Below are 125415 nucleotides of genomic sequence, written 5' to 3'. Positions count from 1 at the left end.
CTATGAGAAGGACAGCGGCGGAACTATTTGAGAGGTGGAGGGTGGCGTGGTGGTGACGAGGGGCAAGCGAGATTTAGGTCCTGAACCCACATTACATGTTCTAGGTGTTTTCCCCTTGCCCCTCCTCTCCAGGCAGCACTGGACAGACGGACTGAGAGGAAACCACAAAAACTCTTCCAAGCAAACGCAACTCGCTTCGTAAGAAAGAGGGCCCCGCCGGAGTGGCGGGGGATTCCTGTTTTTGCAGCTCGACAAACTCTCCCCAAATGATCAGGCTAAACGCATGCTGTTACATTATGCGGGGGGCCCCGTCTGCTTGTTCTGGTTTTCTCGCTTCATACATGTCGCTCGAAGTTCCGTTGCCCATGGTTCCATATACTAAGCAGGTTAGCATAAATGGGCCCCCTTCTCCTGCTGTCCAAGGTGAGGCCCTGGGCTGCGGCCCCCTTAGCCCATTCCCCATAATCCAGCGCTGCCGGGAGCTCGTGGGAACAGGAGACATAGCCTCAAGTCCACGCCGGATAGCCTTCGTCATGTGTACCGCGTTTAGCGGCAGCTCTGATACAAGTTGGCCTTCGCACACGAAGATGCTGCTGCCGTGTTGGGAAGTCTAGCGCACTGATGGGCGACACGTCGACTTTTGTCGTCCTCAGAACGCTTGCACTACCTGATGATAGCATCGACCGTGGCACAGACATTGCAGATAAGCAGATTGAATGCACCGTACGCTAGTACTTTTAAGACACGGCCCACTTTGTCAGCCTCGGCCGTGGTATCATCCGTTCTGCGGCAAAGGGCCACCACGTCCTAAACGTAAGGCACATAGAATTTTGTGGATATTTTGACACATGATGCTAGCTTCTTCTCCGCCGCAATCTTTCTGCCATCAGATTTGCCAAACACAGAACGCACCTTTTCCTTGAAAATATTCCAGCTTCTTATTTCCGCTTCATGGTTCCGGAACCACACCCTTGCTGTGCCTTGTAGATGAAATATGTGCCTTGTAGATGATGTTCGCCAACACGACCGTATCCCCTCATCGGTTATTCTTAATTGCATGCTTACAAATTGCCAACCAATCTTCAACGTCGACATCATGGGTATCGCAGAACGTGCCTGGATCTGAGCAAGGACAATCATTGACGTTGCCACCGCTGAGGTGGGAGCCGTCTCTTCGGCTATTGTGGGAAAAACCATGCTACGGCCGCTGAGGAGATCCGTAGTATCGAGTTTTTATGCAGTGAAATCTCCATGTAACGAAATTCAGGGGACCACGATAAATTGTTCGTTATTCTGAAAGATCGTTTTAGTGAAAGCCCCCAAATTAACAATTTCGCCCATCAACCTAGGTTCATAAGTTGTCACCATATGGGCTATTCACGAAAAAGTCGCTGTTGGCTCTAGGCACGTGCTGCTGCTATTTTCCATAGATTGCGCTGCCACGCACCACTGAAGCACCTTATAGTAAGAGTGACGTGCGCTAAACAAGACGCTGACGCCGAGAAAACTACCCACAATAATGTAGCTCCATGTCTCCAAAGCGCAATGCCCCCTTGTTGCTTTTTTTTTTTTCAGATTTTCTGCCGTGGACACCGCAATTGTCTCGCTCGAGGCGGACATCTGAAGTATATCAAAGCGCAAGCAATCGCCAACGACACAGTCTGAAAAGTGCCAAGTGCGACCGTGTGGCATCCCCGCAAGCACGGAGGTTACATTTCACCGTGCGCGTAACTAATATTTGAATACATAATGTAACCGCGCCAACGACATCGGACGAAGAAGGAAACACACTGGACAAGCGCGGAACTTCAACTAGTTCCGCGCTTGTCCACTTTGTTTCTGTAAAACACGTTGTGTGTTTAGTCGGTGCACAGCTTTCAAATGATGAAGCGCCAACAGTGACAGTACACTAAGAAGGAACAAAGACAGGACAAGGCGCTTCCTGTCTTTGTTCCTTCTTGTGTATACTGTTACCGTTGGCGCTTTAGCCTTTGAAAAACAGCGTGTTTCCTTCTTCGTCCGTTGTCGTTTGCGCGGTTACATTATGCATTACAATATCAACCACGAACTAGCCCGCCTTTCTCTGTTGTGTAACTGATACGGCCACAGGAAGAAGCGCGGAAGAAAGAGGCGTGCACAGAACGAAGAGTGAAAGACGGAAGATATGCGCCTCCGTTGCTGGGCGACACTTTTCTGGGCGGAGCATGCGCTCGCAAAACCTGATGCATCGCCCATAGAGTTTCCTACAAAGTTATGAAACTCTATGGCGTCGTCGGTTTCACTCGCCCGGGTTCATTTTTTCCCTGGCGCCGCCTCCGGTTGGTCCGAACTAAAGCCCCTCCATACACGTTTCCGCCGACCAGGTTAAGTACCGCCAACCTGCCCTCCTCCTCCACGCTCCTCTCCCACTCACCCCCTTAGCTTCCGGCGTCAAGCGGAACTTACGTAGCTGCAGCTTCCTGTTCCGAGTGTAAGTGACACTTTGTTTTTTAGCGTTGTTTAGTTTCGCGCCGCTGGAGAGGCTTTACTTGCACGAGTTGCGGTTGAAACTGTGAATGCGATTCCATCCAAGAACCACCGCCTACTGTAACCAGCGATCTGCTCGTGTTTGCTGCTTCGCGTCAACCTGTGACGGGTTGTGGCACGAGCGACAACATACAGTGGAATGTAGTGCCTGGGCGCTTGGAGACCACTGCCGTTTTTCGTGCATTTGGACAACAGTGACCGCGAACTACTACTTCAGCGGAATGCAACAGCTTGTCCCCTTTTCATTCTTCTTATGGTGACTGCCACAGCTCTGCTAAGCACGCGCGGGCGTCTCACCATCGCCTAACAGCAGTCAAAGCGGAAATTCCCGCAGCACAACTCCAGGAAGCGGAAACGCCGGAACCGGAAATTTTTAAACCGGAAATGCCGGAACCGGAAATACCGGAACCGGATTTGGTGTGAGGGAAAAAGGCGGCGCACAACAAAGGTTGTCGCTACTTAAGAAAGCGGCGGTGGCGCGTAGATGCAGGGGCTTTAGTCCGAACCCATGCGGCGCGACCGGTCGCGACGCCCGCTCTCTGCGCCTTGCCTGCTGGCTTAAGGCTCAACCAGACGTACGCGTTCCAATGCGTCCGCACACGCCGCGCTGACTCGACGTCGCGTGGCGCCCGACGGAGGAAGAGGGCGCGCACCCATACGATGCACGAGTTGCCGCGCGTATCCGCGCGTCTCGTCGCGGCGGCGCAGTGTTGCTAGCTTGCCATGTTCAAGGCAGTCTAGCCTTCGCTTAACGGCCTTGTTAAGCAATGTGTTACATATTAGACAGTTTTAGTTTAGCGTCAGCAACTACAGCGTACGCTATACGCTATAATATAGCGTACGCTAAGCAGCGCACGTTTTCTACAATTTTAGTTGACCGGCGATATCTTCGAATCTCAGAGGCCATATGCCGTTGTTGCGGCTTTTTCGCGCCATTAGCGACAGGTGGCGTTGACATCTCGAACGTTTCTTTCGTTAGGCTTCGACTCGTTCGAAACGAGAAGCGATCTCGAAAACACCACGAGGTTATCCATAATACTCTGTCGTCGAAGCGGCCTGAGACTAAGCGAAAGCCGTTTACACAGTCATTTGCTACGAACGAAGTGCATTTTACAAAAGTAACGCCAAATTCAATTCGAAGCGGGCAGCCGGGACCGCCGCCTTGTTTCCCGCAAGCTTGCCTGAACGTCGCGCGAAGAGTCGTTCCGGAAGTGACGTTGGCTTGCCGTGGTCATGTGAGGTGTGTCATGCTACTGACGCGAGCGGCAGCTTCCGGCGCGGGCGCAAAAATTCTAGCGGTTGTAGGTCTCCACGCCGCCGCGCGCCGACACGCGAAACAGCCTCCGCGCCTGACGCCGTACGCGCCCAGGCGTGGTGCGGCGCGTGCGGGCGCATTGGAACGCGTACGTCTGGTTGAGCCTTTACTGTTTCGGCTGCTGCGAAGGATACACGGAAATATAAGAATCCTCAGATTTCGGAATATTAGTTTGTAGTACTGAGGTGTTGTTCGCATGTCAGGGAAACTGAATAACGATCGTTGTTCTGAAAAGTTCGGTATTTTGAAGTTCGTAGTACTGAAATATATTTACATTGAAACTATAAGAAGACAGGAGGGGATTTATGAAAAGTTCATTAATCTGAACATCAGTATTGAAGTTTCACTGTACCTCGCACCTGTCCCAAAATAATCGAAAGCCATTCCCCACTCTTTGAAGTTGGATGACCATCGAAGCTGTTTGGCACACAACACAGAGCTGACCCAGAATATTGAACAAAGAAATATTTATTGTCCTAATCTGTGGTCATCGTGGCGACATATGTACGCACACACATTCGCGCATCACCTCTGTTATTAAATCTGTCCGTCGCGTAAGGCAATTAATGGCTCATACCTCCTTAAGCAATGGTGCATACCCTCGTAAACGCGGCCTCCCCATTGCGACGACAGAAGTGAAATTCTGCGTTGGAATGTGACCGGCAACGGTGCCAGCTGTGGAAGACGAACGCGCGAGCAGTGGCACTAGCGCGTTTGCGCGGTTAGCGCCGAGAATTTTAACGCGATAGCGTTATAAGGAGCTCGTGTCGAAGAAAAGCCGGTGTCGTCGGCGTCGGCGGCCGTGTGCGAAAAATCCCGGAAGGCAATTCACAAATAAAAACAACTTGCAAGATGGGCTGGGTGGGAATCGAACCAGTGTCTCCGGAGTGTGAGACGGAGATGCTACCACTCAGCCCTGACTTCGATGGTTCAAAGCGGGACAAAAGCTCCTCTAGTGAATGCGGTGTTGCCTTAGAAACGTGCCGTAGAAAGTTATACTGTGGTGTATATCGATAATTATGAGCATTCAATTACAGAAGTCGCAGTTAAACGAGTAGCGAAGTATGTTTCCGCTACATTTCTTCTGCGCTTGGCGCACACGCAGAGTCATCTTGCGGCAAACACAGAAGACCCCCTCGTCGCAATGTACGGCACTGCCCCGACAGGTGGCACGCCACTCGCCCGCTTCTCCCCTTCGTCTCGTTTGAGCGCATCGGGGCCGTGCGGGGACCGGTGCGAGGATGCCCCAATACCCTTGCGTTTAATGAGTTTTCTCGCTCTCTCCCCTTCCAACTTCCAGCGTGCGTCACTCGAACCCTCGTGTTTAGGCGACGCGGCTCCTCTCTCCGCTCACAGCGCGATTCCTAGGTGCAGCGTCCGATGCGGGACGCCTCTTACGTGATCGCTGCGCCGTAGCGCATCTGGTGGGAAAGCGTCCTCTGCGATGTGTGCCATGCTGCTGGCGAGGAGTCATGCGTCTGCTGGCGAGGAGTGGTGCTCCTGGAACAAATAATTAGAAGAAAGTTGTGCTATGTACTTAGAAGTGTTGTATATGAAAACTATGTCTTTGTGTGACTCAAGAGCATCCCGAGTGAATGAGTGGGCGGTGCGAACGGGATGCGATAACGCTATCGCGTTCCACTCTTGAAGGCGGAGCTTAAGCGTCCTCCAATTTTTTTAACAGTTCTGATAGAAAAAGTTGTACAATTTCAAAAACATCTGTTCTTACCCTTGTGCTTGGGACCTCTTTGGGTCCCAAGTGTGTCAAGGGTAGTTCAAGGGCGCGTTACAGGTGCCCGAGCCCACAGGGCTATGTGTCATAGAGCTTGGACCCTTTCTGCGCTATCACCAGGATCGGCCCACATGATAATTTGTTTTTTTTTCTCAACATCTCGGACACATTTCTTTCCAAATCGTAGTGGTTGACAGCTTCGCTATAAAATTATGACAGGATTAAGAGTAGGCAAATGCAGACGTATTCACAAAATATATACCGAGATAAGATACAGTCAAGATGATTATGATTATTATTATGATTATGATGGACCAACAATAACACGAGCGCTTCGTTGATAGTCTTCTTCATCGCCTTGCTGGCGCCGCCTTCAACGTGCGGGAATAGCTTGTAACACCATTATACAAGGGATCATCATCATCACATGAGTCACCAGAAGCAATAGGTGATAAACACAAGAGTCAGCGGTTGACATGGTATGATGAACTTTATTCACGTCCTGAAGATCAACCCTTAGGTTGACGCAGGCGGTTCCCACGTCGGGAGATATAATATTTGGGAGCTGAAAGAGAAATATAAAAGAAAGGTGCTCCGGCATGTACCACTAAGTATAACAGGCTTAAACCGATAGTAAAAGAAATGATGAGGGCATATGCCAAGTGGAATTTATTAAAAAGGAAAGAAAAGAAGAAAAAAAAGGGGGGGGGGAGAACTACCACCAGGCGAAACCAGAACCAGGGAACGGACGGCAAAGCGGGATTTATTGAGTGAATACAGTTGTTACAGTGCTATTTTAAAGGGCCCCTGAAACGGTTCGGACAAATTTTGTAAACGCGTAGGGTACAGCTTAAGTAGAACATTCGCACCACAATTTAAGTGAAGCGTTACGTATTAATGGAGCTACAAGCGATTACAAGTTACCCTCCTCCCTAGCCATGCTTTTCCTCCTCAACTCGTTCGCCGAGCGATCGGGGCTAAGCTCCGCCTTCACTGGCTCTGCGTCACGATGCGACGTCACATCGTCCACTTCCGGTTGTTTTGGAGCCCGCCCTCGACCGCGAGAAACCTCTCCGCTAGCCGCTTGGCCGTCGACCCCAAGCGAAAGCTATCGAAGCAGCGTGCGTCGCAAGCATTCTGTCGTAGCGCCGAACGTGTCTGGTATTCCGGTAATCACACATTACCTGAATATTACGACGGAACGGTGGAGGCATAAACTCAAGCTGATGAAGGAACTTTAGCGTAGACGTACGTGAGCTGCCTGATACGGGTGCCTGCCTCCACGGTCCAGCCACCCGTTGGCCCCGTTGGCGTAGAGCTTAACCAGCCAAATAAAGAGCTAATATTGCTCTAACCAAGTGTAAAATATTTTAAACATTTACAAAAACAACGTGTTAACGATTACACTCCTGCGAAAAATTTACACCAGCAGCAAAGAAGAATATATTTTGTTACTGCTACTGTGTGTGTTTGAGCTCTATGCCACCAGATGGCTGCACCGTGCAGACCATTCACATTTGCTCTTCTGCACCTCAAACGACACGCAAGGGGACACGGCCAGGCTCTAAATTAAATTAAATTATTTGGTTTTACGTGCCAAAACCACTTTCTGATTATGGGGCACGCCGTAGTCGAGGACTCCGGAAATTTAGCCCACCTGGAGTTCTTTAACGTGCACCTAAATCTAAGTACACGGGTGTTTTCGCATTACGCCCCCATCGAAATGCGGCCGCCGTGGCCGGGATTCGATCCCACGACCTCGTGCTCGGCCAGGCTCTGTCCACTTCACATTCACACTTGCGCATCTGCTCACCCGTTAAACGGCACAGTCAAGCGGCCAGGCCCTGTCCCCTTGCGCTTGCGTTTGCCCTAATACCGGACTCGCGAAACGCTATTGCGTTAGTAATCTTCCGGTGTAAAGTGACGGCCGCAATCGCACAAATCCTGGCGCCGATCGGATAGTGGCAGTCCGATGCGCTGCAGCCAGTCAGCTCGTGTACTGGCTTGCAGAGGGACACGATGTCGCAGCTTGACATATTGGCAGTCGCTACGTCTGCAGTCCACAACGCAACAAAGTCGAATCAAAGCGCTCGCGAAAAGACAAACCCATACTGACGGCGGAGCTCTTGTCAAAGACGGGGCACTGTAACACAAGCAGACGACACTTGCTGTGTGCCGGAAGTGCTTAAGTTTACTGAAAAATTGTTCTTGTGCATTCTCTCTATGTTACTTTCTTTTTATAAAAAGAAATTAACTAACATTCCAACTATTACGAACATCATTTGTTTACCATAAAGTTGGAAAATTATCGATCACGCGCCCTGGTCAGCCAATCGGATAGCTCGCCCCACTGACGTTATATGGGTGATTTCGGTCATATGGGTAGGGGCGGCTTAAAATTCCGCCGAGCAGTGCGCTGAGATCGGCAGCGATGTGCATTTTTAAAACCTTATAATAAATTACACGCTTTACGCAGAGCACTTAGATGTGTCAATTAATGTTCAGAATGACCTACTCTAACGACTCAGTACGTTTGTAGAAAATCGTCAAAATCGTTTCAGGGTCCCTTTAAGTCTTGGTCTTGACTTACAAATGTGATGGTTTCAAAATTGTGTGGTCACTAGTGGTTGGGCTTGTATAGCGTAGCTTTTCCATAGGTTATGATGGCACCTGGGTCTTTAGGTGAGTCTTGGTTGAGTTGGCTGGGTCTTCTCTTATGAACATCTGGAATGGAAGAACTAGGCAGAAATAATTAGTAAATTGAGAAACACCTTAAAGGAGATAGGGAAGAAGACGAGAAATAGGTAATAGAACGTGATTTTTTTTTTGATAAGGCTTAACATTGTCGTCGGGAGGAGAAAACCCACCTCGTTTGGTCAGTGGCCCTTTGACAAGTAGTCAAGCCTTGTTGTTTTTTTTTTCCCCTTTTTTTCCATCGACTGTGAGATGGACGTTGGTATATTTAATGGGATTGGAATGGGCGACGGGGTGAGACCGAGGTGGAATGGAGACGCATTCCCCAGGTGACCCCGCCTCTCAGTCCAGGTTAAAGCTACCTCCATTCTTTTCTTTTTTGATGTTTGTCGTTCGAAGGAGCGGACGAGCGAAGGTCGTTGGTATGTTCTTGCTGGGTGACGTTTCTGCCATGCGTAAATGTAAGAGCGTGGTCGGTGCAAGCACCATGTCTTCAGAACGTATGAGTCGTTTGTTGCTTTTCCTGGTATTCTTCTAGGTGCATAAGAAGCGGATGCTGTAGAGTACAGTTAAGGTTTAACCTTACCGCTGTATCGTGGGCCTTCTGAACGACCTGTACTTTATCTAAATGAACTCCGCTGTGAAGGACTCGTCGCCACCAGTCTCTTTCCTTGTCACAGTCCGTGAAAGACACAGGGCCAAAGCATATGATCCAGAGTAATGATGCCATTATACTTCTCGCAATTGACTGGTACATCTCTTTCTGGATATAGCTTGTTAATAAAGTTTGGACTCGAATAAGTTATTGTCAGTAACAATCTCAGTCACTGCTTGAGCTCTATTGAGCTTAGCGTGTGGCACTGAAAATTCCCTTTTGTTCATGTAGTAATGCTTCGTGATTTCATTATATGTAAGTAATTGGTCTCTGTTCTCCTCCTGTATATTATTATGGTCCTGGTCGCGTAGTGCACGGATAATAAGTCATCGTGCAGCAGCGTTAGCCATCTCATTTAAATTTTTCCGAGATGGATCGACAGACCACATGTGTGCAGGAAACCAGCGGATTTCGACCCCTTGGCTGACCATCTCAACGAACAGCTGAGCAGCCCTTTTGGCTACGAAGCCTTTGGTAAAGTGTCTAATAGCCATCTTAGAGTCACTGTAAATTCGTGTCCACCTTTTATTCCTTAAAGCCAATGCTATCGCTACTTGTTCCGCGACTGTCGTGTCTTTAGTCATGACTGTAATAGCATCCCTAATGAGACCATCTGCATCTACTACTTACTACTGCCATAAAGGCTTTCTTTCCTCTGACCTATGCAGCATCTACAAAAGCCGCATGTTCTCTGTCGTGTTCTAGCTTTTGCAGGAGAGCTTTGGCCCTTGCCTTTCGTCTGTCCAGGTTGTGCGCCGGGTGCATATTTCTGAGGGAAGGAGCCGTCTTGATTACCTGCCTTATGCAATCTTTTAGTTCTACTGTGTCTTCACCTGAAATTTTGGATTCGGTTGGACACCACCTTACCTCTTCGAGTATTGCTCTACCTGACCTTGTTCCAGAGAGCCTCTCTCGGTGGGCAATTTGGTGAGCTTCAGTTATCTCGGCTATTGTGTTGTGGAGGTGTGGAGCCCCAGTTTCATTAATTTATCAAACGGCGTGATAATCGGTAACCCCACTGTTGTTTTGACAAGCCTTTTAATTAATCTTTTCAACTTGTTTAGCTCTGTCTGTGTCCAACTGAGCATCCCAGCTACGCATGAGAAGGGACACAAGGCGAAAGCGTGGATCAGTCTCATGGCGCTCTCCTCTCCCAATCCTCTGTGTCTTTTAGTGATTCTCCTTAGCAACCTTATTACTTCCTCAGTCTTGCTTGTGATGTGTTGTATTGTTCTTCCGTTTGCCCCGTTTGCCTCCAGGAATAACCCTAAGACTCTAATGGATTCTACTTGCTTAATAGATTCACTTGCCTTCGTGGTTAGTACTAACCTGAGTTCTTCCTCGGGAGCACATCCCCTCGGTTTTCTACCCCTTCTCCTGTTATTGAGTACGAGGAGCTCAGACTTTCAGCAGAGCATTTGAGTCCCATGTCTTCTAAAGTGGACTCTACCTCATAAATGCTCTTCTGAAGTCTGCTTTCCGCCTGTCTCATACTTCCTTCAGCGGTCGATATAGTCACGTCGTCTGCATAAATGGTAAAGTGAATGCCCTCTATCCTTTAATCCCTTTGTCACTTTTGGCATGGCCAGGTTGAAAAGCATAGCTGACAAGACCGAGCCTTGTGGAGTCCCTCTGTCACCGAGATCCATCTTCTTTGATTTCCCCAAATTCCCCGAATATCCCCGAAATAAAGGTGAGCTGAACGATTGCCAAGAAAGGTTTTGAACACTTCATAGAGTTTTCTGCCCAATCCCAGTTCGGAAATGACTTCAAGTATTGCTCTATGCTTAATTCTGTGAAAAGCTTTTTCGACATTTAACCCCAAGAGAGCTCGAGTGTTCTTTGGTTTGGCTAATAGCAGTTGATGCTTTATTAACAACATGTCATCTTGTGTGGACAAGCCTGGTCTGAAACCAATCAGATTATACGGTAGGATGTCATTGTCCTCCACATATTTCGGTAACGTGTTCAATATGACATGCTCCATTGTCTTCCCTAGACATGATGTTAACAAAATTGGCCTCAGATTATCCAAGTTGAGATGTTTGCCCGGCTTTGGTATTAAGATAGTACTGGCCGTCCTCCATTCTTCTGGATATGCCCCATCTTTCCATATTTCATTAATGTATGTGGTAAGATATCTTATTGATTCGTCGTCCAAATTCTTAAGCAATCTGTTAGAGATGCCATCCGGGCCCCCTGCTGACCTACTATTCAAATAATACAGTGCCGTGCATACCTCACTTTCAGTAAATTCATGATCCATATAGTTCCATTCTACCCCTAAGTAATCGGGATAACTTGCATCCTTATCCTCTTTCTTGAGAGGCAAGTATTTAGCTGCCACTCGCTCCATTATGCTCTCTGCGCCTGCAGTCTGGCTTTCCTGGTGTGCCAGCTTCGCCACTGCCGTACGTCTGTTCGATTTAGCGCCTCTTTCATTGAGCAGACGCCTGAGCAAACTCCAATTGCCTCCACGTTTTACCTTTCCATCTACACATTTACACACCTCATCCCATTTTTGTTTCTGCAAATGTCGTGCGTGCTCTTCGATGTCCCTATTGAGCTGAGCAATTTGTTCCCTAAGTCTTCTGTTTAAGCATCGCGATTTCCATTTTTGTAAAATCGATTGCATGGCTTCGATCAAATGCGCCAATCTACTGCCAATTTGTTCGGCCTCTTCCTCTGTCTCTATAGCCTTAGTTGCTGCATTCAATTAGTCCCTAAGCTGAGCCACCCACTCTGACAGTCTGATGTGCCCCTTTCTATTTATGTCTGCTCTGTCTTTTCTGATTTTTCTAAATTGATCCCAGTCTGTGTAAGTGAAATGCTTTACCCCCACCCCCGTCGTTTCCACCACTATCTGTAGTATATCATGGTCGCTCCCTAGGTCCGCGCCAGGGTTGATCCAGTCTTCCCTGGGTAACTTATAAAGGAAGGCTACGAGCGGGGTAGTGTCGCTACGCGTGGAAGTGTCACACCTGGTAGGATAGGCTGGGTCCGTGATAAGAGAGAGGCATAAACCCGTGGCGAGATGCCAGATTCCTTTCCCTTTCTTACTACTCCAGCGGTAACCCCAAGATTGGTGCGGGGCGTTGAAGTCCCCTCCTATTAGGAGGGGCGAAGTTTTGACTACGCCCATGGCCTTATTAAAAATTGCTCTGAAGCTCTGTCTCATCTCTCTGGGACTTCTATATATATTGAGGCAGAACAAGCGTTGCGCTTTACTTCTGTGCCTTTCTAGGACCATTTCTATGAATATAAAATTTTACTCGCCCCTAATTTTAAATAATGCTCTATGTAGGGAATTTTCTTGTCAGTTAGGGTGGCAATTCCTCTTACCGGTTCCTTGCCTTTGCAGACTGAGTTAAAGTCGGACAGCCCGATCTCCTCCGCTAGAGTTTCCTCCGGCATTATTAATTTCAGCCTATTTTCAACCGTTTTGATTATCTGTGCTAGTGACGCTCTTTTTTGCTGAAATCCTCTGCAGTTCCACGGCCACACACTCAGCATCTTTCTGCTATCCATTATTATTGCCGTTACCCCCTGTCTTGCTACCCCCTGTCACTGTTCTCTCGACTGTACCACCTACCACTCCTGGAAGCGTTATAGCGCTTTCGGCTTCCAAGGGCATATATTCCTCATGCTCTCCTTGGGCCTCTAGCTTTTTCACCCATTTCTCGGCTATTAATTTTCACTTCCATGTTTGCTCCCGGACGTCTAGGGGCCCAACCACATTTAAATAAATCCATTAAAGTTTTATCCATCCATCCATCCATCCATCCATCCATCCATCCATCCATCCATCCATCCATCCATCCATCCATCCACCTTAAGGTTAACGCTGTCTATCGTGTCCTTTAGATCCCTAATCACATTCCTAATCTCTCCTCCAGAACCGCGCACATCGATTCCACCTCCGAGACTATACAGCTCTCTTTATGGGCGCCGGTGGACCTTCTTCCTCCTGGCTGTTATTTTTACTCAGCGGCTTAGCTATTGCCACACTGCCACACTGCGGCTGATGTAATTTTCATTAACGGATTTCATTTCATACGTGGCATAACATGCCACGTATTGAGCCAGAAAGACGGCTAAAAAATCCTATTATTCCAGCGCTTCCTGTTCTAGCTTCCCTTTTCTCTCTCTATAATTGCTACTAAAGGTGCCCTTGGTTTACGCGACATTTTCTTTCTTTGAGGCTAATCGTGAACGCCGGTTGCGTACGCGTGCAGCCAGACCCGAGCAAAAAGAAGGACGAAGAGCCAGCTCGAGCTCGGCGGTCGACAACGGGAGGGGACCGCGATGGATGTAGACGAAGGCCAGGATGTGCCCATGACCGAGGCGGCCCTGGAGCCACCGTCGCTACCTTCGCCCAGGAAGGGGTCGGACCTGCAGGTATGCGGCAGCCACGGCACTGCAGCGGTGCGCACGCGTGTGACCTTTATTCAGCTTCCATCCACAGCAAGACAGGAGCGCCGCAACACAGCTTCGCGGCTGGAGGAAGGAAAACTGGAGGGACGCGATCCACATTCGCGATGTTAATTTCGATCGCTTATCACTCGGTAAGAGTGCACGAGAGCGGCAAAACTACGCTGACCGTGCTGTGAAGACAAATGCACGGATATAGTGTGGCGTTCCCAGCGTGTACATGGCAGCGGACGGCGAAGTCGGATACGTCACGCGTCGAAGCCAGCATTGCCGAAAATTTGTCCCCCCCCCCCCGTATAATTCGGAGCGTGGAACGTAGCCCGCAGGAGCGCGGCCATCAGCAATGGCCGCGGCACATGCGCACAGGGACGCGGCGAGCAAGCGCTTTTATTTTTCAATTATAAGGACACTTGCCATCGGCGTCGCCGTCGCCGTGAGGGTGAAAGCGCGAGAGGGTGAGCCGGCGAACGCAGTTCAATCTCGCGTGCGCGAGCGAGGAACGCTGCCGCGATGCGTTCCCTCTCCTGTGGCGCGCGAGGCAGGGGGGGGGAGTGAGGCGAGGGAAGAGGGGCGTTCTTCTCCGTGGCTGCTACGGTCAAAGTTTCCAACAAAAGGCTACGGTGCCTCGATGTCCTCCTCGCCCGCCGCTTCGTACAGAGTGGACACAACCGCGGCGTTTACTACGGCGTTGGCGACGCGAATCGCGGACGCCATAGTAGACGCCTTTGGCGGACGCCATAGGGACGCGTTGCCGGCGCTCGTTTGTCTTGAAAGCGGTCTGCGACGTGGCTAACGTGCACGCCCGCGTGGGCCTCATCTTCAAAGCGATCCGTGATGTTTGCAGAGTGCGCCTAGTGCCGCGGTAGCTTCGAATGCGCTGTGCTTTCGACATTTCGTACGCACTGAAGCGACAGGTGCACGGAGGTCAATTGACTGGCGGCTGCTGACGCGATTCATAATTCCATCATTTTCATAGACAGTTTCAGCTGTCATCGAGCAATGTGTGTTCGTGTTTACCTGAGCCCGCGTGGCACCACGCTAGTTAATTTAGTTAAAGGGACACTAAAGGTTACTATGAAGTCAAGTTAAAGTGATAAAGCAATGCTCTAGAAGCTCTAAGGCGTCAGTATAATCGCGAACGGAGCTTTAGTAACCGAGAAATTGAAGTAAATGGATGACACGATTTGAGACCCCCTAGCGACATTCCGGTACTAGCCCGATGACGAAAGCACTCCTCATCATAATTTATGTCACTAGTACTCAACGACTCGTATTAAAAAGGTAATTTCGTTAGATTATAAGAGAAAAAAATGCTACTTGTCTGCTTCTATTCGATTCTAAGAAAAAATAACATTTTGACGTTACCCTTGAATAGTATGGGTGATCGAAAGGTTTCGTTTGCGCTCGACTCTGCGCGCTCGACTTTGCGCCGCGCGCGCTTTGGAGTTTCAGTTGTTTCTTTATCGCGTCGTGCTGCGGTGGTCCTGCTGGCTCGCGAAACTTGTATTTGGAACAAGCAGCGAGAATGCCACGTCCATGTGATGTCCTGGGATGCGCGAACGGTCCGCGGAACTTGGCCAAGGGCAGTTGCAGCGGCGAATCCAATGTTACTTATCACTGTGTGCCAACGACTGAACCTCTCCGTTCGAAGTGGTTTAAGTGCCGTACCTCTGCCACAGCGCGCTGGCAAAGAGCCGAGAAATCACGTAGTGTGCTCGCTGCACTTTCGTCCAGAGGATTACGAGTTCAACGCCGACTTACTAAAGTCGCGTGAAGTGCCTTTCAAAGCAGGCCGTCGTCGTAGTAGTACGCAACAACGCCGGCAGTGCGAGCCCTCAACAGCAGGTCACGTTCATCAGTGCTTAAATCGCTGAACTCGAGCCCAGCATCGCGAGCTAATGTGTCGTTGTCAGGGTCATCCATTGCAACGAGCGTCGAAGTTTGCGTGATAGAATAAAGAACCAGCTTATCGTCGTGCGCTTTCCCTTCCGCTAGCCACCACAGTTCCGCTATCGCGCTACTGTCGGCTCTGTATTGTCTCTGTTTCTGGCCGCGCGTTTGCGTTTTGTGCAGAAAAGCCGTAGCGCCGTCTGCGGGAGGCGTTTTACTCACCGACGGCGCAACGTCACTATGAGACCATGACGTCAATAGTCCTCGATCGGAGGGCGGGTGATTTGAACTGCGCTAGAGGTACGCGGACGCTTCAGAACGCATTCTTTCTTAAAATAAGTATCTTCTTCGCACGAAACAAGCGTTTGGAGGCTTCTGGGATCGTATTTCAACAGTCCACGTTGACTTAATATTAACCTTTAGTGTCCCTTTAAAACGCGTTGACAGGCTAGTTGGTTTGAATCCATGAAAGAATGTGAAGCGCTACTGAACAAGGACGTAGAACGAAGCAGACACACAGACAGCGCTGTCTCCGGGTTTCTCTTTCTTTCTACGTCCTCGTTGAGTCAAGCTTACATATTTTATCATCGCTAATTTAGTTAGTAATCGAATGTTTACAAGTTTATATGGCCGATACTATCATTCTTACTTCGTACAGCTATAATTTGCAATCGGTGCTTGGCCTTCCGGGCGGAACTGCGAATTTTTGTTCTTTGCGAAGGCGCAAACTGGGCAAAATTTCCTCAGTGCATTCGAAGCGATGACCCAAACAGTGGGCACGGCCAGCCAGGATAGCGCGTGGTGCACGCGGCGTGACATGGGACGCGTCTCACTCGCGCGCCGAACGGTCACGCGCTTCACTATGAGCCGTGACCGTTCACGTAACCGGGCTACGCCGGACGGCATCCCTTGCCTTAACGGGAAGCCGTAGCTCGGGGACTCCGTCCAAATCCATGTGAAATGAGAAGTCGCTTTTTTTTTCCTCGGCAATCACTGTTGCAGTGACTGTTGGTAGCGAATTTGATTGAGGCCGTCACTGTTTTATAGTAATTGCACAAAACCCAAAATTTTTATCACACGAGATTATCGAGCTTACAACTCCCACTCAGCAATGAAAAACGATATCCCAATTTGTAATGCATATAGTAATATACACCTAAGTGGACAAATTTTATGTATTATGTACGGGGCTCTCGTGTAGCACACTAATATGCAAGTAGAACTGCTGCAAGACCTTCGTAAACATTAAATTGTAAACAAATTCACGTAACATATAACTTAATACATCAAATTTATCCACATTGGATGTTCTGACGGATACAATTTGCAGAACCGCGATATCTGTTCTTGGTGCAGAGCTGTGGATTTGTAAGCTCGGGCTTGTTCTTTATATTAAGCTTATTAATTTTCAGCAATGTTGGTAAAAATATTCAGGCCACAAATCAAAATTTCGCTTCAACAGCCACTAGCATTTAGCTGTTCATCGTAAACACTGCAAATTCCATTAAAATCAGCCCATGGATTATCTCAGAAAACCATTTCTACGTTTTACAAGTATTTGAATAGCTGGCGTCGGAGATTGGCCCGAGTTAAAGCATTCCGGACAGGCTGCCATTGGAATATGAACCTGGCAACGTTTAACGCTAGAACATTATCTAGTGAGGCGAGTCTAGCAGTGCTATTGGAGGAACTAGAGGGCAGTAAATGTGATATAATAGGGCTCAGTGAAGTTAGGAGGCCAAAAGAAGCATATACAGTGCTAAAAAGCGGGCACGTCCTTCGCTACAGGGGCTTAGCGGAGAGACGAGAACTAGGAGTCGGATTCCTGATTAATAAGAATATAGCTGGTAACATACAGGAATTCTATAGCATTAACGAAAGGGTGGCAGGTCTAGTTGTGAAACTTAATAAGAGGTACAAAATGAAGGTTGTGCAGGTCTACGCCCCTACATCCAGTCATGATGACCAGGAAGTCGAAAGCTTCTATGAAGACGTGGAATCGGCGATGGGTAAAGTCAAAACAAAATACACTATACTGATGGGCGACTTCAACGCCAAGGTAGGCAAGAAGCAGGCTGGAGACAAGGCATTGGGGGAATATGGCATAGGCACTAGGAATAGCAGGGGAGAGTTATTAGTAGAGTTTGCGGAACAGAATAATATGCGGATAATGAATACCTTCTTCCGCAAGCGGGATAGCCGAAAGTGGACGTGGAGGAGCCCGAACGGCGAGACTAGAAATGAAATAGACTTCATACTCTGCGCTAACCCTGGCATCATACAAGATGTGGACGTGCTCAGCAAGGTGCGCTGCAGGGACCATAGGATGGTAAGAACTCGAATTAGCCTAGACCTGAGGAGGGAACGGAACAAAATGGTACATAAGGAGCCGATCAATGAGTTAGCGGTAAGAGGGAAAATAGAGGAATTCAGGATCAAGCTACACAACAGGTATTCGGCTTTAACTCCGGAAGATCACCTTAGTGTTGAAGATATGAACGACAATCTTGTGGGCATCATTAAGGAGTGGGCAATAGAAGTCGGTGGTAACTCCGTTAGACAGAATACCAGTAAGCTATCGCAGGAGACGAAAGATCTGATCAAGACACGCCAATGTATGAAAGCCTCTAACCCTACAGCTAGAATAGAACTGGCAGAACTTCCCAAGTTAATCAACAAGCGTAAGACAGCTGACATAAGGAAGTATAATATGGATAGAGTTGAACATGCTCTCAGGAGCGGAGGAAGCCTAAAAGCAGTGAAGAAGAAATTCGGAATGGGCAAGAATCAGATGTATGCGTTAAGAGACAAAGCCGGCAATATCATTACTAATATGGATGAGATAGTTCAAGTAGCTGAGGAGTTCTATGGAGATTTATAATGGAAGAGAGAACAGTCTAGAGGAATTCGAAATCCCACAGGTAACGCCGGAAGAAGTAAGAAAGCCTTGGCAGCTATGCAAAGGGGGAAGACAGCTGGGGAGGATCAGGTAACACCAGATTTGTTGAAGGATGGTGGGCAGATTGTTCTAGAGAAACTGGCCACCCTGTATACGCAATGCCTCATGACGTCGAGCGTACCGGAATCTTGGAAAAACGCTAACATAATCCTGATCCATGAGAAAGGGGACGCCAAAAACTTGAAAAATTATAGACCGATCACCTTACTGTCCGTTCCCTGCTAAGCATTTACTAAGATAATTGCAAATAGAATCAGGAACACCTTAGACTTCTGTCAACCAAAGGAGCAGGCAGGATTCCGTAAAGGCTACTCAACAATAGACCATATTCACACTAGCAATCAGGTGATAGAAAAATGTGCGGAATATAACCAACCCTTATATATAGCTTTCATTGATTGCGAGAAAGCGTTTGATTCTGTCTAAACCTCAGCAGTCATGGAGGCATTACGGAATCAGGGTATAGACGAGCCGTAGGTAAAAATACTGAAAGATATATATAGCGGCTCCACAGCCACCGTAGTCCCCCATGAAGAAAGCAACAAAATCCCAATAAAGAAAGCCGTCAGGCAGGGAGATATGATCTCTCCAATGCTATTCACTGCGTGTTTACAGGAGGTATTCAGAGACCTGGATTGGGAAGAATTGGGGATAAATGTTAATGGAGAATACCTTAGTAACTTATTCGCGGATGATATTGCCTTGCTTAGTAACTCAGGGGACCAACTGCAATGCATGCTCACTGTCCTGGAGAGGCAAAGCCGAAGGGTGGGTCTAAAAATTAATCTGCAGAAAACTAAAGTAATGTTTAACAGTCTCGGAAGAGAACAGCAATTTACAATAGGTAGCGAGACACTGTAAGTGGTAAAGGAATACATCTACTTAGGGCAGGTAGTGACGGCGGATCCGGATCATGAGACGGAAATAATCAGAAGAATAAGAATAGGCTGGGGTACGTTTGGCAGGCATTCTCAGATCATGAACAGCAGGTTGCCGTTATCCCTCAAGAGAATAGCGTGTAATAGCTGTGTCTTACCAGTACTCACCTACAGGGCAGAAACCTGGAGGCTCACGAGAAGGGTTCTACTCAAATTGAGGACGACACAACGAGCTATGGAAAGCAGAATGATGGGTGTAACTTTAAGGGATAAAAGCAGATTGGTTGAGGGAACAAACGGGAGTTAATGACATCTTAGTTGAAATCAAGAAAAAGGAATTGGGGGGTGGGCATGGGCTGTACATGTAATGAGGAGGGAAGATAACCGATGGTCATTGAGGGTTACGGACTGGATTCCAAGGGAAGGGAAGCGTAGCAGAGGGCGGCAGAAAGTTAGGTGGTCGGATGAGATTAAGAAGTTTGCAGGGACAACATGGCCACAATTAGTGCATGACCGAGGTAGTTGGAGAAGTGTGGGAGAGGCCTTTGCCCTGCAGTGGGCGTAACCAGGATGATGATGATGATGATGATGATGATGATGATGATGATGATGAAAGCTTTCTCTTAAAGGGCCCCTCATTAGGCCTGGAAATATTGAGCTGACAAGCGCAGAGCATACAATGCGCGATAACGATCGGGCCTGCAAAGTATTAACACCGCTACGCGCCGCGGAAAGATCTTAAATTTAAAACCAAACGCAGTTTTCTCTCCTTCTCTCGGCCGCTGCGCTCCAAGCCGGAGGATTACATACGCGTGCTAGTGCGCCTACGTACACGTGTTTGTTATGACGTCGCTCGGGGTGACACGTGACTTCAAGAATTATTCAAGGCAACATCTGTTATTTGTGTAATATGTTGCTTGAATAGACGAATTAAAGCGTAGAGAAATAAAACACACAAAACCGAATGCCCCGGCATGTTACTGTTTTACTTCGCACCGCAGCAAGAGAGATGTACTTCCGAAGTTTCGTCTGCTTGTTCCCACGTCGTGCAGTCGCGCGCGCAGACACTGAAACGATGCCATAGTCTACCCTGTTACAGCGTGGGATCATGTTCTGTGATCCGCTTGTGTCTGCCTTAGTATTCGTGTAGCACTGAATTAGATCGCTAGTCAGATGTCCTCGTGCACAGCGTGCGAAATTGTGTGGTGCGCGAAACGAGACAATCACAACAGCTCGCGTGCGAAGCCGTCAACGAAAGTGCGCAGCGCCGCAAAAAAAAAAAAAAAATAAGCGAGGAGAAAAAAGTGAAGGCGCCGTCCGTGACGTATGCGTCAGGTGATCGATCTTCGAACTCCGGTATAGGAGAACGAAGGAAAAAATTTTCGCTTTCAGAGGCTAGACAGGGCAAGTGGAGAGAGTGTCTCGCTTGGCAGTGGAGCTAGCCTGCTGAAATTACGGGGTCGTGGCACTGAAATATTTGTCTCGGCTATTAATGAGCCGATTTCAAAGACATTTTGCGGCAAAAGGCTCCCTAGAGGACCCGTAACAACTTCCATCGATAACCAAAATTTGCTATTGGGCCTGTTGAGGGGCCCTTTAAGCCATGATCGCGGTTAAACGCGGCATAACGACCAACGCGAAACTTGACCTTCGGGCTCGGCAAAGTTCGGCGCGTTAGACGGGTTATCAAGCATGGACACGTCCCTTTGTTTTGAAATGCTTCATTTTCACGGCGGCCCCAATAGAGAGTCGAACACACTGAAAGCGTCGCAGCGACATCTCGCCAATGCAGGATGTCTACAGGGAGGAGGAACCAAGCGTCCTGGTGGACATATTGCTGGCACTGATTGCTTGTAATAAAGCAACTTTGGTACACCCACCGCAAGATAAGCAACATAGAGGGGTTATGAAGTTACAATTCAGGGGCAAGAGGTAAGAGTTCACATTCAACGCTGAAGCGCCCCAGCCGAGTTTCGATTGCACATAGTGCCAATAACCAAGAGAATGCGCACGTGCAGCAAAAAATGATAATGTCGAAAAGTGAAGCGTGAAAGTACGTTTGAACAGCCGACACAGCCGTTATTGAGGCATATCATGCAGGTGGTGGTGGTGGTGGCTTGCAGCTCCCATGTTACCCCCCCCCCCCCAATAAGTGCATAAACTTTTCAAATATAACCTTGCGAAAACGATAGATACACCTACCTTGAAGTCATATATATATATATATATATATATATATATATATATATATATATATATATATATATATATATATATATATATATATATATACTGAGTAGCACATATCGGCCCACATGTCTACACTGAATCATCTCCAAGATTGGCCCACAACGAAAGAGGCTGGCAACATATCCGATACCGAAAAGCGGGGGTAACTCGCCAAAAAAGACTTTTTACAAGTAAATACAGGTTTTACATGTCAAAACTACGATCTGATTAGGAGGCACGCCGCAGTAGGGGAGTTGGGATTAATTTTGACCGCGTGGTGTTGCTTAACGAGCACTTAACGCACTGGACACGAGCGTTTTCGCATTTCGCCTACACGGAAACGTGGCCTGGCAGTAAATCGACCCCGCGACGCGATGCTTGGCCGCGCCATAGACGCCATATAGCCTGCACCGTGTAGACACATCAGCCAGAACGGCGGATTCGGCCCAGTCAACCCGTCCGCGCGTGCAGGCTCGGCACACGGGCCCGCTGGTGTGGCTGGTGCTGTTCGTGATGTGCCTGCTGTCGCGCACCTTCAGCCGGCTCGTGCTGCTGGCGGTGGGCGCCCTGCACCCGGCCTACCTGTCGTGCAAGGCGGTGCGCGCGCGCAGCCCGCGCGACTACGTGCGCTGGATGATGTACTGGGTGGTGTTCGCCGCCTTCCTGTGCGTCGAGCCGCTGGCCGACCTGGTGTTCGGCTGCTGCCTCCCGCTCTACGCCGAGCTCAAGATCGCGCTCGTCTTCTGGCTCCAGTCGGGCACCATGCGCGGCGCCAGCCTCGTTTTCCGCAAGCTGGTGCTGCCCGAGTTTGCCCGGCGCGAGGACAGCATCGACTCCCACCTGGGACAGCTGCACACGAAAGCGTCGCAGGTGCGCCTCTGCTGTTCGACCTTTGCGTAGACAAGCGACGCATGCTGTGTGTCGCTTGTCTGTGTGTGTGAATGGCCAGCGAATTGCCAGTGAACCGGGAATAGCCAGTGGATGTATAAAGCGTGGGGGAAAGACTTGCACCTTGCGGATTCCGGCGGTATTTAAAACCCGTAACTCTTTAGAAGGTGTGCATGACAGTCTACAGATTGTCGATACCTTAATTAGCGAAAGGAATACTTTGAGGACACGTCAAGTACGACGCTAACGCCCAGACGAACCACTGGTGCCTGAAGCTACCAACTTTTGCGCGCCGCCTCCTTGCCCTCGTCTTTCATTTGTAATCCTTACCTGGACGCAAACTCTCGCCAAGGTATGGAACTGCCATACTTCACTGAAGCATATTCTCTCCATTTTTCTTTTCTGGGCCGTCGAAAAGACGCTCTGAAACTGAAACCGCTGTGCTTCCGAATATGTACGATAAACGACGTGCAGGTCAGTGACAGCTGTGCAGTTTTCCTGCATTTGACAGCGGACGATGCATTTGTGGCACGTAAAGCAGCCATGTGGATGGATGGATGGATGGATGGATGTTATGAGCGTCCCCTTTGGAATGGGACGGTGAGTTGCGCCACCAAGCTCTTGTTATTGTACTGCCTAATGTCCTACCTAGGTTAAAACAAAAAAAAAATAACCACTATGGATGAATGAATGTCTTTATTTTCCATAAAACGAGTTCTATATGGTGGGGTCCTGGGTAAAACGTTGCGCGCAGGCAACTTGACCAGCCCAAACACCCATGAAAGGCAACAGGAGAGAGCGAGCGCTCACATATGATTACGCAAGCGGGTAGACATCAACTTAAGAAGGTTTCCAAATCTTGTTTAAAACTTCAAAATTTGGTTTGCAAAACCAAATTTTCTCATCCCCTATTGCGAAGTTTACTTCTGTACGTCTCTTGTCGTTTCCCTACTTCCTCCAATCTTTCAATCGCCTCTTACTATTGTCTATTGCGGATATGTTTACTTTTCCCCTGCTCTCGCTCAACCCAAGGGCTTCAAGGAGGCCAGTGGTGCCTAAATCGATCGCTGGGCACACGTCTTCACATTCTAATAAAACATGCATGCTCCATCGTTTCCCTAGCTTTACCGCAGCAAGCACATGCTTCATCTTCCTTCTTATATCTCGCTTTATAGGTGCATGTTCTAAGGCATCCCAATCTCGCTTCAAAAAGTAATGAGCTTCCCTTTGAGTTATCATAAATTGTTTCTTTCCTGATTTCATTTCTTCCTCTCAAGTAGTTACTCATGGCAGGTTTCTTCTCCATTGCCTCCACCCATGAGATTATTTCATCGTCTCTGACTTTCCGCTTGACGTTTTTTTGTTGCTGTGCTGCTTACCCTACAGGCCGCATACTTGCTGGTAAGCTTCCAAGTTCTTTTCCTCCACTGTGAATCGGTGTTTTTCCTGAACAGACACCTCAACACTCACCCAGCCCATTTACTTTCTTCCATATTCCTCAGTTGTTCTCCACAATCACTTTTACTCTCAGCTTCCCTCACTTCAAAACTAGCCCTACCCATCTCACCCTGCACAGCTTCATTTGTAGTCTTCCCGTGAGCGCACCAATACGAGGCGTCCCACTGACCTTTGGTTGCCATCGAGTCCTGATTGTGCCCCTGATTTAAAGCAAACAATCGCATTTCCAAAAGTAAGTCCTGCAACCATTACACCTTTCCGGATACCCCGGAGCACCTCGTACCTATTGTATCCCCATAGCGCTCTGTGCTTCATTATGGCTGCATTTCTGTTCCCTTTCACTGTTATCGTCTTTTCCTATTTTTCCATATATCTATTGCCTTCGTTTATCCATACACCAAGGTATTTATATTCTCTTGCTCGAGGTATTTCCTGGCCCGGTATTGCCACTGACTGTTCAATGTTTTCATTGAATACCATAACACCTGATTTTCTAACACTAAATTTCAAACCTCAATTCTTGCCTTCCTGTCCACAGATATTAGCCAGACGTTCCAAATCACTTTGCTTGTTAGCTAGCAACACAATGTCGTCCGCACAAAATAAACCTGGAAGCTGCTGCTCTACTACTGTACCCACCTGTTTGTATGAGAGATTAAACCCGATATTACTTCCTTCTAGCGCCCTCTCTATCCTCAACATGTACATCATAAACAGCAGTGGGGATAAAGGGCACCCCTGCGTCAGTCCCTTGTTGATATCAACTTTCTCCTCGCTCCTCAATCCTTGCCATTCAATGCAAACGGTATTTTCTAGGTAAATTTCTCTCAAAAGCTTTAGGCAATCGTCGCTGAAGCGTTCCTATCCCACAAAATGTTGAGGTCTACGTTGTCATACGCTCCTGTAATGTCTAAAAAGGCCACGTATAACGGTCTCTTTTCTACTCTCGATATTTCAATACACTGAATAAGAACAAATAAGTTATCATACCAACGCCTGCCTATTCTGAAGCCATTCCGAAGTTCTCCCGAAATGCCATTATTCTTTGCCCATGCTTGCAGCTTTAATTTGATTGCCTGCATTGCTACCCTATATATTACCGATGTAATGGTCAACGGTCTATACTAGTGAGTTCTATCTTCCTCCCCCTTACCTTCATAAGTTACATTCATCCTACTTTGCCGCCAACTGTCTTTTATTCGTTTTAAAGTTTTTTTCACTGTTTTCACGAAAGCTTCCTTACTTTTCAGTCCTAGTTCATTATTCAGCCTAACGGGAACCTCGTCCCGCCCTGTGGCTGAGCTCTTTCGAATTTTATCTTCGGCTTTCCTCCAGTCGAAGTTAGTGAGCACCAGCTCCTTTTCCACCTACTTTTCTTTCGCGCTCTTTTTGTGGAAGGACGGGAAAGAAGCGGCCCCTGTGAGTAATAAAGGGACGAACGTTCCTCGTCGCAGATATCCGTGTGCTCGAGGGGCGCAGGGAAGTGAAGGTTGGCGGATGCGGTGAAATAGTAAACAATGCACGACATAGGAACCATGGCCGCCGGATAAAAAAAAAAAATGCGGCCTGCCGCGTGCACCGAGAACGCTGTCATTGCCGCGGAGCCACCAGTGGGGGACTGTTTGGGAACGGCACAGAAGGTGCGCGAGGAACGCGCTTCGAACGCCGTCGCACGTGGAAACCGACGCGTCCCGTCCCCGGGAGCTAGCGCCGTTTGGCCCAGCCAAGCGGCCGAAAATGCAACTGCAGCTGATACGTTCGATCCCACTGCAGCCCGCCTGACGCAGCAGGCCGCACTTTTTTTTTTTTTTTATCCAGCGGCTGAGGAAGAACGTATGCCTGTGCGCGCATCAAATGGCTCATGGTCGCACGTAGGCCCAGTCAAAGCGCTAGCCGCGTGCAAACACGCTTACTCTTCGGCACCGCGCGAGAACGCTTCTCTGAAGCCTCTCTTGCCACGAGAACAATATACCTCGGACAGGAGTCGGTGCATTTAAGCGTGTAACGACGTTCTCCTCTGCTGGCCTCTTCGTCGGCGCGCTGTGGTTCGTCGCATCTCGGCGGTGCGCGGTCGCCCGAAACTTGTTCAATACAGCAAGACGATTCCTACGAAGCCATGACCAGCATAAGTGTTTGTTCTCGTAAAGTGCAGAACGGCTATCCAAAGGTCGGGATGTGCGTACAGTGTGCTGGCGGTCACCGCCTGTTCATTTTTGCAGTGCAGTGAAATGCACAGATTTATTCTTAGAAAAGCCGGCAAAAGTAGCGGGAGACCGGCTTCACAACTCTTTTCAACGCTAGAGCACAATACTCGGATTAAATGAAACGGTATCGCGATGGTGTCATTGGATCCGTTGGTCGGATCACTACGGCGCGCCCGCGCGTCCGCGCAGCCCAGAGTGGTTGCGCGCCGAAGGCGAGAAATCTAAATGAGAGAGGAAAAAAATTAAATTATGGGGTTTTACGTGCCAAAACCGCTTTCTGATTATGAGGCACGCCGTAGTGAAGGACTCGGGAAATTTCGACCACCTGGGGTTCTTTAACGTGCACCTAAGTATAAGTACACGGGTGTTTTCGCATTTCGCCCCCATCGAAATGCGAAATGAGAGAGGAAACACTTAACCCAACAAGGTGGCGGAGTAACGACAACTTCCGACGCCACTGAGCTTCATGTAAGGGTCTCTCCTTAGCTTTTCCTTCCTCCATGTGAAGAGCTTATTTTAACTTTATATATATATATATATATATATATATATATATATATATATATATATATATATATATATATATATATATATATATATATATATTTCTGATTTGTCACGGGACGTTCTTTCCTAGTAATTTCCTTCATCCAGCACACTCTCACAGGAAGGAAAACGCAGGGAAATCCAAATAAAATTACTCTGAGGAGCTTGCCAAAAGAACGTGCGCTGGCGCCGCCTCTCGGAAATACTGGCATGGCTTCGTAAATAGGATACCGCAGAAAACTACTGTAGGCGCTGTAGGTAGGATACCGCCTTTGCGCCGAGAGTGCTCGATTTTAATCGTGCTCCGACGACTTTCTTGGGACATTTTCGGTGTTAAACTATGGCTAGCTTTCCTGAGCTTGGTGACTGGTATGAAAAACGTGCGTGAGAAAGTAGTTCCCGAGTTGTCGAAGACCTGCCGCCATGCACTCCGACAAAGCGAACTCTGCTGACATGCCATGTGAAATAGGACTCCATGGACGTATGTTAAACGGTCTGCGCGACCAAGACCAAGTGTGACTCATCATGCCACACACTCGCTGGGTGGTGCGGCTATGCAGAACTCTTGCCGTGCAGATGGAGTACCGTTTGTTGGAAAGCCGTGCTACGGTTAAAGGGGGCAGGACATCCAGTTTTCGATCATAATCTGTATTGTGCAAGGTAATCCTTGTGCGTTCGAGAACACGTTGGCAAAAGTTCAGCGCATTTGAGGCAGCACGTAATTTGTAAGTGAATTTTTTTATGTTACACTCGAATGGGGCATAACAGTCGAGCAACACTGGCACGCTCGCGAGCCGTGACGTCACAAGCTGCCTGCTTGCCGAGCGAGCGTGTATATCCTGGCTAAGAATCTGTGTTTAACCTGTGCACACATGCGGCAACTTCTGCTTTGTTCAGCTTGCCATTGGAATGGTTCAACTTGCAGTGGCTGAAACAATGTCACCGCGGCGCTTATGTAGTGCTGTGGGGTGCCAGAGCGAACGGAGCAAGGAGTGCTCCATACCGGTATTCAGGTTTCCCAAGGAGCCATCAAGCGTAAGGTATGGGAGATGAATGTGCGCAGGAAGGACTGGCGCTGATCTGACGCCTATAACGCGATAGCGCTAAGGGCTCCGTGTCGCAGAAAACCCGACGTCGGCGTCCCACGTCCAGCGTCGACCATTGTTTCTGCAAAAATAATTCCGAACCCTGCAACCCCAATCATGCGTACCCAACCACGCAGACCCTCTGTGTAGCGCAAAGATTACTGAACTAACGTATTTCTCAAAGTAAAATACGTCAGAAAAATCGTAAAAAGCGACTCACACACAACCTACAGACATGATAGCGTTGGACTAATTTGAATATACGAGAAAACATTGTTAGGCAGAAACTCAAACACAAACCCCTTTTCCAGCGTTTCTACAAATCATAGACCAGCCACGGCGTCCGAGATTGCGTGCGCCGGCGCTCGCAAGTCTCGGAGGCCAGAAAGCAGCGCGCCCGGTTCCTTGCAACATCTCCAGATGGCGCTCGCCTCCCCCGCATTGCGGCACACGCAGGAGGCCGCGTTCCTATCAGACAGCTCGCCTTCGAACGTGCGTATCGTTCGCCGCTAGCGTTTCCCAGTAAACATTACGGCTATATAAGCTGTGGTCGCCGGGAGGCATGAAAAGCAGTCTGGGATCTTTGAATGCTATCACGTTCCACTCTTAAAAGCGTATCTTAAGTGTCCTTCGGATTTTTGTTTTGCTCTCGGAACACTTCACGCATTCAGCTACAACGACGATTTGCGCCTGCTCATGGAGTTTGGGATGCCCGTGAAAATGCTGAGGCTGTGGCCAGGCGTGATGCCGACTGTGCACACGCACCAACCCTTTCGGCAGGCAGGCCACACGTCAGCCTTGCTATTTTTTTTACCGACATCGGGTGCAATAAAGCAAGTTCAACTGAAGTTTCAGCCCGAGCGTGCGTCAGGCATAATCCTTGCCCCACGGACACACGTGTCCGGGCATTTGTTTATATAGCGCGCGTAACTACGGAGGAAAAAGAACTGTTGGGAACACGCGGCAACATAACAAAATCGTAGCTTTGTTGAGTACAAATCAGGAAGACATGCATGCATTAAATGCATGCATACCAGCAAACAATCCACGCGCACAACAATTTGCATTGCGCGAAGTAGTGCCAGATTTCGTTTCCCGTGAGCGGCTGGCCAAGCAGCGCTGCGCGCATGAAACACGACGAAATAAAGCTATAATACTCAACAGTCAGCAGAATTTCGCGCAACATCATTGTCGTCATCTGTGCTGACCACGTTTACTATAGCTGTCTTCGTCCATTGCCTCCAAGATTTGCGCCAGCCGGCGCGCTCAAATCTCGAAGTCCGTTTTTCGTCATTTGAACTGGTGGCGATGGGGTCCAAGGGAAAATGCGCAGCGTATGACGCCATCGCTGTTTCGTCGCTTGCTTCTTCACGCGAAGTTGGTTGCGTCGAAGACATGGCACGCGATATCTGTAGCAAACCCGGCAACAAACGGCAGTTACGCTGCAATCTCATGTAGTTCGGTGGCTGATTTTGTAGCAGACGATGGCTCGGTTCCATGCAGCACATGACGTCACACATGGCACGACAATATGGCGGTTGGCGACGGAAGGTGGGGCTGAGAGCTGCGAGCTAGCTCATATATTGGATAGAAATGTGCTTCTACTGCCCAGTTTTTACACGGGCATAGCCGTAATAGAGCTTCTACTACAATTTCTCGCAGAAAACCGCAAATTGTTGGGTGTCAAGGATTGTTGTGCGTCAAGGAATTGTTGTGTGTCAAGGTATTGTTGGGTGTCAAGGCGTCAGGGGTGTCAACGGAAACTGACCCTGGCAACGTTCAACACCCGAACCTTCTCGAGTGAGACTAGCTTAGCAGGACTCTTTGAGGAACTATCAGACATTGTTTGGGATATCATCAGGCACGTACCGAGGGGGGGGGCAGAGGAGCACGCCCCCCCCCCCCGAAAATTAAGCGGTATACCCCCCCCCCCTCTTTATCCGCCCCAAGGCAACACTCCTCACACACATTCCTAAAGCGTCTGCAAATCAATCTACTCGGCGGTCAACATTTTGCTGCTTTTTACAGCGAAAGCAGTGAATGACTAACTTCCGTAGTTTTTTCCGGCGTCCGTTAACAGAAAGAATCATCATGTGGGCCGATCCTGGTGGTAGTGCAAAAGAGTTCAAGATCAATGGCACATTCCCCTGGGGATTCGGGACCCTACAAAGCGCCCTTCGGAATCTTCGGGATGGGCCCACGTATGGGGGTGCTTAACGCCTGCTTCACCTCCGCCGCGGGTGGGCCCGGTATTGCAATATCTTCGGGATCGGCCTACGTATGGGGAGTTCTTAATGCCTGCTTTACATCCGCCGCGGGTCGGCCCGGCATTTCACTACTTTCGGGATGGACCCAAGTGCGGGGATCGCTTAACGCCTGCTTCACCTTTGCCGCGGTTCGGCCCGGCTTTGCACTACTTTCGGGGTTGGCCCACGTATGCGGCGTGCTTAACGCCTGCTTCACCTTCACCGACCCGCAGCGGAGGTGAAACACTTTTCGTTTGAGAGCTTTGACTGTCGTCAGTTTTCGCTGCCATTCGATCTTCACAGAGTGGAATGGTTGTCAATTCTTTTACTCCTTCTGGATGGCGGCAGTTATCGGCATCTCCTGGGTTGTGGAGGCCAGTTTTCTCATCGATTCGGTGTCCCCGCGATTAACTCAAGATGAATTCAGTTGTCACCATGTATTTCAGCAGGCAGGGCGTCGTTTATTGTTTTAATTATAATATTTTACTTTACTTATAATGCCCAACACAATTTTTATGTCGCCGTCTATTCAACGATCACGCGCATCCCTGTTGCTCCATTTGTTTGTTTAGACTGATACAGGGGCCAGGAAAGGGATTCGGTTCATAGTCGGGTGGTGTGCACGCTCGTGGAACAAGTTGTGGCCGGAGAAAACGCCTGTTGCGTTATTTCCACGAGTGACGGCTCGCCGCGACGCAGGTAGATATATCCGCGATATGGGTTAGATAAGGTGGAAAATAAAATATTGCGAAACAGCGTCCATCATAAGATCCTGCAATAGCCGTTCAACCCATAAGCAATATAACTGTCACCTGTTACTTCGTCTGGTTCTTCCCCTATTGTACAGCACGTTTCCAGTTGCAAATGGGCAACTGGAAACAAGCGTCGCAAGGAGATGACAAATTAAGCGCTCTACTAAGGGAGAAAGCCAAGGCAACAGCCAAACAGGGAGGAAAATCGAAAATTGCTTGTGAAGATATTTATGGATCAACATCTTTTTATTTAAAAACGTAGTAGAGAAAACGCCACCGGAAGTGGATAATAATTCCGTGTGTTTTGGATGGCGCTTCTACAGTTAACAATCGAGCCGCCTGACGTAGCCACTTCCCTGCTGTGCTAATGGGGGTTTTTCTAACTTTCCGCGGTGGGCGCATACGTATACGTCTAGCACCGCAGCGTCCTGCGCTCTACATGGTTGTACGGGACTGGTGACCACGCATCGTTACGCAACTTCCCAAATAACAACACGAGTCGGTTTTGCTACTTAGTAGAGCAGTAAACGAGGGATCCAAAAGAACAGTGATTGTTCCGCAAATATACGTTTCTCTATAATTATTCCAGAGCTAATTCAAAAATCTACTAGAAATCTTTATTTTGCACTTTCGCTTGTTAACTTGTTCTTGGCAAGGTTCTTCCTGCGCACCTTCCATGCGCGAGTCCATTGGATGTGGTTCTTTGTGTTACAAGTAAAGAAGAGGTGTATCTCACAGGCGTGCCTGTGAAGTACACGTTATTTCAGTAATCTTTTGCATCTTTACACGTCTTTATGGCAAATGGTGGGCAACATTCACATTTCTACTAGTAAAGTACCCTCCCCCTCATTTGCACAGAAAAGTTACCTTGGGTTGCCCCCCCCCCCCCCGAAAAGATATCCTGCGTACGTGCCTGGATATCATCAGCCTTAGTGATATTATAACTCGCGAGGCTTATACATTGCTGAATAACGGACATGACCTCTGCTATAGAGGTCTCCTAGATAAGAAGCAATACTGGGTAGGATTCCTAATCCATAAGGACATAGAGGGCAACATTGACGAACTCTACGGCATTAATGCGAGGGCAGCTGTATAGTCGTAATATAACTTAATGAGAGGTATAGATTAAATCTAGTACAAGCCTACGCTCCAACATCAAGTCGCGATGATGAGGAAGTAGATCAGTTTTATGAAGATGTTGAATTAGCGATGAGAAAAGTGCAAACACAGTATACTGTAGTAATGGGTGACTTCATTCTAAAAGTGGGGAAAAAGCAGGCCGGTGAACAAGCAATTGGCAACTACGGCGTAGATTCTAGGAACGCTAGAGGAAGAGATGCTGGTATAATTTGCAGAAAGGAATAATTTTCGAATAATGAACACCTTTTTCAGGAAGCGTTGCAACAGCAAGTGGACCTGGAAAAGCCCTAACGGTGAAACAAAAAATGAAATTGACTTCATACTTTCTACCGATCCCAGCATAGTGCAGTATGTAGAAGTGATAGGTAAGGTAAAGTGCAGTGATCATAGGTTAGTGAGGGCTAGGATTCACCTCAATTTAAAGAGAGAAAGAGCAAAAGTGTTCAAGAAGGAAGAGGCCAACCTAGAGGCAGTAAGGGTAGAAGCAGACAAATTCAGGATGGTACTTGCAAACAAATATGCAGCCTTAGAGCAGAGAGATGATGATGACATAGAGCTAATGAATGAAACCCTAACTAGGCTGGCTTCATAGACAGCAATCGAAGTGGCAGGCAAGGCACCAAGGCAACCAATAGGCAAGCTTTCCCAAATAACAAAGGGCCTAATAAAGAAACGACAAAGAATGAAAGTGTCCAACTCAAGAGATAAGATAGAATTCGCGGAACTGTCAAAACTGATCAACAGGGCGAAAATAAGTGATGTTCGAAACTATAATGTGAGAAAGACTGAACAATGCATAAAAAATGGACGCAGCCTGAAATCAGTGAGAAAGAAACTTGGCATAGGACAAACCAAGATGTATGCACTGAAAGATAAGCAGGGTAATATCATCAGCAATCTCGAAGATACAGTAAAAGTAGCGGAATAATTCTATATACACCTGTGCAATACCCAGAGGAGTCAGGATACCTCCATTAGACACAGTAATGAACAGGATATAGAAACTCCTCCTATAACTAGCGATGAGGTCAGAAGGGCCTTGCAAGACATTAAACGAGGAAGAGCGGCAGGAGAAGATGGAATAACATTCGATTCAATCAAAGATGGAGGAGACATAATGCTTGGAAAACTGGCGGCTCTTTATACGAGGTGTCTATCGACTGCAAGGGTCCCAGAAAACTGGAAGAATGCAAACATTATACTAACCACAAAAAGGGAGACGTTAAAGAATAGAAAAATTATGGGCCCATTAGCTTACTCCCATTATTATATAAAATATTTACCAAAATAATCTCCAATATAATAAGTGCAACACTGGACTTTAGTCAACCAAGGGAACAAGCTGGCTTCAGAAGGGATACTCTACAATGGATTACATCCACGTCATCAATCAGGTTATCGTGAAATCCACAGAGTTCAATAAGCCTCTCTATATGGTTTTCATAGATTACAAAAAGGCATTTGATTCAGTAGAGATACCAGCAGCCATAGAGGCATTACGTAATCAAGGAGCACAAAACGCTTACGTAAATACCTTGGAAAATATTTACAGAGGTTTGACAGCTACCTTAATTCTACACAAGAAAAGCAGGAAGCTACCTATAAAGAAACGGGTCAGATAGGGAGACAATCTCTCCAATGCTATTCACTGCGTGCTTGGAAAAACTATTCAAGCTGTTAAACTGGGAAGTCTTAGGAGTAAGGATCGACAGCGAATATCTCGGCAACCTTCGGTTTGCCGATGACATCGTTCTATGCAGCAACAATGCAGACGAGTTATAACCAATGATTGAGGACCTCAACAGAGAGAGTATAAGAGTGGAGTTAAAGATTAATATGCAGAAGACAAAGATAATGATGAATAGCAGGGCAAACGAGCAAGCGTTCAGGATCGCCAGTCAGCCCCTAGAGTCTGTGAAGGAGTACGTTTATACCTAGGTCAATTAATCACAGGGAACCCTGATCATGAGAAGGAAATCCATAGACGAATAAAAATGGGTTGGATCACATACGACAGACATTGTCAGATGCTGACCGGAAGCTTACCATTATCATTGAAAAGGAACGTGTACAATCAGTGCATTTTACCAGTGCTGACATATGGGGCAGAGACTTGGAGACTTACAAAGAAGCTTGAGAACAAGTTAAGGACCGCGCAAGGAGCGATGGAACGAAAATTATAGGCATAACGTTAAGACACAGAAGAAGAGCGGTTTGGATCAGAGAGCAAACGGGTATAGACGATATTCCAATTGACATATCAGGAGAAAAAAATGGAGCTGGGCAGGTCATGCAATGCGCCGTTTAGATAACCGTTGGACGGTTAGGGTTACAGAATGGGTACCAAGGGAAACGCAGTCGACGACGGCAGAAGACTATAGGTAGAGCGATGAAATTAGGAAATTCGCGGGCGCTAGTTGGAATCGGTTGTCGCAAGACAGGGATAACTGCAAGATCGCCGGGAGAGGCCTTCGTCCTGCGATGGACACAAAACAGGCTGCTGCTGATGAGGATCATGATGATCAGCTGCTCAGCCTTCGATGGTGTACCACCTAGGCGGTGGCGCGCTATTTGTGTGCTAGAAGGGCCAAACAATTAAAGAGCATGTTCGCTAAAAAGTTCACACCATCTCTTCTAATATCCTTGATCTCTCTACCATATAAATACATAATTAAGCTAGTAGCACTACATTAGAGCATGGCAGGTTAAATTGCTCAAGCCTCGTACAAATAATGCTTTCATTCACATCCCCAGTAAGCACAGCCGTCGATGATTTTTGTATGATTGCTCAGCATCGTTTTCCACACTGTGCTGTCAGTGCTACGCACTATAATATAGTAATTATAATAGATTTCAAGGTGAGTTGGACGTAGATTTCCACACGCTGCTTGTAGAGGGCGCGAACGGTCTTCGGGCCCATGCTTGGTGTCTCCGTTTTGCCTTGCCGGGGTGCATATGTGCTTACAGGAAAGAGAAAGAGCCTCACGGCGAAGAAGACAAGTGACCGAAACGACAAGTGGAGGTTACGCGTGCGGTTCACGTGCCCAAGCGCATTAATTAGTGCGCAACATCTCGTGACAAACAAGAGACCGGTCATTTCAGCATAATCGATGAAGGCAACGAAGACGCCGCTTTCAAAAATATGTCGCTCCCTTAAATAAGGAGAGTTCAATGCGCCACAAGTACGCAAGTGGCACAGCCGTGAACTGCACGCATCAATATTTGGGCTTCTGGGTTAGGTGATTTAGACCATTTGTGACAGAAGGTTGAGTTTTAGGTTGTTTATAATTTTCATGTGGCTCCGTTCGTGCGAAACGCTTTGCAAAATGTATTCTTGCAGGAGCACTTTAGTAGTGGGGGGGGGGGCGCACATGCCCTATCATAGCCAAGGCACTTTGAACTTTTCTAGGCATTTGCTGCTATTCAAAGTTTGTGTGTCGAGGTCAAGGAAGCCGGGCGTCATACCTAGGGTCGCACTTTAGCTTACGCTGCCGGTGCATCTCGAAACGGGTAGCTGGCCCACGCTACCGTAGCTAGAGTCACTGTACATGGCTCCTGCAGGGAGTCATACACAGTAACTCTAACCGTAGTGTCACACGGAAGCTAAGGCAACGTTGGGCTAAGGTGACCGACGCCGTCCTCCCAACTTTCTTGAGAGTTGCTAACTTGGTGACCAGTTGCGAGGTTGACAGGTTGGAGGAATAGAACAGGAGTTTGTTTACATATGGGAGAATTAAGCCAAACCTATTTAAAGGGACAGGACTACTCGTACTGGCTGAAGTACGGAGCGCAGGACATGTTAACTCGTAGAATGTAGGTATACGACGTTCCCCGAGCACACAACATTGTGGAGGATGCAAGATGTCTCATTAAATAGCTTCTGTCTTCCCTAGATCACTTGCTTCGGAACCAGGTCATGTCATCATTAAAGTTCCTATATTTCCTGCTCTTCTTCAAGTGCACTCTTATGCAAAGGTACACCCTTTGGGGTGTATATCTGCCACACAACGATAATCGTCATCTGCCTTGCCTGCGTTTCGTTTCTTGAAAACGCTGGGCCCGCTACTTTCCTGTCGGGAATGTTAAGTCATGCTGATAACGCGCATGCCATTCGTTACTGTGAAGTACCGGGCTCGCCACGGTAAAGAAAGGAAATGCGGACAAGACAGATGATGATTATTGTTGTGCGGAAAAAGGGTGTAATTTTGCTTAAGAGTGTAGCGACTGCTACATCTGTCGGACGCCATGTTCTTCCTAACCTCCTGAAGTGGCATATCTGCATAGATAGAATCCGACCGTCAACGGCCGCTGCTGCACCCCATGGGTCAAATAGAAGTTTCGGGCATAAGGCCAGAGAATCGGATACGAACCCAAAAGAGGCTTAGTACTGCGCTGTTGAGGTCGAAAGCAAAATTTTTCGCCTTAATTGTGAACCGCACTTACCGATGGTGTCCGTGCTCTACCCATCTTTACGGCGACGCCCGCCGCGTTGTGTTGCGGTCGCGCCGTCCGCAGAAAATCCTTCGCAGAAGGAAAAGACAGAAAGATAAATGCGCACAGAAACACTGCACGCTCACTATAGTGCGTCTTCGGCCTGCCCTCAAGTTTGCTCGCAGCAGTGCGTAAGTGACTGCGTCAGGAAGAACGTGGCTGCCGGAATGAGCGAGATTCGTCGGTTGTGCTTCAAAGCTTGTCGTTGCTTCAAAAAAAGAAAAAAATATCTAGAGGCTACAGACATCATCGGCCAATCCAATGGACTGTGCAGCAGTCGCAAAACACCGCCTCTGAGGAGAAGGCCCATGCCAAGCACACGCGCCGCCCCTGAGATGATCGTGTATATAAGGGCGAGTACACACTACTCGTTGTCCCCGCAATGACAGGGAGGAGTGAACAACACAAGCCGCCTAGAAGGAAATCCGTTCCCCCAACCCCAATTTCCCAACCAATTCGCGACTGGCCCGATGGGTTAATATGACGCAGCTCCTCGGATACGATCCGCTTAGGCAGCTTGCTGAATACGCACGCACGCCATTTTCGGCAATTGACCATTTGCAAAAATTTAGTTGCGCATTCGCGAGCAACCGTATTTCTAATCACAAAACCTCGACCACGGACTAGTAGAACCAACTGTTATTCCCATTGAACATGTATCTTTTCCTTTGTCCAACGGCGAAAATTCTGCACACGCCTAAGCTCTGCCAGAGTCTGTTGGGCTGGGATCTGTGGGTGTAGGTTTAATTGTGCTCGTGCTACCTCCCCGGAAGGGGAGGGGACGCACTAGAGAGAGGAAGGCAGTTTCGAAACGATACTATACGTGGTTAGAAGACAGGAAGCGGCGCTTACTATTTTGCAAACCGTCAGATAGCCCTGGTCTTGAATAACACGTGCCTCAGAAGATGTCTTCGCAGTGACGTCACAGGTAAATATCTGGGGTGGAACAGAGACGCTCTTGTAAGAGGGTCGAATATTTCAGTATCTCGGTTCCCACATTGACTCAGTGGAATGTCATTTGATGTCGGTGCCACATTGACCTCGACCTCTCTTCGGCTAATACGTATAACAGGCCCAAGAACTGCACCAGTTGTTACGCCATGCACTCTATAGCCCGTCCTGCTCAGCTATGGTCTTCTCGTGTCTTCGACCCGCAGGTGGGCGCGACGACCGTTCGCTACGTGACCCAGGCGGTGATGCAGACAGTGTTCAGCCACATCCGCGACAACTACAGCGCGGCCGACCTCCTGTCGTCCGAGCTGAAGCTGAACCTGTTCGACCCGATCGAGGGTTCGTCGTCCCTCGAGGACCCTTCGGAGATGGCGCTCGGCGACCAGGGTGGTCGCCGCAAGGCGCACCGGCGTGGCGAGGACGAGGCCAAGAAGCGCAAGATCAATGCCATCTAGTGGCCGGTCCATGGACGAGCGGACAGGATCCCAATGCAGCGCCCGTGGTGTGCGACGCCTTCCCTCCCTCCTTCGGGTAGCAAAATTAAAGTGACAGAATGTACCCCAAGAGCTAACAGGAAGCAGTCCTCTAGAAATTGTTGTTTGCTTCAGTTCAGAGGTATCGGGGCCAACAGTTCCCAATCGGCGACTTTCCCAAGGAAGAGCCCGCTGCGCAAGATGTCACTGCGAGCATTGTTGCATGTTAAAATTTGCAAAAGGTTCGTGACCTAAAATTCTGAAGCAGCGCCTAGTAACAGGACGAAGGAGAGGATCCCTAACAGCGATGTCATGTGCCTCGGTTTTCTCATGGTTACCTGGGCATAAAATTGCCAGTCTGATGTCCCCGATCAACTCCTATACTGTATTTCACGGTACTGTACTGTATTTAATACAGTACTGTAATTTATGCTGTATTTAAAAACAGTAACATGTTTTTTCTTGCTGATTCTGCTACGCTGGTTGAAGCAAGAAGCGTTATTCCCTAAAGGAATAGCAGGTGAGAATATTTATTGCTAGGATATTTCGCGGACCCAGGTGGGTAAAGGAGATCGTGAAGGATACACTATGTCGGTGGCTTACGCAAGCTCTACGAGTCAGCTGTTTACGGAATGGACATTTCAGGCGTGTTGGCAGGCGCATCCAGTAATCGATTGACGGGTGTTTGTGTCGATGCTTTCGACACTGTTCTTTGCGTTTCGGGTGATGTCGGATCGTTGTCGCCTTGCAACCAGCTAGATGTCAATTGCCGTGAGAAATTGACTAAAGCCTCCTTCAAACACACATCACACAGGTCTCTTGAAACACATTATACCTAATACATATAAACCATCTCAGTAGATCATTATCCATTAATCAACACAAATAAGCAACCGCAAAGATATCTTGCATATTTCGCCTTTACTGTACATTCTCAATTTGCATGTGAGCGAGCGTTCTTGACATCCTTTGAAAGGAATATATCATGCCACCTTTTTGTGTGTGCGGCGGCCGCATTTCGATGGGGGCGAAATGCGAAAACACCCGTGTGCTTAGATTTAGGTGCACGTTAAAGAACCCCAGGTGGTCAAAATTTCCGGAGTCCTCCACTACGGCGTGCCTCATAATCAGAAAGTGGTTTTGGCACGTAAAACCCCAAATATTATTTTTGTGTGTGACGTAATTAGTGACGTCTATATATACTGAGATTGAATCGGGGAGACCGGGAAGTCTTTACCAATGTAATCTCCGTGGCTAGTCTGGCCATCTCCTTCAACGTGCCAGCAGGTGAAATGAAGTAAAAACATATAGTCTAATCGAATGGTATTTGCTATTCAGATCGTATTCGACATCGGAATTCACTATTCAAAATATTGAATAGCCGTTTCCGTTCGAATGTAACGCTTAAAATCTCGAAGGTGAGGTGCTGATGCAAGTGAGGACTCTTATTCTGATTGTGCTGCTGGAGAGTCGTGGCTGTTGCGCAGAGGCGCACCAGTTCCTGAGAGAATGAACGCATGGGTGCTAATCTGTTCTGCTGAACAAGTTCGCAACTGTCATTGAATATAAACAACTCATTTTGGGGCAGCCTGTAAATTTGCTAACTTGATTCAAGGAAGGAAGACAATTCTTTGGCAGTTTCACCATACATATCTGCAACCCATTAAAAGCGGGTGCCCAATGTGGTACACTTCCTCAACGAACACAGCAGATCTACAAATATCTGTACGTGTATGTGAGGCATGCTGTTCCTTTAATTGCTTCATTATTGTTCTTACGATAGTGCACCGGATAACTGAAAGCAGCCGTTGATAATACAGAAGCTGCTCAGCGCACGTACAGTTTGGAACAGCATTAAATTATGTACGAGATATAAGCGCAACATGTTTTTCTCAGGAATCGGACTCGTGAATGATTTCTTTCATTTACACCCTGAAAAAAAAAACGAAGGACGCAGCTACCTCTTTTTGTTGTATTTTTTAATTAAAGAATTCTGGAGTTTTGCGTCTGGCGATGTGATTACGAAGCACCCTGTTCAGTTCTCATCACCTGGGGTTATTTAACGTATACCTAAAGAAAAATACACGTGTTTTTTCATTTCGTTCCCATCCAATTTCGCGACCGGGTTTTAACCTGTACGTGAGCCCCAGTTTAGCAGCGCAACACATTTACAATGTAGCGACTAATTAGGCTACCGCCCCTACCCCCCGTGTTTTATCGTCGTTGTTAAGCATGGACTGGACAAAAAAATTCACACTCCTTGCGGCCCAAATATTAGCATATATAATGGCTACCTACAGCTGTTTTTGGTGCCCGAGGTCCGACCGAAATATAATAACCCGTACCAATTCTCAGCATTCTGTTACGCGAGGAAGACGGAGACATGTATGGAATGTCGCACTGGCAGCTTTTTCTTCTTTTTCTATACGAATACTTCCCGTAAACCTGAGTACAGGGCGCCGGATGGGGCAGATATGTTTTATTTGTTTGAAGCGGCAAACAGGTAAGTTCACACATGTTTTTCAGCGAAGACCGTTTCGTCGGGCGAGGAGGATAGGGCGCGCGGCGAGCCTTTCCTCCTCTCTGACTTGGGCGATCCGGCGCGGCACTGCTTGAAAGTATTGCTGTCGCGTGCTGCGGAACGATTTCGAGATGTTTTAGATCGTGCTTCGTGAAATTTACGCCATGTCCGTTCATATAAGATCGTCAGGGAAGCCTTTCGGTGCATCGGTAACTACAGTGGGCGGAAACAGTGGCGTAGCAACAGGGGGGGGCCGGGGGGCCGTGGGCCCCGGGTGCACGGGGCCAGCAAGGGGGGGGGGGGTGTCATATACGTCTGAAGACACCCGAAAATTGTCGATATCCTCGCCTTCCTCGACTACACCCGGGGGGGGGGGGGGGGGAGTGGCAGAAGAGCTAAGGGCCCCGGGTGCCAGACGACCTAGCTACGCCACTGGGCGGAAATATGTCTTGGGGGCGCAGAAATGTGACGCACATTATCAGTCGCGGTGTGTGTATGTGTTGTGAACTATTTTGCTTATATCGGTTTTAATTCAACAGAGAAAACCGGCGTCTCTGTATTACCAGCATTAAATGATAAATCAGCTCACTGTCTGATCGCTTGGCGTAGGGTAATACCCGTGTCACACGGGCGTTTGGAAGGCCTTCCAACCGATAGTTGACTCAAAGGTCAAGTTCGAGCTGCTACACGGGCGGTTTCGAAGGCCGCCGAGTAAATAGTCTATTGAGTCAACGGAGCATCCTACAACTCTATTACAGTGTACTAGATAGGGGCAGTGTGTTCAGACGGCGGAGCGCGCCACGCACCGCTTTGAAGAAAAAATTGTTTATACATTGCCATACATATATGTTTAGTTTTTAAGTTGTTGAGTAGCGAAACTGCGGCAACGTTTGCGCCGTTCGATGCGGCTGCCGTTTTGGTGTGTGTTCGCACATGTCAAGTGGCAAAAACACTTTGTTGAATAATGAATAACACTCATATATAGTATGTTTAGACAATTTGGTTTGATTTGTTCTTTCTAACCGTGAGTACGAGCACACTGTGAACGAGAGGGCATGTTCGCGCTGTTTCCGCTTCCGTTGCCCAAAGGCCATCGAGATTTCGATAGAGTTATAGTGTACTAGAATCACGGAGGAAGGAAACTCAGGAGAGGCCCTGACGTCACTCTTTGTGAAGCTAAAGTGAAGCCGGAAGTTGTCGTTGCTCGTGGCGTTGCTCCGCCTATCGGGCCAGCTCTCCTCTCTTGTTTACATTTCTCGCGAAACCACGCCGCGCTGCGGGCAACTGGGCTCCTCGGGCACGCGCGCTCCGCAGCAATACTAAACAATCACGATCTCTCAATGCATTACCGTTGCCGAATTCGTGTTCAAAGAAGTTAATAATGAACTTCGCAAATTTGGCCGTGAGGTCGAATCGGCTGCTTTTACCGGCCTTTATGAAAATAAACATGCTTTATCAGGCCAACCAAATGAGTTATTCTCATCAACCGCGGGTACCGGCCGCTGCCCAGTTCTAAAAAAGGTCACCGTTATTGCTGACTTCTACTTGCTTTTCTCTGCTTGGACTTCCTGGGGCGCTCAGACGATCTTGCGAACTAGACGTCTGGTGATACGAAAAAAAAAATGTACGTATTCTCACTGCACTGCAAGAACGCACTCGAGACACGTACGACACATCGACCCATTTGCGATCCATTCGGAGTTTATGAGCACAAACACATTCTCGCTTGAGGAATCGTCGTGCTTTATTGAACAAAGTTCGGGTGGCCGCGCATCACTGCGACAGCGCGCCGGCGAGGAGGCAAAATGTCATTTCTGACTTCGCGTTTAAATTGATATACTGCGTCCTGAGGTGCCTTCTTACAACTGTAAGTGAAGCATCACTGAATCAGTTTTGCGATAGCCGGCACACGCTGCAGAACAGTACGCGCGTAGAACCGGCCGACGTGCGACCATGGAACAGCCATTTGATGTGTTCGCAGGCGTTCATTCTGCGGAGCCTTGCCGACTCTTGCAGCGCATCCGCTAACCTTCACTTCTCGCGCGCACAGATAACGGCGGTAGGGAGGATTCGTTCCTTAAAGGGACACTAAAGCTTAATATTAAGTCAACGTGTACTGTTGAAATACAATCCCAGAAGCCTCGAAACGCTTGTTTCGTGCGAAGAAGAGACTTATTTTAAGAGAAAATGCGTTCTGAAGCGTCCGTGTACCTCTAGCGCAGCTCAAATCACCCGACCTCCGATCGAGGAGTATTGACGTCATGGTCTCATAGCGACGTTGCGCCGTCGGTGAGTAAAACGGCTCCCGCAGACGGCGCTACGGCTTTTCTGCACAAAACGCAAACGCACGGCCAGAAACAGAGCCAAGACAGAGCCGACAGTAGCGCCAAAGCGGAACTGTGGTGGCTAGCGGAAGGGAAAGCGCACGACGATAAGCTGGTTCTTCATTCTATGACGCCAACTTCGACGCTCGTTGCAATGAATGACCCTGACAACGACACATTAGCTCGCGATGCTGGGCTCGAGTTCAGCGATTTAAGCACTGATGAACGTGACCTGCTGTTGAGGGCTCGCCCTGCCGGCGTTGTTGCGTACTACTACGACGACGGCCTGCTTTGAAAGGCACTTCACGAGACTTCAGTAAGTCGGCGTTGAACTCGTAATCCTCTGGACGAAAGTGCAGCGAGCACAGTACGTGATTTCTCGGCTCTTTGCCAGCGCGCTGTGGCAGAGGTACGGCACTTAACCACTTCGAACGGAGAGGTTCAGTCGTTGGCACACAGTGATAAGTAACATTGGATTCGCCGCTGCAACTGCCCTTGGCCAAGTTCCGCGGACCGTTCGCGCATCCCAGGACATCACATGGACGTGACATTCTCGCTGCTTGTTCCAAATACAAGTTTCGCGAGCCAGCAGGACCACCGCAGCACGACGCGATAAAGAAACAACTGGAACTCCAAAGTGCGCGCGGCGCAAAGTCGAGCGCGCAGAGTCGAGCGAAAACGAAACCTTTCGATCACCTATACTATTCAAGGGTAACGTCAAAATGTTATTTTTTCTTAGAATTGAATAGAAGTAGACAAGCAGCATTTTCTTCCGTCTTATAATCTAATGAAATTATCTTTTTAGTACGAGTAGTTGAGTACTAGTGACATAAATTATGATGAGGAGTGCTTTCGTCATCGGGCTAGTACCGGAATGTCGCTGGGGGGTCTCAAATCGTGTCATGCATTTACCTCAATTTCTCGATTACTAAAGCTCTGTTTGCGATTATATTGACGCCTTAGACGTTCTAGATTATTGATTTATCACTTTAACTTGACTTTCTGGTAACCTTTAGTGCCCCTTTAAGTCAAAGCAGCGGCTTCTTCCCCATCTTCCAGTATGAAGCGTCGGCTGGCAGGCGCACGGTGCCGAGGACAGCAAAATGCACATATTCTGCGTAACGCTCTATCAGCACGTGTATTGAGGTACACAGCTGTGCAGGTGTGCATGAACCTCGAACGCGCTCTGCTTAAAAGACTTCGCGCTGTCGCGAGTACTGCGAGGAACAAGCAACAGTTAAGCAATAGATGTTTTAATATGCACAAAAGCAAGTCGTTACTCAATGTGAACTATGCATTCGTAACGTACGTTCTACGTGCCGCAAATGCACCATGTGCGCTGTCAAAAGCAGGAATGACTGACCTGCAAGGCGTTCATTGTACAGATTCTGAAACGCATCGGTTTCGGCGTGCGATGGCACGTTAGCATGATTTCTCCAAAAGAGCAATATTTCCCGCGGATATTCCTTCGTCCGTTGCCATTGTCGTCGCACGGTACATTGCGTACAGCGCTGCGTGCGCGTTAATTTCACGAACTTTATTTCCTCGTGTCCCACCTGGCCACAGCAACATCCGGTAGAGCACGGTCCAGCTAACGCAGTGCAACAAAACAAGGGAGACCAACGCAAACCTGCCCGCACGGCGCCTTTGCCACGGTACGAAACCTACGGAGCAACACGTGTGAGCGTACAAAACCAAAACAAAGCCGCCATTGTGGCCCAAAAGGCGTGGCCGCTACGGCAATGAAATAAAAAATGAGCAAAAAAGATGAGAACCTACTACGTCATTTCCTCCACACTTTTCTCCTAGCGCGCGGAGGGGGTAGGGCACGGAGTGGGGTAGGGCCTCTCCTCAGTTTCCTTCCTCCATGGCTAGAATACTCGAATAGGGGCAGTGTGTTCAGGAAGCGCTCGCCGCTGAGGCGCTTCATGTAGATAGCATGAGATGGCGCTGTAGGAACATGGGCTGTAAAGCCTCAAGGGACTTTAATGGGCTGTAAAACCCCTTGATTTAATGGGCTGTACAGAACGTACGGCGCAGCGCCAGCGCTGCATGCTGATATTTTGATAATCATTTTCTGTCGCAGTCAAATAAAGGTGTGAAAATGCTCGGCGGATGTTAAGATGCATCCCCGAAACTCACTCCATATAATAGATGAATTATATGTGCACTTCTAGCGCATCTCAACGCCGATTAGACGGATTTATTCGCCTGACAGCAAAGGTTTTGCAGACACCGAAGTAGTGGCGTAAAGCCGTTAAATTTGTTTTGAGCCACGCTGCCACGTAACCAGAAATTATTCGGACGGAAAACTCGGCTGGAAATAACCCCGTAGTAAAGGACATTGAATTGATTATAACCAACTCGGATTCTAGGTGCACACCTCTTCTTTTCCGGTTCGCATTCATAAAAAAGCGGCCGCTGCATGCGCGACCCAACGTCAAGCGCTTAGTTCTTCAGCCACTGTTGTAGAAGAGAGGGCAAAACAATATGTATGCACATAGCCCAAAGCCAAAGAGCTTACCTGCTTGGCATTTACCTTCTTTCGCGATAAACATTTGTCCCTCGCTCTTTCATTCTGTTTCGCGAACCCCCCGCAACTACATTTGCACAGTTCATTCGTTAATTTTTTTTTTATTTACATCATGAAAGGCTCCCGAACGTCAGGCTAATGTGCGAGTATGAGACACACTGACATTTCTATGAAAGGAATAAAACAGGTAGGAAAGACGCCAAGTAAAAGGGATCTCTGCAAAACTACACACAGTATGCCAAAACACAGAAAACAGTGCGAGTACATTCCATCCCAAACAATGGAGACCTACAGCGCAATTAATAGGCGCAAATGAATTCCTTAATTCATTTTATTATATTCCCAAAATTAGCTTTTTGAATGCACCAGAAAAAGTTGTGCATTCAGATAAAAAAGACAAGGGTCAGCATACACATGTTGCACCAGCTAACTTTAAAGTGCAATTTCTTTTTTCGTCGTGCTTCTCTTCACTGACTGAGACCTTTAACATAAAAGTGCAGCCTTGTTAGGACATAAAAACACACATCTGCTGACTTGAAATCATTAGCGTGTAATTTGCAGCCTATGGCATAGACAATTAACTTTAAAGCTTTCACTAGGATCATGACATCAACTATGCTGTCGCTGCAAAGCTCCTCTTTGCTGAAGAAGGTTGTAAATATATTCCCTCAAGTTTCTTTAGTGCTTCAAAAAGCAACTTGGAGGGATACAGCATCCTCCCCTGTCACAAATTTGTGAATTTTAAGACTCTGCTAGTGACACTAGAGTTCTGCAAAAGAAGAGAGCGGCAGTCCTCACATTTGTTGCGAGTAAAATATTTCTACGCGGCATACGCTGCCATACGCCGACATACGGTGCTCTGCCGGAGTACTGTTTAGCCCTGCTCTACCAGCGTTAGATTTCCAGCTTCAACTAACTCATCAAGTCACGCAACGTCCCCTTCTTTGTCAGAATTATCATGTGAGTGAAGTAGTGATACTAAATCTTTACTGACCTCTGTGTTCCCTGCTTGCATTTCCTTGGCCAAGGTATAAAAAAGACAGGCAATTCACAACAATAAAAAATTGAGACGGCGTTGGGTGATCGTTGGATCCGCACGACTACCTCACAGGAAGTTCTACAACTTATATTGGCATAGTCTAGATGTCAAAATGTATTTAAAGCTCTCCTTCCAAGTATTTTAACAGAGCCAAAGTGCTGCACAATGTCACACGGAGCCCATCTGCCGTCGACTGGCTCAAGAAGCCGCAAAGTACTTTTGCATTGGAAAGCATATTTACCGCCAGCGAACAAGGACAAAAGGGACACAACACCACAATGCACTAACTTCAACAACTTGATTTTCAGGAGACACCCACCTATTTAACCCACGCACAGTTAAATAGACGGGTGTTCCCCGAAAATCAAGTTGCTGAAGTTGGTGCATTGTCGTCTCCCTTCTGTCCTTGTTCGGTGGCGCTAAATATACTTTCCAAGTCAGTTTACCAACACTCCCAACAAATGGCAATCCTTTTGCATGTGACTCCGAATGAGACAGAAACTCGAAGAATTCCTTCAGAGTCGTTCAGAGCAAGCACGCTGCAACCGGCCGCAACACACGGAGAACGCGTCCGTACAGCCGTGCGACTGCAGCGCCGCCGCACAATCCGGGACCTGTCTACGCTCCCGGCTTCAAAGCATTGCGTGGCGCGCTCCGCCGTCTGAACACACTGCCCATGTTCTAGTACACTGTAGCACTGGAAAAAACTTTAAAAGATAGACGAATACCAGACAGTTGGCGAAAAAGTAGAATGAATTTAATTTATAAAGGTAAGGGGGAGAAAGACAGAACTCACTCGTATAGACCGTTGACCATTACATCGGTAATATACAGGCTAGCAATGCAGGCAATCAAATTAAAGCTTCAAGCATGGACAGAGAATAATGGCATTCTGGGAGAGCTTCAGAATGGCTTCAGAATAGGTAGGCGTTTGGATGATAACTTGTTTGTTCTTACTCAGTGTATTGAAATATCAAAAGCAGAAAGCAGACCGTTGTATGTGGCCTTTTTAGACATTACAGGAGCCTACGGCAACGTAGACCGCAACATTTTGTGGGATATTCTGGAAGGGGAAGGCTTAGGTAACGATTGTATACAGCTTTTGAGAGAGATTTACCTAGAAAATACCGTTTGCGTTGAATGGGAAGGGATGAGGAGCGAGGAGAAAGTTCATATCAACAAGGGACTGAGGCAGGTGTGCCCTTTATCCCCGCTGCTGTTTATGATGTACATGGTGAGGATGGAGAGGGCGCTAGGAGGAAGTAATATCGGGTTTAATCTTTCATACAGACGGGCGGGTACAGTAATAGAGCAGCAACTCCCAGGTTTATTTTATGCGGACCACATTGTGTTGCTAGCTAACAAGCAAAGTGATTTGCAACGTCTGGCTAATATCTGTGGACAGGAAGGCAACAATTTAGGTTTGAAATTTAGTGTTAGAGAATCAGGTGTTATGGTATTCAATGAAAACAGTGAACAGACAGTGGAGATACAGGGCCAAGAAATACCTCGGGTAACAGAATATAAATACCTTGGTATATGGATAAACGAAGGCAATGGATATATGGAAACACAGGAAAAAACCATAACAGTCAAGGGGAAGAGAAATGCAGGCATAATGAAGCACAGAGCGCTATGGGGATACAATAGGTACGAGGTCCTCCGAGGTATGTGGAAAGGTGTAATGGTTCCAGGACTTACTTTTGGAAATGCGGTTGTTTGTTTTAAATCAGGGGTACAATCAGGACTCGACGGGAACCAAAGGTCAGTGCGCCTTGCATTTGGCGCCCACGGGAAGACTACAGATGAAGCTGTGCAGGGTGATATGGGCTGGACTAGTTTTGAAGTGAGGGAAGCTCGCAGTAAAATTGAGTATGAAGAACGGCTGAGGAATATGGAAGAAAGTAAATGGGCTGGGAGAGTGTTCAGGTATCTGTACAGGAAAAACATTGATTCACAGTGGAGGAAAAGAACTAGGAAGCTTACCAGCAAGTATGCGGCCTGTAGGGTATGGACAACACAGCAACAAAGAAGGTCAAGCGGAAAATCAGACAGGCTGAATTAATCTCATGAGTGGCGGCAATGGAAAAAGAATCTGCCATGAGTAACTACTTATGAAGAAAAAACGAAATCAGGAAAGAAACCATTTATGATAACTCAAAGGGAAGCTCATTACTTTTCGAAGCGAGATCGGGATGCCTTAGAACACGCACTGTTTGGATCGCACCGCTGGTGCGATCGGTTGTTGGGAACTCGGCGCTGACGCCCGTGGTTGTACCTGGGTCGCAAGCCCCAAGGGTAGCGTTGGCCTGGCGGCCTGGGGTACAACTGGAAGCATCCGAAGGTCCCGGCAAAGCATGAGTCGACTGGTAACAACAAAACAACTTGTTTATTTTAACATCGCAAAGAGTTGGCGGTCAGGTTGACCGAAGTAGAGAGACGGGAGAGCACTGTACTCAACAGAAGAAATCGGAGCCCTCCTTTTGGCGTCCGGGGGCAGCTGTTTTTATACTCTCGCAGTTGAGGGCAAGAAGGAACCCCTCAATAGACGAGCACGTGAATGTACAATGGGCTAATGGTGACGCACACTGTCGTAGCGCTGCCGGTCGGGCACAATGACTGTAATGAGAGGGTGATCCTTTGCGGTCGCATCGCCGCAGTCGCGCCTGGAAACACCTGGCGGGGAGCGTTGCGGCGACGACGATCGGGCCAAAATGTCTGCCGCCCCGCCGCAGTCGCGCCGGCAAAACCACGTGTCGCAGGCGAAACGCAACAGACCGCCCCGCCGGGGAAAGGAGATCCCGATGGACAGGGGACTGCATCCGCTGTCCGGAGGGATGTCGCTCGATGATGCTCATAACCGAAGTCGGGCGTCCCTCGACGTTTCTTGAGCGCAGCGCACAGAGAAGGCCTCGTTCTCTCGTTCAGGTTCGCACGGGACACTGCAAAGTGACTTCGGGAGAGTTCACATTTTTGTTCTCGTTCCCGGCAAGCGTTAGAACTACGCTGAAACTCAACCGCTCAGTCAGCAAGCACGGCACAACCCTCACTAAGCCCTGCCAGGCTCTTTCCCCTTTTTATACCACTGCCTAGTTCCTTACAGTAGTCTAGCATCACTCAGAACGCGTCCACAAATTGGAAAATTGCACTAGAAAGCATATCATCACTTTGAAACACTAAACAAAAGCAATATGTTAAAAAAAATCCTGCCTCAGGAAGAAAAACATCAGTAACCAACAATTTTGAGGCTGATTCCTACGTTAGCGGCTTCGACTTAAGCCATCGGCGTTACCGTTGAGACTCCCCTTTTTGTAACGCACCTCAAAGGAATATTGTTGTAAAGCGAGGCTCCAGCGCAGGAGGCGGCCATTTTTGGGAGAGATGGTCTGCAGCCATTGGAGAGGGCAGTGATCCGTCTCAATGATAAACCTCGAGCCGGCTAGATAGCATGACAATTTCTGAACGGCCCACACGAGACACGCACACTCTTTCTCGGTAGCGCTATACGCCTGCTCACGACTGGTCAGCTTACGACTAGCATACAGGACGGGGTGTTCTACTTCTCCATTTTCCCGTTGGCACAGTACAACGCCCATGCCTCGCTCACTAGCATCGCACTGAACAATGAACCCTGTTGTATAGTCTGGCGATCGTAGCACAGGCTGGCTTGTTAGGGCACTCTTTAGGGCGCTAAAAGCTCTTTCCTTTGTCTCGTCCCAGACGACTGTTTGAGGCTCTGTCTTTCTTAGAGCATCCGTCAGGGGAGCCGCGATATCAGAGTACCTAGGGATGTACCTCTGATAGTAGCCGGCGACACCCAAGAACGACCGAATATCGGTCTTGGTGCGCGGTTGCGGAAAGTCTCGCACAGCGGCCACTTTTATTTCAGAGGGGCGGCGACGACCCTGACCAATCACGTGACCGAGGTAGACAACCTCGGCCTGTGCTAACTGGCACTTAGGAGCCTTGACTGTCAAGCCCGCTTCGCGCAGGCGGGTTAGCACTGCCCGCAAGTGTGTCATATGCTCAGACCAGGATGCGGAGAATATCGCTACGTCGTCTAGATACGGTAAAGCGAATTCTTGCTGTCCCCGCAACACTTTATCCATGAGGCTTGAAAAACAGTATGGCGCGTTCTTCAAACCAAAACTCAACACTTTAGGACGGAATGTTCCCATTGGTGAAATGAACGCCGCATACCTACTAGCCTCTTCTGTAAGTGGAACCTGCCAATAACCCCTGACAAGATCTAGGGTGGAAATAAACTGAGCGCTACTAACTTTCTCAAGGCGCTCCTCGATGTTAGGGATCGGATAAATTTGATCCTTAGTGATGGAATTAAGCCTGCGGTAGTCGACGCAAGGACGAGGTTCCTTGCCCGGTACCTCAACTAAAATCAAAGGGGAGGTATAATCACTCTCACCTGCCTCAATAACACCGAGCTGTAGCATTTTCTTTACCTCAGCCTCCATAATATCGCTCTGGCGGGGTGACACCCGATACGCCTTGGATCGTACTGGCTCTGGGGAGGTAAGTTCTATATCATGAGTAAGTACAGAAGTTTTACCAGGCCTCTCAGAGAACAGACCTTGAAACTCTTGTAATAGCTGGTGTAGTTCGGTTTTCTGCTCGGGCGACAGCGGTGCTTTACTGATAAGGTCACTAATGACTTGACCGGTGTCTTCCCTGTTCGTCACTGAGCCTAGTCCCGGAAGCTCGACCGGAAGCTCTTCAGGAACGTTTACCATCATGCACACCACTGCTTCCCTTTGTCTATAAGTTTTGAGCAGATTACAGTGGTAAACTTGCTGTGCTTTCCGCTTTCCTGGCAGACTTACCACGTAGTTAACGTCCGACAGTTTCTGAACAATTCGTGCTGGGCCCTCCCACTGCACGTCTAGTTTGTTGTTTAGCGATGTGCGCAATATCATGACCTCATCGCCCACCTCAAAACGACGGGCCCTGGCTGTCCGATCATAATAAACCTTGGCCCTCTGCTGGGCCTTTGTCATTGCTTCACCTGACAACTCCTGTGCCCTTCTTAAGCGTTCGAGGAGCTTAAGTACGTACTCCACCACGACTGGGTCGTCGCCCCTACCTTCCCACGATTCTCGAAGCATGCAAAGCGGAGATCGAAGCGAGCGACCGTACACCAGTTCAGCTGGCGAAAACCCCGTAGCCGCATGCGGCGCGGTCCTTAAAGCAAACATCACCCCAGGCAGACACAGCTCCCAGTCAGTTCGATGTTCAAAACACAACGCTCTCAACACGCGCTTCATGACGGAGTGGAGCTTCTCAACGGAATTCGACTGTGGGTGGTACACTGAGCTGTGTAGCAGCTTTACCCCACACCTTTCGAGAAAAGTTGTCGTCAAAGCGCTAGTAAACACTGTGCCCTGATCTGATTGGATTTCCGCAGGAAAACCAACTCGCGCAAATATGGACAGTAGTGCATTGACTATCTCAACTGAGCTGAGTTCTTTAAGCGGCACTGCTTCAGGGAACTTTGTCGCTGGGCAGATCACAGTCAAAATGTGTCTGTACCCCGTGGCTGTTACCGGCAGAGGTCCCACTGTATCAATAACGAGCCGTCTAAAAGGCTCCGTTATGATAGGTACCAATTTCAACGGCGCCCTTGATTTGTCCCCTGGTTTGCCCACCCGCTGACAAGTGTCACATGTCCTCACGAAATGGTCTGCGTCCCGAAAACACCCTGGCCAATAGTACTCTTGCAAGAGACGGTCCTTAGTTTTCTTAACTCCTAGGTGTCCGGACCACGAACCCCCGTGTGACAAGCGCAACAGATCTTGACGATAGCATTGAGGCACGATCAGCTGATCGAACTCCACTCCTCTGCGGTCTAGATACTTCCGGTACAGGACTCCACCTCTTTCCACAAAACGCGCATTTTTCCTGGCGATACCTTCCTTGACATTGCAGCGTATGTTTTCTAGGCTACCATCCTTCTTTTGCTCGGCTATCAAAGCCGACCGGCTGACTTTTAGCAACCTATCAAGTCCGTCTGACGTAGGCGCGATGAGCAAATCTGCAGATAGCTCTTCTAACTTTCCCTTGTCGGGCGTTTCCTCTCCAGTATCTGGCGCCTTTAACGTTACAGACTCAAGTTTATTCAGTTCGGGCGTGCTCTGAATATCAGCTTGCTGCGCCTCTGACCCTTTTTCGTTGTTTGATAACGTCGGCCCCGCAACTACCGCCTTTGCAGCGAGCTCCCGAACCTTCGATCTGGTTAAGGCCTGAACACTAGCTTCACCAAACAAAAGCCCCTTCTCGCGCAGGAGGTGATCGGACCTGTTTGAAAATAGGTACGGGTACTGGGGTGGCAGCATAGATGACACTGCCGCCTCTGTCTCAAGCGCTCCGAAAGGTCCTTCAATAAGCACCTTTGCTACTGACAGACACACGCTATGAGCTTCCACGGCTTGCTTGATCCACGCGCACTCGCCCGTGAACATATGGGGTTCTACATAAGACGGGTGAACTACATCCATCGTAGCTGCGGAATCGCGAAGCACTCGGCACTCTTTCCCGTTCACGAGGAGGTCTCGCATGTAAGGCTCGAGAAGCTTCATGTTCTCGTCAGTGCTGCCTATTGAAAAAAACACAACTTTTGGTGTTGTTTCCGGACACTGCGCCGAAAAGTGACCCGGCTTCTGGCACGTATAACAAACGCGCGCTTGCCTCATCTCGAACCGCTTTCTGCGTTCGGCTTCGGCTGCCGCCGTCTCCTTAGGTTCGGTCGCACTGCTTCCACTCGCATCCGCACTACGCGTGTTCCCCTTTGCTCTCATGGGTGTGAACTTCGGCCTCTCAAACTTCGAGCCAAATTCACCCTTTTGACCGTCCTTAGCTCCGCGAGCCCGACGCGTCACAAACTCCTCGGCTAGCTCAGCGGCTTTAGCCACCGTACAAACGTCTGGCCTATCCAAGACCCAGTATCGCACGTTCTCCGGTAACCGACTATAAAACTGTTCTAGCCCGAAGCACTGCAGAACTTTATCGTGGTCACCAAACGCTTTCTCTTCTTTGAGCCACTCCTGCATGTTCGACATAAGCCTATACGCAAACTCTGTATATGACTCACTTTTGCCTTTCTCATTTTCCCGAAACTTCCGACGGAACGCCTCCGCAGACAGCCGGTACTTTTTTAGAAGACTCGATTTCACTGTGTCGAAATCCTCTGCCTCCTCTCTATCCAAGCGAGCGACTACGTCGGCCGCCTCGCCGGGTAACAAAGTGAGCAAGCGCTGTGGCCACGTTTCCCGAGAGAACCCCTGCTTCTCGCACGTTCGCTCAAAGTTAACCAGGAACAAACCAATGTCCTCTCCAAGCTTAAACGGCCGCATCAGGTCAGTCATTTTGAACAATACTCGTTCTCCTGCACCGTGTGCCTGACTTCCATTACGAGCGCGTTCCATCTCTACCTCAAGACGCTTCATTTCCAAAGCATGTTCGCGCTCTTCTTTTTCTTTCTGCTCTTTAAGTTCGCGCTCCTGTTTCTCTTTTTGCTCTTTAAGTTCGCGCTCCTGTTTCTCTTTTTGCTCTTTAAGTTCGCGCTCATGTCTTTTTGACCTCTCCTCAATAGTCTCAAGGCATTCCGACAGCTCGTCGTCCTCAGCCTCTAACTCAAGAATAGCCTTTAGCAGTTCTGGTTTTCTGAGTTTGTCCGAGACATCCAGACCCAACTCTCTTGCAAGCTCCAACAATTTCGGTTTGCGCAACGACTTCAAATCCATGGCTGCTCTGAATGCTGCTTTCTCTACTGCCTATTATTGTCTTGCCGCAAACTAACCCGGCAGCAACGACAACCACAATTACCAGCTCTGTTTCTGACACTAACAAAAGCCTGGCAAAGCTCAGAAGAAGAAAGTCCCGCACTCACCAAACCTCGCAGGCAGGAATTCCGCGCAGTCGTTCCGCTGCAGGCAACCAGTCGTCACACAGGGCTCGTTGCACTGCTCCCGGATCGTCGTTGAGCTGCTCAGCATACAGTCAACTGCATCTCATCGCTGCTGGCCTCCGTTGTCGCGATCTCACCGCTGGCAGACAGTTGTTTGAAGTCGGAGGCGATCTCACCGCTGCCAACCAGATGTTTGGATCGCACCGCTGGTGCGATCGGTGTTGGGAACTCGGCGCTGACGCCCGTGGTTGTACCTGGGTCGCAAGCCCCAAGGGTAGCGTTGGCCTGGCGGCCTGGGGTACAACTGGAAGCATCCGAAGGTCCCGGCAAAGCATGAGTCGACTGGTAACAACAAAACAACTTGTTTATTTTAACATCGCAAAGAGTTGGCGGTCAGGTTGACCGAAGTAGAGAGACGGGAGAGCACTGTACTCAACAGAAGAAATCGGAGCCCTCCTTTTGGCGTCCGGGGGAAGCTGTTTTTATACTCTCGCAGTTGAGGGCAAGAAGGAACCCCTCAATAGACGAGCACGTGAATGTACAATGGCTAATGGTGACGCACACTGTCGTAGCGCTGCCGGTCGGGCACAATGACTGTAATGAGAGGGTGATCCTTTGCGGTCGCATCGCCGCAGTCGCGCCTGGAAACACCTGGCGGGGAGCGTTGCGGCGACGACGATCGGGCCAAAATGTCTGCCGCCCCGCCGCAGTCGCGCCGGCAAAACCACGTGTCGCAGGCGAAACGCAACAGCACCTATAAAGCGAGATATAAGAAGGAAGAAGAAGCATGTGCTTGCTGTGGTAAAGCTAGGGAATCTACGGAGCATGTTTTATTAGAATGTGAAGACGTCTACCCAGCGGTCGATTTAGGCACCACTGGCCTCCTTGAAGCCCTTGGGTTCAGAGGGAGCAGTGGTAAAGCAAACATGTCCGCAACAGACATTAGTAAGAGACGACTGGAGGATTGGTGGGGGAAAAGTGGGAAAGCGACAAAAGACGGAGACGTACAAAAGCACAGTTCGCAATAGGGGATCAGAAAATTTGGGCGTGGTAGTTCATAGTGTTTTTTTTTCTTTTTTCATTGTTTAACCTAGGTAGGATTTTAGGCAGTATAGTAGCAAGAGCTTGGTGGCGCAACCCACCGCCCCGTTCCAAAGGGGACGCTCATAATATCCATCCATCCAGTTAAAACCCCTTGATAATTTGAAAGTAGCGACACTCTCCTCCTCACGGCGCTTTCCTCCTCGATTCTCTTTGCCCGCCGGCTGCGCACGGCGCGCCTTTCCTCCTGGGCTCCCGCGGACGGGCCGCAGGATTCTATGGAGGCGTGTTATTTTGGGCCAGTTGCGCGCCCCATGCAGTGGGGTTGAAAATTTTAAGAAATGCTGGAGGCAACGTTTATGAGGAGGTTGGTATTTTTTTTAAAGTCGTATTAAAGGGAGTGTTGAGGCGAGTTCCATGCTCCAGACAATTTTTCTGCCACATGATCAGATGTTTTAGTTAGTTAGTTAAATGGGGTTTAATGGCGCAAAAGCGGCTAAGGCTATGCTGCGCCAAACACGACGTGTTTTAAAATCCAGTTTATGAAGGAAAAGGCTTTGTTAATAGTCTATATTTTATGTAAAAAGCCAGTGTCGTCTAGAAATTTACGGACGTCACATAATGGTACTAGTGGACCATCATCTAAAATTAGAGCAGGGTGCAAAGGTATGTGTAGTTGATGTAATTTGTGCAAAAGTGCTCGTCTGTGTGTTTCAATATGTGTACATGTCAGTAATATGCGCATAACTGTTAGTGGCTCTTGACATTTCTCGCATGTTGGTGCGTCTTCTTTCGTAAGTAAATAGTTGTGTGTGACGTGTGTGTGCCCGATGCGTAGTCGGCATAAAACTACTTCGATGAACCGCTCCTGATGATAACATGACTTCCTCTCGCCAACTATTGGTTTAGTGAGACGCAGCTTGTTGTCGGCACAACGGTCCCATTCGCGTTGCCATTTTGCCGTTAAGGCTTTTCTAATCGTACGGATGCTATCTTTGTATGGAAGTGTTGTGTTTGTTATCTCTTTGTACGCTGCCATCGATGCACATTTATCAGCTGCTTCGTTACCCGGTATCCCAACATGGCTTGGAACCCAGCAGAAACGAATTGACCTCCCGTATTTGTTAAGCGCCAACATGTTTAAAATATCTCCTATCAGGGATTCACACTCAGATTTCAGCTGTAGAGCCTTCAGCGTGCTTAAAGAGTCAGTGTATATGAGTGCATGTTTGTGTTTATCAGTGATAATCTTTTTAACAACGACCCAGATAGCATAAACTTCGGCCGTCAAACAGAAGCCTGTTGTGGCAATCGAATACTTGTTTCCCAATTTTCCGTTACGGCCCCCACACCAACGGGATCTTTTGTTTTAGAGCTATCAGTGTAATATTGCATGCTATTTTGATATTTTTCCTGATGTGCACGGAATTCTAGTATAATGTGTTCGTGTGGGTTGTCTCTTTTCTTTAGATGTGTTAACCTCCAATCACATAAGTGTGTTAAATTGTACCACGGGGCCAACCGTTGTGGTTTTTTGGCAACCTGGAGGACTTCGTGGTGAATGGCATAATCCCGACAGTATTGCTCATACCGCAGGACAAGTGGCCTAATCATGTTTCGTTTATTTGTATAGTGTAAGCGTGAGTTGCATTGTGTGAGGATGTTGTAGCATATGTGTTGCGGTGATGACTGAATTCTGAGTACGTAAGAAAAAGTGAGTAATGCTCTGCGCTGCTGTAAGGAGCGTTCATTACACTCAACGTATAAACTTTGAATAGGTGATGTTCTGTAGGCACCACTTGCCAGTCGCAGTCCAAGGTTGTACTGGATCAAGTCGCTGGATGTAGGATTGTCTGGCTGAGCCATAAACCACGGAGCCGTAGTCTAAAAGGCTACGCACAATATACGTAAAAGGCACGTTCGGTCGGAACCCCAGTGTTTATGAGACAAAATCTTAAGGATATTTAGAGCTTTATTTGCTTTATTCTTTAGGGCTTTTATGTGACTTAGGAAGTGAAGTTTGGTGTCAACGGTTACTCCTAAAAACTTATGGTCTTGTTGCACCGGCAGTATGGTGTCGTTCAATTTTAGGACTGGATCGCTGTGTAGCCCTCGTTTCTGAGAGAACAAAACAGTAACTGTTTTCTGTGTGGAGAACCGGAAACTATTTTTGTTTTCCCATTGTGTAAGTTTGTTTATTGTCATTTGAGGCTGCCTTTCACAGGTTGGCAAATTTGAAGCGCGGCAAGCCACTTGGAGATCGTCTACGTAAACAGAGTGCATAAGAGACGACGGTATAATCTTATTAACTGAATTCATCTTTACTATAAACAGCGTCGTGCTGAGAACGCAGCCTTGCGGAAAGCCATTTTCCTGCGTAAATGTATTAGAATGAACTGTACCCAGACGTACCTGAAATGTTCTATTAGACAGAAAATCAGTTAGACAATTCAGCATTTTACCACGGATGCCGAGGTCAGCCAGGTCTCTTAAAATTCCATATCTCCATGTGGTATCATAGGCTTTTTCTAAATCGAAGAAAACTGCAAGACAGTGTTGTTTGTGTAAAAATGCATACCGAATTTCATGTTATAGACGGACAAGATGGTCAGCAGTTGAACAACCCTTTTTATATCCACACTGGTGGGGATCTATGAGGTTTCTTGATTCTAAAATAAATGAGAGTCTTGTATTGATAATGTTTTCATATGATTTTGCCAAACCGCTCGTGAGGGCAATGGGTCTGTAGCTGCTTGCGGATGTTGGGAATTTACCGGCTTTTAGAAATGGAACTCCTATTGCTTTTTTCCACTCCTCGGGCATTATACCTGATTCCCAGATTATGTTGAAAAATTTAAGGAGTGCATCTACAGATGCCTGGGATAGATGAGCCAGCATGGCGTAGTGAATACGGCCATGACCTGGCGCTGTGTTTTTCCCTGCAGAAAGGACTCTGTTTATTTCTTGTTGTGTGAGGGGGGAATTGTACGGTTCGTTTGACGCGCCAGTAGTGGGCAGCTTCAGTTTTTCAGCAGACTGTTTGTACTGTAAAAATTCCTTTGTATAATTCCCTGAGCTAAGTACATCACGGAAATGTTCGCCACGTGTATCTGCCTGTTCTTGTATTGTTGTTTGTGTGTCTGGACTTGTAAGTAACGGTATTGTGTAAAATGGAGTAATCTCCCCGAAACTTTCCTACCTGTTCCCACATGCGTTTAGACGTGACTGTACTGTTTATGGAAGATATGTATTTCTTCCACGATGATTTTTCTGCCTGCCTTCTGATAAATCGTGCCTTGGCTTTGACCTGTTTCAAGAATAAAAGGTTGGTATAGGTGGGGTGTCTTCGTAACATACCCCAGGCCCTATTTTGAAGCTTTTTTGTTTCTGTGCACTCAGGAGTACACCAGGGGAAAATTTTTTTGCGCACAAGGCTGGATGTTTGCGGTATTGCCTTTTCTGCTGCTGAAATTAGAACCGCAGTGAACTTCTCATTAATTTCATTTACGCTGAGTTCATTTAAAAATACTTCTTCGAGTTTTGCATGTTTCATAAAAAGCGGCCAGTCGGCAAGATGTGTTTTCCAGTGACGTGGTCTAGAGTTTATGGTAGGTGATGGGGATGTTAGCTTGATAAATGCCGGCAAATGATCACTTCCATATGAAGTGTCCAGGACTTCCCACTTAAAATCGCTAAAAACAGACGGTGAACAGAAGGCTAAATCTAGACAGCTAAGCTTGCGCGAGCTTGGTGAGAAATACGTTGGTGAACCCGAGTTTAAAAGACATATGCTGTTAGACAAAATAAAATCTTCAATTACTTGCCCTCTTTGGTCTGTTCTATCGCTGCCCCAGAGGCTACAATGGGCATTAAAATCTCCTACTAGAATAAAATATATATAAAAGGCTCCGGCAACTGGTGTACTAGATTTTCCAGTTGTCTAGTAGTAAAATGAGTATGGGGTGGGATGTAAAGTGAACAGATGGTGATGGTTTTATGCGATACAACGGTGACGGCAACAGCTTCGAAAGAAGTATTCAGCTGAACATTTCGTGTAGGGGTGCCGCCCTGAACGACTATGGCGACTCCTCCTGACAAACGGCTAGAGTGTTCGCGGTCCTTTCGTACAACGGTGAAACCTTTGAGAATGTTACTATCTTTTGGACCACGATTTGTTTCCTGGAGACATACAGCAACTGGTGAAAAGATGTTGATGATGTCTTTGATGTCACCTAGATTGTGTACGAGACCTCTACAATTCCAATGAATAATAAAAGCCATTTTGAAATTGAAAGGTAAGAATTGGCATTACGGGAAGAATAAGAGGTGAGATGTTAGGTGACATGGATTTAAAAAGGCTTGTACAAATAAGGGATAACCTTTAGGTTATCGCTCATTTAGGTTATTGGGATTTTGTCCCTCTTACTGCGCTCGAGAGAGCGCTTGTCCTTCGGTGTCGATGATACCGGGGCTTTTGTTTCGACCTCCATCGCTCTCTCTGAGGCGCTGGAGGCCCGAGAGTTTGGCGCCGAGACACGTGTCTCGGGCCTTGGAGTTCGCTTGATCTTAAGGCCCTGCGGGACTGGTGTCTGCGGAGCCATTGAAGAGGATGGAGCAGCGCCGGCTGCTTCCACCACGGGGGCGGGAGGGGTCACTGCGGGACCACTATGCGTAGTCTCGGAGGACACCTGAGACCTCTGTGACGCTGCCCCCATCTGCGCCACATCGACGTAACTTCTTCGCGGAAGGTACGATAGCCGCTTTCTGGCTTCATAGAACGAGATTTTTTCTTTAACAGTTAGAGCAATTCTTTTTCTTTTTTCCAGCAAGGGCAGGACCGCGAGTAAGCTGGGTGATCTCCCTAGCAGTTAACACAACGTGGGGAAGAGGTGCAATTGTCAGTTTGATGATCGTTGGAGCTGCATTTAGCACAAGTATTTCGTCCTCGACATGCATGCGAAGCATGTCCAAACCTTTGGCATTTGAAACAGCGTCTAGGATTCGGGATATATGGTCTAACATTTACCTTTACATAACCTGCATCCAGGGAGGTAGGCATTACACTTGCTCCGAAGGTGAGTATTACATGTTTTGTGGGGATTTCTTGGTCGTTCCTGCGGATGACAATTCTTTGGTCTTTGGTAACATTTTGTTCCTGGAAACCTTCCAGCAGTTCTTCGCCGCTTAAGCCAATAAAATCTTCCTCTGATATTACACCTGCTTGTATTTAATGTTCTGTGCGGTGAAATTGTCACTGTTGCGTTACCAATACTGGTAAGTTCTGTGAGCTTTTGCGCTTGGTCTTTGTCATTTAGTTCTAGGAGGAGGTCCCCGCTAGACATTTTTGAGGCTTTGTATGTAGGTCCGATTTTATCTTTTAGACACTTGGCCACTAGGAATGGAGAGAGCTTTCTCACTGGTACGTTATTTTCGCTGTGCAGTACATAGAACTTGGGAAATGATGGAGCGTTGCTCCGAAAAGAGGACTGGAACGTTGCTTCGGTGCGGCATCTTTTCAGACGCCGATCATAGAGACTAGAGGCTTGCGCTGCCATGAGAAAAATGTGTATGTTCGGCAAAAGCGCCGACCGCCCACCACGGAGCCCAACGAGGGGACGCGGCAGAGCTTGTGTCCAAGCCTGCATGACGCCAGCCGTACGCCGTCACTATAACCAAATATGGTGTACCCAAGGTAGGATAGCCACACAAGGTTAACCCTTGCCGCCGTGGAGGAAGGAAATAAATGGAAGAGAGGAGAAGACAGGAAAGATCAAAAAGTGAGAGATAAAGACTAAGATTTGGGGAGAAAGAGACAGAAAGAGGCGACTGCCGATTTCCCCCGGGTGGGTCAGTCCGGGGGTGCCGTCTACGTGAAGCAGAGGCCAAAGAGGTGTGTTGCCTCCGCCGGGGGGCCTGAAAGGTCCGAACATCCGGCATCGGCTCAACCACCAGGATCCCCCCTTCCCCGGACACGGCTAAGCCGCGCACGGCTACACGCGGGAGGGTCCAACCCTCGTGTGCTCTGGTACGTGGTGTCGCAACACACCAAACGCCTGCTGACGCAGACGCCCCTGCGGGGGATCAGATGCTTTACTTCGTGCGTCTGATCTAGTATTGCTTGTGACACATCCCTTTGTGTGTGGCTTATTAAGCGAAAGCCTTAGACCTCTGTTTCAAGGTCCCGTTGTGAGCTGCAGAAAATATCACGGGACCGAAGGAAGGCGGGAAGCGAACCAAAGCATGTGCGGCCGCGCATAAGAGATGATTAATGATTAGCACAGTAATGATTGATTAGTGATTGGGTTAAGATGAATTCGGGTGTACTAAGGAGGATTAGGGCGGATTAAAGTCGATGAAGGTGCGTTAGGGTGAATGAAGGTGCATAAAGGAGAACTAGGTTGGAATAAGGCCGATGAAGGTGGATTAGGGTGGGTGAAGGTGCGTTGCGGTGCATTAAGGACGATTACAGTGGATTAGGGTGGATTAAAGGGCACGAGGAAGGATAAGGATGGATTAAAAAGGATTAAGGTGCGTTAAGGAGGATTATGGTGGGCTAGGGTGAAGTAAAGTGAATGAAGGAGGATTAGGGTGGATTAAGAAGGATTATATAGGGTGGACTAAGGTAGATGAATGTGAATTCGGGTGGATTAAGGTGAATTAAGGATTATTATAGTGGAATAGAATGGATTAAAGTGAATGAGGAAGCATTACGGTTGATTAAGGAGGATTAAAGTGCATTTAGGAGGGTTAGAGTAGATTAAGGTCGATGAAGGTGTATTAGGGTGCATTAATGAGGAATTTCGTAGATTATGGTGGATTAAAGTGAATGAAGGAGGATTAAGGTCGATGAATGTGGATTCGGTGGATTAATGCGCATTAGGAGGATTATGGTAGACTCATCGGTCTTAATACTCAATGAACCCTAATTCACCTTAATCCATCCTAATCCACCTTAATGCTCCTTCATCCACCTTAATCCAGTTTAATACTCCTAACCCACCTTAATAAAAGCTAATCAACCTACATCGCCCCTAATGCACCTTAGCCTACCGTATACGGTCTTAATCCTCCTTTATCAACTCTAATCCATCGTAATCCACCTTAATCCTGCGTCATGCACCTTAATCCAACTTAATCATGCTTAATAGTCACAATCTACCTTAATACACCTTAATCCACCTCTATCAAACTTAATCCAGCTCCATGGTCCCTAATCCACCTTAATCTACCCTAACCCATCCTAATCGGTCTTTCATCCTCTATCAACCCTAATTCACTTTAATCCACATTATTCGACCTTAATCTTTCGTTATCCACATTAATCCTCCCTAATCCTTGTTGGTGCACCCGGATCCACCCTGATCGGTCTTAATACCCTTTCATCAACCCTTCACCTTAATCCACCATAATCTGCCTTAATAGTCCTCCACCCACGTTAACCTTTATTAATGCATCTTAACCCTTCTTAATGCACTCTAATCCACCTTAATCTTCTTTAATACTCTAATCAGCCTTAATCCTCCCTAATCCACCCGATGTCAATCACTAATGATTCATTAATTAACTTGGGTAATCATTCTCTTATAGAGGGGTGGACATGCTTTGGGTCACCTCTGGCCTTCCTTGGATCACGTGATACTTCCAGTTTACAACGCGACCTTGAAACAGAGATCTAAAGGCTTTCGCCTTAAAACTTAAAAAAAATACTCAATATTGACTAGCTAACGCTCATCACCTGCAATACCACGGGCATACTTGCCACTAATTTTTTCAGGACCCAAAGCAGAATCTATACTGCTGCACTTCCGGCTGAATAACAAGTTAGCGACGTGCGAGGTGATGGAGCCGCCCCAGAATATTAAGCATACTGCATGAGGGCAACCGCAACAAAAACGCTGGTGAGCAGGCCGGAAGAATGAAAAAAAAAACGCAGCATTACGGGATGCTTTGCTACGAGCTATAAGAAAGACGCCTCTGCTCGCAAACAACGCTGTTATTTGTCGGAACAAAGTTCTTTCGGCCAATGGCATGCGGCCACTGCTTCCTGCGCAAGCCGTCACGCTTTCCTTGTGGTAACATAAAAACGGCATAACCATCTTCAGGCGTCTTGCTGCAGTTATATGCGCAACAGCCCGGCATAGCGCTAGCACATAGTGCAGGAAACACAGCGTACAACGTTCGCTACGCCGAGCCAGCCGTCCTCAAGAGGAAAATGGCGCGAACAAAAAAAGAAAAACACAAGCAAAACTCGAGATCCGCGCGTTTCCAAGGGCAACGGCAGGGAGACCAATCGTCGTGCAGAAAAACGGGGGCAGAACTGGTTGCCGTAAAACCCCTGAAACTTCGTAAAGTAGTGCCACTCTCCTCCTCCGCCTTCACTCCTCCTCGTTTCTCCTCTCTTTCACGCTCCCTCCTCGACCATGGTGCCGCCTACGATGCTCGAGCGCAGCAGACGACCTTTCGCAGAGTGAATGCACGCATAGCAAGGCAGTGCTCTTTAGGCGTTCACGTTGGCTTTCCAGCTCCGCGTAACTTCGTGTACAGCATAGAATTTCTAGTCGGATGCTTATACAAATTCGGTAACGGCAGCTTTTGTTTCATTTTTTGATAACTATTTCTTTAAAAAGTATCTAAAGGAGTGTTAACGCTGTGCGTTGACGACTGCGAATGTATCGCGTGCCCTACAATTAGGTACGCAACATTTGTCAAGGGCGTGTCGCAAGATCTTGTTGCGAATGGTTGTAAATAACACGTTTACCATCGAATGACAACCTCTTGGCTTTCAGCAAGCCCTCAGCCTAAAGAATCCGCGCCGCCCTTACCATGTGAATTCGCGGCGCGTATCAGCTATGTCGTACAAAGGCTGACGGAGATCACTGCTCTGGAGGTTCGAAAGTGTATTACAAGCTACAGTGCCGCCAACGTGCGTGCTTGCCCATCTAAGCCCGCGCAAAGCCTCAGAGGTGGGCGCTGGTGCTATTATGTTTCTCGTGTCTCAACGCCGACAGAAATAGCGCGGCCTATCATCGAGTCAGGACTGTGTGTACATAAGAAAATAAAATGAGTTTTTAGCGTTCGTGCGCGAAGCGGGAGCGCGATAACAATGCTTGACTCAATCTCAAACAAGACCACTGTGGCCTTCAGTAATTTTTTTCAGGTTAATGACTTATCACGAATAACACTTCATCGTGCATTGGTTCGTCCGTTTACTAAGTGACGTACTTGTCGGGAACCGAGTTGCACTGAGGTGCATTCTTTGAGGACGGTTGCACTCCCTTCGAAGTAACATTTGCGAGACATGACTTTATTAGCGAAGTCATGATTGCGCAATAAATCCCCCCGCCATGACGCGGCCGAAATTGCGGCAAGTGAAATGATGTTTTATCCATAGGTTAAAATGATATGAAACGGCATTCGAGTTGCAGGTTAACAGTTTATTTTCACATAGATGCATTACAGATTAGACTTTGCAGTCACAAGTCCGTGTGCATGCACCATTTATTGTCTCATTGCGTAAATAAACGCACCAGCCTAAGAGTCCTACAGCAAGCGCGTCTCAATTAGGCATAGTGACTGTAGAAACTAATAGTGGCATAGACGAGCAAGCGAACGACTATATGAGCGCGCGAACTAAACGAACGAGCAAACGACTAAGCACGAACGACGACTAAACCAGCCAGGGAACGGGCGGGCGACCGCACGTTTTCTTTGCGAGTGCTCCACCGCCGCATCTTAAGCTTCGCACACTTTAAAGCTCACGCGAATTAGCACATACGTCTCAATTACCTATGATGCGGTCGCTCGACGACGAACGCACCGCGTAACACGGTTTCGGGAGAGCACGCACGCTTTTCATCGGTGCCTCTGTATCGCAAATCCACCGGGCGACCGCCAACGAGGAACACGAACAAATGTGGCAAACAAAGCTAGTCTATCTAAAGAAGGCTAGTAAGTAACCACAAAAGGCAGAGAGTTGCTCTCCTGAGGCGCTTTCATGATCGAGACTGAAATTTTATCAAAAGGACTGCGCTGAATCTTAAAAATTTCGTAATCACGTTATCGCACGCAACCTCGCGTGCCCGCGAACTCAAGCCGATTGGTGTTCAAAACGATTAAGCGCACCAAATATGACTAACACGACCACGTAGTGCGCATATAAGCAAAGCAGACGTTGCGTAAAAATCATGTTAAAGCGTGCATACAAATGACAACATGCACAGTGAACTGTGCAATATCTACTACGTTATTGCCCGCAGCACAATACGCAAGCCTGGCACATACAATACTCTGAGACAGCCACAACTTACATCACATAGTCGCGCGGAGGAAGTTGGTCGGAAGTTCTCCCTCCCGATTCGGTGAAGCCATGTCTTCTTAACCCGTTGCGCTTACCGGACGGTATCGCGAACATATTCTTGCCTTTGCTAAAACTATATTGCCATCCAAACGTGCAGCAGGTCATGGTAACAGAAAATGACGTGAAGCGACGTCGCACTTGCCACAAAACATCCTTCAAGGCGTTCACAAGATCAAAACAACACAGAATAGGAACGGAAGGAATGCCTCCAACAACCGCCGCTTCTCGAGCAAAGATGGCACTGAAGCGCGACTGTAAACAAACGAAGCCGGCGCAAGGGGCCACGTGATGCCATTAGGCCAATAGCGACGCGGCGTCGGCTTCGGCCAGAGCGCTGGAGGAGGAGGCGGCATTCTTCAAAGCGTGGCACTACTTTACGAAGTTTAAGGGGTTTTAGGTTGCCGCGGGGGAACGCGCAAGGGGCGAGGAGGAGGCGAGGAGGTCGCGCGGCGGCGGCAGAGTTCGAAGAGTGTCGCCGCTTTCAAATTATCAAGGGACTTTAGCGGGAGTTAAAGGAGTACTGACACAAAAAAAATCCACGTGGTTTTTTTCTGCTTTAATAAGTAGTTAATGACCCAGTAATCACGGCACGAAACCTCATTTACTCCAGAGCGCGACAGGTAGTTATTTGGAGTCTTTTTTGTAGCGACCAGTCGAAGTTTCGGTTCCAGAGAGCAACGAGACGGGACAAACGGGAATGTAAACAAAGTGGTCACGTGTTCGCAAAAAGCCATGACGTATGCTCTGACGCGCAGCCAGCGTGCGCGACCAACTTGCTGAATATTGTCGTGCGACTGCCGCATCGGTCGGACGACCGCAGCCAATGACAGCGCCGGTAGCGTGAACGTCATGGCCACGTGTAGACCCGGCGAGGCGGGGCCGGCGAGCGGGCGCCTCGCCGCTCCGATCATGTGTTCTTTTTCTCTCCCTGGTCGAAACGCAGGCCTCTTTCGCCGCTGACGGCGGCACATAAGTGAGCTACAATTTGTTTCTGATAAGAAATAACTTCTAGAATAAAGTGACCTAGAAATAGTGCGAGTTATAACACGTTGTGCGAAACAGTAAATCGTTGGCGTGATTTCTACTCGGACGCGGTAAGCGCAGACGCGCCAGCAATCGTCTGTATACGAAGCGGCTCGCCTGACTGGCCTGTTTACTCATCGCTACTAACGGCACCGGGAAAACTAACCGTATTTTCACTTAAGAGAAACATAAATGTTCAGGCATTGATTGTGCTGACGAATTTAGGCGCTTTATTACGAGCTGCGGACGCATCGCAAGGACCCTCGGCCCCGGATAGACGGCCGGCGAGCTAGGCCTACATCGTCTCCCAGCGATCGCAAGCTCGCTTGGCATGCTCGTTCGCTTCTGTCGGCGCTAATGAAATCAAATGTGCTGCAATTTAAGCTTGACATAAATATGTACACGTTGTGCCGACTAACATAGCGATCGTGTCACAAGCGCAACCGGTCTCGGATTCGATGGCCCAGCGAGCTATGCCTGCCGGCTCTTGGCCATCGGCGGCTGTCAACGGATCCGATACTACTAACGCGGCCTTGCGGAAACACGTCTACAGTGCTCGCATAGACGTGTTTATATTGTCATCGTTTGTTTCAAACAAGATAGCTGTGCAAATACGGTTGATTTCACTTTCTGTTCGAAGTTACGCAGCATTCCGAACTTCCACGCAGGGGCGCCGGTTCTGGGCCGCCGCTCGCTCATTCGTACCATGTGTCCCGAATCGCCGCATGCGACAAGTCGCACACGACGCGCCGTTCTACAGATCGCACGGAAAATCGCGCCATGTGTCTCGCGCTTTAGACGTGGCCAATCACTTAGCGACTCAGATATTGCGGCCGGCGATGGCGAGGACGAACCTCAACAAAACCCTCGCATCGGCCACAATCAATAGTAAGACAAAACAAATCGGCGTTGAACGTTGTGGCAGCGCAGTCGAGCTGATAGTGTGGGAAATATCCCGGTGGACACGACAAAAACTGCAGTTGCAGCGACACGGAGAGCGTCCCACTACAAGTACAACAGCTAGAACAAGCAACAACAGAGGAGAAGAGCATATGTAAGCCGCATGGCAGCCAACGAAAATTCGTGACGTAGCCACATGACGTAGCGTTTTCTTGGCTGTTTACAATCCCGGTTGATCTCAATGTCACGAGGTGCTCTGTTTTGCGGTTGGCTGCGCGCACGTACATTAAAATTGATTTTAAATATGTTCTAAGCGATATTCACCGCTGATATTTTATAGACGATGTGTGTGTGACCAACTAAATCGATCTCACAAGTTATCTCGACTTCAAATTTTTGTGTCAGTACTCATTTAATGCGCTACATGTAAACGCCGTCGCATCGCCTTTCCCAAATGCGCTTGGAAATGCGATGCGCCACCGTCGCATTCATGTAAACGGGGCTATAAAAAGCCGTTCCGGATGGCTGAGGAGAGGACGCTCGGGAAACAGTGGTAGAGTCTTAGCATATGTCCGAGTCACTAGCCCCGTTTACATGAATGCCACAGTGGCGCATCACATTTCCAAGCGCATTTGGGAAAGGCGGTGCGATGCCGTTTACATGCAGCGCATTAGCTGGATGGATGTTATGAGCGTCCCCTTTGGAACGGGGCGGTGCGTTGCGCCACCAAGCTCTTGCTATTGCACTACCTAATGTCCTGCCTAAGTTAAACAATAAAAAAAAAACACTATGAACTCCCACACCCAAATTTTCTGATCCCCCATTGCAAACTATGCTTTTGTACGTCTCCGTTTTTTGTCGTTTCCCTACTTCCACCAATTCTCCAATCGCCTCTTACTAATTCCTATTGCGAACATGTTTACTTTCCCACTGCTCTCGCTGAACCCAAGGGCTTGAAGGAGGCCAGTGGCGCCTAAATCGACCGCTAGGTAGGCGTCTTCACATTCTAATAAAACATGCTCCATAGCTTTACCGCAGCAAGCACATGCTTCTTCTTCCTTCTTATATCTCGCCTTATAGGTGCGTGTTCTAAGGCATGCCGATCTCGCTTCGAAAAGCAATGAGCTTCCCTTTGAGTTATTATAAATTGTTTCTTTCCTGATTTCGTTTTTTCCTCTTAAGTAGTTACTCATGGCAGGTTTCTTTTCCATTGCCGCCATCCATGAGATTATTTCGACCTCTCTGACTTTCCGCTTGGTGTTCGAACTTTGTCGCTGTGTTGCCCACCCTACAGGCCGCATACTTGCTGGTAAGCTTCCTAGTTCTTTTCCTCCACTGTGAATCAATGTTTTTCCTGTACAGATACCTAAACACTCTCCCAGCCCATTTACTTTCTTCCATATTCCTCAGTCGTTCTTCGTACTCGATTTTATAGCGAGCTTCCGTCACTTCAAAACTAGTCCAGCCCATATCACCCTGCACAGCTTCATTTGTAGTCTTTCCGTAAGCGCCCAATGTTAAGCGTCCCACTGACCTTTGGTTCCCATCGAGTCCAGATTGTACCCCTGATTTAAAGCAAACAACCGCATTACCAAAAGTAAGTACTGCGAACCATTACACCTTTCCACGTACCTTGGAGCACCTCGTACCTATTGTATCCCCATAGCGCTCTGTGCTTCATTATTGCTGCATTTCTATTCCCCTTCACTGTCATTGTTTTTTCCTGTGTTTCCATATATCTATTGCCTTCGTTTATCCATGAGAGATTAAACCCGGTATTACTTCCTTCTAGCGCCCTCTCCATCCTCACCCTGTACATCATAAACAGCAGCGGGGATAAAGGGCACCCTTGCCTCAGTGCCTTGTTGATATGAACTTTCTCCTCGCTTCTCATCCCTTCCCATTCAACGCAAACGGTATTTTCTAGGTAAATCTCTCTCAAAAGCTGTAGACAATCGTCACCTAAGCCTTCCCCTTTCAGAATATCCCGCAAAATGTTGCGGTCTACGTTGTCATAGGCTCCTGTAATGTCTAAAAAGGCCACATATAAGGGCCTTCTTTCTACTTTCGATATTTCAATACACTGAGTAAGAACAAATAAGTTATCATCTAAACGCCTACCTATTCTGAAGTCATTCTGAAGTTCTCCCAAAATGTCATTATTCTCTGCCCAAGCTTGAAGCATAATTTGATTGCCTGCATTGATAGCCTATATATTACCGATGTAATGGTCAACGGTCTATATGAGTGAATTATATCTTTCTCCCCGTTCCATTTATAAATTAAATTCATTCTACTTTGTCGCCAACTGTCTTGTATTCGTCTATCTTTTAAAGTTTGTTCCACTGCTTTCAGCAGAGCTTCCTTACTTTTTGGTCCTAGTTCATTAATCATGCAGCCTAACGGGAACCTCGTCTAGCCCTGTGGCTCTGCGCTTAGGAATTTTCGCTTCGGCTTTCTTCCAGTTGAAATTTGTCAGCACCAGCTCCTTTTCCACCTGGGTGTCTTTCATGTTCTTTCTTTTATCAAATAAAACCTCGTCAATGCCTTGGAAAGATTCGGCTGTTATTTTTCGGATGTAATTTATTGCCGCTTCTCCTTCCAGTCTGTTTTCATCTTCGTCTAGGATATGTTGTTGTATTGTTGTTGACTTCCTGCCTAATAATCTTGTGTGGTTCCAAATTATTCCAGGTGCGGCCTTCTTTTTCTCACTTATTTCTGACAACCAACGTTCACTTTCACCTTTTAATTTTGCTTGCACCACTGCAGGACACCAAGCTCGACGAGCGGCTCTAGCGAGGCAACTGTCTCATGTACATAAGCACTCACCACTTCTCTTATCATCATCATCCATTCCAATACTTTCACTCCCCTTCCCTCTTCCCCAGTGCAGAGTAGCAGACTAGAGCGCACTAGCTCAGGTCGACCTCTCTGTCTTTCCTATCAATAAATTCTATTCATTCATTCTCCCGGTATATTTCCCATTTACTGGTTACTTCATCCTGCGGCAACTGCGCCTTCTTTGCCTACCTGTGCTCTCGAGATGCTTTCTGTCGTTGGGCGATCGCTTCTCGTATCTCCCTGTTTCACCAACTTTTCGCTTTCTTTCTTCTTTGCCAACGAACATGTTTTTTCTCTTTCCGTATTTCTGTCGTTATTACACTTAGAAGCTCACCATATTCCCACTCTTTACTTGGCCATTTGCTAAGTTCTTCCTCAACTCTAGTGACTGTATTTGCTATTTGTTCAGCGTTCAAATTTGGACGTGCTATTTTGGACTCCTTGCTCTGTTTCCCAACTACATATCCCATTTTCAAAATGATGCATTTATGGTCACCCCCTATGCTGCTATACCCTTCCTCATCAATGACCATTTCTCTCAACTTCTCATGAATTCCTTCTGTCATCAGACAGCAATCAATGGTCGACTGCCGGTTTCCCACTTCCCACATCATCTGCCTTTCACACTTGGGCCCTGTATTCACGATAACGAGGTTATGTTGCTCACAAAGGTATAGCATTGACTTCCAGTTGTTGTCGGTATAGCCATCTAAATCCTGTATGTGGGCATTCATGTCATCTAATAGGATAATTTCAACACCATCGCCGAAACCTTTAATATCAGCGCTTATGCATTCCACTAACTCTTTATTCTTCTCTGTGCAATTATTTCCGGTCCACAAATAAGTAGCGCCCAGCCAAGTTTTTTTCCCACTCATTGTACCTGATAACCAAAGATGCTCTTGACATTTTGAACTTACTCTTTTCATTTGGCTCCCAGCATTCCGACTCCTCCTCCCTTTCTTTCCGACTTAGTTATGTTGCACCCTTCCCAAACATAATTCTCAAGCACTGGTGGCTCTTCCGAGTCTCTAAGGTGCGTTTCTGTAACCGCATACACCCCTATTTGTTCCCTATTTAACTACTCCTCAATATCTGCGCACGTTTCCTTTCGTCTGCCGCCCTGCATGTTTATGTAGTCTATTGCATGGCGAGCTCTCTTTCTTGCTTTCCTCCTTTTTCTGTTATCAACGGCGATGCTCTTCTGAGGTTCCCCTAGGGGACCTTCTTCATTACTACCTGCTCTGGCCTCCTGAGCGCCCGTGGGCCCCCTAAAGAAGCAACAGCGCGACCACCTAGTCGCCAGCCAACCTCTCGTGTCAGCCTGTAATTGAAGTGGATCCCGTCTCGTTTAAAACCAACACACCTTCTCACTTCCCTGTTCGACAACCTCGAAGCCTTTCTCTCGGCTCATAATCCATATAGCCTCATTAGCAGCCACTACGGCTCTTTGTACATGACTGTCACGTACAGGCACCTCCGGCACCGTGCACACCACGATCTGCACCTGAGGGGATAGCTCGAGCAAGTCTTCCACTCCCTTCGCCAAGCGTTGGGCTAGTCCTGTCCCTTTCCTGTTTAGGATATCATTTAGCCCACCTGCTACTATGACAAGGTTGCGCACGTGGCCATTTTCCGAGAGCTTTTCTTTTGCTCGCTCCATGACAGAACCCAGTGTCCGCCCTGGAAATGTCCCTACCGCCACTCCTTTATCGCCTTTCACCCTCTTTACAGTTGCTTCTCAGCACCTAGCCAGGTTTGAGTCGGTGGCAGAAGTAATTGGCGCCATCTATGAGGAGGGTGAAGCCGAAAATCCGTTTCCCTTGCATGGCCTCGTAGATCGTCGCGCGCCGATCCAGGTGGCCGTGCACTTCCCCCCTCAACTCCTCTCCCCTTGCCCTCCCTCATCACTCCGTCGTAACTCCCTCACCTTCGACTGTCTCCGCGCGCGCCTGGCTAGGGTGGCTAGCCTGGCCAACACCACCTTGACTAAAACACCTTAAACTTCGTTAAGTAGCGACACTCTCCCCTCCGCCTTCCCTCCTCCTCGTTTCATCTCCTCTCTTTCACGCTTCCTCCACGACCGTGGCGCCGCCTACACTGCTCGAGCGTAGCAACGGCGCCAACATGCGCTCCTCGCCACTCCGTAGACGCTTCTGAAGCAAAAATGGCGCTGATGCACGGCGCGAGGGTCCACGTGATGCTATTAGGCCAACAGCGACGCGGCGTCGGCCTCGGCAAGAGCGCGCGAGGAGGAGGCGGCATTCTTCAAAGCGCGGCACTACTTTACGAAGTTTAAGGGGTTTACCTAGACAAGAGAAGGCCTGAGCGCTCGGCGAGTGATGTCACGGAGAAGAGGCCGGCGGCATGCTAGGGGGTTGAATGAAGGGATCGCGCCCTTATGGGCAACGTTAACCAGAGCGCAGTTATTGTTTTTTTTAGGCATAGTTGAGCAGATGACCCGGAGAGAACGGAGGGTGTTCCAAGATTACTTATGCAAAGCTATTTACGCTCTGCATTATTAAAAAGCCCGTGCATAAAAAGTGATATGGTTCAACCTTAGGACTGAGAACGAATTTCGGGTAAATGATGAGGGAGCATGGCTTATATTGAAAAGTCACAGTGCTGCCTTCTTCAGAATAGCTTCGTCGGCGTCAAGGAGTTTGCCATTCGTGCGACCACAAAAGTTGTTAAACAAAATGTTAGCACTGCACCATAACACATGTCTCATGACAACTTCACTGGTGTGCCGTTTCACATTCGGGACACATGCATTTATTGCAGTCTAGATTAGGCCCTGAACGAATAATTTCGCTTTCGAGGCATTATTACATACAGTACCGCAGTCCACATATTTGCAACACCTCAAATGAGTTTAACAATGGAGATATAAAACATTCGTGCATTGCAACTACTTACAAAGAAACAGCTGCCTTATTCCGCAGAATTCCAGGTTTTCTCTTCTTTGCCTTAGGATTGACACCCAATATTCTGTCATTGATCTTGTGAATATCGAACGCATGATTTTTCGGCCCCGATTTGTAATTGCTCGAGCAATTGGGCGCGCAGCACTTACCGTATTAGGCATATCCTGGCATGAACGTAATCCACATTCCGCGGCAATGAAGGCTTGCCGGACACACAACCGCAGCTCAAGCGCAAGAGACTACATGCACGGTTAACGTCCAGAAAAAAAAAGTGTGCTCGGAAGCATGTCGCGGCATGCCAGGACTCTTCTAACCCCGAAGCTATCCAAGGAGCGGTAGGGTTCCGGGAACTAATCGAATTGTTATCGCTGTCGTCGCCCACTCGGTCTTCCGCGTCTCATTTTCAACACAGGTGCACCGCTCGTAGCTCCGTAGCACGCTGCACGGAACTGCTATATGGGTCGCTTTTGCGTGACGTAGCTCAAGGAGAGAGGATACAGCCAGAAAGCCTTAAGTTCTCTAGAGGGTGCTGGCCTAGCGGCCCGCCGCCAGCTTAGTGCGCTGCATGGCGTTTCATGTTTCGTTATCTGCTGTTAACAGGAAGCGAGCGCTGCAGTGCGTTGACCGGCGTGGGTAGTTTCGTCAGTTGCGTGGTCCTCGATAGCTCTGTGCTTGTGCTCTGCGATGTTTCACCCGTTTCACGACTCGTACCGCTCGTGCATGCATCGTGCAGCGGTGCACGAATACCTCAAAAACAAGCCCTACAATTAAGATCGTTCCGAGTGCCTAAAGACAACAGGTGAGCGCGCAGACCCAAGGACATCAGAAGGCGCATGTACACGAACACAGCCCTGTCCATGTGTGAGCTCCATGAGCCTCCGGACGTCGCTGCGCCTTGATTGTGCTACACTTCCCTCTTACCGGTAGAGAAAGCTGACAAATAGATGTTCCTCCGCACTGTCACCTGGTCTATATGACTTGCGTTTTTCTGTGCCAAATGTCATTCTGCAACTTCAGTAACTTAGCTTTCCATTCCGCCTTCAATGCTTTTTCTGTGTGTCACGTGTTCTACAAACGTACAGCTGAAAAATTACTGTTCGTGTATTATCTCAGTAATCGCCGATGGGAAAACCGCGCGAACAACTTTTATGTGTAGGCATGATACGCATTTTTTTCTTCTGGAAAGCATGAGCATTGCAAGTGTGCTAAATGCAGATTTTTGCCGTTCGTGCTTATTATACAAAGGAGTGCCCAGTAGGTACGAGTTAGTGCCTCAAGCAACGTCATTTTACTGCTTAGCATTGCATTCGGGGTGAAAGAAAAGTCGTGTTGTTAGCTTATTTTACCACGTCTTCGATTGAGGAATAGGCCTTTCTGCGAATGTTTTTTATGTGCTCCTGCAAAAGCCGACTACCTTATGTTTTTTTTTATGTGCTCCTGCAAAAGCCGACTACCTATTAAGTTGTGGCCAAGTGGCCATGTGTATTTCGGTTTTTAGTACAACGTTATTTTTGTTCTGCCATGTCTTTTTCATTTTGTTCAGTAGTAATGAACGTGTCACGCATTTCATATACTTTCGTGCAGGTTTATAAGAAAGCTATAGTTTTTTTTTGTGTGTGGCTGTCACTCAATCATTTATTCTATATTTTAGGTATTTTGCGTGTCATTGTTTTTGCCATTACCAGTGAGTTTTCCCATTCTTTAATTGTCATGACTGTCATACACCTCGTCCAGTTTTGTGCAATATCTTAGTGCCTATATCAGAAGCTCGTCTACATTTTGGTCTTGAGGGCGTTACATAAAAATCTTGTTTTTTTATGTGTGTGTACATGAAACGGCCTTCACGTTTTCTAGAGTTTTTTGTTTTATTTCAGCCTGTGACCTTTTGTGTGTAGTACTCATGTAATGTCATGCACCTTTCTTTTCTTGAGCGTGTATCACACCGCGTTATAAGAAAAATCTGTTTTCGGAAACGAAGCGAGACCAAAAATCTGTTTTGTTGGAAGTGGAATTTTTTTATGTCCCGGCACATGCTGGCATAAGTATGGGCAAGACTGCGTGCGTGCCAACGCATAGCCCACGGCGCACCACGCGCCAGCTCGCAAGCAATGCCAATGCGCGGCGTAGCGCGCGCATTGCTTGCGAGCTGGTGCGTGGTGCGCCGTAGCGCGCGATTAAAAAAAAAACAAACAAAAAAACGCGCCGCGTACAGGTAAAAATAAAAACAAAGTAAGCGGCGCGCGCGGCATGGGGGGAAGGGAGCGGAGTGGGTCGGCATAATAAAAACAAAAAGAAAAACGTTTGGGAGAGGAGGTGCGCGCGACTGCTGTTCCTGCTGCCATGACAACGCAAACAATCGTGTGCGCCGCCATTTTGCTTGTGCATCGCCCTGCTGTTAGGGCCGTAACTGAAGGGGCCTTGGCGCTAGCGTCGGAAGGGCATCTGCTCGAAAACAGCCAATGGCAGCCATGCGGAGATTCACCCCTGGGGTTACGGTCCCACAGCGCGTCATCATCCAGCGAAATTCCACATTTGGCAAACAACCGGGCTACGACATCTTGTGGAGCAGTAGCCCACGCAGAATGCACCCAACCACAAGCAGCCATCAGGGAGGCTCTTTTGACAGGTCCGATTGGCATAAGTTCTCTGTTTTCTGCCGCCAACCACTTGTACTCACGGCAGAGCAGGTCCTTAAAAGGCGAAGATCCGGGCTTCTTTCATGACCATGTCGCACTTCAATGGCAGGCGCGCTCAAGCCTTTCAGTGACGTGTCCCGCAAGCTTGGCCTAGAGCTCCGTACTTCGGCCCGTGGGAAATTCTTCGCTTGGCATCACAGGAGAAAATTTTGCTTCGCTGCAGTCGCCACTCTCACACCACCTGTTTAGAAACATTGAACCTGTGCCCTGGTGCGCAGTGATTTCTTTCTTCGGCGTAAAGGATGGCAGCCCTCTTGAGCGCTGCTGTGAACGAGGGCTGAATGTTTGGTGGGCCTAGAGCACTCATGACGACTTAGGAAGCATGGAAGTAGCACGTAGCCGTAAAGGGAAATAGAAATATGTGAGCGGTGTCTGCTCTTCCATGAACTATCGATACTCCCTGCAAGCACCGCCGTTCTCGGGGTGCCGCCACGAATGGAACAGCGGCACTTCCATCGACAATTGACACCCCCCATAAGTGCTGTGTGCACTGTAAAACTCTACAAAGAAGTTGGAAAACCCTTTCAAAAAGCAAGCAAACGCGCAGGATAGTGAAAACTACGGGTAGGGCCATAGAGCAAACATAAAATTGCGAGTATGTTGTAGCTTTTTTGGCAGTGCCATGTTTTCGTTTCAATTGTAAGTCGAAACCCCCCACTTCAGATTTTCAAATTAAAAAAGTAGGTCACCTTACAATCGTATACATACGGTAAGTGCCAAGCCAGCACTTATTACATTACATTGCTGCCAGTTATTTTCAACATACATGACAACATAAATCTATGTTAAAATGCTGTTCGGTTTCATATAGAAACAGCAGAACTAAGATTTCAATTCAGTAGGTAGTGTTGACAAGAGCTGGTATTGCTCCGAAGAGTTCACGCGAGTGTAATCTAACATCACCCCTCTGGGCACTGTAAGGATATACCTGCATCTCTTCGAGCTGCCTGTTCTGTCCTGCGCCCAGTGCAGGAGGCAAACCTGCACTACACTCTGTAGACACGGCCTGGGATGCAAGCTGTTCGTCAACGCCACCTGTGCCACGTGCGTCTTCAACCCGACTGGCTGCCAAAGCTTGCTCAATTGGACTCGTGGATATGCTTTCTGTTCCTTCTTAAACTTTATGCGGGAGACGGGGCTTCACAATTGTGTACAACAATGTTTTTTGATGCCTGAGGGCCAAACTAACAAAAAACAAACAAGCAAAAAAGATGCAGTAGACATTCAGTGTTTATTGTGACTTGCATTGAATCTCTCCCTCCCCCATCTTCTTTGTTTTTGTTTAGACAGAGTGACACACAACACAGTCATGACGGCGTACAGATCATCGACAAAAACCCTGAGAGAGCTAAGAAAAAGAAATTACAGAGAAAACAGAACAAATAAAAAGAGGGAATTTCACTGGAATACAAGATTTCGCACTTTGACATCATGACAGTGCAAATATGGGCGATAGGAAGTGGTGGCAAAATAAATAGGGTCCACAACTCTGGAATGTCCACCCATGCACAGGTGTTTGTATAAATATAGATTGTATTATAAATAGGTGTAAATAAATTAGGCACCAGCTAAATAATAAGCGGCATCTGATAGCTGCTGTTTCTTTGGGAGCGAGACAAAAAACAAAACAGAAGACTGCCCAGTCTGATGACTAGCTGGACTAACTAAGCATATATACCAGCTGCAAACAAAGCTTGCCGAGCACAAATGTGCATTCTCGAGACAGAGAAGCGAGCACGTAATGCATGTCTTTGGTTTAGTCATACAGTGCACAAAAAAGCAGTTGTCAATCTTTGGTTATCACATTCCTGTCTTATTGGGTGCATTCTTGCCATCGTGAGTATTGCAATGAAGCAAAACAGACTGGCCTTTAATTACACCTTTGTCCTCGTGTAAAAGTGGAACAAGGCAGACCATTTGCCTGAACTCTTGCAGCAAAATAATTCCAAGCCAAGGCCCTTTATTTTCGAACGATGCATTTCATTTAGCATTCCTTATTCTTTTCTTATAATTCGTTGAGTCAAATGGCTAATCATGGCCATAATGACAGCGTCAGACACAAGGACAAAGACCAAGAAGAATAGAAAGTGAAATGGATTGTTGCAAAAATGTGGTCCCCCATCCTGATAGAGTAATTCCGTACATAACCCACACAAAAAGACTTTCACGAGCAGCTGCCAAAAATTAAAGCTCATTATTTTGGAGGAAGATGAGAATGCTATCACTGGCACTTCCAGGAAAAGTAAAAAATAAATTATGTTGAGAATGGATAAACAGGAATATGCACATGTGCAATTAGGCTCGGCATGTATCTGTGAATTAACAGATTTCTGTGAGTGTATACATATATTATGTGTATATATATGTGGCTGGGGGTGACCCTCTAGTATAATCGCCAAGAGGAGTTAGGAAGTGTTGCTCTCACAGTGACTGTGAGGGTGAGTGTTATCAAAAAAAAGGACAACAAATAATGGAACAAATTGTGATATTTCTACTTGAACACAATTGTAATAACGTAAAAGAAGGAAAAAACAATCAACCTCACATGCATCACAAGCACGAAATGTTCAGTGCCTTGCACTACGATTATAGCAAGAAAATAACTAAAATACTGAAGATGCTAATTTTGCTATCATTATATTTTCCAACCATGTTTAAAGTTTGACTGCCAATAAAGCCGTGCAGAGCTTTCCTCGTGAGACACTTTGCGCCAAGTTTGCATCTTGTAGGTGGTCTGTCCACTTTCGGAACACATTACATGAAACTAAGTGCTCTTTCAAGAGGTGTCGAATGAAACTCAAGATAGCAAAACAAGAAAAGGAGCGAAGTTGTAAACTTCAAAGGACGTGCACATGATGCTACAAATGAAGCAACAAAACAGCATGACATTAAAAAAGATGGGTGCTTATGAAATGGCAACTGTAAGGCCATATCTTCCCATGATTTCACACACTAAAGCATGCTACCATTCAACGATGTTGAAGAAAGCCTTGATGGGGTACAACTTATAAACAAGTGTTCCAGATCCACACAAGTGCATTGAATTCGCCAAACAGACAAAACTGTTGGTGAACGAGCAGTGTGGGTGTGTTTTCTATGACTTTAGGTACCACATTCAATTTCCTGTTACCCAGCACGACACCTCACCAGTACAATGAGAGATCTCCTTGATGTAAAGCGTCTAGCCAACGAATGTGCACTAGGTGATATAGTGGCCACCCAATTTTTTAGAACTCCAACTTTCTGGATTTGCTCACATAATTGAGCTTTACTGGTTGCTCAATCCCCGAAAGTTGTCCACTGAGAATAAAGCTGCAGGGATGAAAGCCCTTTGATTTCAGAAAAGTGCTCAAGGGTCAATAATATAAACGAGCACCTCCGGTTTCTTTAAGTGCATATGACTGACCAAACCAAGTGTGGCATGAAGACTAAAAATGTCAGTGTGTTTCCGAACAGACAAAAAGCATAGCCCTGCCAACTGCAGGAAAATGTCAGCACTGAACAGGACACTGTGAGAGCAATGCTTAGATGCCGTTGGAAAGGACAGGTTTGTGTTCTTCTCATAAATAAAAGTGACTGGACCCCCCAATTGCACAACCTGTGCTGTGCAGCACCAGGTGGTGCGCGCGTTACAGCTGGAAAAGGGGAGACGTCGGCGAGTCAGCGGCATCCTTCCTGCAACGCTTCTGCGACTCCTCAGAGGTTCACGACACTGTCGCCATCCCTCCGGGCATCCAAGTCCGGAGTCGACGCTTCGGGCGTGGTGTCCCGGCTCGTCTGGCGGAGTTTCTCCTGCATCTGTGACAGCATCTCCTGCATGCGCCGGATCTGCATGGGAGAGAGAAGCAAACATTTCTCAGTGGCAGGTGTAACAATGCACATGTAATAAAGCACACATCAATCCATAAAGTCAAGCGTGCCATGGTGGATCAGTGGCTGTGGCAAAGTGGTGCTGAACACAAGGTCAGGCATTTTGACTTCTGGACATGGAGGCCGTGTTCCAGGAGGTCATATTGAGGGGACAAAATGTGAAAGTACCCGTGTACTTAGATTTAGGTGCACGTTAAAGAACCCCAGGCGGTCCACATTTTTGGAGTCCCCCACTACGGCGTGCCTCATAATCAAATTGTGGTTTTGGTACGTGAAACCCCAGAATTTTAATGGGAAAACATCATCTATAGTGCTTTGGGTGCATGCTGAAGAACTCCAGGTGATTCTTCAACAGTACAGCATCTCTCATAACCTATGAGTTGCTTTGCAACAGTAAATCAAATAGTTTAATGTGAAGGCAAAGTGCAGGTGGACAGAAGTACCATGCTGGACAAATGAAATGTTGACACCTCACTGCCGCAATTATTTCACACAAAGCAGAGGCTGAATCGCACTTAGACATTGCTTGTATGAAAGGTTAGAATGTCAGATATTAGTTTGCAGTCATTTGCTACCTCAGGGTAGAAATTGTACATTTATGAACTGAAATAGGTGTCTGCAGTAAAGTGTTGTTAATTCAGAAAATAGGATAATTTGGACCCATCCTTCTGTCCTGGCAGGCAGGTGTGTGTATTGATTAATTGCGTCAAGCACTTGCTTAACTCGGATGTATTTGGCTGCAAACCGGTTAATTCAGACAACTGCCAGAGCATGGCGAGCGCCACAAAACGCAAAAGCGGCACTAGTCATCAGTGAAAACTGTACAGTTTATGGGAACGACACAAAGGGCAAACACTTAACGTCTATTTGTGCTTTTACATATTTACCGCTGTACATGACACCGCTTTGGCCACGTGCCTTGAGAACTGCATGGTCGTTATTCACAATCATGTCGATAACTGCAGTTTTGTCCACAGTGGTTGTGCTGAGCAGTAGTTTTGTTTTAACTCAGTGCACACGTTGGCCATGTGTCTTCAGAACTGCGTAGTCACCATACACCATGGCGCGCTTTGGCCATAGCCGGCCCGTGCGCCATTAAACACCATACATATCATCATCTCTATGCGTGATTGCATCGGTAATGGCTGCAGTTTCATCCGTAACGGTTACGGCAAGCAGAAGTTACATTTTACCTCAGTGTGCGCGTTGGTCACATGCTGCATGCCTTCAGAACTAGGCAGTTTCGTCGACAGCGATTGCGGCATGCAGTACCATTTTGACTCAGTCCAATGCCAGAAACATGCGATAGCCATCAAGATGAAGTTATTCTACTGTGGCTCATAAGCGGGCATCAACCCCGTGGCTACATCACAATGGACGAACTATCTGTTGCTGACTAGCTTAATGATGAGAAAATAACTGGGTGCGCATGCGGTAGTGAAAGGGATGTCTGCCTGGAAGAAGATGTGGGTCTTGTGCCACGGCCAAATGGGTTGCACTGCAAAGGAAGTCACAATACCCTCGCGGCTGCAAGCGCTAATCAGTCACGAGTTGGCAAGAATTGCTGCTTCTGCAATGATTTTGTTTGAAGCAGAACAAAAGGTTCTGAATTTATTCAGTAAATAATGGTGGATTGGCGTAGCAAGCATTTATATTGTTTTCATGATGATTGCGATCATCACATCCATTCCGGAGCATGGTCTGCTCTTTTGTTGAATTTGCCTTCCGGACAGTGTTTTTCCATCCTTTGCGAGTTTGTTTGTTTGTTCAGTATGCGTTCCAGACAGCGCTCTGCTGGCTCCAAAAAGTCTTTCTTCTGAAGTTATCTACAAGCCAAGTCAAATAGCACCAACGATACCCTCACAGCCTGAATGAGCTTGGCTCTGCAACTGAAGAGCCTGAACTGCTTCCTACCACAATGACATCAAATGCTGACATCATTAATGATCTGCTAGGCTGTGGTGTGCCAATTCCTGCTGCTGCTATATCTGAAGACTTTGCAGACGTCGACAGCGCGGTGTCGTCGTGTGCCAAACTGAACGATGACTAAACAATTGAGCAAGTTCTCCCATCGTCAAACTGCGACTCTAACTCTGATGATGATGATATGCCGTGTCCTCTGGAGTCTTCACATGTACATTTCACTCAAGCCTTTGCAGTCCTTGCATCGGCGTACAGAGACTACACAAAACTGGCAGAAATGGACGACCGCATGGCAAGTTTCATTCTAGACGCCAGCGCTCGTTTCTCCCCTGGCGGAACGATTTCATCTCCAACGGGTGTAGGTTTCCACCGCCACTTCCCTTAGCGGTCGCGCCCGCGTTCAGTTCGCGCAGCGCGCGAAACGTCTCTTGTTTGCGACGGCGCCTTTTCAGATCACCGGAAATTATTACTGTGTTGTTAATTGTCACGACAGCAATGTAAACACGAAAGGGTTGATGCCACCAGTGAAATTCTGCCGATTCACAAGAAAATGGTACGAAAAAAGCAGACGACAGACATGGATTACTGCGGTGCGCCAAGTGAAGTAAACAACAGGCAGACGAAGCCAGCTCGTTCACTGATCACTCCTAGGAGTAGGGCAGTTTTTATATGTAACCCACATGAATTTAATAACTACTCGGCACATAATCCTTTTATTCATATAAAAACTAAGTTGTTCGACGAGCGCTTGTCCTGTCTTCTTTCTCGTGTTTCGTTTGTGTCTGCGCTGCCGAAGAATGGAAACCACTTCTGTTGTATGCGCTAGCAGTGGCCGAAGTTCATGCGTGCCGAGAAATTGACTATGTGCAAGATGCACTGAACATGACCAGAGTTCATTCCCGCTTCACCACTGCACTGATCGATCGAGTTACTGGACGATACACGCCCGCGTCTTGGTCGCGCCGGCATTGCTGAAGCAGGAATGATTACTAATACTTTCAACTTCCGTCTCTTGAGCACTGTTAAAATATGGTCAAGCTGTCTACATTGGTGCCTGTATTCCATATTTTAGGGGACGTACTAGTTAAAGTTGTGTGCGCATGTCGTACTTGTGCTATGCAGCAATATGAATGTTTATTTCCGCACAGTGTCGATGGAAGTTCGTTGTCGCCGTCAGAGACTACACGGATTTGTGGCAAACATATTGTGAGAAACTGCAAAAATGACTTTAGCTTATATGTGCCGTATGTATGTGCCGCATCGTATGTGCTGACGATTTTTCCGGCGGCACATACGATGTCGTTTCCAATTACCTGCTCAGTGTCACTTACATAATTAAGCAGACGCTGCCCTTTTGCCGCATTGCAGCCATAAAAATAATTGTCAAGTGTACCAATCTTCTTAAAGGCAAGCAGAAGTGTGTACACTCTGTTTCACACTTAGGGGAAAACTCTGAACGTATCGCATCGCGATGTGGCAAGCAATGGAGTCGTGCGGCGGCTGCAGCTCGAGCAGGCGCAGATGCTCGAGGGGCGGAGTCATGATCTGCGTCGTCTGATACGGCGGCGCACGCTGGCCGCATTGTCAGGAAGCGTGCTACTGTCAGGGGCAGTGCACCGATTTCATCGGTACTGCGGGAACTGAGCTGATATCCTTTACTAAACGTTGTGCGTCGCCAAACTCTGAGCCTTCATTGGCGATAATTGAGTTCCACAAACTTCTTTTGACAGCATACTTTGTTTGTTCTTTCGAAAGGCCGGGGTACTGAGCGTATGCACGTATATTTCTTCACTGTGTATGCTACCGAAATAAGCAGCGACAAAATGCACCAAGATGTGCGCGCAATGTGCTCAGTCTTTGACTCGAAAGGAAAACGAAGCACTCAACAATAACTATGGGGGTTGAACACGATGAAACAAATGGATATGATTAAAGGAATGTTTTAGGTTAAGACAATGAGCTGGAAGTGATTTTTCTCGACAACCATTCACTACACCAGACAGACCCTGCCCGCCGGCGGGGCATTGCACACATCATGCTCGGAACTTCAGTTAGTATCTCGTCATGTCCCCAGCGGCAGCGATGACAGCATTCATCCTGGAAGGCAGTGAAGTGTAGAATGACTTGATCAGGGACGTGTTCATTCGCAGCACGTCTCAGTCACTGACGATGGTGGATCGAAGCCTATCCTCGGGCGACTGATAGAGGGGATGGTGTGCCAGCAATACTTTCAACGAGCCCCAGACATTTTAAATGATGTTGGCACCCGGGGATTGAGGCGGCCACTCCAAGAGAGTGACTGAGCACTCTTCCAGCAGTTCTTGCACAGCACGAGCAGTGTGGATCGGCGACTTGTCGCGTTAGAATATATAGTCGCCTTGCAGAAACGGGCCGTCAAGAATGTATGGAATCAGTACGTCGTCTATGACTGCCCTGCACCTTTTAGTGCTGAACTTACCTTCGAGGCGTATCAGTGGGCGTCGCAGAACGCTTAGTAAAGAATACTGGCTCATTTCACGCAGTAACGATGAGATCGGCGCCCTGCAACTGGCAGTAGAACATTTCCCGACAATGCAGCCAGCGCACGCCGCCGTAGCAGACGCCACCGTTCAAGATCCCGCCCCTCGAGCACCTGCGCGAGCTGCTGCCGCAGCCTGACTCAAGCGCTCGCCGCATCGCGAGAGAATGCACTCCGAGTTTTCCCGTAAATGTGAAACAGACTGTACATCGCCCTTCGAATGAAATGTCCACGCGCACACACGTAGGCACACACCGCGCGCAGCACGAAACATGCCCAAACATGCGCAGTGCAGGAGGCAATCAAGGCGGTGCGAACGAGAGATGGGAGAGGGGTACCACCCACTAATAGAATTTTGCTTCGCATGCGGCGCTCTCAACGCCGGTGAAGCAGCGCCGCTCTCGGTGCCATTCTTGTCCATACAGGTGGACTTGGTTGCACGTAAGCGAAAGTGCGTGCAGCAATGAATTGATAATTTCTTCTTTTTACAGGGGCCTTATAACATAAATAAAATATTCTTTTTTGGATAGATTCGTTTTTTGGAAATTCGATAATTCGGACTTACTAACGTTCCTCGTGGAGTCTGAATTATCGGTCGTTGACTGCGCTACTGTCTATTTGAAATACCGCGATGGTCAACACGATGGCGGTGGTTTGCTTTCACTTGTCATGCAGCTCGATGTGCATCATGTGCTGTTGCAAAGTACAGCCTATATGCGCCCGAACTTCCATGCAACGCAGTCAAATTAGGCTGTGATGTGCAAATTCAGTTTGGAGCTTGCTGCGTACATGCAACGTTTCGCCATTCTGTCTGGTAAATGCAAAAACAAACTTCCCGAAAGCGTTCGTGGTAGTTGCCGGCATGTCGCCCACGGACCCAATCTTGGCTTCTGGCCACCTGGTCTGGCCCGTGATTTCATGCCTAATCACCGATGCGGTTTACTGCTCCAAACATATTAGACACCATCTTGCCACGAGGACCTGCTGCCTGCCACTAGGTCGGCTGGCAGCAAATTTTTGTCATGGCCACACGATGCAGCTAGACCTAAACAGTGGTGCTTCGTCAGTATCCAGCAGCAACAGTTACTATTTGGTACAGTGTTGATCAAAATCTTAGTACAGTCTACACTCGTTACAACGGACCCGCATACAACAGACTTTCGGATACAACAGACGATATTTCAGCCTTAGTTTGTTCTGCCTATTTTATTAATGCAACAATGTTCGCTTTTAATGGTCCGCGCTACAACGAACTATCGGCTACAGTGGACAAAATTAGCGGCATTTTTTTTTTCAAAATCAGGCGTATAAAACTTACTTTTGCCATGTCGATATGGGCTGACAACTGACTTGTGAGGATCAGCCGATGATCACGGCTCGATATTGCACACGCGAGGGAGGATGGCGGCGTGGAAACGCGCCATCTTCCTTCACCCGCGAGGCACGGAGGGTGAGGATGCGAGAGAGAGGGGGTTTTACTCTGGCGGCTGCTGCTTACGGCATGGCAACCATATACTGAAAGAGATCTGCAATGTGGACAAAGTGCGCCCAGTGCTGGCAGCTTCGTATGTGTTGTGCTTTCAACGTTAGGTTCGCGTTGAAACGAGACAGCACGAAGGTCAATTCGCTTACTGCTGCTGCAGCACTTATCTTGCTTAATTTGCTATCGTAAGCGATGCTTCACCGTTGGGGGAGAACTGCGACTTTCGTTTTTTTTTTACATTGGAAGTTCATCCCTCACTCTTTGCAAGAAAGTTGTTAGACATTGCGATGAAATTTTTGGAAGTGAGGCCTTTCGGATATTATGGACTTCGGATAAAACGAACATTTTTTGTCGGATTATCAGGGTCCGTTGTAATGTGAGTTGACTGCAGTGGCCATATGCCACTCCTAATGCTGTGACATTATCCCCTAACAAAAGTGGGGGATGGGCGATGAATTGAATAATGAAAAAAAATTTCATTGCTGGCATGTCCGTGATATTGTGCACATTGTGTACGAAAAATCGAGCGAGACACTGTCCAGTATCCAAAACTACAGTCACAGTTTTACACATACGTACAGGAATAGAGTGCGAGGTCTGGCTCGGTGCCAGCGCGATTGCTTGCTGCAGCCTGAAAAGCAGTGCTATCTCGTAAACCAAGCAACCCACGCTCAGTGGGGTGGAAGGTACTGAAAACAGACAACAGCTGACGGAAGAAACACCGGTTAGAGAGAGGCTGGACTTGGTCCATTGTGGAGCTAACGCAGCCGCTAGTCTATGCCATGCCGCTTTTTATGATGCAGGGAAATGGTGCTTGAGGACTTAACTCCATTTTCAAAAGCCCGAGCAACCCTTTCAGTGCAGGGTGGGCGCAGATTTCTCATATTTCACTGAAATGTAGGAGGATGTAGCAGGGTTCGCTTCTCGGGACAGTTCAGTGCAATTGGTGCAGCAGTAGCATCGCTGCAGGCGAAACTGATGCAGCATGCCAGTGAATTTCCAGCTGAGTATGTGCCCCGATAGTGGAGCAAGAGAGAGAGCACTTTATCACAAACAAAGCGAGTGGATATGAAATGACCAGTGGAACCTGTGCACTTCCTCTAAATTAGCTATTGAATTAAGGGTTGCACTCCACTGTATCATGTGCTCTAGCATTTCCCCTCACTCTATTCTAAAACCAAATAGATGTCACGTTCGAGCTGCAGGAAGACCTGGTGCTCAGTCCTCTTACAGCACCAAGTTTGCCAGCACCATGATGACATGGTCAACTGGAGCATCAGATTCCTAACTGCTAGGACACAGGCATTATGTACTGATGGGTTCACATGTCCCAAAGCAATTATGGGGCTATTAGAGATGCCACAGTGGAGCAGGTTCTTTCAAGGTGCACCCACAGCACACGAGCATTATTGAGTTGCAGCCTCTGCGAAATGCCGCTGCCACGACCGTGAATTGCACCGACGACTTTATGCCCACAAGCAGCAAGTCATTTTTAGCAAGGAACACGTGGCTGATCTGAATGCATACTAAACATGGTATGAGTGCACAAATTGCAGAGTTTCATTTTTAAGGGAGTAAAAGGGAGCAGGCAATTTTTCCCCCATTTTAGGTTTCTGTCGGTGCACTCCTCTCTGCTTTTTTGATAACCGTTGTTGATTTGAATAAGCTTGTTACATAATGGAGTGTGCTATGCAATATTGCGAATCCGTAGCACTGATATGCACTGGTACTGTAAAATTTTATCAACCCTCCAAGTGCTGAGGTAGGCACAACTGTTTCAGATGGGAAAAAGTGGGGCCACAGGAAGCAAAACAAGCAGTGAACTCTTGTCAGGGCAAAATGCTTACTTCTTCATCTTTCATCTGGAGCAGGCGGTCAGCTTCTGATATTCCGTCGTATGTGGTTGTCACCGAATCTCTGCCTTGCTTCCTGCACGCATCAGATATATGGGTCACAAATAGAGGTGCACTTGCACAGGTAGTTGCTCACTGATAAGGATTTAAAAAAAACTTGTGAAGAGGGTGCAACAACCAAGCACATTGTTCAAGCAATTCAACTTTTTGTGCCTTGCCAACATGCTTATTTTTTTGGAGGGCCAAGTCAGTGCTGTCTGTAGTTGCTATATGCAACTACTTCTATAATTGTGTTGCTACTCCCCAGCTTGTTAAAGAGTTTTACTGCTGAACTGCAATATAGGCTTTTTGTTACATTGTGATTCATAATATTTTAGCGATATTGTCGTGCAGACCACAAGCTTAGCAGCTCAGGGCATGTGTGCTGGCTGGGTGTACTGTTGTAAGAGAGCTGAGATCACTTGCACAGCAGAAGTCGCGCAACATTAACGAGCTTGAATATGACAACTCTACTATCGGCAAGTTTGAGACAATAACGTAGCCATGTCCACTTTGAGGGGACAGAAACAGAGATGGGCGCGCTTAGCTGCCAATGACATAGAAACACATGGCAGGCATGCTGCGGAAACTGCGGCATTTGTCTTCACTGCTATCCTAATACGGCACGTTCCAGTAAGGGTGGGCGAATATCTTAGCTGTGTTACAAGCATCGGCATATGAATAGGGTACACTTCTAACGCATCAATGTAAACGTGGCTACTATTCTTGCTGCTTGTGATTTGTTGCATGCCCACGAGTGCAGACGAGAGAAATCGAAAGGCACCTTTTTTGTTGTTGTTGACAATGATTGTAAGGACTACAAATAATAAAGCCAAGGCAAGTTTCGTTGTAGCTTTTTTTTTCTTCATGGAAGTGCGGAAAGTGATGAAAAGAATGAAATGGGGCATCTGCTTAAGATTGTTGGGTGCGTGTAGACCGCTTGGTATGTCTTCAAGAGTCGTTTGCACAGCATTCGACAGATGGTAAGCACGATCATCATTAGCTAGACTTGGCACACAACATATCGCTGCGACAAGTTCAGGGTGCGATCATTATGCGAGTAAATACAGTACATGGGCAATGCTAATCTGAAGCAAACACTCTACTGGTTCTAATCGCTTGATGAGCTTGTACAACAGACCAAATTACTGCCGATTTTTGAGGTTTAATCAAATGTGTGGCATGGTCCACTATGTAAAACCTAAGAACAAGCTTCTCAGGCACTCATTCCATAAGAAGGCTCCCAAGTAAATTTTGGGAAATGAAAATTCTGGTCTGCACTATTTGCCAAGGCAGAAGTCCGAGGTTATTTCTAAAATAAACCCAGAAGGCATGTTTCCTAAAGTCATAGAATTTCTTACAATATTAACCAGAGGGAAACATGTCGACACCGTCCATGCCAGTTTCCTAATGGGTGCGGTGTTGACATGGGAACGACAGTATATGGGTATGTGAAGCTCGTGTTGGCTAGTGTTGAGCCAGGCTTGTCCTAAAATGTGGATATGGCTGCACAGATAAAGCTGTCTTAAAATAAAATCTTCATAAAAAATTTTAATTTGTCTTTACTAAACCTTTCAATAAAGTTTACTCACCTGTAGTGCATAACTTAGTGATGAAAAGCTAGAACAGACGACAAACTGTAGAGACACGAGCGCACATTTTGTCATCTCTCCTCCAACTTTAGGTTTGTCAATAGTTTGTGTTTCCTATAATTGTACATCTATGCATAAGTCCTCTGATTGAATATGTTTTTGTGTAACACTAAAGAAAAAAATTTTTTTTTACGTGCTGTTTAAGTAGAAATGAATCATTGCAAGAGGGAACGGTGCTAGCCGGACACGTCTTCAAAGTGACCTGGCTCTCTGAGAGCGATGCCAATTTGAAGCCAGCATCGCAGAGTCAGTTTTCTTCCTGTATGTAATAATTAAAGCTTAATTTAATGGAAAATTTGTGATTAAAGAACTGTCTTCATTTTTCAATCTTAATTCGATTGAAAACCATGTATTTCGTTTTGCAATGAAATAATATTGTACCAGGGTTTTGATTTAATGCAGTTTTTCGGACATTTCAAGCATGTACCTGGAGCCTATGAGCTGGTAAATCTAGCAACTATAAAAATGTCAGCCAAGGCATAACTTAACGTATTTACTTGATTCTAATGCACCCTCGATTGCAATGCGTGCCCATTTTTCATGACCGAAAAAAAAAATATATATAAGAAACGCCCTCGACTGTGACATGTACCCGTTTTCTGTAACCAAAATAAAAGTAATTTACGGTACCACACAGCTCATGCTTGCAGAAAATACAGAAATACAGAAATGCAACATTTCCTAATTTGGAAAAACAGATTTACTTCCAGTGCACTAAAGTTGCGATGAATAAAAAAATTTGCAGTTCCGCCCGAAAGGCAAAGCATCGATAGCGATAGCAAATTAGTAAATACAGTAAAACCTCTTTAAACTGTACCCGCTTAAACAGTAGTTTCATTTTAAAAGTAGTAAAGTCAAATCCCTGATTCAGCAGCCATTGAACATAATGTGTTTTGTGTCCGCATAAACCATACCAGCTTGCAGTGTACGTGTCGGTTGACACGTAGCGTTTCCAGTTTTCGTCGCGCAAACATGGCGGTGAATCGTCTCCATCGAGTTGCATGGCAAAACAACAAGCCTCAGAGATTGAAACCATGGATCAGAACAACAGCCTCCAAGTGCCCTGTGCGTTTGCACATGAAGCCACATCGACATCAACATAATTTTTAGCACTGTGTCAGAGTACACTAGCCCCTGTAGCCAGAGAGCGTTGTGGTGTCGTGTGAACAAGGACTCGCGTCGCTTGCGTCATGCCAAAGCTCGGATTAAAAAAATGCTGGGTGCTCGGCATAGAAAAAAAAAGAAAAATCGTTCATGCTATCCAACGTGACACGAAGAAGTTGGCGCTGGCATGCGACAGGGTTCTCCTGTTGGCTACGGTGTGCGGAATTAGGAACGCGAAGCATTTCCTTGGCAGCACTGCTGCGACCGCAAAGAGATATCGGCTACGAGGTTTGACTTTCCGTCATTGTTGCCTCTGTTGCCGAAGTGTCATCTAGCGACAGTGATGAGGATGACACAGAAAGCGACAGCACGGGCGATTCAGGCCCGACAGTGGCAGAAGCTGTGCCTCATGAATGCAATCGTCGTGACGAGAACAGCACTCCGCAATGACAAAGGCAACCTGCGACATCTGCAGCGCTACTGCGCCCGTGCAGAGAATATGCAATGCCAATGAGGAATCTGCCATGTGAGTGCTTGCCATGAAGAGGCGGCTGGCTGAAAAGCTGGCTCGCAGCTTTGGTAACTTTGAGACTGCGGTCGTCGCTGTTAGGCCGACGCAGCATTAAACGAAAATAAAACTTTTGTCGCGCGAAGTGAATAAATACTGCATGTTTTTTTCACCTTTCATCGCACTCTCTCTGAGTTTCGTTTTTGACAGGAAAGTGGGAGATCTCATGCTATTTCGTTTAAGCAGTACTACCATTTAGAACATACTTTTCCTGAGCTCTAGCCAACTACAATTTAACGAGGTTTCACTGTAGCTGTACGAAGTAAGGATAGTAGTTTTATCGGCCGTATGAACTTGTAAACATTTGCTTACTAACTAAATTAACAATAACAGAATGTGTAAGCGTGATTCAATGAGGACATACAAAGAAACAGACGCACAGAGACAGTGCTGCCTTTGTCCTTGTTCAGTCGTGCTTACATATTCTATCATGGATTCAAATCAACTAGCTCGTCAACGTGTTTAGCTAAACTAACCAGCATGATGTCATGCGTGCACAGGTAAACATGAATACATCTCGCTCGATGGCAGCGAGAACTGTCTGTGAAAACGCTGGAGTTAGGAATCGTAGCAGCAGCCGTAAGACAATTAACCTCAGTGCATTTGTCACTTCAACGCAAAAGAAACGTCCAAAGCACAGCGCAGATGAAGCTACCGGCACTATGCGCACTGTGCAAACATCGCAGATCATTTTGAAGGTGAGGCCCACGCAGGCGCGCACTTTGGCCCCGTCACAGATTGCTTTCATGACACACGAGCACCGGCAATGCGTCCCTACGGCATCTGTCAAAGGCGTCTACTATGGCATCCGCGATTCGCGTGGCCAATGCCGTAGTAGACGCCGCGGTTGTCTCCACTCTGTACGGAGAGGCGGGCAAGAAGGACATCAAGGCACCCTAGCAGCCACTGGAGAAGAAGAATGACCCCCCCCCCCCCCCCCGCCTCGCGCGCTACAGGAGAGGGCAGGCTTCCAGGCCGGGTTCCTCACTCGCACGCGCGAGACTGAACCGCGTTCGCTACCTCACCTTCACACGCTTTCACTCATATGGAACCTGACGGCGACGGCACAAAATGCGCCTGCAGTGTCCACATAAGTGCTATCGCAATAAAAAGAAAGTTACAGTTCTCCACAAAAGGCAAAGCTTCGATTGTGATAGCAAATTGGTAGACAGCTATACAAAGTAAGGATAGTAGTTTTATCGGCCATATAAAGTTGTAAACATTTGCTTACTAACTAAATCAACAAACATGGTGTCACATACGCACATGCAAACATAAACGCGTCTCACTTGATGACCACGGAAACCCACTATCAAAACGCTGGAGTGAGGAAGTGCAGCAGGAGTGAGCAAATCAACCTTCGTGTTGTGTTTCGCTTCAACACGAACTAAGCGTCAGAAGCACTGTGCATACAAAGCTACCAGTACTCAGTGCACTTTGTACACATCGCAGATCGCTTTCAAATATGGCTGCCTGTGCGACTGCGTCAAATGCAGCAGCTGCCAAAGTAGAACCCCCCCCCCTCTGTCCCTACCCTTCCCCCAGTACCTTGCGTGTGATGGAAGACTGCGTGCTTCGTCCCCACTTTCCTCCTTGCATGTGCGAGACTAAACAGTGATTTTTGGCTCAGCCTCAAACAAGTTTTGGGAATTCCTAACGCCCGTGATGCGGCCCGATTTCCGTCTGTCTCCGTACACATGATCGCTTTTCTTTTAAATGTGGCATTATGATGAATCCGGCATGTCTTTGCAGTAGGCACTTCCATGCAGCAAATGCAGAAAACAGAAAGACAGACGGTGTGCTAACGTAGGCACACAATCTACAGCAAATGGAGGAAGCTACGTGGAAGCTATGGCAGCTAGACTCGAAAAACGTACGAGGCAGCCATTTGAAATGCTGATGGTGATATGGCAATGCAGATTTAGGGTCATACTTAAATGACCCTAAATTTCAGTGACCTTAATGTGGGTATTTGGGTATCTTCAGTGACCTTTTTGCCTTAATGTGACATGAAACAGAATGGTGAACAGAAGCCAAACTAATCCCACATGCTGAAGCCATACTTTTGTTTTGTTGATTTTATTAGAAGAATAAGCTTAGCCTCAACAGCTACATGCTACCCCAACAGGCAATGATTTGGCCTTCTTTGTTGTGTTTTACTAAAGGCCTGCATGTGTCGAAGAGTGACAAATCAAGGTTTGCTTTGGAGTGAAAGTGTGTATGTAAAAGCCCGCATATAATACGAACCCGCATATAGTACAAGGTGAAATTCTTGTGACGCGAAATGGAAAAAAGATGTTTTATCCGCGTATAATATGAGTTAGAAAAACTCGAGGAAAAAATTTATTTAAACTGCACTCTGCACTTAAATCACTGTCTTCCTCAGCTGCGCTCTCTTTGGACTGTTATTTGTCGGACATATGTTCCCAGAGGTACTCATCCTCTGTGCCATCGAGCGCGTTCGAGATGCCGCACTTCCTGCATGCGTGACGCACAAGGTCCTCTGGTATGCTGGCCCATGCGTCCACAATCCACTTGTATAGCGTGGGTGGCGAAGCCACTTCAGCTGCCCGGTCTGCGTCACTGCAGGCTCACCTGAGCGCATCTAGTCTGCGTAACACCGCTTAACCGTGTCCTTGAATGGCTTGTTCATGCAAACATCTAAAGGCTGCAGCTGAGACCTCATCCCACTCGGCATAACGACAAGTTCAGTGCCGCATTCGCCCAACAGCCTCTTCAGTGAGTCGGCCAAATGACAATGAAATGCGTCGAGCACGAGGATGGACGGGAACGACAACAGTGCGCCAGACCGCCTGCACCAGACAGACTTTATCCAGTCGAGCACAAGATTCTCGAGCACAAGATTCTCGTTCATCCAGCCTTTCTCATGGCATCTCACGACCATTTTTTGGCAGTTCCTTACCTTTAGGCACTGTCTTGCGCTTGAAGACGACATAGGGTGGGAGCTTGCGTCCGTCTGCCGTGCACGACAACATGATGGTAACTCGCGTTTTCTTGTGGCCAGTGGACTGGGCATAAACTTGTTTAGAGCCCTTTTCATGCACGGTGAGGGGTGATGGCATGTCCAGATAAACCGGCGTTTGGTCAGCATTGCCAATTTGCCCTAGCTGGAAGTTCTTGGATTTGCGCAGCGAAATAATGTGGCGCTTCGAATGATTCGGGCAGCTTTTGTGAAATTGAAGTTCGGCGGCGTAAGGAAAATCCAGCACGGCACATGTAGCGATAAATCCAGTGCTTGCTCGCTTTGAAGGCGGAGCTCAGTAGCCCTTTTTCTCTAGCAAGCTCCTTAGCTTTTGCCTGCATAAGCACAACACTCACAGCTAGATGCGTGACATGCTGTTGGCGTACGAACTCCGTCAGGGCGAGTTCAATTTCTGGGAATGTCCCACTCGTTGGGCTGCAAAAGCTTCTTTGCATTCCGCTGCGTGCGAAAAGGGCTTCCTTCTGTCAACGCCGTCCGCGAATGCTTCCTTCGTTGACGCCAAACTGCCACCCGACCGCGCTGTTTCCGATGTCCTGTGTGACTAAAATAACCTTTCTCGTGAAAGCAGTCGAGTACTGTTTTCGTGGTCTGGACATCTTGGTCCTTCAATGCGGAATAAAAAAACTGCACTTCGTGAAGTGTGGTTTGCACGTGTGCTGCCCAGGTGCGCACTCAACAATAAAGAAACGACGGTGTAGTCACGCAGCAATAATGAAACCAAGCCGTAGCCATGTAGCAATATGGAAGCCCAGTAATGTGGAAAGTTCGGCTAGTTGGTGATTAATCATCATACCTTGCTGGAGGTTGCGAGTGTAGCAAGTGTCGTCTTTTCTAGTGTGTCATCACCGTGTCTGTGTCAGTGCGCTGCTTCACCAGCAAGGTATGATAATAAGGAAGCCAAGCTGTAGCCACTCTGCAATAACGAAGTCAAGACATAGGCACGCCGCAATAACGAAACCAAAACTTCTAGCCCAAATTTCTGACTGAAATTTTCGTTCGCATCTGCATATAGTACGTGGAGAAAACTCGGGACGCTAATAATAGGAAAAAAAACCTCGTATTATATGCAGGTTTTTATGCTATTTTATCCTGGCTAAAGAATGCAGAGGAGAAAGAAAGAAAAGGTGGCGCAGGGCATACTGACCCCCTTTCGCGGGCCGCTTGTTGAGAAATCTTCTGGATGTACTGGGCACGATAGTTCTCGTAGTGTACATCACGGGTCACTTCCTTCAGGTCTTGCATGTGTGTGCTGCAGCGGAAACGAAGAAGACAGGAAACAACCAGGACAACAGTTCACAAACACCACAGAGCACCACGCTTTGCACGGAGAAAGAAACTCCAAGAAAACAACCAAACATCTGATGTCTGGCGTCTACTACAGTGGGTCCATTAATACCATATTTATTTGAATTGGCCAGGCTCAGAAAAAAAGAAAAGGGGCTATTACTGATAATGACGCCAGAAGAAGACACTGAAGGATGAAATCACCCTGTAGCTTTAAATGGGTATGGCATGGGCAAGGAACTTTAGAGGAGGAACACAAAAGTCGAAACCACCACTTCCTGAAAGGCTCACTTCGAAGGGAGTATAGGAGGTTCACAACCACTGGTTCCTAAAATGCGTACTTCAAAGGGAGAACAACAGGGTCAAAACTCGTTTCCTGAACGGCACACTCCAAGGAGAGTATAGGAGAGCGAAACCACTGCTTCTTGACGGTACACTTCAAAAGGGGTAGCCCATTTCAATGAGTAAAGGAAGGCTGCAGCCACTGTCTCACGAAAGAAATCCTCTGAAGGGGGTATCAGGGATTACAGGAGAGCTGAAACCAGCATTTCCTGGAAGGTACACTTTGAAGAGAGTACAGGAGGGTTTCAACCCATTTCCATAAATATATAGTGTTTTGTAGAGGGCCTAGCACAGTTTTCCAGCAAGGGACACCATTAAAGGACTCTGAATTGATTTTGACTAGCTGGGTTGCCTTAATTGTGCCAAAATCTCAACAAATCAAGCCCTTTGTGTGCCTGTTGGAATGTGGCTTATCAGGCAAAAGATCCAAACTATGACTTCGTGATCAGTAGAATATTATTATAACCACCGAGCCATTGCAAAAGCACTGAATTGGTGAGTATAATTTGCAACATGCAGAAGCTGTCAGCAGCTCAAAACGGCTACTAACACCAGTGAAAGGCAATTTGAGTTACCGTCGACCAACAGTAGCCTGCTGACAATGCCTGACAGATTATGGGAGCTGCATTTGTATAACAGATGCTTTTGGAGAACAAGACCAAGCTTAGGGATTACGGAGCAAAGAAATGTGCTTCCTGGAGGTGACAGGGTTTCCCACAAGTGTCGCTACAGGAAATTAAAGCAGTACATCTATATGGCAGATGGCAACATGTTCAGTCAGCATGATAATGGTGGGAAGTGCATGTGGATCTAAAATAGGCCTCTAATGTCCCTTCAATAGAGGCCAATCTGACAAACATCAAGACTACCAGAGAGAAATCATGACAACTGCCGTCCACATTTTGCAGCATGAACATAAAAAAAACAATTGCCATTTGGTCGAGAGCCTGAAATGGGTTAATCTAATTCTCATCCATAAATACTTCAGAAACCTGATGACGAAAAGAATGTGCAAACCCATGATCACGTTCCCGGCCAACTAAGTTCGAGTCAACTTGCCCAAAAATGAATTCGGGAAATCAAAGCCATAATAAAGCTGAAGTATGCTAGCATGCAGCCAAAAATCAAGTGATTCACTGTGCACCAGCCTGCTTGAAAAATGAAGTTTTGCTCAATACTGGGCTCTATGGCCAGGGTGAGTGAAAATGTGAGTTCAGCATTAAAGAAGCTTTTAAGCACAAGTGCACTTCCCGTCAATCATGATGACAGAGCAGTTCCAGTGCCAGAGTACTTTTAAGGTCGACTCACAGCGTCGAGCATTCCACAGGAACACACGGGTTATGAGAGATGGCGTTACGGAGGGGGTTTCCAATAAACTATTGCCATCTAGAATGATCAGTTGAAGGCTCGGTCCCAGAAGCACCCAAGCATCTTTGTACTGTGCACTTTTGGGAATGCGGCAGCCATGGCCGATAGCTGAACCCACTATCTCCCGCTCAGTTGCAGAACGCAATAGCCACTGGGGCAGAGTGCCCTTTTAAATAATTTACGAAACTATAAGGTGGAGGAACACAGTCCTGTGCCTATTTCTATGGCATCAGTTTAATCAGAAATGCAAGTTGTTGAGGGGCCTCGCTTTTCCGGCAAAGACACAAGAAAAAAAGAACTCGGGAAATTGGACTCGGAACGCGACCTTCGGGTCAGCACGCAGTTGCTTATTGGGTCTAGCTGCGCACGGAGTCTAGGCATGGACCTCAGCCCGGTCTAACGTTGTTCGTTTCGGGACAAGGCTTTCCCTCGTGCCACTTTCAGACCTGAAGTAGTTAGGCGGCGAGCACCAGCCAGCCCAAACTCTGGGCCACAGAGAGCAAGCAATGAAGCGGAGGATTCAAATAAATATGGTAGGCACAAACAGGTTCTCAGGAGGAGGGCTTGTAGAGACACGAAGCCATCTACCTGAAGAGACCAAGGATTATTCTGCCGTTGCCGACCAACAGGCAGCATGAGGCAAAGAGAGAACAAAAAAAGGCGCGAGTCAGTCCACACTTGGCTGCAGACAGCCATTGGCCACAAAATCTTCCTGCAGCTAGCATGGCCATGCCACTGAGGAATGGCTGCACCAACCAGCTATTCTTTATTTCACTTCTGGTGGCAACAAAGCTTAGGTGTCACAAGGGTGAGGGCATCACGAAGACGGTGTGCTCATTTGGTGTGCTCATTTGGTGTGCATGAAGCAAAAAAAAAAGAATGCTTTCTAGTGCTGTATGCACCAGCAAGTATGTAATGGGCTTCACCTATTGCTCAGTTGGTACAAAGTGCAACGTTGTGCGCATAGTTTTGTTACCTAAGCAATTGCTATGCCATCAATGAATCTACTGGCATGGCTGGGCGCATGCCACAAATTGCAGCAGCCAGGGTTTGCTACGGCTGCATACAGATATTTGTCTCACACTAGTGTGTGCTCTGCCGGTCATCCTATTCTATGGTGGTTGGTGACTGCCAACTTGGAAAGCAAGACTCATGGCCAGTCATAAAAGCAAGAAACTGCGGATTACGACACTAATGAGTAAATGGAATGTTTCTGCATTCTCAGTGCTAACAATGCCACTACGTATTTACACAACTTTCAAAATAATTATATTGTTCCACTAATGCGAAAGAGTTCACTTGGCATGCCTACAGCCAAACAAGCTTGTAAATTAATCGATTAAACTGTTCTTACAGCTTTAGTCAATCCGTGGGCTCTTAATAGTGAACTGACCACAGCCGAGAAAAGATCTACAAAACCGGCTTTGGCAGCCGAATCTGAACCAGCACCGAGCTTTGTTGGTGCAGCCAGCCCACAGCTAGGCTTCGCTGCGGCATGACATAACAAAAGCACAGGTAATGTATATGGAGTACAAGCAAAAGCACCAACCTAATAAGGAAAGTCCGCAACTTGAGGAAGTCGCTATGCTTCGGGTTCTCCACTGCAACAGAATCAGTGGTGCCTTGTTATGCACTTGCCATGCAATCAAAGCGAGGCATGCCAAACAGACACGAGGCAGGAAGAGGGATTCAAAGGCGAGACGGGTGCGGTGTGCCCCACGTGCAGCGATTGTGATCACCTTCGACGATCCCCCAAGGGTAGAGTCGACCGCGGACTCGCCGACCGTTGATGTCCACCACCTGGGTGCTCGAGATTACCGCAAACGGGATGCTTTCCTGCAGGGAAAAAAAAAAAAACAGTGTGAGAGTTACACAAGATAAACAACCGTTGTGTTCCTTTGCAGCACAGAAAATGCATGTGGATGCCATTGTTCTTACTCCTTCCACTGCAAGGAAAAAAACTTATGTGAAGAATATGCAGACCCAATGCATATCCGCATGAACTGAAGCTTTAGTGAAATGGATAATTACATGTTGCACAAGTTAATGTGATGCTTACTAGCAATGCGTTTATTTTCATTTCACGCAAGATGTAACCCCAGGCAATGTTTATGCATTATACCAATCACAAGATATGACAAAATGCAAACACCATATCTGGCGGATGCACATTGCGAGACGTCCACTCAGTGATGTCACACGAGGACTAAGGCGACGCATGGTGTCTGTCGAGCAGAGAATGGTGACGAGAGCCCTTTGCGCAGAGAAGTGCGACACATTAGTAAAGATCATGCAGGTCCCACAAACTGAGGGAATCAGTGTAAGGAAGGTATTGGCAAGTCGGCAAGAAGAAAGAGCGTATCATCATTACTTGATGCAAAAAGACGCAGGTACAATGGACGGAGAGGGAAATAACTAGACATCAAGAGGCACAATACCCGTGCCTAAGGGGGGACGTGGCTTTGAAAATCAACTTCCATATTTCCTCATGGATATTGATGAAAATTGACAAAAATGCCTAGAATATCTCCCTGATGCTTCCATAAAAGTTTCAGAGCGACATCTTCAGAACATTTTATTAAATTTTACTGAGCAGGATTTTGCTTCCTCAAACTTTCTGGAGAGCCTGGGGAGCTTAAAGAATGCGATGGAAGGATTGTTGAGTATTGACTTTATAGCTGAATGCATGTTTAAGGCTATGACAGTCTTGTTTTTTTTTTTTTCACAACACACATTTTTTTGCAGTGTCATTTTTTTTATGTTACCTTCGCATCAAGCACACTTTCAGGGTGAACGAATAGCCACATCCTAAATTTATAAAAAGTCAAGATAACAAAGCAACACAGTCACAACCTGCGCTGTAGCCAAAGGAACGTGACAATAACAGAGTCAAAACAGGCCAAATGATAAAGAAGAAATCAGCTCCAGATACCGAGCAGAAAGGCAAAAAAAAAAAAAAAAGTTTTGAGACAAAGACTTTTGAAGTTTTGCCTTGCCTCCACTCTTCTAATATCCACCAGGACTGTAGTCTTTGGTGTCCTCAGCAACATGGGGCTTCTCGGGCATGCAGCCTTTCATATCTGATGTTCTTTCGATGCCTTTTCTTTTTCGTAGGGCATCCTTTTCTGAGGCTCTTTGAAGAGAACACTTTCCCGACTTCAAGCCAAGTGAGGCACAAAACTCTCTTTGTGCACGAAGAGTTCCCAGCATAGTACTTGCCGATTGCCTCATTGTCAGCTGTCTGCGCTGCAATCAATGAAGCATTTTGTTCTTTTGGTAGAATTGACCAAATGACAGAGCATAGAATCTCGGCTGCATTACCAGTCTCCTTGCCTTGGCAACGGCTGAGTTGTTGAGGATCCTAGAAGCGCTGATACAGAGGCAACAACGCAGCTGCAACATCTTCATATTCACACGATAGAAGGTTGCCATTACGGCCCTTTGCATCTCGTCCACTTCACTATTGCTACGTATGGCCACGCCATAATAATTGGTAAGCTTTTTGGTTAGGTCTTGGGTCAGGCCTCCAAATGATTTACTATTTCTGTTTTTTGAGACAAGTGTTCGCAGGGCTGCACCCATCCTCTTTTCCACGTGATTGATTCAGTCCTCTTTGTTGAGTGCAATGAAGCCGTACGCCTTGTCTTCACAAAAGTCCCGGAAATACAGCCATCCCCATCACAAACAATGGGTAAGTAGCGGAGGTCATTCCTTCCCAGTTACCTTTTCAACAAGATCAACGCTGCCTCGACCTCCATTCGGCTCGAGTTTGCACTGGTGTTCTTCTGACACAAGCGAGTCTCTCTCCATTCACTGTAGCCTTCATCCTCTTCTTTCGGGCTAAGCGTGCATTCATGGCATCTGTTCCAGAGGATAATGCAGTCAAGCACCGAACCAGTGTAAAATTTAATTGTGCCCACACCAATATGGGATACATGAGCACGTGTCCTCCATGTGCCGTCGCAAACTATGGTCACATTTTTTGTGAATGCCGGCTTCGTTTTTCTGTAAATTTTCTGCACAGCTGCTACAGCAACAGAAGAGAATTGCCACGGCCACCTCACTGGTGGACCTGAATTTTGATTTCAGATATTTTTTGGAATGTCTTATGGTTCAAGCATCTGTGTGAAACACTCAATAATGACCAAAGGTCAGTCAGTGCAGTTGCCCCTCTTCCGGTGGTTTTGATTGCTTACATTGCATGCATACTCATGTCAAAAGCCTTACCACCCTCTACTCATGGTGATAACCATTTACCTCCAACAATGCCGCAGGCACTGCAGGTCAATAACATTCGTGCAGCTAACCCACGCCTTGTTCCCTAATGAATAGTCAGGCCCGGCTGAGAGCATTCTTGGCACAAGGCATTCTTGTACGAAGCATTCAATGCTGTAACCTGCACAAACAAAAAAGTAATCCGCTAGCTCCACATCGGTGCGTCTGTCACTCTCACCTGTGAGCTTCATTTTTCTCTCGGTTGTCGAAACAGAACTGCGTGATGCTTGCACAGCCTCGGCAAGCCCATGAGAAGCTTCTACCGACATGAAGTGCGGCTCCAAATGAGCCTGAATTGTACCAACAATTCTTGACTGCATTTCATCCATGCGCAAGGGGTTGCACTGCGGGTCTGAGACGTCAGCGCACGAGGTGCGTAGTCACAAGTCCGATGCATCCATGCATGGCCCTCAGGGAACTGCTGCGTGTCCGCAATGCACTGAATGCCGGCAGAGTCAGCACTGGAAGCTGTTGGCGACGCTTTCTTTTTGGGTGTTGAGACTTGCGCTTACGGCTGCGAAATCAATGCGCAGTTTTGCATTTCTTCTTGTACTGTGGCCGATTCATTATCACAGCCAAGATCCTACATGAACCTATGCCTCATACGCCTTTGGAGCCACAAATGAAACAATCGGGCGCCTCGTAATAAGGGCAATGGAGAACTAAGCTGTGGGAAGAGCAGACGATGCGACGGCACTTCCTGCGCCGCTGCGGAGACCAACGGGGCAGTGCGCTGCTGTTACGTGGCGTGTGCCGCCAATCAGGAAGCATCGCGAGACCTCTAAACTTCTGCTTTCTTCTGCATTCGTTTTTGTTCGGAGGAAGCCGAGAAAGCGGCAAATTTGAAGTTGGAGAAATGCTCTTTCTGACGAACCAAGATGGCGATTTTGTGATTTTGCAGTTTCCTCAAAAGTCCTCGTTGCCTTGGCTGTTAGAAAACCTTTTTTAGAGCACTTCTATGCAGTTTTCAGGGAAGATGTTATGGAATCAGGTAGAGAAAGAGTTATAGGAACTAAAATGTGAGTTCCGAAAAATAGACTTTTCGGCCATTTTTCGTGATGCGAAAGCTGCGTCGCTTCTTAGTTGATCATGCATGGCGACTATGCAGTTTTTAAGGCATGTGGCCAATGTGCGCACCAAGTCAAAATGAAATTACTGTTTGCCGCAACCGTTACAGACGAAACCGTCGTGGCTATCAACTTATGAAGCACTTATGAAGGCACGCAGCCAGCTGCCAACACGGTGTTATGTGTGGTGATAACTGCAAGAATAAAAGCTTTAAGAGCACAATGAGGCATGAAGCGTTCCGGTGTTGATGTCAGCCATGTATCTTGTATAATTTCCGCTGATGACGATGGTGATGACCACCACTTCATTTTGGCTGGACGCTGGTGCCGTTCTTGCTCTTTTGTGTCGTGCATTGATGGTGCTCCATACTTGCCAAGCTACTGTACTAGAACCAACTGGGTTGTGCTGGTTCGTGCATTTCTTTTTTTTTTTAATCCTTCGATATATACGTCAGTGCAAAGTCAGCACACGCTAATGGCACCTATCTCCAGGAGAAATGCCCCTGGTGGTAAGTTAAGGCCTCTATAAGATTTAAGTCCAAGAGCTTAGGCATGCTGCTCGTTTTTGGGGGCTGGGTGGCTACAAGCTGCTGGTGAATTTATGGCGCAGTTCGTGCATTTCACTGTGATGTGCTTTTTGACACTCAGGCATGGGTAATTGAACTTCCTTGCACCGAGTGCACTTTGTGTTCACCGTCTTAGCTACTTGGCGAGTGCGGAACCAGGGAAAATTTATCAGTAGCTCATGGAAGCCCGAGGAGGGGCCTGTGAAACCCCCGAGTTCCACGGAACTCACTTTGAGAACCCATGCTTTAGGTGCACCCTGGTAAAGGACACAGACTGGACTGCACATCCCGATGAGAGATGCGCAGTGGGCAAAAGAAGCTTTGCTTTAAATACTGTCGTCCATTGACATGCATATCAAACTGCAAATCCTATAACAATGTAACACAATTCATCGCATTTCCCTCCCCAACACACAGCACCACTGTCCCTTGTTTCTCACCCAAGCGTCTCCCAAACATCTGGAAATGTTTTCTTTTTCACTGCTGTTCTCATGTTTGTATTTTTTTCACTTCTACAAAGCCCTAATCTGCAATATAGCACAGAATGACACAAAACCTGGGGTAGTTGGCCAAAAAGAAAGCTTTGCATTAAAATTGGGCAGCTCACCGTCAAATCTCAAATGGAAGACAAAGCAATAGCAGTGGGAGTAATACAGTAAAACCTCATTATTTAACCTTCGTTAACTCAGAAAATCGGACAACTAAGACTCGTTTTCTGGTCTTGGCAAGTATATGGAATAGGCCGGATGTAATAGGCCTCACACCGGTTAATTCGGACAGCTCTCAGAGCTTGGCAAATGCAGAGTGCCGCAAACGAGCGAGAACCAACGCTAGCGCCGAACCAAAACAAAGCGGTGCAGTCGGCATCGCCAAAGTCGTCAGAGGAAATTGTGCCTTTAAAGCCTTTATTCATTCTAGCGTTTACCCCTGTGACGGGTACTGCATCGGCCACGTGCCTTCATAACGCCATAGCCACAATGCATGATCGCGTTGATAACCACCACAGTTATGCCCACAGAAGTTGTGGCAAGCCATAGTTTCATTTTGATTCAATGCAGGTATCGGCCGCGTTCCTTCTAAACTGCGTAGTCGCCATCTATGATTGCGTTGACAGCAATTGTATTCAAGCTTGGTGATCCATCATATGTTTTGTGAATGTGGACATCAGTCATCCCTCTTAGCATGCACAAGCTTGATGATCGCATGAGCATGCTCTAAAATTCGGCACGCAATTTTATGCAGTTCTAAAGACTGCTGTTGGCTTACACGAAAAGCTATTTGACCATTGACACACAATGACCATTGGGGGCCACCAGACATGGAATGACATACTGATTTGAGACTATTTTCCTTGCATTATGCTGAATGTAGAACTTCATTTAGTGATTTAAAATCAAAATAAATACATTTTGCTAGCTCAAGTCAGCACAGATGTAATGAGTATTGGTTATAAAGAATTTTCTTGCTACGAATGCTGTTACAAGTGGGATTCACTGTACATGTTAGCGAGGGCGCAGTGTAATGTATTGTCACAGGCACAGACCTTCAGTTCTCTGTCTTGCAGCTTGATATCGTCGTCCTCGTCGCTGTCACACTCTGGCAACTGGTAGACAGTCACTTGATGCTCCTCAAGTTCCCGTAATATCTGCGTACAGTGCAGGTCATTCAGGCACCGTAAAAATCCAGAGGTGATTGACTTCACCCTATGCTGTCACAATCAGCTTAGCATCTCAATATTTATCACATTCAGAGCATAGCAATACTGCCTGCAACAGCTATTGATTGATCTCAAACCTATGACAGATAGCTCAGTGGAAGGCTCCTCATGAACGCTTTCCTGTCCGCACCTACACCCATTGATAGCCCGTTATCGATGGTTTCAGCTACAAATTTTGCCACACTTGGGGTTGCTTTCGGGCAGATAGCATCATCTAGCATATAAAAGGGGAACTGTTTTTCTAGTGTCATTTTCGTTTTTTTTTTTTTTACTGTGGGGGGGGGGGGGGGTATTTTTAGAGTGCCTTATAGCTGGGCGTGACAAGTGCTCGTAGCTTCCAACATGGTGTCAACGTCGCGCGCGGATGCCCTTCAGAATTGGCAAATTTTGACGCACTACGGTGAGTCTACATCATAATTTTTTGATAGTGGTAGCAGCACAGACTCGGAAGATGATTTTGATCCCTCGGACTTCAGCTAGGAAGGCGAATGTGTGTCAAATAGCCCCAGAACGTCAACAGGTATCCGCCAAAAGGTTTTTTTCGACTCTGAACCGTTTTCTCACTGTCGTGCTTAGATCTGAAGGTATCCGGTGTGTTCTAAAAGTCACAGTTATTATCTGCAGGGTGTCAACGTCACTTGAGAAGGACCACTTGCCAGTGGCGGTGCAAGGGGCAAGGAGTGTAGTTTTGCACAAGAAGGCAGCCAGGAGTGTGGACCTCAGCACTGCGTAATTATTGCGCTCTGCAGTGTTGCACGGCAGTCCGTTAGTGTCGCGCCGCACGAGCACAATAGCCACTGGGGCTAACATTCTCCTTCCTATATAAAGAACTTCTACAGACAGAAAGCTTATATTTGCACGAATGTTGCATATAGCCTTTTCGTGCAAAATGATTAGGGAGTTTTAGAATAGGGGCCCCAATAGTTTGGGGCCCCAAAGAGCTTTGCGGGTGTTAGCGTTGGGACACGTAGGAGTGAAGAGTTTTAGAATAGGGTTTTACGTTTGCGGATAGCGTCTTGCGCTGACAGCGCCACTACGGCGTCAAAGAAAAGCTATTAGAAATAATTAAATAAAATATACCATTTTATGATAGGAATAATAATTTTGACTTGCGTGTATTCGCATTTAATTACAATTTAGAGGCTATTCTGTAAGCAACAAACAATTAGTTGCGCTTAGTTTTGAGCAAACAAAACTTTACTAGCCTTCACCAGCCAAGCTTAGCCGTGTTAGGCCTACGAGCCATAAAATCCACAATCGAATTCAAAATCAGCGGCGTCTAATGAGTCAGTCTTCATAACACACGCTAGTTGAGAGAAAGCGATAACCGCAGTCACTTCTCCTAGCTTGCGAACTTCACGCGTTGCCGCGAATCGAACCCAGTTTGGTGCTAGGTTAGAGCCGTTGCTTCGATGGGTGCCGCCATGTTCGCCGACGCAAAACTTTAGGGGCCGCTATTTGGGCTCCCGCTAAATCGGTGAAATAGCGTTCCCAACGCAAAACCCAAAGGCAGTTTGCGTCTTGCGCATGCGCAGTGGCTTCGACGCTATATTTTTGGGGCCCCAAAAGGTTTGGGGCCCCTATTCTAAAACTCTCTAATATTTCGAAAGTTTTTTACGTTCTCTTGATGTAAAGCAGCATCGATGTTTTTACAGAGTTTTCTCGTACAAGTTTTTTTATTAAATAATCTTTTCCAAAGAACTGTTAATAAATGTTTGCTTCAAAAAATATGTTATTAGAAAGAACATTCCTTCTAAAATTGATACCATACATTCTAATATCAAACATTTTCTGTAGCAGTAAAAAAATTGTTTACTAGATAACCCAAAGACTGCCTATTTTCTTGCGGACAGGAAGGTGGTAAATCAGACTCTTTGGGTTTTTCTTTATGTGCACCTATATATAAATGTACAAGCGTTTTTGCATTTTGTTCCTATCACAGTGTTGCCGTGGCGGCTGGGAACCAAAGTTGAACCTCATGTTTAGCAGATAAACGTCATAGCCACTAAGCTACCATAGCAGCTTCTGCAACATCTACATGGCCAAGACAGAGTTCTTTCACTGGATGACAAAGCCATGGGCTCCTTCCTATAGCCCTCCAAAAGTCTTGTAACACCCTGTTAATTGTATCCCCTTTAGGCACCAAGTAACTTTCTCTGCTGAAATCTGTAATGACACATTTCTTGTACCTAAGGGGCTACAGAAAATAGCGCATCTTCCTCTCCACAATCACTCTCTCAAAATTACAAACATGCAACATTCTAACAAATCACAAATTTTCCATCTCACAGAAAATTTGAAGTTTGCTCCTAATGGCCCACATTTAGTTAAGCCGTGATAGATGTGCTTTCATGTTCTTCTTAATGTCTGACAATGACTGCGCTTTAGTTCTCTGGAACAATACATGCACTTTATTCAGTTCTGCAGCACAGGCCAACTAAGTGATGCCTAAAGAGTTATGGTTTGAAAAGTTAAGGGTAGAAAACAGGCACAAGAGGAACAAAAAGAAAAACAATTCTTTCTGTGGAGTTCATGTTTTCTATGCTAAACTTTCAAGCTGTAAATCTCTATTAGCTCATTAAGCTTTCTGTCATTCTGCTGTTTCTGAATATGCACGCATCTTGAACAGCATTTTACCTTCCATACAGCTCTTGATTTTGAGGAGCTATCCCGGCACAGTCACCGGCACGGCACAGTTGCCCCAAACACACCTTGAGCACCATTTTGGATCTCCTGTGGAGGGTGCTGGAGATTTCATATTGAAACACCTTGAATGTACTAGCTTAATACGAATTCCTTCCAAAGTATTTTACGCCTGTTCCTAACAGCATCTGTTTAGTTAAGCCGCAATAGATGTGCCTTTCTTATTCTGTTGAAATCTGACAGTAGCTGTACAAGTAGTGCCTGAAAGCGATATCACAGAGTTCTGTTCGCTTAATGCAAAAAAAATTCGCCGGTGGTTGCTGCAACAAAGGCATGTGATGATATATCGGGTTTTATGGCGAAGAAAGGTATGCACATGTTACAACTTTCCAATACAACTGCTACACAGGCTACCTCTGACAGTAGTTGCACAATTTTGTTCTACCGCATCGCGCACTACACAGGAACATGAAAACAAAAGCAGAGGCATGCCAACTCACTCGGTCCTTCATCTGTCGAACTTCGACGGGGGTCAATGTGTCAGCCTTGGCAATGACGGGCACAATGTTGACCTTCTGGTGAAGCCGCTTCATGAACTCAATGTCCAGCTGCCTCAACCTGAACAATGTGAAGAGACTAAACATGTAAGACACACTGTTTGTGCTGAAGGATCTTGTTGTTAGGTGAGTTGACAGGTACTTGGGGAAGTCACTGTGATGCAAACAAGGCCAATAGAAAGAATTGATGACCGGACAGCACAGGTGATACATGCTGCTGTCCCATCTTCTGTTCCTTGTTTCCATTTTGCTTCCACTATGATGGCTTCCCCAAGCAACTGCAGAGCGTGATGTCACAAGGATTGACACAGTCTTAGCAGTGCAAATTTTTTAAGAATATAAGATTAATACTATCTGTGGCCAAGTCTTCAAAAGTTGCATGGCAGAGAATGTTGTTCAAGGAGACAATCAGTGAAGGAGAGCTGACGTTATCGTTTGCTCTCTTATTTTTTGCACTGTGCCCTTCTTGTTTACCATGTGCAGCTTGTGAATAGCGAGAAACATTTTAATGTGTGTCACATTAAACATTTTAATGTGTAATGTGTGTCCTGAAAGCTAGCTGCCATAAAAGCAATAAAAGTGACAGTCACTTAAGTATCCTTATGTGGTTTGAATGTGAAATACACCTTAATACACTTTAATTCACCTTCACTCGCTTTACCTCACCTTAATTCACTTTACTACACCTTAAAGAGACATTAAAGGCAAATGTTAGGTCAAGCTAGATTGAAAGATTATGCTTCTGTAATAACGAATTTTAATGAAAACAGAGCTTCTGAAGGCGAGAAAATGAAGAAAATATAAAATTGGAGTGGTGCCATCTGTTGTTGACTGTGGTACCTCTTATGTGCGACATCAGCAACTCTAGAGAGTGGCCGCGACCCACCACTGCGAGTGGCATCGTTTTTCTCTGGTTGCAATGGCCGAGGCGGCAATGTGTGGCAATGAACCACCCTGCCGGCTCCTGCAGCAGAGGGACCGTATCTGGCAACCTCAACCCAAGCAGAGCCACAGAGTGACTCACGCAAGCTGAACACCTACACCTGCCAAGCGTATGCTTCATATACAGAGCTAACTAAAGAGTCTACAAAAGACATAACGGCATAGCGGGTGGTCACATGGAGATGACGTTAAATCCTCCACTATGGTGCGTGCAGTTCAAATTGAGAAGCAGCAGCGGGACCTGCAATGGCAATTTCTTAGGCAAAAAATTGATATACAGTCGAACCCACTTATAAAGATACCGGTTTTAACAATGTATCGGTTACAACAATAAGAAGCTGCTGCACCGTGAACTTTTGCATGTTTTCCATGGTGAAAAAAACCTACTTACTACAATGTTCTGATGGTGCATAATTGGTTAAAACGATGAAAAAAAAAAATTGATATACAGTCGAACCCACTTATAAAGATACCGGTTTTAACAATGTATCGGTTACAACAATAAGAAGCTGCTGCACCGTGAACTTTTGCATGTTTTCCATGGTGAAAAAAACCTACTTACTACAATGTTCTGATGGTGCATAATTGGTTAAAACGATGAAATCTAGCTGCTGGGAGCCTGTGCTGAAAGGCAGTGAAATGTGAAATCCTTGAAAAAAAAAAAAAGAAAATGCAAAACTCGAGCCGCTGCTCGATGGACCGCTGCCCCCAACAGCTGCCACGCGCTCATTTTCCAGCCTTCTCTGCATGCCTCTCTCCCGTCGCCTGTCCACCTCTCGGAACACGAATAGGCTGCACTTTATAGCTCTATGCCGCGCCACCCTCTGAAACACGAATGGAGCATGCATTGCTCCCAGATTGCTCGCTGGCTCCTCATTCAGCGCAGTTCTGCAAACGGCTTAATCCCTTGCATTCGTCTTTGTTGTCTGCGTCGAAATGTTCCTGGCTATGTGGTTCAGCGTCGTTTGACTTGCTGTCGAAACGGAAGATGGCTGATCTAGTTGACATTTCCAAGATCCCTGAGTTTTCCAGGTTTTCTCTGAGCGCCATTGCAAAATTCCCTGAGTGATACAGAACTATGTTTTATGTCAAGAGGGGTTGAAACATCTTGGTCAGTTTCACAGTTCACGTCCAATTTTTTTTTAACTCCCTAGGGGCTGTGAGAACATCCGAAAAATTGGCCAGCTGGAAAAAATAAATGCATGTCATTTACTGCCCTTAAGGGCTCAAACCGCTACAGGCACATTCAAAAACGCTCTGAAGGCTTGTCGATACACATATTAGGCATATTGGTGCTCGTACTGTGACAGGAAATACCGGGTGCATGCGTGTATAATTAAGCAATACATACTGTGTCACGTGGCAATAGCCCCTTTTTAAGCTTGTTATGCTTCACTGCAATACTTTTGCACATGCTTCACCAAGTAACATTTCTGTAAAGAGGCAAAGCTGACTTTCGGGAACCGGCATTATGCAATGCACCGTGCTTTCCAAGCTTGTAAGTCAATCGCGAGGAACACAACGGCGGCGTCTGTGCCATTGCTGACAGCAGCGAATTCTTTCAATAAAAAACACACCACCCAATGGCAAGAAGCTTCATAGTGAACGTCGAAGCAGCTAGGCCTAGCGTTGCCGCAGAGGTGGCCGTGGCTGCCAGCGGATCTGGTGCGAGAGCGCGGGTTTAAAGCGGCGAGGTAATCAAAATGGCAGCAGTGGTGGCTTTGATTAATGCCATTTTGGACCTGCAGTCACGGCAAAGCATCCAGAAATTTGGATGGCAAAGAGTTCTTGAGTCCGAAATTTCAGACGTTCTGATACATTGACTCTATGGGGTATGTGGTGATGCCGCGGAGCCGTCCAAATCATTGGGAATCCGGAAAGTCGGTCATTTACAGTACACTGGCAACTCCTCCAGCCGACGACAGGACATCAAAGACGATTCATTACAATTCCTATCTGTTATTCGAGTCAGCATTACCACAACTTTCGACCATTTCAATAAAATTACAGCTAACTTTCCCTGATAGAGGCGAAAATTCCCAGAGTTTTCCCTGAGTTTTTCCAGACTATTCAAAATCCCTGAGAATTCCCAGTTTTCCCGGTTGGTAGACACCCTGCATTTACTATCTTCTGCATTACTACCGAGGTCGTACAAGATACTGATGATGTCACCTCCTCTTCACTGGCTGTGCAGTCAGGTGCCGAATGACGCATGCACCAGGCCACATGTTTGCTCAGCCTGATGACTGCTACATGATTGCGCAATGACGCACAAACTAGGTCAAACTTTGACACACTAGGCCGAACTTTGATCAACCAGAACTCTGGAGCTGCCATGGCGTCTAGGAAGCGTGCTTGTTTCACACCCTGGAAACCTGGGCTCGATTCCCACTCAGACCAAAATTTGCCAAATTTTCTTTTCAAGGGCATTAATCTACTTTGTTTACAGGAACCTCCCTGAGAAATGTGACACCAATTTGAGCATTTTTTGAACTGTTTTTACTCTTTGTGCCACCAGCGATTTTTGGTACCATTGCTTGATCATGCCCAATATTCTGCTTCATGGGAAATATAATGCTTTCACATTAAAATGCAGCAGGAAAAAGGAACAACGCACCCATGTCCCCATGGTGGGATGAAGTACAAGCAGCAGTGAACCCTGTTGTCCACAATGTTCTTGCGATTGAGACCACTCTCATCCTTGAAGAACTGGTTGAACTGTTCATCAATGTACCGATCAATGGACCTCCAACTGCATATAAGAAAATATATGTTCAGGTGACCATAATAGGCAGCTATGTGTGGTCATCCTAAAGAAGCAGCACCACCTAAAGTGTCAAGCCAGAGTGGTTTGTAGTCTTTCGTTCCTCCATGCGCAGTACAGTGAACTGTTAAGTGTAGATGCTAGTCGAAGACCCTTGTTTTTAATAAATGTTATACAGCAATGCAATTTTGTGTGCTTGTAAGGCTTTTTCTGCCTACTCGATTACACTAATTATATCTTCTGTAGCTTGAATAGTTTTTGTTCCGTGTTGCTAAAATTAGTAAGCAAAGGGATTCTTGTGCACACTTTAAGTAATTTTTTGTAGGAAACACAAGAAAACAGCTTAATCTACTCTTTAATAACTTTAAAACTAGCTGGAATGTTCCCGTAAAAGTAATCAATATTGCAAAAAATTGCAAGGTTGTAATGCTTCACTTTTTTCTTCTATGCTTTTCAGAAGTTAGCTCAAATTTGCATAATGATATCACACAAATATTGCAATTACCAATTACCTAATGTTGCTTGAAGAAGTTGAATATAACATTAAAACAAAGGTGTGCACAAATATCCGTTCATTTTCTACTTTTCGGCAACAGTGAACATAAACTATTGAAGCTACAGAATATCTAATTAGTGTAATGGAATGGGCAGCAAAATTCTAATAAGCACACAAACTTTTATTGCTCTAAGACACTTGCTCAAAAAAAAAAAAAAAACAGAGGTCTTCGACTAGCATCTCCCCTTAAAAGCAATGTACCATCATGCAGCTTGCAGATTGTTGCCATTCTACCTATGTGTACCAGCCGAAGCAGCACCAACATAGTACAACAGTGTACAAAGCGCCGAAGACCATCTAGTACAAGTTGGCTGCAGCAAGGCTGCTAGTTCCAGACTTACCACATTGAGAAATTAGCTAATGCTTTACACTAGCACATTCCGTTTAGCAGTGAACCATGCTGTAAGTGGACAACCTGTAACCATTATTTCATGCTTCAGGTGCTTGCACTGATTCCTCTGCACATATAGAAGTCTGAGTTAGTTCATGTTGAAGTTACATTGGAGCAGAACAATGGAACACAAAAGCATCAACAGGCCGGTACTAATATTGTTATGTATGTTTTCTATCTTCGTTTTACTATGCTGTTTCAATATAACTTCTCTGACCAAATGTTGATTGTAAACACTGTCGTAAAATAAAAATAAATTTTTAAAGACCATACAGTTTGCCATAAAGCAGCATTTCGAGGCACACATAAATGTGATGTGTTCCAAGGACTGGAGGGCTCTGTGATGTTGACAATCAATAATCATTAGTAATCAATAAATCAGCAGCATGTTGAAGGAATAAACATATTACTGCCTGAAAAAAAAAATGGTTATTTTCAATTTAATTTGCAACACACATTGAGAATAAGCATAATCAATGAAAAGAAAAAATAATCTGCTGAAACTTTTTCAGCAATAGGGGGAAACCACAGGCAGAAAACTGGAAGTGAGCTTCACCTCAAGCCACCTATGGCATTGTTTGAAATTTGTACAGACAGCTCTTGCCATACGTGAGCCACAGGCATCACACATGATGTTTTCCATCACATCTGTGACACCAGTGAAGCTGGAGCACTTGCATACCTGTCTCCCCTGACCTTGCTTTCCAAAGCAAGCTAGTCATCTGCCTCACTTCTACCTTCTCCTGTGTCCCTGCTCTCAACCAACAAATGGCGCTTGCTGCCTGCCAGTCAATGTTGGCCGAAGACAGCTAAAAACTTCCGTGCTCAACACTGAAGCTTAGGAAGAAAGAGAAAAGTGTTCTTGCATGCTGCCTGTGGATAACCGGCCATGCGGCATGGAAAAATTGTAGTAGGTGTCTCATTTTAGCACAGAACACACACACGAAGGTCACGCTGTTTCAACTGCTCAATCTTATATGCGATATACTCTTAAAACAGGTATTGTTATAAGGGGTTTCAACTGTACCAATGTGTCTGAAATGAAAAGTCTGCTGGGCCCATGCTAATCTGCCACAGAAAGTGGCTTGCATAATCAACCTTGGACTTTATTACTAAACGAATTCAGGTGTTTCCAAGGGAAGAAAAGAATACCAGGACGTTCAAGGGCCTTGAAAACATACTTTTCAATTTCAACGGTTTTCAAGGACCTGTGGGCACCTTACAGAATGAAAGCCTCCCCCAGCAATGTACACTTACTATCCGTTTTGAATAAGCCAAGTAAATTCAACGCCTGCAAGCTTCTTATACCCCTGTTACAGAGACACATAACCAAACTATAGTAAAATCTCGTTAATACGTAGTTGGCAGGGAATGTGGATCATGTACGCACTAAATGATGTACTAATTAACTGACAATGACAGATGAGCAGCTATAGACTTTCCAACCAGAAAAGAACTACAGTCCAATCTCGATAATTTGAACTTTAAGGGGCCTCAAAATTTTTTCAAAATAAAAGAAGTTTAAATTAAAAGAAGGACTTGTTCTTGAAGTATCTGTGCACCATAGCACGATACACGAGCAGTGTGAGTCATGAAATAGCGGCATACAAACACAGTGAGCGAGGACCACGAAACTGCCCACGCTGGCCCATGCTAGCTTGCCGATAACGGCGGAAAACGAAACTTAGGGAGCAGGCTAAGCTGGCGCCAGGCTGGCGGCACTGGTGCTGAGGCGTGCATGCGTGAAGACTGTCAAAGGTGAGAGAGTTACGAGGGTGTTGAGAGGGAGGGCGAGGGGAGTGTAGTTACGAGGAAGGATGGAAGGGAAGCGGATTTACTTTCCCGCCAGCTTGATGGATCGCGTAATTACCTCTGTCAGCTAAGACTGCACCGAAACAGGGGAGTGGCTGAGGCCAGACTGGGCCTCGGCAACTGGGCCGGGCCTGTGAATTGCAAATTATTTGCTTTACCTGGAAAAGTGATGATTACAATCTACAAGAAAATCACTGGCCTTACTTGACAACTCATAAAGTGACGGTATGGCATATGAAGCATGTGGCTAGCAATCGACTTCAAGAACTGGAGCACTAACCCTATACATTGGCTGGTTTACAAGCTCAAATGGTCAGCAGTTGCATGCAAGTTCGCAGTGTTAATCTTAAATCAAAGCGAGGTCTGCTCACAATAAACTACACTACCATGATTAGTAATTGTAGTAGAGCAATTTGGTGCCAGTATTTATTTATTATTGCTAGATCACTACTGCATAACTTTGAAGGCTAACATTTACAAATACTGAAAGACACACAGTCTACGCTCATTACAATGGACCCGCGTACAATAGACTTTTGGATATAACGGACGATTTTTCAACCTTAGTTTGGTCTGGTTATATTATTAATGCAACGAAGTTTGCTTTTAACGAACTATGCTACAACGAACTATCGGCTACAGGGGGTGAAATTAGCGGCAATTTTTATCAAAACCGGGCATAGAAAATGGACTTTTGCCGTGTCAATATGGGCTGGCAACCGACTTGCGAGGGTCAGGCGGCAATTGCAGCTTAATATCGTGTGCCTGAGGGAGGGAGGAAAGCCGGGCAAAAGTACGCCATCTTACGCGCGCAAGGCACGGGGAGGGGGGGGGGAGGAGGCAAGGGTAGGAAGGGAGTTCTGTTCCGGTGGCTGCTGTTAACGGTGCGACCATACGGGCGCCATATCTTGAAAGTGACCTGCGATGTCAACAAAGTGTGCGCCCGCACGGGCCTCATGTTCAAAGCAATCTGCGATGTGGACAGTGTGCCCAGTGCAAGTAGCTTTGTATGTGCCGTGCTTTGCGTTGAAGCGAGAGACGGCACGAAGGTCAATTTGCTCGCTGCTGCTGTCATGCTTATCTTAATTTGCTATCACAATCGATGCTTTGCCTTTCGGACAAAACTGCGACTTTTTTGTTTGTTTTCTTGCTTTGGACATTCGTCATTCACTCTTTGCAACAAAGTTGTTAGGTATTGTGATGAAAGATTCGGAAGTGAGTCGTCTCGGATATTACGGACTTCGGGTAAAACAGAAGTTTTTTGTTGGATTATCAGGGTCCGTTGTAACGAAATTTGACTGCATATAGCCTTACAGAAATCTGAGCACCCTCAGATAAAATACAGTTAAACCCCGATATAACCAATTCGGTAAAATTGGCAATTTGCTTCATTATATAGAAACTTTGTTCTACTGAAATTCGACCTCTTAGTCAATAAGTACAGTCACCGGTAAATTTTTCTTACATGGAAAGGGGCCACACAATTTTCTGAATTATCGGGCAATTGAAGAAAGCAAACTTGAATGAGAAAACAATTCATCTTGAATAATTTGGGAGTCGGCAACGAATACGGTTTCATGCCATGTATGCTGATGATATTTTCACATTGGCGGTATGAATTAAGTAAGTCAGCCGCGCTTTCGCGTGCACTCTGCCCCCATGGCTGATAGCGTTGCCTGCACTGGGACGACACAATCAGGAAAAGTGCCGGCAGCGGGGAGCAAATGCCTCATGAGCCTCTCACTCGAACGGGTCACTAACACTCGAAATTCATCATCATCATCATCATCATCATCATCATCATCCTGGTTACGCCCACTGCAGGGCAAAGGCCTCTCCCATACATCTCAAACAACCCCGGTCATGCACTAATTGTGGCCATGTCGTCCCTGCAAACTTCTTATTCTCATCCGCCCACCTAACTTTCTTCCGCCCCCTGCTACGCTTCCCTTCCCTTGGAATCCAGTCCGTAACCCTTAATGACCATCGGTTATCCTCCCTCCTCATTACATGTCCTGCCCATGCCCATTTCTTTTTCTTGATTTCAACTAAGATGTCATTAACTCGCGTTTGTTCCCTCAACCAATCTGCTTTTATCCCTTAAAGTTACACCTATCATTCTGCTTTCCATATCTCGTTGTGTCGTCCTCAATTTGAGTAGAACCCTTTTCGTGAGCCTCCAGCTTTCTGCCCTGTAGGTGAGTACTGGTAAGACACAGCTATTACACGCTATTCTCTTGAGGGATAACGGCAACCTGCTGTTCATGATCTGAGAATGCCTGCCAAACGCACCCCAGCCTATTCTTATTCTTCTGATTATTTCCGTCTCATGATCCGGATCCGCCGTCACTACCTGCCCTAAGTAGATGTATTCCTTTACCACTTACAGTGTCTCGCTACCTATTGTAAATTGCTGTTCTCTTCCGAGACTGTTAAACATTACTTTAGTTTTCTGCAGATTAATTTTTAGACCCACTCTTCTGCTTTGCTTCTCCAGGTCAGTGAGCATGCATTGCAATTGGTCCCCTGAGTTACTAAGCAAGGCAATATCATCAGCGAATCGCAAGTTACTAAGGTATTCTCCATATACCTGCTGTACCTCCTGTAAACACGCTGTGAATAGCATTGGAGAGATTGTATCTCCCTGCCTGATGCCTTTCTTTATTGGGATTTTGTTGCTTTCCTTATGGAGGACTACGGTGGCTGTGGAGCCACGATATATATCTTTCAGTATTTTTACCTACGGCTCGTCTATACCCTGATTCCGTAATGCCTCCATGACTGCTGAGGTTTAGACAGAATGAAACGCTTTCTCGTAATCAATGAAAGCTATATATAAGGGTTGGTTATATTCCACACATTTCTCTATCACCTGATTGATAGTGTGAATATGGTCTATTGTTGCGTAGCCTTTACGGAATCCTGCCTGGTCCTTTGGTTGACGGAAGTCTAAGGTGTTCCTGATTCTATTTGCAATTACCTTAGTAAATACTTTGTAGGCAGCGGACAGTAAGCTGGTCGATCTATAATTTTTCAAGTCCTTGGTGTCCCCTTTCTTATGGATTAGGATTATGTTAGCGTTCTTCCAAGATTCCGGTACGCTCGAGGTCATGAGGCATTGCGTATACAGGGTGGCCAGTTTCTCTAGAACAATCTGCCCACTATCCTTCAACAAATCTGCGGTTACCTGATCCTCCCCAGCTGCCTTCCCCCTTTGCATAGCTCCCAAGGCTTTCTTTACTTCTTCCGGCGTTACCTGTGGGATTTAGAATTCTTCTAGACTATTTTCTGGTCCATTATTGTCGTGGGTGCCACTGGTACTGTATAAATCTCTATAGAACTCCTCAGCCACTTGAACTATCTCATCCAAATTAGTAATGATATTGCCGGCTTTGTCTCTTAACGCATACATCTGATTCTTGCCAATTCCTAGTTTCTTCTTCACCGCTTTTAGGCTTCCTCCGTTCCTGAGAGCATGTTCAATTCTGTCCATATTATACTTCCTTATGTCAGCTGTCTTACGCTTGTTGATTAACTTCGAAAGTTCTGGCAGTTCTATTCTAGCTCTAGGGTTAGAGGCTTTCATACATTGATGTTTCTTGGTCAGATCTTTCGTCTCCTGCAATAGTTTACCGATATCCTGTCTAACGGAGTTACCACCGACTTCTATTGCACACTCCTTAAGATGCTCATAAGATTGTCCTTCACTGCTTTAACACTAAGGTCCTCTTCCTGAGTTAAAGCCGAATACCTGTTCTGTACCTTGATCTGGAACTCCTCTATTTTCCCTCTTACTGCTAACTCATTGATCGGCTTCTTATATGCCAGTTTCTTCTGTTCCCTCCTCAGGTCTAGGTTAATTCGAGTCCTTACCATCCTATGGTCACTGCAGCGCACCTTGCTGAGCACGTGCACATCTTGTATGATGCCAGGGTTAGCGCAGAGTATGCGGTTTATTTCATTTCTAGTCTCGCCGTTCAGGCTCCTCCACGTCCACTTTTGGCTATCCCGCTTGCGGAAGAAGGTATTCATTATCCGCATATTATTCTGTTCCACAAACTCTACTAATAATTCTCCCCTGCTATTCCTAGTGGGTATGCCATATTCCCCCACTGCCTTGTCTCTAGCCTGCTTCTTGCCTGCCTTGGCATTAAAGTTGCCCATTAGTACAGTGTATTTTGTTTTCACTCTACCCATTGCCGATTCCACGTCTTCATAGAAGCTTTCGACTTCCTGGTCATCATTACTGGATGTAGAGGCGTAGACCTGTACAACCTTCATTTTGTACCTCTTATGAAGTTTCACAACAAGAGCTGCCACCCTCTCGTTAATGCTATAGAGTTCCTGTATTCCTGTTCCATTTCCTGCTCCTGTTTAATTCCTGTTACCAGCTATATTCTTATTAATCAAGAATCCAACTCCTAGTTCTCATCTCTCCGCTAAGCCCCGGTAGCACAGGACGTGCCCGCTTTTTATCACTGTATATGCTTCTTTTGGCCTCCTAGCTTCACTGAGCCCTATTATATCCCATTTACTGCCCTCTAATTCCTCCAATAGCACCGCTAGACTCGTCTCACTAGATAACGTTCTAGCGTTAAATGTTGCCAGGTTCATATTCCAATGGCGGCCTGTCCGGAGCCAGGGATTCTTAGCACCCTCTGCTGTGTCGCAGGTCTGACCACCGCCGTGGTCAGTTTCTTCACAGCTGCTGGGGACTGAGGGCCGGGGTTTGATCGTTGTGTTCATATAGGAGGTTGTGGCCAAGTACTGCACCAGGGTGGCCAATCCTGCTCTGGTGAGTGAGTGCACTACCAGTTCTGGTCACCGGGATCAGGCCACACTCCAGGCCTGTTTACGCAATTTTATCAATACGCGGATTTTTTTTTTAATCCGGTGGAAAATTGCCGGCACCGGGATTTGAACCACGCTGCAGGTGCAGCGGTGGCGTAGCCTCATATACTATGCAGCCTCAAATACTAAACATGCAGGAAGACAGCTTACATGGTGCCACACTTTCCAAACGTGCCCACTCTTTGCACACATGGCAGATTACCTCTGAAGCAGGGTGCGTGGCTCTGTATGTGCTCAGCTGTACTTATAGCCACGCGCAGCCACAGCAGAGACGCACGCCAACTTACCACCCACTCCGCCTGGCCTCCTCATGAATGTTTTCATTGCATTATCGTGAGCTCACTCCCCTCCCCCTCTTCCCCTTTGCTCGCACAGGAAGGCTGCACTCGTGAAGGCACCATCTTTATTGTCTCACCCTCGCAAACTTTCATTCGCACCCAAAGCACACAGTGCACAGGGTGCAATAGGATCTCATTGCACTTGGACTTTATACGGAAAATGATGCGGCCCCACTTCAACTTGTGCTCTGATTGTGTGGTGCCCGGTTTGAGAGGTGCGTTTGCAAGCAGCCACTTGTAATTTCATCATTTGACCATCTGCGTCTGCCGAAGTTTCCATTTACTGCCTTGACATTCCTTTGCGGTGGCAGTGAAATTTCGTTATATTGAAACTGCATACAAAAGCAGTTCTTTATATTGAGGTTCTAAATACAGGGTGTTCCATAGACAAGAGGTTATGAAAAGTTAAATACGCTGTTATATTGAGACTTCATTATGTTGAAGTTCATTATATCGAGGTTTAACTGTAAATGAATAGAAACTGTGACATTTTGGTGCACATAGGTCCCTTGTTCACAGCACCACTGAACGCAGCATTGTCAATGGCTTTTCCCTGAGACAGTGGAACAACGGATTCATGTCGGCCTTTGAAACAACACTTGACTTTTTACTCCTTTCATTCCTGGCAACTGCATGCTTAATTTGATATGTTTCTCCTTTGAAAGATGAGCTTACGTCAGGTGTGCGTCAATCACCAACATCTAGTGCAGCAACGTACCTCTCCTCGCAGTTTACAGAGTCGCCAAATCCTGGTGTGTCCACCACAGTCAGCCGTAGCCGGACTCCCTTTTCCTCTATCTCCATAGTTTTTCGCTCGATCTGGACTGTTCTGTCAATCTTTTCTGTAGACGAAAATGGAAGGCCGAGGGCACCACATTGTGTTAATTCGCAGAGCAACAAAATGAAACCGCATATGGCAAACAAGCAAGAAGCTTGCAGAGGAGTGCAAGGGGACAACATTCCCACAACACAGTGACCCACGTTCTTAGCCTGACATTGTCAAAGCAAAGCGATTTTTCACTTACCACTGCTTCGTTATTGCTATAACTTTTGAACTACCATAACTGTTTGATTATAAGGTGGTCAAGATAATAAGGTGAGTGTCTAGTTGGAGGAATCAAGAAAAAAAATTTGAGTATGCGCACAAACACCTGGCGATAGAGTCGCCGGCAGATAGAATTCAAACTTGGCAGGGGCTGCCCGAAGTACAGAATCACTAGCACAGCCAAAATGCAAAATGGTGACCGTGAAGTAAGGGAGAAGGGAGCTTCAACAAATGGAGTGCAAGTTATAAGTAAATTTTGCCTTTAAGTGTAGCTTCACAACATTGCATCGCATGCTGCCGTAAAGCCACACTATAAGGTGAAATTTGCATATAACTTGCACTCTGCCTTTACTGTTCCTTGCATATAAGTAGTGGAGTAACATTGAGGCTAAGGACTCTGGGAAAAAAGCCTCGCCTCATATTCGAATAAATATGATATGCTCTGTTTCATAGACAGCAGGCAACACTCTGAAGGATAGAGAGACTTGTCTCACTGCTTGCATTTGCCAGCAGAAATTGGTATGTCAAATACAAAATTATAAAGGCAGGCATACTGTTATTCAACGTACCATTAAGGCTCATATTCTTATATTGCAAATTGTGATGTATTTACCACATGAAAGCCATCACAGATCTGAAACTACCACCAAACGAGGAAAGTGACACCTTTCAACAGTCAGTGGCTGCAGCGCAGCGCTTGCAGCCAAACCACAGAAAGTTGCATATCAGAAGCATAACAGTGCACAAATAATACACCTGACATGAACTTATGTCCACAAGTTGTAGCTGAAATATATGAAGTAGTTATTCCATATAAGGTGTCGCAAATCAGAAACAACCGACTGCACTACAGAACACACAGCTGCCTTGCAAGGCTTTTGCAACAGTGTCTGCTTTGTATAAACAGATTGAATTTATTGATCTGCATCACTCAGAAACACACACAAAGTATCTTCAGCCTGCGCAAAAAAAAAAAAAAAAAGAACACCATAGTATATGCATCTTACCATTGGAGAGGTGAGCTGCCCCAGAGATGTGGATTGGTTCAACTGTGTGTTGGATACATCCAGACAAACCGGGGAAGCAATGATATCAAGTGTTTTACCGACAAATCAGGATAAAAAATGCAATCATGTTGTTAAATTTGAGTGATAACATGGTAGCAGTAAGCATATAACTTCCTGTTAATGTCATTTGAATAAGAGCTTGTTAGGGTGCAAATGTTTGGCCAGCAAGTGTCACATCTAATCCAATGGTCTTTTTTGAGCTGATGCACTGCATTTATTGCTGATTATAACTTGCTTTCACACTCTGTTAAACCATTGCTAGTTTAGTATAGTGTCCTGTTTTATTATCATGGTTTGGTGTTGTTCTTGCAATTTTCTGATGCTCCTTGCTTTTCCTAGCCAGTTATGTATGTGTGTTCTCTTTTTGAACCGGCCATGATGCTTATTTTCTAAATGTCAGTTTTTACAAGTTTTCCCCTTTTTCTTTGAGCACTTGTAAGAGCTGTCTGGCCAATGTGCCCCAAATGAGGCTTATGAGGTATGATTACATAAATGCGCTAATGTTAAACTCCTAGTTATGAGAATGCTTGCGATAATCAGAACAAGAACCACCACGACTGAAATCACCGCAACGAGATAAGGGTTTCTTAAATAAAACAAGAAAACACCTTATCAATATTGAATAAACAAGCAGCACGTTCACAGGTGAATAAATGGGGCGGAAGGGGGGGGGGGTGCCGCGACGTAATTGTGGTAAGCAGTTGAGGGTACGTTTTAGGAAGCAAAAGCATAGTAAACGTCATACCTTCGGCGTTGGGGATCTTGCGATCTTCGTACAAGTCGGTAAGAAACAGGCTGTTTATGAGCGTTGACTTTCCTAGGCCGGATTCGCCTGGCGAATAAAACCAGACGGCGCAAGTCAAATGTAAGACAATGCTTTCCGGAAAAAGAGAAGGTGAAAGAGTGAGATCAAAAATAAATAAAAAGGTACACTAAAATCTCACTGCACTAAACGACGCACGTACCTACGACCATCAGGGTGAAATCAAAGCCCCGCTTGACGGATTTCCTGTGTACTTGCTCCGGCAGCGTCGCGAAGCCGATTTCTCCCTGTACCGGCGAAGCCAAACATAGGATAGCTTACACGCTCATCGCGAGCATCATTCACCCGGCAAAGCTGACAAGAAGACAGCGCCCGACTACTTGCACCAAGTATTAATTGTACTGAAACTTAAGGAAGGTCAGGCTAATGCGCTGGGCAAAGGAAACGAGAGTGTGAAGCTCGCCTCAGATGGACACGGGGAGTGGCGCAGATCAGTGCTCGGCATCGTTGATGGTCAGTGGTCGCCTCCTCCCTCGAGCAGCGAGATACAGTTGCGAGTTGTTAAGCGTCGTAGTAGCCTTCGGTCTGGCTGTCTTGCAGCCGCCGTGCTCTCAGAAAAGGCCTAACGCTTGCATTTTAGCCGACTTGCAACGTTCCGCGCTGGGTCATTTAAAGGCCATTGTTACGCGCTTCCTCCAGCGGCCCAGAGAGCGATGCTGCGAGCGAAGCCAATGAAGTCAGCAACAGCGTCCCGCCACGGTCACGGCAACCAAAACAAAACCTTCAAAAACAAGTAATAAAAAAAAAACACCTTTAAGGATCATTGTTGCTTGGTGCGACGCTGCTATTTGACGCATTGCAGTTGCGCACCTGTATTCGAGTTTTTAAAGTTATAACGGAACGTATACACATAAGAAAATTGTATCAAGCCCGGCTCCCATGGAGCGAATTTACACTGCGTTTTTAACAGCTACGATTTCTGCAAATGCGAACTTCCTATAGGGTGTATGCACCATAACATAGAGTTACTATACTGACTCTCATAGAGTTAGTAGAACAACTCTAGAGGAAAAGCTGGGCCGGAAAAGTGGGAACCTCTAGGGCGCCGCCCTGTTGCTACTGGTCAATGTGGCCAGCGCAATTACTATTGAAAGAGCTGAAAGCAAGTACAGGTCACCTTATGCTTTCTCATCTAAAATCGCATACCTGATGGCTTTATGAAGGTGGTACGTTAATATGAAGTTTACAGAAAGAGCTCGCTAAGTCCGCGACTTATGTAAATCACGATGTACGCTTTCTTGCAATAAAGGATGACACGAATTTAGGTTTCGGATCTGTTTTTTGGATGCGTAGTAGTTTCGTACAGTTTGGGTTTGACATGCGATCGCGCGTCGACATCGGACGCTATGGCACACCAATGCATTGGGCACACACACTCGTGCCTTGTGTGCCACCGAAGTGCTCTGGCATATACCTTGACATGTAAGTAAACGAATGTATCTCCTTGTTGAGAATATCACGCGAGTAGGCAGCTCTTGTGGTGCATCGCAATCGTTTGAGAAGCGTCACAGTAGAGCATTTTTCTGCATGCGGAGCGGTGTTTTTGTTTGCAAGTTTCCCTTCAGTAGGAAATTGCTGGACAGGCGGACCAGCGCACCGGAATTGTACTGGCGAAGCCGCAAGCAACTCAAAGAATCTGTTTAATTGTTGCACTTTGTACAATCATGCTTCTACAAAGGCCACAGCAGACAAACAGTCTGATGCCGAGTATATCTCTGCCACGAAGTAATCAAGAGGCGAGTGCCTAATGCGGACGAAATCGAGTGCATCGAGACTTAGAACAGCAGAAAGCTCAGCTACTTGGTAAGGATTCATTATGCAAAACAGAGGTGAGGCGTGCAGACAGGACACAAGAGTAGAGAAGTGGGCGGCGCTCGTGTTGTTTGTTTGTAAATACTCTACTCTTTGTGTCCTGTCTGCACGCCTCACCTCCGTTTTGCATAACGAGTGCATCAACCCACATATTAATAGCGTAGGCGTTTTATTAACTGTGCAATATTTTCAACACTTCCTTGCATGCCATTTCATGTGGAATATCTTTTCTGGTCACAAATTTGTGCAGCGAATCTATTTGCATGATTGACTCCGGGCCTGCGGGAACGTTCACTTGCACTTGATGCTGAGTCTTTTACATGTATCCATAAACTGAAGATATGCACATCGGATCCCTGCGAGCATTTTCAAAATTTAATTATTTTAGACAACAGGCACATATGCAATACTGACATAATCCCGAGCACCACTAAGCAGCTGGGACACATTTTTGTTGTCCATACTCGCAGGTAAAATAAGTAGATCATGTGGACAGCTCCAGCTCATTCTCCTTAAAACAGTGTGTACAAGGGGTATGCAAAGATAATTTTTTTCTCGCGCACCGATTATTTTGCTGTATAAGCAAGAGAACCCACCACGTTAGTGTAACGTATCTTGCACATCACACTAATATGTGCTTTAATTTACCAAGTGAGATGAGTTACTTTTATGGCTCATTCAGTCATATCACACTGCAAGCTGCATTCATCAATCTTCAATTGGATTTTGGAAATGTTTAATGAAACATGTTTCCCTTTTATGCAGATATGCAATGGCAAGCCCTTCCGTGTGTTCCAAAGGTAAAATTTAAGCTCTAAATTAAAAAAGACATTTTTAGTCAGAAACAAGCAAAAATGGTGAATGCAGAGTATCGAAGCCCAAGGTACAGAAATTATGAGAAGTGTCGAATGGTTTTAAGGAAAGAGTCGTATTTGCAAATGCAACTCTTTAGTGGAGGTCAAGCAAGTCAGTATAGGTAGAATACTCTGCAAGATTATGCGAGTGAGGGGATGTCAAACAATGGGTCAGGAAATGCGTTGTTTTTCTGCAAAACAAAAGCTATGATTGTCATTACATAAGTCATTTTAGCATCATGAGACTGGTGCTTGATAAATTCAGAAATAAACCGAAAAACAAGACAAGCAAAAATAAAAAAAACAATTTAATGATGCTCTCTCCACTCTGGGATAAATAAAAATAAACACATCACATCTAATGTGGACATATCAGACGCCTTGTGAAACACGAAAGGAAAAATTCAGTTTCGAGCTATGGAACTTGCCGCATAGATGTGGGGGGCCTTGCACTAATAGTGATAGTTACCACTGCATTTAGAAATTGAAAGCATTTGTGCAGACAAGGATGATTCTTTATATTTTTGGCTACCACTTCAAATACCTCCACCAAGTGTTACAATGCTGCACGCAGCCATACTAAGGATCTCGCAGCAACACCTGCAGCTAAAAAGCAGAAGCAGTCAAAGTCCTGGTGTGTACTGGACACCATATTTGAAAA

At 46.8% G+C, this 125415-nt stretch overlaps 2 protein-coding genes across 6 annotated transcripts; one reads left to right on the top strand and one right to left on the bottom strand.

Moving 5' to 3' along the window:
- Positions 1-13092: 13092 nt before the first annotated feature.
- LOC142574396 (uncharacterized protein T19C3.4-like) lies at positions 13093-37955 on the top strand. Its single transcript, XM_075683490.1, has 3 exons — positions 13093-13320; positions 21781-22179; positions 37280-37955. The coding sequence occupies exons 1-3, from the start codon at positions 13228-13230 to the stop codon at positions 37526-37528; spliced, it is 741 nt and encodes a 246-aa protein (XP_075539605.1). The 5' UTR covers positions 13093-13227; the 3' UTR covers positions 37529-37955.
- A 38923-nt stretch (positions 37956-76878) lies between these two features.
- Positions 76879-122965, bottom strand: LOC142576599 (septin-2-like). Of its 5 annotated transcripts, XM_075686794.1 has the most exons (15): positions 122840-122965; positions 122492-122744; positions 122231-122315; positions 122011-122097; positions 121206-121247; positions 119872-119995; positions 111059-111193; positions 107443-107560; positions 104126-104227; positions 98414-98510; positions 98224-98275; positions 97263-97283; positions 94825-94929; positions 87308-87389; positions 76879-79494 (listed from the first exon to the last, which is right to left on the bottom strand). In XM_075686794.1, exons 2-15 carry the CDS (start codon positions 122531-122533, stop codon positions 79363-79365), a joined length of 1224 nt encoding a protein of 407 aa, XP_075542909.1. In that variant the 5' UTR covers positions 122534-122744; positions 122840-122965; the 3' UTR covers positions 76879-79362. The 5 variants fall into 5 exon arrangements, with proteins under 5 accessions (XP_075542909.1, XP_075542908.1, XP_075542910.1 ...); XM_075686793.1 differs by lacking the exon at positions 122840-122965 and having other exon boundaries at positions 122492-122817; XM_075686795.1 differs by lacking the exons at positions 97263-97283; positions 122840-122965 and having other exon boundaries at positions 122492-122816.
- Positions 122966-125415: the final 2450 nt, after the last annotated feature.

This window comes from Dermacentor variabilis, chromosome 3, assembly GCF_050947875.1.
Source record: "Dermacentor variabilis isolate Ectoservices chromosome 3, ASM5094787v1, whole genome shotgun sequence".
NCBI classification, from domain to species: domain Eukaryota; kingdom Metazoa; phylum Arthropoda; class Arachnida; order Ixodida; family Ixodidae; genus Dermacentor; species Dermacentor variabilis.
This window is presented reverse-complemented; position numbering and strand designations above follow the sequence as displayed.

Coding starts and splice junctions, on each gene's coding strand:
- LOC142576599 (XM_075686794.1), bottom strand. CDS start 122,533: ATGCCGAGCACTGATCTGCGCCACTCCCCGTGTCCATCTGAG. Junction 97,284..98,223: donor TTGCGGACTTTCCTTATTAG/GTTGGTGCTTTT, acceptor CGGCAACGGCAG/AATAATCCTTGGTCTCTTCA. Junction 79,495..87,307: donor TCCAGATGAAAGATGAAGAA/GTAAGCATTTTG, acceptor TCTCCCATGCAG/ATCCGGCGCATGCAGGAGAT.
- LOC142574396 (XM_075683490.1), top strand. CDS start 13,228: ATGGATGTAGACGAAGGCCAGGATGTGCCCATGACCGAGGCGGCCCTG. Junction 13,321..21,780: donor GGAAGGGGTCGGACCTGCAG/GTATGCGGCAGC, acceptor CCGCGCGTGCAG/GCTCGGCACACGGGCCCGCT. Junction 22,180..37,279: donor TGCACACGAAAGCGTCGCAG/GTGCGCCTCTGC, acceptor TTCGACCCGCAG/GTGGGCGCGACGACCGTTCG.